The sequence below is a fragment of the Salmo salar genome, chromosome ssa29, assembly GCF_905237065.1.
Source record: "Salmo salar chromosome ssa29, Ssal_v3.1, whole genome shotgun sequence".
NCBI classification, from domain to species: domain Eukaryota; kingdom Metazoa; phylum Chordata; class Actinopteri; order Salmoniformes; family Salmonidae; genus Salmo; species Salmo salar.
In genome coordinates this window covers 3,202,533-3,346,711 of record NC_059470.1, presented here as the reverse complement: position 1 = coordinate 3,346,711, position 144,179 = coordinate 3,202,533, and the positions used below count along the sequence as shown (strand labels likewise).

At 43.3% G+C, this 144,179-nt stretch overlaps 1 protein-coding gene across 2 annotated transcripts; it reads right to left on the bottom strand.

Annotated features, from left to right (window-relative positions):
- Window positions 1-31,643: 31,643 nt before the first annotated feature.
- Window positions 31,644-134,956, bottom strand: LOC106590042 (zinc finger protein 438). 2 transcript variants are annotated; one of them, XM_014180542.2, is made up of 4 exons: window positions 134,669-134,956; window positions 63,999-64,123; window positions 33,603-35,462; window positions 31,644-33,407 (listed from the first exon to the last, which is right to left on the bottom strand). In XM_014180542.2, the coding sequence occupies exons 3-4, from the start codon at window positions 35,420-35,422 to the stop codon at window positions 32,798-32,800; spliced, it is 2,430 nt and encodes an 809-aa protein (XP_014036017.1). In that variant the 5' UTR covers window positions 35,423-35,462; window positions 63,999-64,123; window positions 134,669-134,956; the 3' UTR covers window positions 31,644-32,797. The 2 variants fall into 2 exon arrangements, with proteins under 2 accessions (XP_014036017.1, XP_014036016.1); XM_014180541.2 differs by having other exon boundaries at window positions 64,027-64,123; window positions 134,669-134,955.
- Window positions 134,957-144,179: the final 9,223 nt, after the last annotated feature.

Here is a 144,179-nt window from a genome sequence, read left to right as displayed (position 1 = left end):
AGGCCCGCAGGAGCAGGACAGCCCTCTGATCTCTCTGACTGCCCCTCTCTCTCTCTCTCTCTCTTTCTTGCTCTCTCTCTGTTTCTGTCTCTTTCTCTCTCTGTCTCTTTCTCTCTCTGTCTCTCTGTCTCTTTCTCTCTCTGTCTCTCTGTCTCTTTCTCTCTCTCTCTGAAGTCCTAGTATTACTTTGATCAGTCCCAGTTAACATTCCCCCACCGTCCTGCTGTGTTGTCCCTTCCCGGGAGAGAAGAGAGGGAACGAAGTGAACTAAACAAAAAGGTGTGTCACTTAGCCTTTCAAATATTAATCCGTACAAAAGTGCTGAGTGTGTGGCGTGGTCTAGAGCAGGGGCTGCATGGGCTGTCACAGTAAGCCTGAGTCACCCCCTCCTCTCCCCATTGCTTCTCCTTGTCCCTCCTTTTCTCCCTTCCTTCTCCTTCTCCTTACCCCATCCTCATTCTCCCTCCTTTTCTCCCTTCCTTCTCCTTACCTCATCCTCCTTCTCCCTCCTTTTCTCCCTTCCTTCTCCTTACCCAATCCTCCTTCTCTTCTCCTTCTACCCCACCTTTCCCTGTTAAATGCAATTCTCTGTGAGGTTGCCTTATTCCTTCTGCGAGAAAGGTGTCAGTAAGTCATAGACCAGATGGGCTGCCACTCTCATCTCCTCTCCCCTCACCTACTCTTCTCTCCTCCCCTCTCCATCTCCTCCCATCTCTCCCTCCCTCCCTTCATCTTTATCCTGTCCAGGAGTGTTCAGGTACAGTAAAATCAGCAACACTCTGACTGGTGCCCTGTGCTCAAACTGACAGACATTCCTGCCTGACTCATCGCCTCATATGTCAGACAATATTACATATACCTAACCAAATGTGAAAGACCGAAAATAGAAGCTACCTGATCACACGTTTCAGAGAAGTGAAGCTCTGATGATGATGATGTTGGCTGTGATTATGTCAGCTGTGAGGATGTCATCTGTGTTGATATCAGCTTGAAGTACACATACTCTGAGGTGTTCCGGTACACACATTGGGGGGTGATGTCAGTGAGTTCCAACAGAACAGTGGTACTAGTCATTTTCCTTATACACTGCTCAAAAAAATAAAGGGAACACTAAAATAACACATCCTAGATCTGAATGAATGAAATAATCTTATTAAATACTTTTTTCTTTACATAGTTGAATGTGCTGACAACAAAATCACACAAAAATAATCAATGGAAATCCAATTTATCAACCCATGGAGGTCTGGATTTGGAGTCACACTCAAAATTAAAGTGGAAAACCACACTACATGCTGATCCAACTTTGATGTAATGTCCTTAAAACAAGTCAAAATGAGGCTCAGTAGTGTGTGTGGCCTCCACGTGCCTGTATGACCTCCCTACAACGCCTGGGCATGCTCCTGAGGTGGCGGATGGTCTCCTGAGGGATCTCCTCCCAGACCTGGACTAAAGCATCCGCCAACTCCTGGACAGTCTGTGGTGCAACGTGGCGTTGGTGGATGGAGCGAGACATGATGTCCCAGATGTGCTCAATTGGATTCAGGTCTGGGGAACGGGCCAGTCCATAGCATCAATGCCTTCCTCTTGCAGGAACTGCTGACACACTCCAGCCACATGAGGTCTAGCATTGTCTTGCATTAGGAGGAACCCAGGGCTAACCGCACCAGCATATGGTCTCACAAGGGGTCTGAGGATCTCATCTCGGTACCTAATGGCAGTCAGGCTACCTCTGGCGAGCACATGGAGGGCTGTGCGGCCCCACAAAGAAATGCCACCCCACACCATGATTGACCCATTGCCAAACCGGTCATGCTTGAGGATGTTGCAGGCAGCAGAACGTTCTCCACGGCGTCTCCAGACTCTGTCACATCTGTCACATGTGCTCAGTGTGACCCTGCTTTCATCTGTGAAGAGCACAGGGCGCCAGTGGCGAATTTGCCAATCTTGGTGTTCTCTGGCAAATGCCAAACGTCCTGCACGGTGTTGGGCTGTAAGCACAACCCCCACCTGTGGACGTCGGGCCCTCATACCACCCTCATGGAGTCTGTTTCTGACCATTTGAGCAGACACATGCACATTTGTGGCCTGCTGGAGGTCATTTTGCAGGGCTCTGGCAGTGCTCCTCCTGCTCCTCCTTGCACAAAGGCGGAGGTAGCGGTCCTGCTGCTGGGTTGTTGCCCTCCTACGGCCTCCTCCACGTCTCCTGATGTACTGGCCTGTCTCCTGGTAGCACCTCCATGCTCTGGACACTACGCTGACAGACACAGCAAACCTTCTTGCCACAGCTCGCATTGATGTGCCATCATGGATGAGCTACACTACCTGAGCCACTTGTGTGGGTTGTAGACTCCGTCTCATGCTACCACTAGAGTGAAAGCTCCGCCAGCATTCAAAAGTGACCAAAACATCAGCCAGGAAGCATAGGAACTGAGAAGTAGTCTGTGGTCACCACCTGCAGAACCACTCCTTTATTGGGGGTGTCTTGCTAATTGCCTATAATTTCCACCTGTTGTCTATTCCATTTGCACAACAGCATGTGAAATCTATTGTCAATCAGTGTTGCTTCCTAAGTGGACCGTTTGATTTCACAGAAGTGTGATTGACTTGGAGTTACATTGTGTTGTTTAAGTGTTCACTTTATTTTTTTGAGCAGTGTATGAAGTGTGGCCAAATATATGACCAAATACCTAGCATCACTTGGTGTATTTCTTACACACATCTCACCTCACAATTTGCAGGCATTGCACATTCCTCTGCTGCACATAGCATCTGTAGCAGGGGTGGGCAAACTCTTTGGCCCTTGAGCCACATTGTGATTTCGAAATTAAACGAAGGGCTGCACGTTTTTTTGGGACAGATTTCTTTGCCAAAATGTATTTAAAAAATATGACAAAAAGGGCAGTTATTTGAAAATATATTCATCCATTATCATTTCTACATACTTTATATCTAGTTTTAGACATTCAAGAGTGGCCTGGAGTGTTTTTCTAACCCAAAACAATCCCCTCCCCCCCCCAGACTGAATGGGCTCGTGGACTGCCGGATCCAAAGTTTGCCCCTCAATCTGTAGTCTTCTCATTGTATTGTGGCCTCATGCATGTCATCAAGTTTCGCCTCAGTAGAAAAGGCTATCATGTAACCCTTTAACTGAAAACAGCTTTGACAAACTGGCTAAGTGTGAGGGAGAATTCCTTCTTGTCTGTTATGGCTGAGCCTATAGGATCCCTAGGCTGACTGGCCGTGACCCTGGGAGGTGTGCACCCACCCCTTGACGCACACACACGTACGCATGCACGTTCACGTTCACACACACACACACACACACACACACACACACACACACACACACACACACACACACACACACACACACACACACACACACACACACACACACACACACACACACACACACACACACACACACACACACACACACACACACACACTTCTGAGGTTCCCTCCAAATGAGACATAGCATATAAATCTATCATCAGAGGGTAATGATACACTTAACTCTCTCGACACTGGTGTGTGTGTGTGTGCGTACGTGTGTGCGTGTACAAATGCAGCTAAGTCAGCCCCTTAATTCCTCCCTTTGTGTTCTGCAGCCTTTCCTCCAAGCTACGCCTCATTTGCTTCATGGTGAAGGGACTGATTAAATATTTAAAGTATGGAGTACATTTCCTGGAATCAGGTGTAACCGTAATAGTACTGCGCTGCGCTGTGGAGAGCAATAACTACATTGGAGTTAGCCATCTGAAAGAGAAAGAGGCCGCTGCACTCAGAGCACTGTGTTTACCACCCACTTCTGTTCACACGCACACGCACACGCACACACTGATCTGTTCCATACCAACCCTTCTTTCCAGCTCTGCTCTGTTGCTCTGTCTTCTCCTCCAACTCACTGCTGGGCCCTTTGTGGCCTTCATAAGCAGAAGCATCATAGCAGAGAGATGAAGAATATTGAACTGGAAACTCTTCATTCTGCCACGGAATAGATTCAGATTGGCCTTTGGTTGATGTTCAACTGCTGTCTCTGGTTTGAGAAGGTTTGAGAGTGCCCGCCTCTGTACAATGACATGCTTGTTGCCTCTCAGAGAACAGGACAGAAAATGTACATAAACAGTAGATGGCGCTCCTAGGCACGTCCATAGGTTTGACACCAATGCCAGAGGAATCTTCACCCTGTGTGAGGTGATTCTCCAACTCTCCTTTTAGTAATCAAACTCATTGAATGTAGGGAGAAAAATGTTGCTTTAAGGTAATTCTAAGGCCTCGACATACCTCTACCCTGCTGTTAATCCACATAGCCTCATTCCTGTAGCTAATCTGACAGAATTACATTCTTTCATTAACTGAAGTTCTCCTTCTTTCTATGGATTTCCCTCCTATAATGGTGGCTGTACATCCCTTCTTACAATTATATAGCTCGGGATTCAATGTGTTGTGACAACGTTCCCTAAGGAGGATTCTCACAACATAACCAAATACAACACGCCGTCTTTAGACACACAAAGAGGTGACATGCTATCTGAAATGAAGGCATATGGGTGAGTTTAAGCTCCTATAACCGAGTAAGTATAAATCCCAGAATAAAGCCCCTGGTTTTCTGACTGAATATATTAATGGATAAGAATCCCTCCTTCTTCCAGACATCAATGGACGAATCACACCAATTATCCCTTCAAAAGGTATACTTGTTGGAGTTTGTGATGACAGTAATAACCTGCTAGTTGAATGGTGCTGGTGGGGCTCTGAGACAGACAAAGGGCAGATTGTTTTTTTTTTTTTGCATATTCAGAAACAGGGTTTTAATATCTGTATTTGAGAAAGATATCCGTGGCAACAAAATCTCTTGAATTCAAATTCAATTTCTATTGGCACTAATATCACTACACAATATTTTTAAGACAGGGGTATTTGTGAGTTTGTCACATGTGATGTATTCAAATAAACAGTCTCTGACTGTTACTACAACAGCAATAACTCTGAAGTGGAGTAATGATGAGTGAGCTTTTCAACAACTTTCTGACTAACGACCTAGCTAGCCTTGTCATGGAAAATCCTGTGCGGCCACGCACGCACGCACACACACATGTATACACACACACACGTCAGTTGGAGTGTGTTTCAGTCAAGTTCAGTTCAGAGCAGCAGAAACAATGTCTCAGGCACACATTTAGTGTTGTTTCATCATTTGGATACAGATAAGAGCACGTATCTCATCAGTGTTGAGTGAGGGGTTGGATGAGATCAGAAAGAGACTCATTTGATCCTCATACTTTTACCGTTTTTTACAATCACTTTGACACTAATTTCAGAACCTTTTGGTCATTTTTCAAAACTCTAGACACAAAACTCAAAATGGCCATCACTTGTAACACAGGCTGTCCAATGTTCAAAACATTGCGTTGTGCATTCATATCTTTAAAGAAACCTTGCACTTGCAGAATCATTGGTTCAAATAACTCCTTTATCATGAAATACCATAGGAACATTAATTTAGATCACCCCCACACAAGATACCGATAGTTTCACTGTGTAGTTGTTCATACAATCATTAAATATTGTAGTACAAAATATGTGATACATGTGTCATTATGGTACTACACATAAATACATAACTGTAAAAGGACAAGTAGAGAGAATACTACAGACACAGTGGAATCACTGAAAACATCCATTGTGATGTGGATGAGAACCTGTGGCCAAATCCACAAGACAGGGTTGATGGAAATATAGAAGTACAGTAATCAACCCTTTTGTTTTGCTTTTTACAGTAAGCCAGGTGAGGAACACTGCAGTTGACGTTTTACTGTAGTTTTTTCTTTTTTGTAGCTAATTATTTTTGCTTTGATTCAAGGAAACCTATGTTGTGATTTTATTGTATTTCATCAATTCATTTCAGATTTTGTTTAGCCAAACATCTTGGGAAGAATCTTTGGGCATGGCGAATCCAGGCCTGACACTGGTCTGCCCTGATGTCATTGCATGAGTCATCCATGGCCTGGAGAAGGGTGGCTTGTTCGTGAGGGCGCCTATCATATACAGTGGGGGAAAAAAGTATTTGATCCCCTGCTGATTTTGTACGTTTGCCCACTTACAAAGAAATTATCAGTCTATAATTTTAATGGTAGGTTTATTTGAACAGTGAGAGACAGAATAACAACAAAAAAATACAGAAAAACGCATGTCAAAAATGTTATAAAAAGATTTGCATTTTAATGAGGGAAATAAGTATTTGACCCCTCTGCAAAACATGACTTAGTACTTGGTGGCAAAACCCTTGTTGGCAATCACAGAGGTCAGACGTTTCTTGTAGTTGGCCACCAGGTTTGCACACATCTCAGGAGGGATTTTGTCCCACTCCTCTTTGCAGATCTTCTCCAAGTCATTAAGGTTTCGAGGCTGACGTTTGGCAACTCAAACCTTCAGCTCCCTCCACAGATCTTCTATGGGATTAAGGTCTGGAGACTGGCTAGGCCACTTCAGGACCTTAATGTGTTTCTTCTTGAGCCACTCCTTTGTTGCCTTGGCCGTGTGTTTTGGGTCATTGTCATGCTGGAATACCCATCCACGACCCATTTTCAATGCCCTGGCTGAGGGAAGGATGTTCTCACCCAAGATTTGACGGTACATGGCCCCATCCATCGTCCCTTTGATGCGGTGAAGTTGTCCTGTCCCCTTAGCAGAAAAACACCCCCAAAGCATAATGTTTCCACCTCCATGTTTGACGGTGGAGATAGTGTTCTTGGGGTCATAGGCAGCATTCCTCCTCCTCCAAACACGGCGAGTTGAGTTGATGCCAAAGAGCTCCATTTTTGTCTCATCTGACCACAACACTTTCACCAGTTGTCCTATGAATCATTCAGATGTTCATTGGCAAACTTCAGACGGGTATGAATATGTATTCTTGAGCAAGGGGGACCTTGTGGGCGCTGCAGGATTTCAGTCCTTCACGGCGTAGTGTGTTACCAATTGTTTTCTTGGTGACTATGGTCCCAGCTGCCTTGAGATCATTGACAAGATCCTCCCGTGTAGTTCTGGGCTGATTCCTCACCGTTCTCATGATCATTGCAACTCCATGAGGTGAGATCTTGCATGGAGCCCCAGGCCGAGGGATACTGACAGTTCATTTGTGTTTCTTCCATTTGCGAATAATCGCACCAAATGTTGTCATCTTCTCACCAAGCTGCTTGGCGATGGTCTTGTAGCCCATTCCAGCCTTGTGTAGGTCTACAATCTTGTCCCTGACATCCTTGGAGAGCTCTTTGGTCTTGGCCATGGTGGAGAGTTTGATTAGGAGCACAATGACCACAATGACCTGATTGATTGCTTCTGTGGACAGATGTATTTTTAAAGGTAACAAGCTGCGGTTAGGAGCACTCCCTTTAAGAGTGTGCTCCTAATCTCAGCTCGTTACCTGTATAAAAGACACCTGGGAGCCAGAAATCTTTCTGATTGAGAGGGAGTCAAATACTTATTTCCCTCATTAAAAAACAAATCAATTTATAACATTTTTGACATGCGTTTTTCTGGATATTTTTGTTGTTATTCTGTCTCTCACTGTTCAAATAAATCTACCATTAATATAGACTGATCCTTTATCAGTGGGCAAACGTACAAAATCAGCAGGGGATCAAATACTTTTTCCCCCCAGTGTACCTTCCACCTCCATATGGAGAAAGATTCCTCAATCGGGTTAAGGAAAAGAGAGTATGGGATAAGAACAGGGTGGTAAATTGTGGATGGGCCTGAAAACATGCTTGCACCATTTGAGCATGGTGGAACCTGACATTATCCCACACAATGACCTGATTTAGCTCATCAAGGAAGGTTACAAGGAGAGCTGCATTTTATGATCCAATACGAGGTCTGTGTCCCACCACACCATCTTCCCGACATAGCCGCACACATGATGATGTTTGCTACACATTGTCCAGGTACTTGGGTGGTTGCCTGCTTGCCAGTTAAATTCCAACCTCTCCTCCTTGTCTTGGCCTGCCTCATACAAAAAGTTCCTCTTTTTTTGTGATGGTTTTCGTCAGCATCCAGCTCCATCACCCTCTAAAAATACATTTTGGAAAGGGAATTACTGATTACAATGATGTAGAATTTTTGGGGGATTTTTCACAACAGGCATCTTGAACCTGAACATACCTGAACATACTCAGTCCTCAGTTGCTTCACTCTGTCCGCATTTCTTTCAAAAGGCACACGGTATAGCTGTTTTAGAGACACCTGGTGCCTCTTCAGCATGCGTGCAATAGTTGGCAAACTTATGGCTTCCACATTGTTGAACATGTAGTCATTGTCCAAAATGTGCTGCCGAATTTCTGTAAGGTGAGTATCATTTCTGTCCCGAACCAAATTGACCACAGCCCGCTCTTGTTGGTCAGTCAAAATCTTGCCTCTGTCTCCCCTATTTGGCCTAGTCTCAATTCTGCAGGGAAAATTACAGTAAGAACACATTTAGTCACATCACCTACTCTCTAGTACACATTGGCATGCAATATACTGTAACTTGATAATTGAGAGTAGCCTAATGTTTAGTGCATGCTGAATACTTACCGGTTCTCATTGCAGAAAGTTCTGATGATTGAGGCCACGGTTGATCATCTGAGGTTTGGTTGAATCATTGTAGCTGCCTCAGTCATTGTCATGCCATGATTTACGACATGGTCTACAACTATTGCTCGGATTTCATTGGACACTCTTTGCTGTTGCTGCCACTGTCTTGGTTCGTGGCCTTGTCCTCTAACACGTTCCCCCACACCTCTCAAACAAGGCCCACGACTACCTCTCAGAAGGGGGGCTTGTCCCCAGCCATTCCTTTGACCACCACATCTTCTTCATCTTCCTCCTCCCACTGCTTGACCTCTATTGTGACCTGGATCACCTGCAGGCTCCATGTTATCGCTATGTTGTTCACCACAATGTGAAATCAATCATCAGTAACGAGTTGGCAGAATGGAAAAGCAATTACAAGGGCCTGCATACATACACTCAACGGCCACTTTATTAGGTACACCTGTGTGTTAATGCAAATAGCCTGCTCTTTCGAACAGCGAATCATGTGGCTGCCTCCAACTCTATATATAGAGTATAAAGAGTAGAAAGCTTTAGTTGTTGTTCGACTAAACATTAGAACGGGCAAGATGCGTAATCTAAGCAACTTTGACCGTGGTATGATTGTTGGTGCCACACATGGTGGTTCCAGCATCTCAGAAACAGCTGCCCTCTTGGGATTTCTACGCACTACAGTCTCTAGAGTTTACAGAGAATGGTGCAATAAACAAAACATTCAGTGAGCGGCAGTTCTCTGGGCAAAAACACCTTATTAGAGAGGTCAGAGGAGAATGTTCAGACTCATTCAAGCTAACAGAAAGGCCACAAATGTTCAAATAACAGCCGTTTAAACAGTGGTGTGTAGATCTCTTAACGTACAACACCGTGAATAATTCAGGCTGTTGTGAAGGCAAAAGGGGGTCCTACCCAGTACTAGATAGGTGTACCTAATAGAGTGCACAGTAATGTCAAATCTGAAAACATGGTCTGGAAAAGTGGTACATGGAACCATAGAAACAGTGTCTGATAAAGAATGATGATGAAATATTACATCCATAGATAATGTAGTCCAATTGGTCCATGTTCCACGGTAATTGGTGTCAATGGATGTCGTTTCCTGAAACTTGCATGATCTAAACATGGAATATTGTTTGTCAGTTTCCATAAAACTATGCATTAAGGGTAATGCAACAGTTATCATTTTGAGCAGTTGTATCAATTGATAGTTAGATCATTGTAATTAAATGAATAAACAGTCATCTCAGATGTATTGTGAGAATTGTATTTTGAAATGGTAATACTTTCATGTTAATTTGTGTCATTTTGAACAGGTGATTTTAGTTAAATGAACAAATGATCTTAGCTTTATGTGTATTGTATCCAAGCAATTGGAAAAAGTGTTAGAGTTTTGAAAAATTTCATTTTTGATCATTGGTTGTGAGTTTTGTGTCTACTTGAAAAATGACATCAAGGTTCTGAAAGTATTCCCAAAGTGATTGTGAAAAACTGTAAATCCAGAGGGAATAATGAATGATATAACAGAGTCTATCAATCTGACAGTTTCTTAATTTTTTAACTTCATTCTCCATTGTTTAAGCTTCCCATTAATAGTGAGAGATATTGAAGCGTTTTGGAGGATGTTAACTCAGTTTCTGGTTGGAAGTGGGTTAGGGTGCGTTTGTATGGAGGTACGGTTGTATTAAAAGGTGGTGATTTTCACACAGCTCCCTGAGGGATTCAGCCTCTCTGGCCTGCAGTAAAACAGTAAAAAACGGTGTTTCGCTTCTCCTCTCCTTCGCTGATCTGACCGACAGCTCTACTTGGCAGGTGCTAGTTCTTGGCATCTCCCGTTGCCCACTGTGATGCAATAAAACTAGCTTTCAGGTCCGGGGGTGGGAGGTGAGGAGAGAAAGCATGCCTGCTTCCAAGAGTCTCTAGCTGGAGAACATTATTTTTCACATTGTCTCAGAACAATAGGTCATATCCTGTGAGCCCAATCCCGTGAAGCACTGAAAAGCTTGCCAAGCTCCAGGAAGCAGGTTGAGAGTGCAGCAAGAGACGTTGCCGTCACATACACGCACACGCAAACACACATACACACGTGCACACCCAAACGTTGGCGTCAGAGAGGCTTAGCGTTGAGGTGATGGATTGGTATGGTAGGCTGGGTTTTTCCATCCAGGCACCAGAAAGTCTCTCACACAGCTTCTAATCTGATCTGCCTTGAAACACATTAACCAGAGAAGAACCCACCACTAGAACACCCACACATTCATAGCAGTGTAATGAAGCTTCTTAACCATTTGTAAATGTTCATAACATGGAAGATTCATTACTACTCAATTATTATTCTGGGAAGGAGGTAGCTCCATTTACGGTCCTAATATGCCAGCATCACCATTCAACACAACTGCCTATTGTCAGTCAGCCATTCTACCTCTGCCAGAATTGGAAGTGAGTTGATTACTAAATCATTGATATTGCTGCCTGGTTTCTGTTTGGCACAGTGTTGTTGATAGTTTCGATGGTGATTTCTCAATGCTGACTCACTATGCACAGGACATTAACAACACAGTTACTAGACAGGACACTAACAACACAATTACTACACAGGATATTAGAGGAGGTCAGACGAGGAGAAGTAACCTCACAGTCACTCTCCTCGCTTTCAGAAATAAAAAAAACATTTTGGCAAACGCACCAATAAACACTTCACAATTATAATGCTTTTGAAATACCTCTCTCAGTAGTGAGTGAGTGGGCATGTTGACTGACTGACTCTCACTCAGTGTTGCATAACATTGCTTGGTTTCTGTGTTGTATTATTGAAGCTTTTGGCTCTGATTATCAGGCAGATGAAACGGTAAGATGTTAACACTGAACAAAAATATAAACGCAAAATACAACAATTTCAAAGGTTTTACTGAGTCACAGTTCATATAAGGAAATTAGTCAATTGAAATAAATGCATTAGGCCCTAATCTATGGATTTCACATGACTGGGAATACAGATATGCATCTGTTAGTCACAGATACTTTGAAAAAAAGGTAGGGGCTTGGATCAGAAAACCAGTCAGTATCTGGTGTGACCATCATTTGCCTCATGCAGTTCGACACATCTCCTTCATATACAGTTGATCAGGCTGTTGATTGTGGCCTGTGGAATGTTGTCCCACTCCTCTTCCATGGCTGTGCAAAGTTTCTGGATATTGGCGGGAACTCGAACATGCTGTTGTAAATGTCGATCCAGAGCATTCCAAACATGCTCAATGGGTGACATGTCAGGTGAGTATGCAGACTATGGAAGAACTGGGACATTTTCAGCTTCCAGAAATTGTGTACAGATTCTTGCGACATGGGAGGCATGCATTATCATGCTGAATCATGAGGTGATGGCAGCGGATGAATGGCACGACCATGGGCCTCAGGATCTCGTCATGTTATCTTTGTGCATTCAAATTGCCATTGCGTAAGGGCTGTCGTCATGGAGAGAAGAAGACCAAGGTGCAGCGGAGTTAGTGTTCATGATTTAATTCAAAAAGAACACTGGAACACTACAAAACAAGAAAACACCGACAGCTCAACACCACTGACAGCTGAAACACAACTGAACAGAAACAGTTTTGCAGGCACACAAAACGCAGTGCAAAAACAACTACCCACAACCCCAAAGAAAAACACACACCTGTTTATAGGACTCCCAATCAGAGGCAACTAGAACCACCTGCCTCCAATTGAGAGTCCAACAACCAATCTACCCATAACACAAAAACCTCTGCCACGTCCTGACCAAAACTAATACAATTGCTCCCTCTGCTGGTCAGGACGTGACGCATTGATAAAAACCTGCCCATACTAGAACCCCAAAGCCACCATGGGGCACTCTGTTCACAAAGTTGACATCAGCAAACCTTTCGCCCAAATTACCCAGTAGCCATCAAAGGTGAGCATTTGCCCACTGAAGTTGATTTATGACTCCAACCTGCAGTCAGATCAAGAACCTGTAAGGACGACGAGCACGCAGATGAGCTTCCCTGAGATGGTTTCTGACAATTTGTGCAGAAATTCTTCGGTTGTGCAAACCCACAGTTTCATCAGCTGTCCGGATGGACTGGTCAGAGACGATCCCGCAGGTGAAAAAGCCGGATGTGGAGGTCCTGGGCTAGCGTGGTTACACATGGTCTGCAGATGTGAGGCCGGTTGGACGGATGGTCAGCTTATGGTAGAGAAATGAACATTCATTTATCTGGCAACAGCTCTGGTGGACATTTCTGCAGTCAGCATGCCAGTTGCTCCCTAAAAACTCGAGACATCTGGGGCATTGTGTTGTGTGACAAAACTGATATGCCACACCCTTCAGGTGGATGGATTATCTTGGCGAAGGAGAAATGCTTACTAACAGGGATTTAAACACATTTGTGCACAACATTTGAGAGAAATAAGCTTTTTGTGCGTATGGAACATTTCTGTTACCTTTTATTTCAGCTCATGAAACATGGGACCAGCACTTTACATGTTGCGTTTATATTTTTGTTCAGTGTAGCTTTGGATGTGCATAATACTACCCTTTTTCTTTTCTTCCAGCAACCCCTATGTACTGTATGTGTAATCTATTATTCAGAACCGATAGTACTCCATATTTGTAATAGCTTCCAATGTGTTTTACAGGTGCTCCCTCGCTCACTCTCCCTCGGCACATGGTTGGTGAGATGGTATAACATCCCCCAGAGTGTATAAACGGCCTGCTACTGCGAGGCGCAGCAGTGAGCAGTTAAAACCTGGCAGCCATTTAATATGAAGAGCAGTGTTGTAGTACACAAGTCCTGTCTCTGTCACGCCTGCTCCTGCTCCTCCTGTCTGGCATTCGAGGGCGCCAGGCCGCCCATCATTATGCACACCTGTCAACATCATTACGCGCATCAGTGATCATTGGACTCACCTGGACTCCATTACCTTATTGATTGCCCCTCCTATATCTGTCTGTTCCTCGGGTAGATCCCTGTGTCAGCATTATTGTCTTGTTTTCCCCTGCCCAGACACTTTCAGTATTCTGTTCCTGTACGTGTTTCATTAAATGTTCACTCCCTGGACTTGCTTCTTGTCTCCAGCATCTGTCCTCACAGTCGCAAGACCACATATTGAGTGTCTCAGCCTTGTCTCGGTCTAGGATACATTTTTACTCAGTCTTGACTCGGTCTCAAACAATGAGGACTCGTAGTTTCTTCCCAAGACTAGCCAAGCCCAGCAGAGTAGAAAACTCATAATTAGCAACCCTCGTTGTCAACACATAAAACCGCTTCGCCAGGCCAAATACACACTTCTTTCCTGACACATTTCTAAAGTATGCTTCCTACTTTACTCATAACATTACTGTCCTTTACTTTTGTTGAAAGATATCATCAAACCTTGTAGTGCTTGGCGGAATTTCCTTGCTCCGCTAGTAGGGGAGACTGAGATTTTTGAGAGTCAGGCGCTCACTAAGGGGGGACCGGGAGAAGTTTTAACATATTTTGTCTTTATATCTATTATTTAGAGTGATAATGGTTAGTGACAATTTGGATTTGGATTTCCCAGCATGCATTACATGTTTTATTTTGAACGTCTAAAGAATCCATATGTTCCTCTGAAATATTAATACAGAAATACTGGACATTTTGAGCTCTTATTATGGTGGCGATCTGACACAATTACCATCATGGTCTTGAATTGGACTTGCATTGTTCTAGTCTTGGTCCGGAATTCTCTCTCTCTCTCTCTCTCTCTCTCTCTCTCTCTCTCTCTCTCTCTCTCTCTCTCTCTCTCTCTCTCTCTCTCTCTCTCTCTCTCTCTCTCTCTCTCTCTCTCTCTCTCTCTCTCTCTCTCTCTCTCTCTCTCTCTCTCTCTCTCTCTCTCTCTCTCTCTCTCTCTCTCTCTCTCTCTCTCTGCTCTGCTCTGCAGCATAACATTGTATTGATTATGTTGATGAAAATAAAAAGGGTGGTATGTCAGGCCTGTGTAAGAAGCAGCACTCTAAGGTAATAGGTCACTGTTCTATTACAGTATCTTCTATTCAGTAGGACCCAGGCAGGCAGGATGGATATAGAGCTGTTTTGGATCTATGCCATCACGTGGGAATGTACTGTATGTTGAGGGTATTATTACCAGAGAGTGACTGCTATGTCCACATAAGAGGTAGTGAATAGGGTACCACTTGGGATGCAGAGAGAATATACCCACCTCAAATCAGATCTGTCCAGGGGCCCAAAGTGACTACCCTCTTTCACTGTCTCTCCATCCCTCCCTCTCTCCCTCCCTCCAAGGTAGTGCACTTTTCTGCTGTGCTGAGCAAACAAGCAGCCACGAGCCCTCCTTGTTTTCCTCTCCTCCCCTCTATCTTCTCTTCCATTACATGTATATTCATCACCTCTGCGTTTTCCTCCCAAAAGCAGTGAAAAGGAGGGGAATTATTCCTGGGCACTGACAGGAGGGCCATGGAAGCCCCCAGGGGTGTTAGGAGGGAGGGTGAGGGGGGTAGAGAGGTGTGCAGTCAGCAGAGCGTGGATGGAGGGAGGGAGAGAGAGGCTCACTGAAACAAAATAATTTGTCTCATCCAAACGCTGCAGAGAAAATGGATGAGTTTAATTGATTCTGACTACTTAGGTCGGATCCGGGCTCCTCCCCAGGGAGAGACGGTGTATGAAGACCAGTTAGAGCTCACCCGCGTGGGGGAGGGATAGGTGGAAGGGGGTGGAGGTGTGGAATATCACTTATTAGTCATACATGTGTGCGTGCGCACACACACACACACACACACACACTCACATACACAAATAAAGAACGGTCAGACTTGTGAAGTGGCGTTTGATCCATTAATATCTAGCTGCATGGTTATATTGTCACACATTTCTCTTTGAAATTGACAGAGTGAATTATGACAGATTTAAACGGTGAGAGTGTATAAATGGATGATACTGAATTCCACCTCCTCCACCCAGCTTTATCCCTGCCATCACCGTCGTTATTCAGCGACACCACATCACATATCCTACTTCATGTAGGAGCTAATTAACCCATCAAATCAGCCAGGGGAATTTCCCAGCTTGTCTGTTTAATTGCAGGTGGGGGTTTAGAGGGATAAGGGGGAAGATGGGTGTGTGAGGGAGTTTACTCTGCTCAGAGCTCCTCCATCAAAGACACACACACACACACACACACACACACACACACACACACACACACACACACACACACACACACACACACATTTAGAAAGTATCCAGACCCTTGACCCCAACATTTTGTTATGTTACAGCCTTGTTTTAAAATGGATTAAATAAAAAAAAACTGTCCTCATCAATCTCCACACAATACCCCATAATGACAAAGTGAAAACAGGTTTTTAGAAATTGTTGAAAATGAATTAAAAATTTTAAACAAATACCTTATTTACACAAGTATTCAGACCCTTTGCTATGCTACCAAAAAACTTCTGCAGCACTGAAGGTCCCATCCAACCTGACAGAACTTGAGAGGCACTGCAGAGAAGAATGCGAGAAACTCCCCAAATACAGGTGTGCCAAGCTTGTAGCGTCAACTCAAGGCTGTGGTCGGAATACTGTACTATGTACCTGTGATATTTCAGTTTTAAAATATATTTGCAAACATTTCTAAAAACCTGTTATTGCTGTGTCTTTATGGGGTATTGTGTGTAGATTAATGAGAAAAAAATCTATCAATTTTAGAAAAAGTCAAGGGTTCTGTGGAAAAAGTCAAGGGGTCTGAATACTTTCTGAATTCATTGTAATGATGGGCAGAGGGACACTCCTCCAACCATACAGTAGCTACCTTAATAAATATATTACCTATTCAGATGCACCCATATCTGGGAAAACATGGCTATGCGCTAACCTTGTTACTTTTGTGCGATTGCAGACAGAAGTGTGTGTGTGTGTCCATTCATCCTCCTGCAGGCTCATTTCATTAACCTTATTTGTAAGATTGCTCTGTAAATGTAGGTTACCACTCAGGCATACATTATTCCCCAAAGGCAGAGAGACATTAGCATCTTGTTATCTCTGTAGAGTCCCCTGAGCGGTTTTGACTCTGACTTGGGAAACATGCTCTCTGTCACCTCTGCTTTCAATACAGCCGGACAAATGGTGGTTGAGACACTGAAAAGGGATGGGACAGCTAGGGAGGGAGGAATGTCGCTGGACAGAAATATAAACTTTTCCTGTGTAGCCCCTTGTGTAGCTGCTGTGTAATCTCGTGTAGCCCCGGTGTAGTCCATTGTGTAGTCCATTGTGTAGCCCCTGTGTAGTCTCGTAGTCCCTCTGTTAAGTGAGTGCCAGATCAGGGCTAAGATTGAGTTATGTGTCTCACTCTGAGGACCCTGAGCAGATGGTTGAAGTCCCTCTGGGGTGAACGGTGCCTAAACTGACTGTGTGTGTACTTATGTTGCACTAGGAGTTTGACCATCTGGATCAGAGTACACTGAGCTTCCCTTAGTGGATTAGTGGATTCCTATTTCGGTGACATGGAATAGGCAGTGTGAGTGCACTTGCTGTTCATTCATTTACATCCAATCCATCAATAGGGGGTAATGTGTCCCCCATACAGAATGAGGACTAGTGTCTTCTGTACTGGTCTAAATGTACCTCCAGTGTTCATCTTTCTCTTTCTCCATTTAGACACTGGGTAGATTGATTTCTCTCTCCATCTTTCTCACCAGCCTCTCTCACACATCCCTCTCTACATCTCACTCTCTGTCTCTCTCTCCCCATCCCTCTATCCATCTGTCTCCATCCAGCCTTGCCATTGCTCTCTCCAGCCTTTCACCCGTCATCTATTATTTACCTGGTCTCTCCGGCTGCTCATTAGCTGGGTAATATGGGAGGGTGTGGAGAGGAGCGAGCCGGACAGCTTCGAAACATGACAAGACCAAGCGGGAGCAGAGCAGCCCAGAGCAGGGTAGAGCAGTGGAGGAGAGCAGAGGGAAAATGTTACCCCTCAGTGGGCTTCGTAAAAGTATGTGATCTTTGTTTTACAAAGTGTATGAGATACACATACAGTTATGATACATCTTTTCAAGAAACCAAAGACCTGCTTTGATTATGACAGAGACAATCAAAAATCCAACCTATTGCTCATCCACATGGGTGTGTCACAGAGTGCCTAGCTCCACTCCCACTCCCCAGGTGCTCTCACAGATACTTACTATGAATAATCCAAGATGGCGTAGCAGTCAGACGTCTTTGTCCTGTCGTGTCCCTTGTATATCTTTTTACATCTTTTTCTTCGCATATCTTTTTTAAATATTTTCCTAAACCTCAACTTCTAAATACTCTCCTGCAACCCGCCTCACCCAATGTGGTGTGGATCTATTTTTTGTCTTCTAAAGTATTTCTATTTACTTCGGATCTGGAATCCCTCAACTGAAGCTAGCCAGCTAACTACCTACCAGCTATCAGTCAGCAAACCATTGCTAGCGGTCATCAGCTAACCTTTAGCTCGGAAAGCTCTCGCCAGTTCGAACAACGTGACTCAAACCAGAGCATAACAGACCTATTATTATTTTTATTTTTTTCCCCATATCCCTGGATTTCTGCCCGCAAACACTGAACATTTTTATCTGGATCTTCGCAACTAGCTAACCGCAATCCCGGGGTGACTACTCCTGGCTAGCCTGAAGCTAGCCCGGCCAGGGCTCCTGTGCTACCACCGAAACCCACTCCTGGGCTACAATATCCGGACCCCTTCTACTGCCGGTACGGGGCACGGAACCCCGCCGATCCTCTACGACTGGAATACCGACATAATCTGCCCGAGGATTCCAACAGGCCCCTCAGGCGTGACGTCTGCTGAAGGCCCATTCTGCTAACCACGGCCTACTAGCTACCTAGAGCTACTTGGAACCCTACTAATACCATGACTGGTCTATCAACGTGACCGCACGAAGAGGCAAAAACAGACTTACCCCCATCGCAACGTCCCCCAAAGGCTAACTTGCTAGCACCGGTCTGTTAACTACTAGCTTGCTTGCCCGGTCTGCTAACTGCTAGCTTGCCAGCCCCGGTCTGCTAACTGCTAGCTTGTTTAGCCCAGGCCTACTAACTGTTAGCTTGTTAGCATCGGCCTGCTAACTGTCTGAATCGCCGTGTCCCCAGTCAGCCCAACCACTCACTGGACCCATATGTTCACTTGGCTACGCATGCCTCTCTCTAATATCAACATGCCTGTCCTGAGCCTCTAGTCCTGCTCAATATGCCTTAACCAACCATGTTGTTCCACCTCCTACATATGCGATGACGTCACCTGGTTTAAACGTCTCTAGAGACTATATCTCTCTCATCATTACTCAATGTCTAGGTTTACCTCCAATGTACTCACAACCTACCTTACCTTTGTCTGTACACTATGCCTTGAATCTATGCTATCGTGCCCAGAAACCTGCTCCTTTTACTCTCTGTTCCGAACGTGCTAGACGGCCAGTTCGTATAGCCTTTAGCCGTACCCTTATCCTACTTCTCCTCTGTTCCTCTGGTCCTCTGGTGATGTGGAGGTTAATCCAGGTCCTGCAGTGCCTAGCTCCACTCCCACTCCCCAGGTGCTCTCATTTGTTGACATCTGTAACCGTAAAAGCCTTGGTTTCATGCATGTTAACATTAGAAGCCTACTCCCTAAGTTTGTTTTACTCACTGCTTTAGCACACTCTGCCAACCCGGATGTCTTAGCCGTGTCTGAATCCTGGCTTAGGAAAACCACCAAAAACCCTGAAATCTCCATCACTAACTATAACATTTTCCGCCAAGATAGAACTGCCAAAGGGGGCGATGTGGCAATCTACTGACACGCTTAACACCCCGGGCCATCCTACAATCTAAGCTTGATGCCCTCAATCTCACACAAATTATCAATGAACCTACCAGGTACAACCCCAAATCTGTAAACACGGGCACCCTCATAGATGCCATCCTAACTAACTCGCCCTCCAAATACACCTCTGCTGTTTTCAAATCAAGATCTCAGCGATCACTGCCTCATTGCCTGCATCCGTAATGGGTCTGCGACCAAACGACCACCCCTCATCACTGTCAAACGCTCCCTAAAACACTTCTGCGAGCAGGCCTTTCTAATCGACCTGGCCGGGGTATCCTGGAATGACATTGACCTCATCCCGTCAGTAGATGATGCCTGGCTATTCGTTAAAAGTGCCTTCCTCACCATCTTAACCTCTTGGGGCTAGGTGGGACGCTAGCGTGCCACCTGTGGTGCACTCCATCAACAGCAGGTGCATTTCAAGAGCGGCAAATTTGAATCCAAATAAATGTCAAAATTCAAATTTTTCAAAAATACAACTATGTTACACCATTTGAAAGATAAACATCTCCTTAATCTAACCACGTTTTACGATTTCAAAAAGGTTTTACGGCGAAAGCATAAATTTAGAGTATGTTAGGACAGTACATTTACAAGAGTTGTGTGTAATGTTTTGTCAAGTCAAAGACAGGGTCACCAAAACCATAAAACCAGCTAAAATGATACACTAACCTTTTACAATCTCCATCAGATGACACTCCTAGGACATTATGTTAGACAATGCATGCATTTTTAGTTCTATCAAGTTCATATTTATATACAAAAACAGCGTTTTACTATGGCATTGATGTTGAGGAAATCGTTTCCCTCCAATTACCGGCAGTCAAGTCAGCGTCACAAATTAAATAATTAAAATTAGAAAACATTGGTAAAATATTATATTGTCATTTAAAGAATTATAGATTTACATCTTTTGAACGCAATCAACTTGCCAGATTTAAAAATAACCTTACTGGGAAATCACACTTTGCAATAATCTGAGCACTGTGCCCAGAAAAATACGCGTTGCGATACAGACTAGACGTCATGTTGGGGAGATCTAAAATCGAAAATACTATGTAAATAATCCATTACCTTTGATTCTCTTCATCAGATGTCACTTCCAGGTATCACAGGTCCATAACGAATGTAGTTTTGTTCAAAAAAGCTCATCATTTATGTCCAAAAATCTCCGTCTCGTTAGCACATGATGTAAGCCAGCCGGACTTCTCGTCATGAACGAGGGGAAAAAATATATTTCCGTTCGTTCAAACATGTCAAACGTTGTATAGCATAAATCATTAGGGCCTTTTTTAACCAGAACATGAATAATATTCAAGGTGGACGAATGCATAGCCTTTTATAACATATTGGAACGAGGGTACCCAACATGAAGTAGCGCGCCAGGTGTCTAATGGGACATCACCGTTCCATGGCTCTTGTTCGGTCAGATCTCCCTCCAGAAGACTCAAAACACTTTGTAAAGGCTGGTGACATCTAGTGGAAGCAATAGGAAGTGCCAAAATATTCCTAAACCCCTGTGTTTTTCAATGGGATAGGTTTAAAATCAATACAACACATCAGGTATCCACTTCATGTCAGAAAATGTCTCAGGGTTTTGCCTGCCAAATGAGTTCTGTTATACTCACAGACACCATTCAAACAGTTTTGGAAACTTTAGAGTGTTTTCTATCCATATATAATAAGTATATGCATATTCTAGTTACTGGGTAGGATTAGTAACCAGATTAAATCGGGTACATTTTTTTTATCCAGACGTGCAAATGCTGCCCCCTAGACCCAACAGGTTAAATAAGCATGCCACACTCAAAAAATGTTGAACTATGAATAGATATAGTCCTTGGTTCACTCCAGACCTGTCTGCCCTTGACCAGCACAAAAACATCCTGTGGCGTTCTGCATTAGCATCGAATAGCCCCTGTGATATGCAACTTTTCAGGGAAGTTAGGAACAAATATACATAGGCAGTTAGAAAAGCGAAGGCTAGCTTTTTCAAACAGAAATTTGCATCCTGTAGTACTAACTCAAAAAGGTCCATGGAGAATAAGAGCACCTCCCAGCTGCCCACTGCTCTGAGGCTAGGAAACACTGTTACCACCGATAAATCCACTATAATTGAGAATTTCAATAAGCATTTCTCTACGGCTGGCCATGCTTTCTACCTGGCTACCCCTACCCCGGTCAACTGCCCGGCACCCTCCACAGCAACCCGCCAATGCCCCCACCATTTCTCCTTCACCCAAATCCAGATAGCTGATGTTCTGAAAGAGCTGCGAAATCTGGACCCCTACAAATCAGCCGGGCTAGACAATCTGGACCCTCTCTTTCTAAAATTATCTGCCAAAATTGTTGCAACCCCTATTACTAGCCTGTTCAACCTCTTTTGTATCGTCTGAGATTCCCAAAGATGGGAAAGCTGCCACGGTCATCCCCCTCTTCAAAGGGGGTGACACTCTAGACCCAAACTGCTACAGACCTATATCTATCCTACCCTGTTTTTCTAAGGTCTTCGAAAGCCAAGTTAACAAACAGATTACCGACCATTTCGAATCCCACCGTACCTTCTCCGCTATGCAATCTGGTTTCAGAGCCTGTCATGGGTGCACCTCAGCCACGCTCAAGGTCCTAAATGACATCATAACCGCCATCGATAAGAGACATTACTCTGCAGCCGTATTCATTGACCTGGCCAAGGCTTTCGACTCTGTCAATCACCACATTCTTATTGGCAGATTCGACAGCCTTGGTTTCTCAAATGATTGCCTCGCCTGGTTGACCAACTACTTCTCTGATAGAGTTCAGTGTGTCAAATCGGAGGGCCTGTTTTCCGGACCTCTGGCAGTCTCTATGGGTGTGCCACAGGGTTCAATTCTCGGGCCGACTCTCTTCTCTGTATACATCAATGATGTTGCTCTTGCTGCTGGTCATTCTCTGATCCACCTCTACGCAGACGACACCATTCCGTATACTTCTGGCCCCTCTTTGGACACTGTGTTAACTAACTTCCAGACGAACTTCTATGCCATACAACTCTCCTTCCGTGGCCTCCAACTGCTCTTAAACACAAGTAAAACTAAATTCATGCTATTCAATCGATCACTGCCCGCACCTGCTCGCCCGTCCAGCATCACTACTCTGGACGGCTCTGACTTAGAATATGTGGACAACTACAAATACCTGGGTGTCTGGTTAGACTGTAAACTCTCCTTCCAGACTCACATTAAGCATCTCCCATCCAAAATTAAATCTAGAATCGGCTTCCTATATCGCAACAAAGCATCCTTCACTCATGCTGCCAAACATACCCTCGTAAAACTGACCATCCTACCAATCCTCGACTTCGGTGATGTCATCTATAAAATAGCCTCCAACACTCTACTCAACAAACTGGATGCAGTCTATCACAGTGCCATCCGTTTTGTCACCAACGCCCCATACACTACCCACCATTGCGACCTGTACTCTGTCGTTGGTTGGCCCTCGCGTCATACTCGTCGCCAAACCCACTGGCAACAGGTTATCTACAAGTCTCTGCTTGGTAAAGCCCTGCCTTATCTCAGCTCACTGGTCACCATAGCAGCACCCACTCGTAGCACTCGCTCCAGCAGGTATATCTCACTGGTCACCCCCAAAGCCAATTCCTCCTTTGGTCGTCTTTCCTTCTAGTTCTCTGCTGCCAATGACTGGAACGAACTGCAAAAATCACTGAAGCTGGAGACTCATTATCTCCCTCACTAGCTTTAAGCACCAGCTGTCAGAGCAGCTCACAGATCACTGCACCTGTACATAGCCCATCCATCTACCTACCTCATCCCCATACTATATTTATTTATTTATTTATCTTGCTCCTTTGCACCCCAGTATCTCTACTTGCACATTCATCTTCTGCACATCTACCATTGCAGTGCTTAATTGCTACATTGTAATTACTTCGCCACCATGGCCTATTTATTGCCTTAATTTACCTCATTTTCATTCACTGTATATAGACTTTTTGTTTTGTTGTACTGTATTATTGACTGTATGTTTTGTTTATTCCATGTGTAACTCTGTGTTGTTGTATGTGTCGAATTGCTATGCTTTATCTTGGCCAGGTCGCAGTTCCAAATGAGAACTTGTGCTCAACTAGCCTACCTGGTCAAATAAAGGTGAAATAAAAATAAAATAAAAAACTACTGAGACCAACTCCTCAACTGGTTGGTCCTAAATTTGAGCCATCAAAATAGGACACCACAGAGAGCAACATTACTTTCTGAACACTCTTGAGTCCATGTTCTCTTTTCTGAAAGGGGTGCTTTGAGGCATTGTAGCAAGAACAGTCATACCCCAGTACCTCTAGTGGTGTGTGTGTGTAAACTCTATCTGACTGATCCCGTTAGGAATGGGGGGAGGGTGGGATGTGTGGGGGAGAGTTATGTCTTTGATCTTACCCCCTACCGATCTCCCCCATGAGAGGCTGCTCTCCTGTGATGTGGGAGACACGAGGTAGTCAGTGTGACGGCTGTGGTACATGTTAACTCTGATTAAAGAGAAATATGCATCCAACAGCGTTATAGAGCTTTCCTTTTTATCTGCTCTCCCCATGGCGATAGCGACAGTCTGTAGATTGGGGTTGATAGCATTTTGAGTTGTAACACTGACAGTGTTACACAGTAAAGCTGCAATGCTGTTTCAAACTTGGGTTGATGTGAACGTGGATGTTTTGTATTGTGCATGTGTTGGACCTTGGGGTTCTATTCAATCAGATCCGCTTTAGCCGACATCCACATAGCGGTTGTTTTGGTGGTCTCGGAGGTGGAACTGCATTAGAGCTGTCAAATTCACAAGCGGCTCCTGGCATTATACCTAAAGTGGACATTGCCATTGGCTGCACAAAGTCACATTAAGAGAAATCTCATGGGCCTCCTGAGGGGAGCAGTGGTCTAAGGCAATGCTGAGGCACCACTACAGCCTCTGGTTTGATCCCAGGCTGCGTCACAGCCGGCCGTGACTCCGATGGGGCGGCGCACAATTGGCTCAGCTCCGTCCAAGTTAGGGTTTGGCTGGGGATTTCCTTGGCTCACCATGCTCGAGCGCCTGCTAGCTGACTTCGGTCGTCATTTGGATGGTGTTTCTTCTGACACATTGGTGTGGCTAGCTTCCGGGTTAAGCAAGCAGTGTTAAGAAGCAGCGTGGCTTGGCAGGTCATGTTTTGTAGGACACATGACTCTCGAACAGTTGGGGAGCGATGAGACAAGATTGTAACTACCAATTGGATATCACGAAATTGGGGGGGGGAAATTAAGAAATCCCATGCAGCCTTGTTTACAAGTTCAAACACTGGAATGTGAGATTAAATCTATACCTCGATTAGGCTGATAGAAACCATTATTCTTTAGTTTAATGATTTTCAATTTGAGAGTCATTATTTCTATATAGCCTACGCTTTCTCATTCTGAACTTCTAACGCGAGTGGGACGGATGTGGATTGATGACGATGATCAAGAACAGCTGCTCATTGATTTGACAGTCACACCTCCGACACTGGCAAAACATCAGCGATGCGGGTGTCGGCTATCACCCGTTAATGCTTGATCTGATTGAATCTAGGCCTTTGGTCTCTGTGTAATTAATGTTGTCAGGTTTGTCCCGAGCACCTGAATTCACACCAGAGTTCACCTCTGACCCTTGAACCTAGGACATGTTCCTCTAAAACAATTAGAGCCAAGGGCCCACATTCCACACTGCAGTGACGAAAGCACTAATGGAAGGTATCACACGAGTTCATGGAGAGAGTAATGTCCTTTCTCCATTAGAAGAACCAAGAAGAAACCAGCTCTGGAGGAAGTCAGTGTTGGTTCCTATAACTAAGCGGTCCATCCATTGCAATGTAAACACAAGTTTCCATTGCAGTTCCACCTGGCTCGTCTTCGAAGTGGAGAAGAGGGGAATAGTAAAGAGAGCAGGAGAGGTAGACAGAGAGAAACTTCACTGATGTTTGATCATTCCCAACCATTAAATATGAAACCATCATGAGGCATATGATTATTGTTTTGATTCACATCTCATTCATGCACACAACATCCTACTCTTCCTCATCTCAACCTCAATAGGAAGTCTTCTGGAAAAAGGCTCCATGATTGTGAGATGTAGCAAGAAGCCACTTTATTCTTCGTAGTTAGATAGTGAGGTGTGTGTCAAACACACACTCATTCAATCATGGGGAGATTGGATGAGGTTACAGTACGAAGATGCCCTCTGTCAGACAGATGGGTATTGAGGCATAATGTAGGCGCTTGATAACCCCCTGGCAACCCTAGTTAACGTGGTCCAGACACACACACACACAATCCTCCGACCCAGACCCCAAACACCTTAATGCTCAGTGCTGACTGCACACGGTGTCACTCAATGAATCCCTTTCCAAGCATCTTTTCTAATGCATGCACACAGACATTCCAACGCTGTGTGTGTGCATAAAAGTCGTAAAGGAAAATAATTAGAAAACCTAACATAAGCATGGATTCATCCTCCAACTTTATTGTTACGTACAACAGGGTTGGTTCTACAGTTACCTGAGCAGGATAAACATACTGTTACTGGAAATAAATATGAATTAATTTTTTATCTTGTTAGATATCATCACACAGTTCTCGTCATCTTCAATAAAGCATACATTTGTATCATTCTGAGAAAGGTAAGGTTTTCAGGTTCACTAACAGCCACAATCACAAACACTTTCAGCCAAGTTTTGACAGTCACCATTTTGTGAAACAGACATATTAGCTATGTGATTACTTTCACACCATTGATTTGTTTGTGCTGCAAGACACTGTGCCAGACACAAGCAAGGAGAGCTATGCTCAGCTTAAGTTGCCGGTTTGACGATAATAAACAAATTCCTTTCTAGTTAGTTTCCTCCATTAGAACAAAGCAGCATATTCACTATATATTCTATGCAAATATATATTCTCAATATACTGTATCTATACATAGCTATATATATATATATATATAATCTAACTATAGAAGTCTATATTCAATATCTATATCTAGAATTTGGTAGGATTTTAAAACATTCAAGGTACATTCACTTACCATGTGATTTTTTTTTCATACGAAAAAGGTTACACAGTCTGACAAATGTTTAAACCACATCTACCACCCCTCTACAAGTTAATCTCCCAACCAAGAAACACAACATTGAACATCCCCCATCGTAAGAAGCAAACAGAAGAGAAAACAGGCTTTTCTGCTCAGTTTCCAATGACCAATCATAGCATTAAGAGAATGTACATAAAAGTTTACTTCAGTCTAGTATTCACACCCCTTGACTTTTTCCACATTTTGTTGAGTTACAGCCTGAATTTATAATTGATTAAATTGAGATGTTTTGTCACCGGCTTACACACGATACCCCATAATGTCAAAGTGGAATTATGTTTTGAAATGTATTCAAAATGAAAAGTGGAAATGTCTCACGTCAATAAGTATACAACCCCTTTGTTATGGCAAGCCAGAATAAGTTCAGGAGTACAAATGCGCTTAGCAAGTCACATAAGTTGCATGGACTCTGTTTGCAATAATAGTGTTTAACATGATTTTTGAAGCATTCGTCGAATATCCGTTTGGGCATTACACTTTGGATGGTGTGTATTAATGACCATAAAGTGCATTAATTACACTTTGGACGGTGTATCAATACACCCAGTCACTACAAAAATACAGGCGTCCTTACTAACGCCGTTAATGTAGAGGAAGGACACCGCTCAGGGATTTCACCATGAGGCAAATGGTGACTTTAAAACATTTACAGAGTTTAATGGCTGTGATATGGGAAAACTGAGGATGGATCAACACCATTGTAGTTATTTATTATTTTATTTAACTAGGCAAGTCAATTACAGTGCCTTGCAAAAGTATTGATCCCCCCCTTGGCGTTTTTCCTATTTTGTTTCATTACAAACTGTAATTTAATTAATTTTTATTTGGATTTCATGTAATGGGCATACACGAAATAGTCCAAATTGGTGAAGTGAAATGAAAAAACATACTTGCTTCAAAAAATACTGAATAAATAAATAATGAAAAAACGGAAAAGTGGTGCGTGCATAAAGTCAGTTGAAGTTGGAAGTTTACATACACTTAGGTTGGAGTCATTAAAACTCGTTCTTCAACCAATCCAAAAATGTCTTGTTAACAAACTATAGTTTTGGCAAGTCGGTTAGGACACCTACTTTGTGCATAACACAAGTCATTTTTCCAACAATTGTTTACAGATTATTTCACTGTATCACAATTCCAGTGGGTCAAAAGTTTACATATACACTAAATTGACTGTGCCTTTAAACAACTTAGAAAATACCAGAAAATGATGTCATGGCTTAGAGGCTTCTGATAGGCTAATTGACATCATTTGAGTCAATTGGAGGTGTATCTTTGGATGTATTTCAAGGCCAACCTTCAAACTCAGTGCCTCTTTGCTTGACATCATGAGAAAATCAAGAAATCAGCCAAGACCTCAGAAGAATTGTAGACCTCCACAAGTCTGGTTCAACCTTGGGAGCAATTTTCAAACGCCCGAAGGTACCACGTTCATCTGTACAAACAATAGTACGCAAGTATAAACACCATGGGACCAAGCAGCCGTTATACCGCTCAGGAATGAGAAGCGTTCTGTCTCATAGAGATGAATATACTTTGGTGCGAAAAGTGCAAATCAATCCCAGAACAGCAGCAAAGGACCTTGTGAAGATGCTGGAGGAAACAGGTACAAAAGTATCTATATCCACAGTAAAACGAGTCCTATATCGACATAACCTGAAAGACCGCTCAGCAAGGAAGAAGCCACTGCTCCAAAACCGCCATAAAAAAGCCAGACTACGGTTTGCAACTGCACATGGGGACAAAGATCGTACTTTTTGGAGAATTGACCTCTGGTCTGTTGAAACAAAATTATAACTGTTTGGCCATAATGACCATCGTTATGTTTGGAGGAAAAAGGGGGATGCTTGCAAGCCGAAGAACACCATCCCAACCGTGAAGCACGGGGGTGGCAGCATCATGTTGTGGGGGTTCTTCTTGCAGGAGGGACTGGTGCACTTCACAAAATAGATGGCATCATGAGGATGGAAAATTCTGTGGATATATTGAAGCAACATCAAGACATCAGTCAGGAAGTTAAAGCTTGGTCGCAAATGGGTCGTCCAAATGGACAATGACCCCAAGCATTCTTCCAAAGTTGTGGCAAAATGGCTTAAGGACAACAAAGTCAATGGAGTGGCCATCACAAAGCCCTGACCTCAATGCCATATACATTTTGAGGGCAGAACTGAAAAAGCGTGTGCGAGCAAGGAGGCCTACAACCCTGACACAGTTACACCAGCTCTGTCAGGAGGAATGGGCCAAAATTCACCCAAATTACTGTGGGTTGTGGAACGTTTGACCCAAGTTAAACAATTTAAAGGCAATGCTACCAAATACTAATTGAGTGTATGTAAACTTCTGACCCACTGGGAATGTGATGAAAGAAATAACATCTGAAATAAATCATTCTCTCTACTATTATTCTGACATTTCACATTCTTAAAATAAAGTGGTTACCCTAACTAACCTATGACAGGGAATTTTTACTAGGATTAAATGTCAGTAATTGTGAAACTGAGTTTAAATGTAGTTGGCTAAGATGTATGTAAACTTCCGACTTCAACTGTATGTATTCACCCCCTTTGCTATGAAGCCCCTAAACCAGATCTGGTGCAACCAATTACCTTCAGAAGTCACATCATTAGTTAAATAAAGTCCACCTGTGTGCAATCTAAGTGTCACATGATCTGTCACATGATCTCAGTATATATACACAAACCTGTTCTGAAAGGCCCCAAAGTCTGCAACACCACTAAGCAAGGGGAACCACCAAGCAAGCGGCACCATGAAGACCAAGGAGCTCTCCAAACAGGTCAGGGACAAAGTTGTGGAGAAGTACAGATCAGGGTTGGGTAATAAAAAAATATCAGAAACTTTGAACATCCCATGGAGCACCATTAAATCCATTATTCAAAAAATGAAAGAATATGGCACCACAACAAACCTGCCAAGAGAGGGCCGCCCACCAAAACTCAAGGACCAGGCAAGGAGGGCATTATTCAGAGGCAACAAAGAGACCAAAGATAACCCCGAAGGAGCTGCAAAGCTCCACAGCGGAGATTGGAGTATCTGTCCATAGGATCACTTTAAGGCGTACACTCCACAGAGCTGGGCTTTATGGAAGAGTGGCCAGAAAAAAAGCCATTGCTTAAAGAAAAAAATAAGCAAACATGTTTGGTGTTCGCCAAAAGACATGTGGGAGAATCCCCAAACATATGGAAGAAGGTACTCTGGTCAGATGAGACTAAAATTGAGCTTTTTGGCCATCAAGGAAAACGCTATGTCTGGCACAAACCCAACACGTCTTATCACCCCGAGAACACCATCATCACAGTGAAGCATGGTGGTGGCAGCATCATGCTGTGGGGATGTTTTTCATTGGCAGGGACTGGGAAACTGGTCAGAATTGAAGGAATGATGGAGGGTGCTAAATACAGGGAAATTCTTGAGGGAAACCTGTTTCAATCTTCCAGAGATTTGAGACTGGGACAGAGGTTCAATGACCCTAAGCACACTGCTAAAGCAACACTCGAGTGGTTTAAGGGGAAACATTTAAATGTCTTGGAATGGCCTCAATCCAATTGAGAATCTGTGGTATGACTTAAAGATGACTTAAAGATTGCTGTACACCAGCAGAACCCATCCAACTTGAAGGAGCTAGAGCAGTTTTTCCTTGAAGAATGGGCAAAAATCCCAGTGGCTAGATGTGCCAAACTTATAGAGACATACCCCAAGAGACTTGCAGCTGTAATTGCTGCAAAAGGTGGCTCTACAAAGTATTGACTTTTGGGGGGTGAATAGTTATGCACACTCAAGTTCTGTTTTTTTTGTCTTATTTCTTGTTTGTTTCACAATAAAAAATATTTTGCATCTTCAAAGTGGTAGGCATGTTGCTTAAATCAAATGATACAAACCCCCCCAAAATCTATTTTAATTCCAGGTTGTAAGGCAACAAAATAAGAAAAATGCCAAGGGGGGTGAATACTTTCGCAAGCCACTGTAACAACAAATTCTTATTTACAATGACGGCCTACCCTGGCCAAACCCTAACGACTCTGGGTCAATTGTGCACTGCCCTATGGGACTCCCAATCACGGCTGGTTGTGATACAGCCTGGAATCGAACCAGGGTCTGTAGTGACACTAGCACTGAGATTCAGTGCCTTTGGGGCTCCCGAGTGGCGCAGCGGTCGAAGTTACTCCACAATACTAACCTAATTGACAGAGTAAAAAAGAAGTAAGCCTGTACAGAATATTCAAAAACATGCATCCTGTTTGCAACAAGGCACAAAAGTAATACTGCAAAAAATGTGACAAAGCAATTCACTTTTTGTCCTGAATACAAAGTGTTAAGTATGGGGCAAATCCAATACAACACATTACTGAGTACCACTCTCCATATGTTCAAGCATAGTGGTGGCTGCATCATGTTATGGGTATGCTTGTGAGTCATTAAGGAGTGGGGAGAAAATCTATGGCACAGCTTGACAATGGTTGTCTAGCAATGATCAACAACCAATTTGACAGAGCTTTAAGAATTTTGCAAAGAATAATTGGCAAATATTGTACAATCCTGGTGTGCAAAGCTCTTAGTCTTACCCAGAAAAACTCACAGCTGTAATCGCTGCCAAAGGTGATTCTAACATGTATTGACTAAGGGGTGTGAATACTTATGTAATGAAGATGTATTAGTGTTTTATTTTTCATATATATATATTTTTTTACAAATGTTTATTTCATTTTCAATACATTTGCAAAAATGTCTAACCATGTTTTCACTTTCATTGTGGGGTATTGTGTTAAAATGGGTAAGATTAAACATATATTTAATCCATTTTGAATTCAGGCTGAAACACATCAAAATGTGAAATAAGTCAAGGGATATGAATACTTTCTGAAGGCACTATAAAAATGTTATATTTTGTTGCATTTTTCTCTTGAACACAGACCAATTCCACAAGTTTATACTGAATAATAGTTGGCAGCATTAGTTCAACATTTATAATGTAATAGTAACAAATTGAGCTAGTTTTGTCAGTAGTCTATCAATCACCCTTTCCATTACCACAAAGTACACAAACAAATATATATAATAATATATCATCTGTTTATGAGTCCTTTATTGATTATTAGCCAGAAATAAGGTTCTCAATCTATTTTCAGAAGGCCTCAGATGTTTCAGTCAGGTGCTGGTGTACTGAGAAGGTTTTCCTCTCTAGGTCAAAATAGCTAGACATATACCATGTACCGTACTCATACCATGTACCGTACTCATTTCACTGAGGGCCGAGTGGCTGCGGGTTTTCGCTCCTCCCGTGTACTTGATTAATTAAAGTCACTAATTGAAGGAAAAAAACTAAAACCTGCAGACACAAGGCCCAACATTGAATGAGTTTGACACATAAGGTCTATTATTAGTTTTCAACCAAAAAGTACTTTCAAGGCCAAAAGACAGACTTCGGTACAGTGTGCCCTTATTACTACCGCTAGGGTATTATGCTTACTCATGTCATTTAACAAACAGTTTCACTGCATCTGTGGCCAATCATGTATCGAGAAAAAAAGGGGAAAAAACGCAATACAAAAAAACCCTATCCTTTCCATTTTATTAAACAAAATATTAAAACACACCAAACTCAAAAAACCTAAACACAAAATCAGAACAAACAAAAAACAAAAACAGTGCAGTCCATAAAATACCATATAATAAATACTAATCTATCAAGTGGATTCTCAAAAAAACTAACCTGTGCTATAACTGACCTCTGTACGGCCTAATACAATTTACACACTACTGAGCCGAGCTGCACTGTACTGCACTGGCCTGGTTAGAGGTTAGGCATCCACTATTCCATAGTTGCTGGAACTGTGGTGCAAAGGACCATTTGAAAATAAAATGTCCCCACTGTATGGTTGGGGTCAGCTCGATAGTGTATAAAGGGAATAACTGCGTGTGTTTGAGAGCAGCCCACTGTGCAAGATGGGCTCAGACAGACACAGACAGTGGGTGCGGTGCGTTCCAGGTTGTCTTTATTGCAGTCAGGCTGCCCCGATTATTAGCTCTCACAATGCCTGGAGAGATGTTTAACATCGGAAACCATGTTAATATGGTATAGCAATCTTCTGAGGCACTGTTTGGAACCTTTGCTTCATTAGAAGCTAAAAATAATCAGTAAAGTCAATCTTCTGAGATGTGCAACGTGACTGCAACAGAAACAACCTGAAACGTGTCCAGTGCCATGTTAATGTGGGCTGTGAGAGGGCAAGTCCATCTCCCTGTCCCCTGAGTAGGAGCTGAGGGCCTCCCAGAGTACCTGGGTCTCCTCACAGTGGTGGTGGACTGTCCAGTGCTCCATCACCTCCTCCTTACTGTCCAGGACCTGGCTGCACAGCACACAGTTAAACACTGAGCCCTGCCTGAGGACCCCTCTCCCTCCCCGGGCTGAGTGGCCGGTCGGCTCCCCCTCTCCGTCTCCATTCCCATCGTCCTCTGCCCCCCCCTGGTGGTGGGAGAGGATATGACGCTTCAGCTTGGAGAAGGAGAAGAACTCTTCGTCACAGCTCCCACAGCGGACTAGGTTCCTCTTCTCATTGAGCTGGCGCCAGTAGTGGGCGGCGTGTTTCACCAGCTCGTCCTCGGCCTCCCGGCCCCCTTGGAGTGCCCCTCCCAGCCCACCAGCCCCATCCCGCAGGCGCACCTGCACCTCCTCCCCGTGCACGTAGAGCAGGTGCAGCTTCATGTCGGCGAAGGTGGGGGTGATGGCCTGACAGCGGCCACACTTGATCTGGAGCTCCACTGGGTCCTCGCGGTCCTCCTGGCCCTGCTCGTCCCCCTGGTCTGGAGACATCGCCCTGGAGACACATACAAGATGGAGACAGACATGATGGAAGGAAGAACTGTGGTGTTTTATGAAAATTGGCGAGAAGCTAACAATATTCTAAGAAATGTATCAAACTCACAGTGACCAAAAGTCATGAGTCCTATTGATGAGACAAGTATATCAGTATGTAGGTACTATTTATAATTCTGAAAATGTAGGTAGTCACCCCTCCACAGGCACGTCGTCTTCATGTTGGCTGATGGATGGCTCCACAGTCAGGATAACCTTATGCACCTCCCTCAGATGGCTGAAGTACACGCCCACGTAGCCAAACGCCTTCTCACAGAACTCACAGCGAAGCGTCCGGCGTGGTCGGCCCTCTGAGTGGTGCAGCTTCATGTGAGTGCTGAGCGAGCCGGAATGGGCATAGGCCTTACGACACACTGGACAGACGTAAGGCCTACTGTTGGTGTGGCTGTTCATATGGCTCTGCAAGTGGTGTTTGAACTGGAAGCAGCGGCTGCAGGTGGGGCAGTGGTGGAGGGGCCGGCTACTGCCCAGGTAGACCCTTTGAGAGGAACTTCCCCCTCTCAGGTGAAGTGTGGTAGAGGCTGACTGGGGCTGGCGAGGACCAGGCTCCAGGACCTTGGCAGAGAGTTGGTGCCCTACGAGGAGCTCTGGTTCCAGGCTGTCAGAGGTGGTGAGGGAGGGCAGGCTGACCAGCTGGGGAACTGTCTCCATCAGCAGCATGTGGTGAGGCTTGGGTCTGATGCTGCGGTACTTCTTAGAGATGTCCACTTCCCTCTGCTGCGAGATGACAGTCGAAGGAGAAGGCTTCTCTGGAACCCTCCTCCGAAAGAACGACAAGGATCTCTTCTTTCTTGCCTCAAAGGCCAGAATATCCTCCATTGTTTTCCTCTTCCTCCCTCTCTTCTTGCCCGGTGGTTTCTGCATCTGAAGCATTCCCAGTAGCGACAGGGTGCCTGTGGTCTTGGCCTGAGGCTGGCTCTGCAGCAGGGAGTTTGGCATGTGGTTCTGACAGAGGGCCTCGGCAGTCTCTGGGGTCTTGGACTGGGGATCAGAAGGATACGGGGTAAGGCCGGGCAAGCCAGGCTGGCTGGGGAAAGCCTTCTTGGGGGACATGGCATTGAGGTTGAGTTTGGTGGCTGGTATAAGGGTGCTTTTTATGTTCGAGTAGGGCAGAATGGGCAACTTGCCTTTGGGTGGGGAGGGTATAATCTGGACAGCTTTGCTGAAGATGGCTGGAGAGAGGACAGTGATGCTGCTACTAGCTGGCTGTGGATGGGGCTGTTGGGCTACAGGCTTGGGTTGGCATGGCCTAATGCCAACCTTAATGTTGCTCTCTTCCTGTGGCAGTTTGACTGGGGAGCTTTTAGTAAAACCGCCAGATGGGTATTGGAGGTTCTGCAGCATGCTGGTGACGGGGCCCGGGCCGGGGGCAGGAGTAGACATGTGGTTGATGGTGGTGTCCACCACTGCTACTTGCTCCAGTGGAGATCCAGAGTAGAGCACAGCGTTGTCCGGGAGCAGGGCTGTGAGGGCTGAGATCTCAGAGGAGGCTGTGGAGTCGATCAGTATGACCTGTTTTGATGGCTCCTCCTTGGGTTCCGGCAATGACAACTTCTTTTTTACCGCCGCTATTGACCTTTGTGGCCGGGTTGTCACGGCAGTGGGTGTGGCTAATTTGACCTTCTCCGGGGTGTTCTTGGCTCTCATTGGCTGGTACCTGGGGATGGGCAGCTTCAGGTTCTTCTGGATTGTCTGTTGCTGCGGCTGTTGTTGCTGTGGAGATTGATTGGATACGGAGGGCGGCAGGGCCACTAGAGAGAAGGTGCCCTCCTGTCCTGCCACCTGCATCAGGGCATAGTTCTGGGCCGGGACCAGGATGGATTTAGGGCTGACGGCTGTAGAGGCTGCTTCTGGGAGGGCAGAGGGGTGCTGGCAGGACAGGACGGCGGTCGGGGAGGGAACTACCGCTGCTGGGGCCTTGGGGGCGATGCTTCTGAACTGGAGGCTCTTCATCATCTAGCCTGGCATGGAGGTCTAGACCCAGACCTGTCTTAGTCTGTCAACAGAACAACAACAGTGAAGTTCGAGAGCTATTCCCAACAACAACAGTTAAAGAAGTATTCCCCAACATAACATTATAGCAAGTTTTGGCCACAGCCCATACTGATTGCATGCCATCTGGCATAGAGGTTTACATTTGCCAATACAACAACAACAATACTGATTGAGATACCCCTGGCCCCAACGTAATATCCGGGCATATTTTTGGTCCCAGACCCCAACTATTATGTTCTTAGCAGGAAGGTTAACCTTAGTGTTCTTAATGGTGTCGTTACAAAGTGGTTAACAGTCTGAGATGTGAGACACAGGCAGCATCCGAAATGGCACCCTAATCCCTATACGGGTGCACTACATTTGACCAGGGCCCACTTGGGATACATCCTGAGATGAAAGACAGACAGAGGCTGTCACTGACATGAACATTTATAAGGCTTCCACAAGATTACTATTATCCTGTGGTTCTTCCTGCACGCGCACGCACGCACGCACGCACGCACGCACGCACGCACGCACGCACGCACGCACGCACGCACACACACACGCACACACACACGCACACACACACGCACACACACACACACACACACACACACACACACACACACACACACAACCCCCACAAATATCCCCCCCACACGCACACTACCCCCAGGGACAGACAAAGTGCCCCCTTTGATTTGAGCCCATCGTGCAGCCTAGTTACCGCTGTGGCTCGGCGGGGTTCTCCCTGTACCCCCCTCCTCCCTCGTACCCCCTGTACTTCCTGGAAGGATCAGTCAGTAGAGCGTGAAAGCTGCCCAAGGGCAGGACAGACAGGAGCTTTACCACCACATCAAGAGGGGTTACCTCTGTGTGTGTGTGTTACCTCTGTTAATCACTGCCCATTCTCTCTAGACCAGCAGTAGTAAAGCTTAGCTGTGGGGCTAAAACAGCCTTACTTACAAAGCCCCACATTCTGAGACCCTAATGCCCCATATCGACAAATGATATTTCACCATACAACACCAGGGATTAGGCTTTAAAGTCGGCAGTTTACAGTAATTTTGGATGTCGAACATCGAAAGGCCTAGGAAGGGTTGAGTAAGGAGGAGTCCAGGTAAATGATTCTGACTACTTTATAAAAGGTGTAGAATGGTCATAAACTTCATCTGAGCTACTTTATCAACTCTAGTAGGCATGCGTATGCCTATACTGAAGCTTAAAAAAAGAATAAGGAATTTCTAAGCAAATGTCCACATACATGTCTGTTTGAAAATAAAGATTTACAGCAGAATTTTTCAAATGAACGTGATTGTAAACAGATGATTTTGACAGGAGTTGAATTTCACTTTTTTTTTATCCGACTTTCAATACCAATACCAGTCTTATCGTAGGCTTGTGTCCAAGGGGTGTGCATGATACCTGTCAGATTCAGAAAAAAACACCAGGATCTAGATGTGACATAAAAAGGTAGCTACTCGCACGTTGCTACACTTAACCAATCTAACAACCAATCTAACTTTCAAAGGACTTAGGCTGAACCAATGCTTGCATTCATTTTAAAAATAGGGAAAAAGGATATAAACCCACATTGTTCAAAACCTGGAAGTATTTCAGTGTGAGAGCAGATTATTTATACAGTGTCCACACAGCATCTTAACTCCATACAACTGGAAATGTTCCCTCTCTGTTTGGATAGTTTCCAATTCATCTGTGAGTTTGGCCATTTGGCCAGGCATTCAGTCAACAGAGGAGAGTACAGCGGTAGGATATCTAGAATGCTCCCAAGACTTGAAGGGGGCATGGATGGTTGTGTGTGTGTGTGTGTGTGTGTGTTTGGCACCGACAGGCTACCCAGGAGGTTCCTCCCATCAACTCAGTTTACAGTTGAACCCCTAGAGGGAAAGGGAGGGAAGAAATTATGCAGCCGTGCTGAAGCCAAGCAACCAACCACAGGCAGCGTTAGGCCGGCGTGTGGGGCTGCTGTCGGCTTAAGTCAGACTGATGACTTCTCACGGGAAAGACTGGGTGAGAACAAAGACAGAATGATGAGAGTAAAAAAGAGAGAGTGAGAAAAATGAGTAGACACCAAGTGTCCAGTGGTCTGATCTGATGAGAATTGATAGCAGTGTAGCACTGCAGCTGGTGTGTTATAACTGAGGAGGAGTAGCTGCACCTATGCTCATAGTGTGTGTCCCAAACAGTGCCCTATTCCTTATATAGTGCACTACTTTTGACCAGAGCCCTATGAACCCTGGTCAAAAGTAGCCATTTGAGATGCAGTCCTTGTCTCCATAGGTGGTGTACTGCTCCAGTAAAATACACCAGATAACCTCCCAGACTAGGGCTGCCACAGGAAGTACAGTGGTGGGGAAGGAGACAGACAGAAGGACTGGAGTGGTGTTGAAGACTATAGCCTCAGGCTAGCTACATCCTGTCATCCAGTCAGAGTGTATTTAAACCACAAATTCCAGATCAAGATCAAAATCCTAGAACTGCTAGCTCTCCCCTCTGCCTTCTATTTGTTGCTTTGCAACCTGCTCCTCGCGCCTTCAAAAAATACCAGCCCCCCTACCCCTCTCCTCTGTCCATCATGTATCTCTCTTGTTCGTTCTCTTCCTCTGCCGTTCTTCAGGCCCCTCCTCCTCCTCCTGTTTCCCTCTCTTGTTTAGAGATTCTCCTCTCAATGTGCGTTCCTATCTGCATAATGATGATGCAAACATCCCTCCCTCACTCCTCCCCCCTTTAGCCACATGTCGACCTGCTCTGGGGCGAGGGGCCTCGCTGTTGAGGCCCCAGTGTCAATCACATTATAGCTCCACAACAGATGAAATAAAGTAAGAGAGCAAGCAAGAACAAAATAAATGAAAAGATAGAAAGAGGAAGAGATAAAGGTAGTGAATGTGTAGTAAACCCCTGTAACCCATTGTCCTTTCTTCTAGTGTATGGTAGGTCAAGGGGGTAGTAGTACAGTGGTGTATAAGGGGGTGGTGTATTTTGCATTGGGGTGGTGGTATAGTAGCGTATTAGTGCCGTATTAGTGCCGGCCTCCCCATGATCATGATATAAGTACAGCAGGGAGCAGGGAGCAGCAGCAGAGACACACAGGGTTGGCCCAGTGGCAAACTAGTAGGGTTAACTGGAGCGAGAGAGCATGATGAGAGAGGAGAACGGGTGAGAGGAGGAGGGGATAGGACGATTTCTGACTGCTCCTCCCAACCTGGACTCATATCAGACAGCTACATTGTTGTTATTGGAGTAGAGAGCATTTTGATTGGCTGAGGAGGAGATTAACATTAATACAGGGCAGGCTAGCATCATATGACATAAGTATGAGCGGTGTGGCTCTAAACATAAAACAAATATGGCAGAAATCTATTTCTTTGTATGTGATAATACATGTCTATACGGTTTCAATTAACCTCAATATACTAGTGTTGTATTTAATGAGCTTTCTACATGTACATCATATTCTCTGTCTTTTCCAGTAGAGACATCTTGACCCAAGCCTCAAAGGAACAAAGACACTTAATCTGGTGCAGGCTTCAAAACGCCAGCCACTCTAATCTACAATGGTTCAGGGGTCAGGGATGGGCTGAGGACGGACAGATGGGGGGAGTCAGAAAGAGAGACAAGGAGAGAGAGAGAGAGACAAGGATAGCGAGAGAAGGAGAGAAACAGATAGAGAGAGAGAGACAGAAAGAGAGCGAGACCAGTAAACTATGGCTGTGCCGTCCGAGCCAGGCCCTCCCAGCGTTAGCCAGATTAGCAGGTAAGGCCAAGAGGTGAAAGGTGAGGTCTGGTGTTTACGTTAACAGTCAGGTCACCAGGGTTACGGTAGGGCTAGGGCATTGCTTTGGTCGGACCGGTGGGACAGTTCACGGACATATCCATCCGTGTGGAATGGAATGTGCTGAAAAGGCCGGATTGATCGGATGAATACAATCCAGCGGTCAATGGGTCATGCTGCAGCCAGACAGACATAGGCTACGTTCCAAATGGCACCCTTTTCCCTAAATAGTGCACTACTTTTGACCAGAGCCCTGGTCAAAAGTAGAGCACTATATAGGGAATAGGGTGTCATTTGAGACACAGCCAGACAAAGAGAGCAACCAGTAGCCCAAATAATTCACTGACTGGCCGCTGATCTGATGTCTCCCTGATTGGTTTACATGTGGGAACTTAGGCCTATAATTGGTTGTAATGACAACCCAGTTACGAACGGTCATATCAAGCCCAATGTTGTGTTCTAGGAGCATTGGTCTCTCTGTCTGTCTGTCTGTCTGTCTGTCTGTCTGTCTGTCTGTCTGTCTGTCTGTCTGTCTGTCTGTCTGTCTGTCTGTCTGTCTGTCCGTCCGTCCTTACTTTTTCAGGCCCCCGACTGGTCATGGCTCTGTCCCACAAACAGTACAAGATATTATGAAGAATGAAATAAATGGAGTTGTGAGAATTACATCTTCATCCATTTCTACAAGACAGCCGGTAATCAGGGGCAGTATGTGCCGAGTGTCTCAGAGCACGAGTGCTGACTGAGGATCAGTTTTGCCTTTTAGATCACAAATAACGCGATTTCATAGACAGGGTGGATCTAATCCTACTCTGAGATGCTTGATATGATAAATACAGCCCAGGGTTTCCGTTAGGAAAACTAGGTGCCAGATAACGTGACCGGGAAGATTTTAATTTACTGGCCATTTGAGAAATTTACCGGACCAATATACCCATAAGGTCGTCCACCCACGGTGCTCAGAATGACGGAAATCACATTTAGATTGTGGTAATTAATCTTAACAAAACATTCAACTCCTGTATTGAAGCAGCCAATAAAAAATCATTTTCAAACATTTGCCAAAATGCAATTTGCTCCATTCTAAACAGCACACCTGAGGAGAGAAGTTCCATATGTGACAGAGATTAAAATCTCCTTTAGAAAAGTAGAAAGAGAGGGAATCTAAAGATGTGCCTTTGGCTTCTGGACGATGAAAGCAAGTTGATATGAAAACCAATAGAACAGGAGAGCTGGTTTCAATGGCATATGAGGAAGTCTTTATAAAATAATTGCCTCCACGTTTCTATGGTCGGATTTTGCCTAGGCTACTTTGAAGCAAGGTAAGACATGCCTCAATGTGAAGTAAAACATTCAGGTTTCAAACAATGTTTTCAAAATGCATACTGCCTCCAGCTCACATTGAAAAGTGGTGGGTGATGTGCTGATAGCCTGCCTACCATTGCCCATGCACTTGAATGGCAAATGGGAGGCATGCCTCAATTACCATTTGAGAAAAAAAAAAAAATAGTAGCTCTTTTTAATCCTGAAAATCAAACTGTTCAAAATGAGCTGAGAAGCTAAAGCAGCAGAATGATAAAACGTCTCTGTATGCTGTGCTTGTGTGATAAATACAATTAATGATTAATGAAAATACACACGCTCTAATTTAATGATTTGTTTTGGGGTGCAAATTAATCTATAGAAGGATAAGCATGACGGGCAAATGTATTTCCATCGACTGATATTTCAATCAATAAATACAAATCATTATTTTGCAATGGGATTGATAGTCAAACGAAAACCCTGATACAGCCCAAGATTGAGCAGTGCTTGTCTCGTCTCAGTCCGTGGAATAAAGAGAGAGGAGGCTTCATTTTCTTCTCAGATTTTTTTTGTAGTTAAAAATCCATCAAGAAAACTTGGTGCTTCACGTAGAGCTAGAACAGAAACTTCAAACAGCAGGAGGACAGAGACAGACCCTATATTGGCCCCCCATATCAGACCTATGCCCCTTCTGCCCACCCCATGGCCCCCGCCCCTGGGGCAAGGACTTCAACATGACAGCAGGACATATACCCAGGCCGTGAGTAGAGGAACAGGCCCAACCCCCACTATTACACCCGCCCAAGCCCCATCCTGCAACCTAAGAGGTATGTATCAGATGCTCTGCTCACACCTACTGTGATGGTCCGGGCCTAAACCACACAAAAACAATACTAGACACTATGGAACACAAAGCATTTACTAATTCATCCTGGAATATACAAGGTCTGAGGTCATCTGTCTTTGGCCTGAAGAGCAGGAACCCAGAATTCATCAAAGAAATTGGAAATACAGACATTCTCATCCTACAAGAAACATGGTATAAAGGAGACGGACCCACTGGTTGCCCACTAGGTTACAGACGACTGATAGTCCCATCCACCAAAATACCAGGTGTGAAACAGGGAAGAGACTCAGGAGGTATGCTAATTTGGCATAGAGCAGACCTAACACACTCTATTAAATTAGTCAAAACAAGAACATTTTACATCTGGCTAGAAATTAATAAGGAAATTATCTCAACAGAGAAAAATGTCCTCATGTGTACTACCTATATCCCCCCAATAGAATCTCCATACTTTAACGATGACAGCTTCATTAACAATTTCCAGGCTCAGTGACATGTACTAGTCTGTGGTGACCTAAATGCCTGACCTGAACAAGAACCTGACACTCTCAGCACACAGGGGGACAAACATCTACCTGGAGGTGACAGCATTCCCTCCCCCATATGCCTCCCTAGACACAACTACGACAACATAACCAAAAAAAATGGGTCACAACTCCCGCAGCTCTGTCGGACGCTGGGTATGTATATAGTCAATGGTAGGCTTCGAGGGGACTCCTTTGGTAGGCACACCTATAGCTAATCTCTTGGCAGTAGTACTGTAGACTACTTTATCACTGACCTCAACCCAGAGTCTCTTAGAGCGTTCACAGTCAGTCCACTGACACCCCTATCAGATCACAGAAAAATCACACTCTACTTGAACAGAGCTATGCTCAATCATGAGGCATCAAAGCCAAAGGAACTGAATAATATTAAGGAAAATAGTGTGGAAATCTCCCCAAAAACAATTTGGCAACAAAAAATGTAATCCGTTCAAGACAGTTTCCTAGACAAAAGGTTTCACTGTAATAGTGAAGGTATAAATTGGCAGTAGAAAACCTAAACAGTATATTTGACCTCAGATTCCCTATCAAATCTAAGAAAATTATAAACAATGACAATTGGTTTGATGAAGAATGCAAAAACCTAAGAAAGAAATTGAGAAACCTATCCAACCAAAAACATATGGTGAATCACTAAAACAATACACTACAGAAAAAGAAGGAACAGCACGTCAAATCAGCTCAATGTAATTGAAGAATCCATAGAATCCATAAAATTGGAAAACTCAACAAACAACACGAAGAGTTATCTATCCAAACCGGAGATTCATGGATAAACCACTTCTCCAATCTTTTTCAAATCAAATCTTCAAATCAAATTGTATTTGTCACATACACATTTAGCAGATGTTATTGTGGGTGTAGCAAAATGCTTGAAATACGAAATACTGCACATTTTCCCAAGAGCTAGAAGTACAGTAGCCCTCTCTGTCAGCGCCATTTCATCGTTTGGCTCTATAACAAAGACAAACAGCAAAAACATATAAATGATCAAATACAAATCTTAGAATCAAATATTAAAGACTACCAGAACCCACTGGATTCTCCAATTACATTGAATGAACTACAGGACAAAATACAAACCCTCCAACCCAAAAAGGCCTGTGGGGTTGATGGTATCATTAAATGAAATGATAAAATATACAGACCACAAATTCCAAATTAGCAAAACTTAAACTTTTTAACATCATCCCCAGCTCTGGCATCTTCCCCAATATTTGGAACCAAGGTCTGATCACCCCAATCCACAAAAGTGGAGACAAATTTGACATGGCTGGAGGTGGAGGGGGGTCTGGAATGGAGTGCCGGGGGCAGGGGAGAGTGGGAAGGGGGAGCACAGCAGCAGCCAGCCCAGTGGAGGCCAGGACAACTTCCCCCAGGTCTTAGCCCAGATTAAAGGTCTGGATCTCTGCTAGATAAGGGCAGGATGCGGGGGGGGGGCCTTCATCGCCAGCCATGTCCAGCGGGCATGTTCTCAGCCACCCCCCATAATCAAGGTACTCTCCTCAAGCTAACCAGGTCCACAGTCTCTGAGTGTGTGTGTGGTACCAGGGCCTTGAATTATACTACGATCTGTATGGTACTGAATACGAGTGTACACTAGGTATCGGGCATCATCTACAGTTCAGCATCATGGTGTTCAACAAATTACAGCAATAGGCTATTTATATTATTTCTTCATGCACTTTGGCATAAAACTGATCTGACAGCACATGCCAATTCATTATCAAAACACAGAGAGCTGCATAACACCTGACCACAACGCTATCCTCCTAATTCCTTCTTACATGCAAAAACAGGAAGTACCAGTGACGCACTCAATACGGAAATGGTCTCATGAAACGGATGCTAAACTACAGGACTGTTTTGCTAGCACAGACATTGAGGAGTTTACCACATCAGTCACCGGCTTCATTAATAAGTACATCAACGACCTCATCCCGACCTGTTTGATAGCTCGTCGTCTCCCACAGTGACCGCCATGGATTACAGGCAACAGCCTCACTGAGCTAAAGTCTTTAGCTTTCAAGGAGCGGGACCCTTAAGAAATCCCACTTCGACATCCGACAAGCTTATAAGAAATCCTGCTACGACATCCAATGAGCCATCAAACAGTAAAAGCGCCAGTACAGGACTAGGAATCCTACTACGTCGGATGTGGCAGGGCTTGCAAACTATCACGGATTACAAAGCGAAACCCAGCCGTGAGCTGTCCAATGACGCGAGCCTACCAGACAAACTAAATGCCTTCTATGCTCGCTTCGAAGGCAAGCAACATTGAGCCATGCATGAGAGCAATAGCAGTTCCGGACGCCTGTGTGATCTCGATCTCTGTAGCTGATGTAAGATCTTTAAACAGGTTAACATTCACAAGGCTGCGGGGCCAGATGGATTACAATGACGCTTAGTTAGAGCTTGCGCTGATCAGTTGGCAAGTGTTTTCACTTACATTTTCAACCTCTCCCTGACCCTGTGTCTAATATCAACATGTTTCAAGGAGACCACCATAGTCCCTGTGCCCAAGAACACCAAGGTAGCCTGTCTAAATGACAATCGCCCAGGACGACTCACATCTGTAGCCATGAAATGCTTTGAAAGGTTGGTCATGCCACACATCAACACCATCATCATCCCAGACACCCTGGACCCAGTCCAATTCGCATACTGCTCCAACAGATCCACAGATGACACAATCTCTATTGCACTCCACACTGCCCTCTCCCACCTGGATAAGAGGAACACCTATGTGAAAATGTTGTTCATTGACTAAAGCTCTGCGTTCAATACCATAGTGCCCTCGAAGCTCATCACTAAGCTCAGGAGCCAGGGACTGAACACCTCCCTCTGCAACTGGATCCTGGACTTCCTGATGGGCTGCCCCCAGGTGGTGAGGGTAGGCAACAGTGAAGGCTCTTCAGAGGAGGAAGGGGAGGACCATCCTACTCAGTGAATTTCATTTATTTTCATTTTTATGTTGAAACATTAAAAAAGTAATCCGTTTTAGAGAAAACTATACTAAATATATTTGCGTCACAAAATAACTGATTAACACACATGGTCTTCCAATTAAAGGTCTACAGTAGCCTCAACAGCAGGGTAGCACCATGGTGTAGTCGTAAGACAGCTATTTTCAATACAAAACCGAGGCGGCTGATGGTTGTCACCCCCTTCCATACAGTTACACAGTAATTATGACTAGGGCTGTTGCGGTGACCATATTACTGCCACACCGGCAGTCATGACCGCAATAAAATGTGACTGCCCGGCTCAAATCGGTCTTATGGAGCAACATTTTTTAAATATATATTTTTTACATTGGATAAAAGTAGAGACTCAGAGCTACAAAATGGTATATCATACACTGCATTAGACCATTCTCCTTGTATGACTGGTGGAGGAGAGTCAGGTGTGTTCTACTGATGCTGAAAGACAAATTCCAGATACAAATACTTTACCATTATTATACAATAGATGCGAAATGGTATTCTGGGAACATCACTACACACAGTTCATACACGTAAATGTTAGCTAGCTAGCCAGCCATCGAACATCAGCTGACTAGTTAACACCAAGCTGTAACTAGTAATACAAACCGATTGTTAACCAAATAGGTTCAAATGTTAGCTAGCTAACATTATGATTAGGCTATAACTAGCAATGCGAAATGGCATTCTGAGAAAACATCACTAATGTTACACACACTTTATACACGTAAGTTAATGTTAGCTAGCAAGCCAACCATCTAACCTCAGCTAATGTTAGCTAGCTAACAGCAAGCTTTAACTTGGGGTCTTTTGTTTAGATGTGACGTTAACTAGCTAAAAAATGAAATATAATCCCAATCCATAAAGTAACGTTACTAGCTATACAAACCAATTGTCATAGCTAGCTAAAGTTAACCAAATAGATTCAATGTTAGCTAGCAAGCCAGCCATCGAACTTCAGCTGGTGGATCGAATCCCTGAGCAAACAAGGTAAAAATCTGTCGTTCTGCCCCTGAACAAGGCAGTTTAACCCACTGTTCCTAGGCTGTCATTGTAATAAGAATTTGTTCTTATTTAACTGACTTGCCTAGATAAATAAAGGTTAAATAAAATAAAAAAGACAAAAATAAAATCTACTCTGATTTCAGAGCACTCTAGTCTGAGTGTACCAGAGTGCAGAATAATGAATTTACGAGTGCTCAACACTCGTTAAATATGGCAGTAAATGTCAGCAAAAAAAGCGTCATTAAATTGTTGCCAGCAGCACAGTTACAGTCACCAACGCTCTGGATAACATGAAAACTGACTAACCAGCTCTGCTAGGGCGAGTAAAATGATCAGAGTGGTCTCATTTGTGTCTGGAAGTAGCTAGCAAGCTAGCCAACGTTAGCTTGGATACTTGACTGCCGTTGTAAGGTAAGATCGCTCAAATCAACCCTACTCTTCAATTCGAGCATCCAGTGTGCGCTCAGAGTGAAACATTCAATTTATAAACGGACAATCTGACAACGCTCTGAATTTACGAGCGCACTCTGGCACACAGATTGAATTTAAGAACACACCCAAAGTCGTAAAATGTCAAACTAGTAATGTGTTATGCTAGCAAGAGGTTGCATAGCAACAGCGAAGAGTGAAAGCATACTGTTTACAGTATACTAAAATGAACTAATTGTATATAGCATGCAGTATATACTCATAAGTATGTAGTATACAGTATGTTAGTATGGGAATTCAAACACAGCTCGGTTGTCATAGCTAGCCAAATAGTTTCAATGTTAGCTAGTGTTGGTCAATTTCTTCAACAGATGATCAGTTCTATATAATTCTCAAACGTATATTGGTAGTAGAAAGGAAACACTCTTTGATTAAGTATTCAAATTCTCCTTTAGTAATACAATTGTAGGCAGAAGTTGGTACAGAGTACAGTATATGATATGCTCTCCCCAGGTTCTGCAAGGTGTCTAAGACATCCTGCAACTTATATAGCCTCCCCAGATCCCCTTGTGTGACTTTCCCTGGCAACAACAATTTAATAAATCTAACCTCCCCCTGACAGCAGCAACCATCTTGTCAGCAATTAAAAGCTCAGAAGTGGGTTTGACCAAAACTTGACCTTCCATCACAAGTATAGGGTCATAACAAGGTGAACGTGTCTAAGCATCTTCTGACAGGTGGCTGTATTCATCAGGCCTGCGGCAGCCTGGTGTTCTCAGAAAACCAGTCGTACTCTCAGAACCTCAGACAGCCACGGTGGGGCCCAGACAGGAGGAGTATGAGCGTAGGCGGTTTCCGCCTTCTGATAGGTGTCTGAAGGGCACAACACTCAAAACAGGTGTTAACCTCATTAGGGTAGAGGGCACTATTTTCACCTCCGGATGAAAAGCATGCTCAAAGTAAACTGCCTGCTACTCAGGCCCAGAAGCTAGGATATGCATATAATTGGTAGATTTGGATAGAAAATACTAAAGTTTCCAAAACTGTTAAAATAATGTCTCTGAGTATAACAGAACTGATATGGCAGGCAAAAACTTGAGGAGAATCCGTCCAGGAAGTGTCATTATTTTGAAATGGCTGTTTTTCCAATGAAAGCCTATCCACCATTTAAAGGGATAGGACCCAGATTCCATTCACTATGGCTTCCACTAGTTGTGAACAGTCTAAAGTTGTTTCATTGTTTCAGGCTTCTATTCTGAAAAATGAGAGAGAATGACCACTTTGAGTGAGTGGATAGTGGGATGTCCTCAGAGCTGTTTCCTGCGCACGACCGAGAGCGCACCTTTCTCGTTTTTCTTTTATATTGACGACGCTATTGTCAAGTTGAAATATTATCGACTATTTAGGCTAAAAACAACCTGAGGATTGATTATAAACGTTGTTTGACATGTTTCTACAAACTTTACCGGTACTATTTGGAATTTTCATCTGCCTGTTGTGACCGCCTTTGAGCCATTGGATTACTGAACAAAACGCGCCAACAAAAGGGAGGTTTTTGGATATAAAGAGGGACTTTATCGAACAAAACAAACATTTATTGTGTAACTGGGAGTCTTGAGTGCAACCATACGAAGATCATCAAAGTTAAGTGATTAATTTTATTGCTATTTCTGACTTTTGTGACTAATCTACTTGGCTGGTAACTGTATGTAATGTTTTGTGTGCTGGGCGCTGTCCTCAGATAATCGAATAGTATACTTTCGCCGTAAAGTATTTTTGAAATCTGACACCGTGGTTGGATTAACAAGAAGTTAATCTTTAAGCCGATGTATGTTTTATGAATTTTTATTATGAGTATTTCTGTTTTTGAATTTGGCGCTCTGCAATTTCACCGGATGTTGGCCAGGTGGGATGGTAGCATCCCACACCCCCTAGAGAGGTTAACACACACACACACACACACACACACACACACACACACACACACACACACACACACACACACACACACACACACACACACACACACACACACACACACACACACACACACACACACACACACACACACACACACACACACACAGATCTTTGTCGATAGCGCCTGATAAATTCAGGGTAGCAATTTTATTGAGAGCAGTAGCAAAGTTTTATTAAGGCACATGAAAGTTCTGCGAAGGCATTTCTGGCAAAAACGTTCAACGTTTTAACGTTCAAACGGCTCTCCTGTGAAGTCGTGACTTGAGACATATGCCTAGTTTCCTGAATCGGGTCACAAATGTGATGTGACCGTTGAGTCAAGGTAATCCCCTGTTATACACTCTGGATATGCTTTGGTAGTACCCAACTTGCTAACTACCATCAGGTCCGAATGGCCTTGTGCTCTATTGGCTCTATTGTCCCTCTAACCACTCTGACGTCAATGCAAATGCAATCGAAAATCACATCAAACAATTATCATCAAAACAGTATCATACTTTCAAAACCCACCTCACTGTGATGATCAATTTGAAGAAAGAAGTTCTACAGCAGGTTGAAACAGTGTAATGGACAGCGCTTTCTAAGGTGATGATTTAATTCAGAATGCCCGAAAGAAAAACCTGAATTAAAATGATGATTGTGCAGTTATACAATACATAGCCTACCGCATATTACAGAAGAAAAACATAAAACAGAACTGATTTAAGATGTCTTTGGTACATAATTGGTCTAGCCTTCACTCCAAAATTAAACAAATTATAGTATATAATTATACCTTTGAGTGTGGACTGTATTATTATTAGTGATGCACCGATATGACATTTTTGGCCGACACTGATATCCAATATTTCCCTTCCCGATTCCGATAACCGATAAACATTTTTTGCTACCATTTAACCTTTTCACATGTACCAACAGAGGGGTGTGATCATTCTACAGTGGTCCCTGTAGCGTACGATCAAACTGGTGTGATTAGAACGCGTACTTAGAACGTCCAGTTTCGAATGATGCAACAATCAGCATTTGAGCTGGGCATATAGTTTTTTCAGAAATATTTTGCACAAACACAGTCCTTAAGTTATGTCCAGAATGTGAGTAGTTTATTTTTGGATGCAATCCATGTTCAGACATTCACAGAAGTAGCTACAGCATAACACAATCATCCAAACCTGGAAAAATGTAGGCTACATTTGTCCTGGTGCTAACTGAGGAAAGATTGAAATAACGCAAGCGGTCATATTTTTATAACTTTGGGCTAACAAACTACAATAAGAATTAGCTAATAGCAATTACTACTATCACATCACGGGTGAGCTCACCATTGTTCGAAATAATTGAGTAAAACACTTTCTAGAAATCGAAAATAATCCGACAATGGGTAGTTTGTGCGCGCCACCATGCTTGTTTTTTTCACATCAACCAAAGATAATAAGAGACAAGATGAGTTGTCTGTTTACAGTATGCTTGTTGAAGGGGGTGTGTCATCTACGATCATCCACTTCCCTTCATTCACTTCTGGAAGTTTACCCGAAAGATGAGTGAACCATTCTTCACCTCATTATAACATCTTTGGTCTGGCAGATTATGTGACACCCAGAATGCATTGTATAACGTCAACAAACATGGCGCCACACATAGCTGGCAAATAGCTTAGCTCATTATAAATCAGTACAACCTTCAAAAAAGTATTTTACACACATCATAGGTGTCTATTACAATATATGAAATAATCGGAATGCATTATTTGTCACTAGTAATTGAAAACATGTGAATAAAAATGTAAATACATTATCCTCCAAACATACATATACTGTATCGCCTACAGTAGAAACGACAACACGATATACAGAAAATAAGGAACTTACTTTGATAGGAACACACACATCCAAAGTTATTATGGGTAAGGAAAACAACAAGGAAGGCAAAGCGAGCGCCAGCAAGAAAATTTTCCAATTCTTGCAAGACTGCGCAAATATATGCATACTTGATCTGCGCAAACATGAGTGGAGTGCGGTGGGTTCTCCTGGAAGAGAGAAGTTTATCCGGCTCAGTAAAGCCTTAAACATAAATTGTCCGCAACGCTGAAATGTACTACTTCTATGTGAATTAACGAGGTGGATCACACCTCACAATTCAAACTGTGAGAAAATACAACTTGTTAGAAAATAAATCGAAATTGATAAGTTGAACCACAGCCTATAGACAATTAGCAGGTAGCGCGTGTTAACCTGTTATGGCTAGGGGGCAGTATTTTCACGGCTGGATAAAAAATGTACCCGATTTAATCTGATTATTACTCCTGCCCAGAAACTAGAATATGCATATAATTATTAGCTTTGGATAGAAAACACTCCAAAGTTTCTAAAACTGTTTGAATGGTGTCTGTGAGTATAACAGAACTCAAATGGCAGGCCAAAACCTGAGAAGATTCTGTACAGGAAGTACCCTGTCTGACCATTTCTTGACCTTCTTTGTCATCTCTATCCATTACAAAGGATCTCTGCTGTTACGTGACACTTCCTACGGCTCCAATGGGCTCTCAGAGCCCTGGAAAAAGCTGAATGACGTAATTCAAAGCCCTGGCTGAAACACATTATCGCGTTTGTCAAGTGGCCGATCAGGGGACAGTGGGCTTAGGCGCGTGCACTGGCCGCCCCCGTCTTTCTGTTTTTCCCTCTATTTACCGAAACGCAGATTCCCGGTCGGAATATTATCGCTTTTTTACGAGAAAAATGGCATAAAAATTTATTTTAAACAGCGGTTGACATGCTTCGAAGTACGGTAATGAAATATTTAGAAATCTTTTGTCACGAAATGCGCCATGCGCACGACCCTTATTTACCATTCGGATAGTGTCTAGAACGCACGAACAAAACGCCGCTGTTGGACATAGCTATGGATTATTTTGGACCAAACCAACATTTGTTATTGAAGTAGCAGTCCTGGGAGTGCATTCTGACGAAGAACATCAAAGGTAATCAAACTTTTCTAATAGTAAATCTGATTTTGGTCAGGGCTAAACTTGATCGGTGTCTAAATGGCTAGCCGTGATGGCTGGGCTATCTACTGAGAATATTGTAAAATGTGCTTTCACCGAAAAGCTATTTTAAAATCGGACATATCGAGTGCGTAGAGGAGTTCTGTATCTATAATTCTTAAAATAATTGTTATGTTTTTTGTGAACCTTTATCGTGAGTAATTTAGTAAATTCACCGGAGGTATGCTAGTTCTGAACGTCACATGCTAATGTAAAAAAGCTGGTTTTTGATATAAATATGAACTTGATTGAACAAAACATGCATGCATTGTATAACATAATGTCCTAGGGTTGTCATCTGATGAAGATCATCAAAGGTTAGTGCTGCATTTAGCTGTGGTTTTGTTTTTTGTGACATTATATGCTAGCTTGAAAAATGGGTAGTCTGATTATTTCTGGCTGGGTACTCTGCTGACATAATCTAATGTTTTGCTTTCGCTGTAAAGCCTTTTTGAAATCGGACAGTGTGGTTAGATTAACGAGAGTCTTGTTTTTAAAATGCTGTAAAATAGTCATATGTTTGAAAAATGGAAGTTTTCGGATTTTAGAGGAATTTGTATTTCGCGCCACGCCCATCATTGGATATTGGAGCAGGTGTTCCGCTAGCGGAACGTTTAGATGTAAGAGGTTAACTGTCCTGTTGCGTAACAATCACATTTTGGAACAGTGAGTGCATTCTGACATCACGTGCATAAGACAACTCACACTGGGGCGACCATTAGAGATATTTGGAACTCACGGGTGAAAAGGATAAGCCTGCTAGTACAGTTAAATAGCTGAAACACACACACACACAAAAGTTATTTTGTTGGCATTTACACATGTCCCCATTAACGGTAAAACATAATCAAAACCTATTTCTTTCACTTACTTGCTGTGCTGTTTCGTTGTTCATTTGTCCAGTCATTTCATTCTCAAACAGGATTTCATCATAAACTCAGCAAAAAAAGCAACGTCCTCTCACTGTCAACTGCGTTTATTTTCAGTAAACTTAACATGTGTAAATATTTGTACTCACATAACAAGATTCAACAACTGAGACAAACTGAACAAGTTCCACAAACGTGACTAACAGAAATGGAATAATGTGTCCCTGAACAAAGTGGGGGGGATCAAAATCAAAAGTAATAGTCAGTATCTGGTGTGGCCACAAGCTGCATTAAGTACTGCAGTGCATCTCCTCCTCATGGACTGCACCAGATGTGCCAGTTCTTGCTGTGAGATGTTACCCCACTCTTCCACCAAGGCACCTGCAAGTTCCCAGACATTTCTGTGGTGAATGGCCCTAGCTCTCACCCTCCGATCCAAAAGGTCCCAGACATGCTCAATGGGATTGAGATCCGGGCTCTTCGCTGGCCATGGCAGAACACTGACATTCCTGTCTTACAGGAAATCATTGTGGCATTGTCATGCTGGAGGGTCATGTCCGGAATAGCCTGCAGGAAGGGTAATACAAGAGGGAGGAGGATGTCTTCCCTGTAACGCACAGCGTTAAGATTGCCTGCAATGACAAAAAGCTCAGTCCGATGATGCTGTGACATACCGCCCCAGACCATGACGGACCCTCCACCTCCAAATCGATCCCGTTCCAGAGTACAGGCCTCGGTGTAATGCACATTCCTTCGACGATAAACGCGAATCCAACCATCACCCCTGGTGAGACAAAACTGCGACTCGTCAGTGAAGAGCACTTTTTGCCAGTCCTGTCTGGTCCAGCGACAGTGGGTTTGCGCCCATATGCGACGTTGTTGTCGGTGATGTCTGGTGAGGACCTGCCTTACAAGCCCTCAGTCCAGCCTCTCAGCCTATTGCGGACAGTCTGAGCACTGATGGAAGGATTGTGCGTTCCTGGTGTAATTCGGGCAGTTGTTGTTGCCATCCTGTACCTGTCCCGCAGGTGTGATGTTCAGATGTACCAATCCTGTCTAGGTGTTGTTACATGTGATCTGCCACTGCGAGGACGATCAGCTGCCCGTCCTGTCTCCCTGTGGCGCTGTCTTCGGCGTCTCACAGTACGGACATTGCAATTTATTGCCCTGGCCACATCTGCAGTCCTCATGCTTCCTTGCAGCATGCCTAAGGCACATTCACGCAGATGAGCAGGAACCGTGGGCATCTTTCTTTTGGTGTTTTTCAGAGTCAGTAGAAAGGCCTCTTTAGTGTCCTAAGTTTTCATAACTGTTACCTTAATTGCCCAACGTCTGTAAGCTGTTAGTGTCTGAACGACCGTTCCACAGGTGCATGTTCATTAATTGTTTATGGTTCATTGAACAAGCATGGGAAACAGCTTTTAAACCCTTTACAATGAAGATCTGTGAAGTTATTTGGATTTTTACAAATCATCTTTGAAAGACAGAGTCCTGAAAAAGGGACATTTCTTTTTTTTGCTGAGTTTACATGTCAAGCAGTGAAGTTTCAGCTCTGTCTGTCCGTGGCCTCATGTCGTGGGTCCTCTTCGTCGGAGCGCACTGTCACTGTGTCCGTTTTCATCTTGTCCAGCTGTGTATGTAACATTTCACGTAAACCCTGTTTCTTGTCTGCATCGAAGTAGAGGTCCTTGTACCTAGCATTGAGCATGGTGGCGACACAGCAAAGAGGCTCAGAGAGAATGCCACCGAATCGCTTGTTCACAGCCTCTAGTGCAAGTTTTAACCCCACGGTCAGTGTTGGCAGTTTGGTTGAGCAGGCGTTTCAATACCATGACAGAGGGTATCATGTCTGCTGCAGACACAGTTGATGAGCTTATTTCGAGTCAGTTGTTCGAATGGAGCTAGGAGTGTGTTCATGTTTCAAACATGTTCTCAAATGCCATTGAAATGGCAGAAGCAGTATGAGAACCAGCACATTCTTGAGCATGCAATACGGCTCTGCTCAGTACGAAATCCTCATCGACCCACTGTACTGTCAGACTCAGAGTGCTCATGGGGTGGACATCACTGGTCCAAATGTCAGTCGTGAAGCTAATAGCAGTGAAGCCCATAGCAAGTAGCTAATGGATGTGCGTTTCAACAATACTGTAACTCCAGTAGGGCAACATCTGAAAAATAGCGCCTACTTGGTAGTGTGTAACGGGGCTCGAGGTGCTCGACCAGTCAGCGAAAGCCAACATCATCCACGAGAGGGAACGGTTGATTGTCAAGGGCAATGCATTCCATTATCTTGGCGTTAATGGATTTCGCCTTTGAGAAATGTTCTTACTCTTTCAAATGACTGCTCGACTTGAACTTGTTTCGTTGTTGGAAGTGTGCGCTTAGTTTTTTTTCTGCCTGTGTCTCAGATGCTCATATTAGGCACATGTTCCCACTATAAAACCCTGTTCCTGCCCATTTGATAATATTCAATTCTAAATTGAAAACAATTTGACAGATTATTAAAGACAAGATTAAATTGAGAATAGTCTGATCGGTGAAAATATGAACACTTGATGAGAGAACAGCTGTGCAGCCGGAGCTTTTTTTCCCATACTTTCTCAAATCATCAATAGCCTATAGTTGCACCATGCAGCTCATATATGTTTTGATTTCTAAGACAGTCTAAGTTTTGTATCATTCACAACTAAATTTGCGAATTAACTCTAAATCTAGCATATAGGACCTGTTACATCAAATGATCACTTTTACGCTCTCGCTCCATAATAGGAAATATATCCTTTCTATTTCATTCAGCTCAATTATATTATTCTTACTATGAAATCATATAAAATAATGTCACAGGACTTATAAGCATATCTTCTCAGCTAAATGAACCAGCCTACAGCATGGCGCATAGCCAAATAACATAGGCCTACAGAAGGCCAACTCATATTTTGTTCTTCTGAAATACATTTTCTTCATTTCATGTTTCTTTAGACCTGACTAAAATAAATATTTTATGTATTGTTATGGTGCATATTAAATTAATTTATTAGACTTTTTAAAATGTAGATGTTACAAAGGCGTGCATCAGTGGCTTGTATGCATGGAGGCCTGGAGATGCTAGACATGTTTATGTTAATTATCAGTAAATTACCATGAGATCGGCAGTATTTTGCATGACAATAACCGGCTGACAAAATGTCATAAATATAAATACCGGGGTACGGTAGTTGATGCCAGGCACATCGGTTTGAGCCAAGAACTGCAACGCTCCTGGGGTTTTCATCGCTACAGTTTCCTGTGTGTATCAAGAATGTTCCACTACCCAAAGAACATCCAGCCAACTTGACACAACTGTGGGAAGCATTGGACTCAACATCGGACAGCATCCCTGTGGAACGCTTTCGACACCTTGTAGAGTCCATGCACCGACAAATTAAGGCTGTTCTGAGGGCAAAGGGGAGGGATGGTGCAACTCAATGTTAGGAAGGTGTTCCTATTTGGTATACTCAGTGTACATGCCCTATGGTCAAAAGTAGTGCACAACATATGAAATTGGGTGCCATTTAGGACGTAGCCCATGGTATACAGTCCCATGCAGAGTGGACATACAGGAACAGAAGCATACCACCGTATGTCATTAGCTGTCACCTGAACAGATCAATAAGAGAGAAATGGCATTCCAATTATGATCTAGCCGCTTGGCTCTGAATAGGGATGTGGATCAATCAATATCCAACTCAATGGAGGGGGGAAAGAGGATAAACCCTCAGCATTCTGAATTCCGCCAAAAGAGCCTATGTAGCCTATTGTTTTTTCAAATGATGTTTACAAGTAATTTATTTTTTAAGCAAAATCTTGCTTTCTTGATACAGTAGTGAAGATATTCTGTCTACTTTTGTGATACAATCGGATCTGTGCAAGCCGACCTCCATGTGTAATGTGCTCCTTCTAAAATGCCAAATATGGCTGTTGACTTCCATATACTAGAGTGACAATTCTGTCGGAAGGAGCCACCACGGACAGAGAGGTATTCATTTCCTGTGCAGAAGAGGAGAGGAGAAAGGCAGGATGCTGCAAACCAGCCAATCAACTTTGACCTGGCCTTGTTGTTGACGAGGACGTGTGTGTGTGTGTGTGTGTCATTTCCATTAAACTGTTAGGGTTCTTTCACGGCTACACACGCACACACGTCCTTGTCCTCCTGGATTTTCGAAGTCTTGTGCGTGTGTGTTTTTGTGTGTGTCACACCAACAGTCCCGTCTATCACCAGGCCTAGGTGATGTCACGTCCGGGTTAGAAGAGAGAGAGAGAGAGCGAGAATGTGTTTTTTTCTCAGCTCTCTGGATGTGTCCCAAATGGCACCCTATTTTCTATATAGTGCACTATATGGGTACTGATCAAAAGTAGTGGACTATAAAGGAAATAGGGTGCCATTTGGGAAGCAGACTCTGGATGAGACCAACATTTCCAGAGGGTTAAGAAGCAGGAAGTGTGTGTTAGTCTTCTAACAGTGTTCCACACTAAACCTTTACCTGACCTTTCACTTCTCTAACACATTTGGACCCACTGTGTCTCAAATGGCACCCTATTCCACTATAGAATAGGGTGCCATTTAAGACGCAAACGTAGAATAGGTCAGACATTACTAAAGAGTGGTAAGGCAGGGGGGGGTTGTGCTGTCAGTTGTTAGTGGAGGTAGAGAAAATATATAGATGTGAGCCTAACTAGTATAGAAAGATTTCAAAGCACAAGACAGAAGGGCAGTAACAAGTGATGTGCTGCTCTCCTTACAAAGTAGACAGACAGACAGACAGACAGACAGACAGACAGACAGACAGACAGACAGACAGACAGACAGACAGACAGACAGACAGACAGACAGACAGACAGACAGACAGACAGACAGACAGACAGACAGACAGACAGACAGACAGACAGACAGACACACAGACAGACAGACACACAGACAGACAGACACACAGACAGACAGACACACAGACAGACACACAGACACACAGACACACAGACAGACACACAGACACACACAACATCTCCTCTAGTGCTGGCTCACAAACTATTTTAATTAAGTTCTCCCCCAGTGGGGGAAAGTGATGCTGTGGCAACCTTGAGAGGGACACTAAGAAAACACCTGCTTCTCCAGTCCCACCTTAATGATCACGCTACAGAACACAACCAACAACGCATCACGGAACAGTAGAAAACATCAAAACAACGCTAGGATGGAAGGAATCTCGTGGCCTTCTAATTTTAGGCGCTATGTACTGTGTAGAGTACACAGATTAAATGGTAGAGCATGGGGCGCAGTCAGAGAGGTGGGGAAGTTCTCCATCATCTCTCTGTGATGTAGGATCTCCTTACAGGAAGTGAGCCGGGAAGGAGTTGTTGAGATCAGGGGGAGCTAGCTAAAGGAAAGGAAAGCGTCACTGGATCTATAGCATTCCAACACCTCAGATGCAGGTCTGCCAGCTAGGTCAACTGAAGTTTGAGGGGGAGCTCTCTCTGCTCAGTCGGTGAACAGGTAGGAGCTGAATTTATACAGAATGAACAAAAGCGGTGGTTGTGTTCATGAAAAGAGTTGACTGCAGGCTGATTGTTAGTGGAATATTTGTTGTTTCAATCCGTAGGCAAGTGTTCATATTTCTGAACAACAATGAATAACAGTTAAATATGCATTTTAAAGTAAGGCATGGGGAGAGGCTCTATGCGGGGTTTGCCAGCAAAGACAGTCTGCAGTGTTTTTGAGTGAGGTGATTTGGGGCATAATTTTTTACAATTTTTAAATGTAACCTTTATTTAACTAGGCAAGTCAGTTAAGAACAAATTCTTATTTACAATGACAGGCCTACACCAGCCAAACCTGAACGATGCTGGGCCAATTGTGCGCCGCCCTATGGGATTCCAATCACGGACCAGTTGTGATAAAGCCTGGATTCGAACCATGGTGTCTATAGTGACACTTCAAGCACTGAGAAGGCAAATACCCTCACGGCACAAGTGCCTTCCATTGCTGATGCCTGAGTGATGGACTGTGCCATCCCCGCAGCCTCTGCAATGGATTAGTCCACTGAGACAGGCACGAATCAGACAGGTGTCTTGTGTATGAAAAATATAAATAATTTGCAACTGTTTGACTAAAGAAATCTCAGTCGACCAACAGCCTAATACAACATGTGTAGACCTTACAGTGAAATGCTTACCTACGAATCCCTAACAAACAATGCAGTTAAAAAAAATACAGATAAGAATAAGAAATAAAGCAACAAGTAATTAAAGAGCAGCAGTAAAATAACGAGACTATATACAGAGGGGTACCGGCACAGAGTCAATGTGTGGGGGCACTGGGTTAGTTGAGGTAATATGTACATGTACGTAGAGTTATTAAAGTGACTATGCATAGATGATAACAACAGAGAGTAGCAGCGGTGTAAAAGAGGGGGAGAGGGGCAACGCAAATAGTCTGGGTGGCCATTTGATTAGATGTTCAGGAGTCTCATGGCTTGGGGGTAGAAGCCTCTTGGACCTAGTACCGTTTGCCGTGCGGTAGCAGAGCGAACAGTCTATGACTAGTGGCTGGAATCTTAGACAATGTTTAGGGTCTTCCTCTAACACCGCCCGGTATAGAGGTCCTGGATGGCAGGAAGCTTGGCTCCAGTGATGTACTGGGCCGTTCGCACTACCCTCTGTAGTGCCTTACGGTCTGAGGCCGAGCAGTTGCCATACCAGGCAGGGATGCAAACAGTCAGGATGCTCTTGATGCTGCAGCTGTAAAACCTTTTGAGGATCTGAGGACCCACGCCAAATCTTTTCAGTCTCCTGAGAGGGAATAGGTTTTGTCGTGCCCTCTTCACGACTGTCTTGGTGTGCTTGGACCATGTTAGTGTGTTGGTGACGTGGACACCAAGAACTTGAAGCTCTCAGCCTGCTCCACCGTAGCCCTGCTGATGAGAAAGGGGGAGTGCTCAGTCCTCTTTTTCCTGTAGTCCACAATCATCTCCTTTGTCTTGATCACATTGGGGGAGAGGTTGTTGCCCTGGCAACAGGTCTCTGACCTCCCTATAGGTTCGTCGTCTCGTCGTTGTTCAGACCTACCACGGTTGTGTAATCGGCAAACTTAACAATGGTGTTGGAGTCGTGCCTGGCCGTGCAGTCATGAGTGAACAGGGAGTACAGGAGGGAACTGAGCACGCACCCCTGAGGGACCCTTGTGTTGAGGATCAGCGTGGCGGATGTGTTGTACCTACCCTTACCACCTGGGGGCGGCCCGTCAGGAAGTCCAGGATCCAGTTGCAGAGGGAGGCGTTTAGTCCCAGGGTCCTTAGCTTAGTGATGAGCTCTGAGGGCACTATGGTGTTGAAAGCTGAGCTGTAGTCAATGAATAGCATTCTCATATAGGTGTTCCTTATGTCCAGGTGGGAAAGGGCAGTGGGGAGTGCAATAGAGATTGCATCATCTGTGGATCTGTTGGGGAGGTATGCAAATTGGAGTGGGTCTAGGGTTTCTGGGATAATGGTGTTGAAGTTAGCCATGACCAGCCTTTCAAAGCACTTCATGGCTACAGGCATGAGTGCTACGGGTTGGTAGTCATTTAGGGCAGTTACCTTAGTGTTCTTGGGCACAGGCACTATGGTGGTCTGCTTAAAACATGTTGGTATTACAGACTGACAGGGAGAGGTTGAAAATGTCAGTGAAGACACTTGCAAGTTGGTCAGCACATGCTCTCAGTACACATCCTGGTAATCCGTCTGGCCCTGCGGCCTTGTGAATGTTGACCTGTTTAAAGGTCTTACTCACATCGGATGCAAAGAGAGTGATCACAGTCTTCCGGAACAGCTGGTGCTCTCATGCTGTTTCAGTGTTATTTGCCTCGATGCGAGCATAGAAGTAGTTTGACTCATCTTGTAGGCTCGTGTCACTGGGCAGCTCCGGCTGTGCTTCCCTTTGTAGTCGGTAATAGTTTGCTCCGAAGAGCGTCAGAGTCGGTGTAGTACGATTCGATCTTTGTCCTGTATTGATGCTTTGCCTGTTTGATGGTTTTCATCGGAGGGCATAGCAGGATGTCGTATAAGCTTCCGGGTTAGAGTCCCGCTCCTTGAAAGAGGCAGCTCTAGCCTTTAGCTCAGTGATGTTGCCTATAATCCATGGCTTCTGGTTGGGGTATATACAGTTGAAGTCGGATGTTTACATACACTTAGGTTGGAGTCATTAAACTTGTTTTTCAACCACTCCACAAATGTCTTGCCAAAACAATAGTTTGTTAACAAGTCGATTAGGACATCTACTTTGTGCATGACACAAGCAATTTTTCCAACATTTGTTTACAGAGATTCTTTCATTCTTAATTCACTGTATCATAATTCCAGTGGGTCAGAAGTTTACATACACTAATTGAGGTGTAGTATCATGAGATACTCTACACCTCAGGTGGGCAATAGTTCGAGACTTCCTTAGATATCGTGCACCAGCTGTTATTTATTTACAAAAAAGACATAGTCCGCTGTTCTCTCTTGCTTGTTGAGTGTATAACCAGCCAGCTGTATGTTGATAGTATTGTCGTGCAGCCACAAATCCGTGAAGCATAAGATATTACAGTTTTGAATGTCCCGTTGGTAGTTTAATATTCCGCGTAGGTAATCGATTTTATTCTCCAAAGATTGCACATTTGCTAGCAGAATGGAAGGAAGTAGGGGTTTATTTGATCGCCTACGAATTATCAAACGTCAGCCTGCCCTCCGTCCCATTTTCTTGGCCTCCTCTTCATGCAAATCACAGGGATCTGGGCCTGTTCCCAAGAAAGCAGTATATCATTCACATCAGGCTCATCAGACTCGGGAAAAAAAGGATTCTGCCAGTCTGTGGTGAGTAATCGCAGTCCTGATGTCCAGAAGTTATTTTTAGTCATAAGAGACAGTAGCGGCAACATTATGTACAAAATAACACAATCGGTTGGGGACACGTAGAACGTCAGCCTTCTACTCCGGCGCCATTTTATTATCACAATCTGCAGTGCCTTAGACCGCAGCACCACTCGGGAGCAGCGGTGCCCACATTAAGGCCATAGACAAGGTGAGGGTACAAGCGCCAGTTGGGGAAATGAAGGTCAAGGGGGCCATGAGGCGCTGGCAGCAGAGGCTGGGCCAAGTCATGCAATAGATGGTGGTGTAGATGAGGCTGGGCCTAGTAAGGCTATGCTAGTGGACGAGGAGAGTATAGTGGGGAAGGGTAGGCGACTAGGGGGCTGGAGGAGGGTGTCATGTGGAAGAGGAAAATAAGTGGGAGAAGAAAGGAGGTGGGAGGGGAGAGGCTGGTGTGGTCAAAGGCACCAAAGAACAGTGGGGACCATATACGTACGGTCCCCACAGTGACCGTACGTATATACCCCAAGGGCAGGAGGTCAGGTTGGGAGATGGAGACGAGGAAGACGAGTCTGAGGAAGAGGACGATAAGGAAGGCTTTCTTTTCAGACTCTTCCTCAATGGGTCCAGAGCTGACAGCCAGTCATGCAGATGGGTCAAGCATTTTTTTGCGATCTGGGAAAGTTTGTAAGATCAGTACAACGCACTGTGAAAAATGAGGGTTATGGTGTCCTCTCACCCAGGAAAGGTTTAAGGTTGAGAATGTGGGACACAACCTTGCTTAAGGGTCTACCTTCAGACTCTGTTTAAATGAATAGTTTTCATGATATACGGTTGTAGAAGGGGTGAGGTTTTGGTTATTGTGATGTTGTTTAGTATCGTGGGTAGAGGGTAAGCTGAGTATGCAGCCTTTTTTTTGAAGGGGAGTGGTGAGGATTTAATGATATGAAAATGTATCATTAAAGAAAGTCTCTCTCTCTCCCTCAAGCAGGTTCAGGGACGTGAGGAACAGAGAGACCAATAAACAGAGAGGACGGGAGGAGAAATTAACATCCCTCAATCCAAGGGCAGTGTACCACTATCAGCAGACTGGGTGGTGAAGGACAGAGTAGCATTGGCTTTGACTACACCAAGGCACCTCAAGGAGCTGTTTGAAGTGAAGGGCAGCTTCATGCTTCAGAGAAGGGTGATCTTAACGGTGGGGCTGTGGTAGTGCTAGATGCACCAGGTATAGGTAGCAGAGGGGCTAAAGTAAGAGGCACACTGACTCGGTCCTCTCTTCTTTAATGATGACTGCTCCCTGAGATCAAAGGAATATGCAGATCATCCCACAGGTTCTCCTCCTCTAAGAGGTGATGTGAAGTTTCTAAAAGCAGGTCACCTCAAGTTAAGGCAACATTCTCTTACTTTACATCGAGTAGCCTGGAGTATTAGTACTTATTATATAGAACCTCACACTAGTATAAAAATGGGTCTTGTGGCTCTGTTTGAGCACCTGTTTACAGATGAAAGCTTAGCTCAAATTCCATACACTAACAAAGACAGACATGCATGTATTTGCAAACACATGAACACACACACACACACACTATAAAGACCCAGAAACAGCCCACACAGGCTTCACAGACAACGCAGCCGCCTCCTGTTTGTGCGCGTGTTTGTGCCTGTGCATTAATGCATACTGAATGTACTAACTGAATGAGAGCAATTTTGTCTGTTAGTGCTGAAGAATGACACTCAAGACCTGGGTTCAAATCGTATTTGAAATCTTTCAAATACCTGAACTGTTCTTGTTTGAGCTTGCCTGGCGCAATGGAACAAATGGAATAGCTCAGAAACTGCAAAACCCACCAGTCTGACACTCCAATCAAACGCAAAAAATATTTGAATATAAATCAAATACCACTTAAACCCAGGTCTGGTTAGTTAGCGCTGTACTGAAGAACACAGTGCTCATTCCTGAGGTATAGGGAGGGAAATGTGAAAGCCTCTCTCTCTCTCTCTCTCTCTCTCTCTCTCTCTCTCTCTCTCTCTCTCTCTCTCCACACACACACACACACACAAAGTTAGAAAAGGTTACTGCACTAATTGAGCAGCTGCTCCAGTGTCTTTGATGGGCATTAGAACCTGGGAAACATTGTCTGGCAAGATCAAAGGGAACCCTGGATAATTACTGTAGTTACCTTCAGTGATGCTGTTAAATTAACCACAAACACACAGATAGACAGACACAACCTTACCCTCACTAGCTAGCTTTATGGTGGGGGGGTAAGCACTGCGCTAGGTTAGATAGACATAGGAACGGACTGTACTAGGCTCAAGAGAGGAGAGCAGGCATAAAGCAGAGGGAAGACAGTGACTTTTTCTCAATCTAGGCAGCTAGCTTCCTTTCCTTGTGACCTTTTCTCCATGAACACTGACCTGTCACGGCAGGACAGGTGAAAGCCATTCAGGATAAACTAATCCAGTCCTTTCAGCCATTACAGTAAGGCATTGATGAAAAAAAAGAAAACGGGAGATGGTGAAAGATGTGATGGCTGAGTTAGATTATCTATTTTTAGAACGAGGTCAATGATAGCTGAGGGATTTGACTCTCCTGTGAGGAGGAGAGAGGAGGATCACACAGAGAAGAGGAGATGTGGACGGCTCATTTGGCGCTCTTTTGCTCTGGCTGTCTGTGTAAACAGGACATGAGGAGAGTAAAGGAACACTTATCCCTGCCCTGAACATGAAGAGGTACGGTACACTTATCCCTGCCCTGAACATGAAGAGGTATGGTACACTTTTAGGGGTTTCTCCGTCTTCACGTAGACCTAGTTATTTTACGTGACCAAACAGTGCCTGTTGGACATACAAAGATGTAGACATATCTTTGTGATGCCTGGAGAAGCGTTTATGATTACCAATGGGCTTGTTCCGTCCTCTTCCTACCTCTGTTGTGGCCCCTACTTCCTGTGTTGTGGCACCTCCTCTCTCCCAGCGGCAGTGACAGGGGTCTGATCCTCTCCCTGACCCTCTCCACGGTCCCCTGGAACACAAACACAACAAGACAACTGAGTACACTGTACTGAATGAATTAAACTAAATATACTACTGTAAAATCACATTATTTCCCCCCCACACACGTACGCACGCACACACAAACATACACTAAAGGCCTGCTGCCCTGCCACTACATTAACCAGAGCGACGCCTCGTTTAGCGTACCAGGTCGGCCCGGGCGGGTGGTTGGGGACCCCCGGCCACCCTGTGAGGCTCTATATTAAATAAAGAAAGAGTGCTCCAGTGTGTAAATTATTCATTTAACACGCCTTATCCTCTTCCAACAACCTTGTTAAAACACCTCAAGAGTGAAAAGCAGGAGAAAAGGAGGGGAAAAAGACAAGGGAGGAAAAATAAGAGAAAAACCTCAGAAACCATCATTCACCTGCAACTCAGCAAAAGCCTAGGTACATCACTAAGCTCTCGGAGTACTCTGCCAGAGAGAGAATTCACCCTGACACCTCCATTGTTTCAGAGTAACGGTAACGCGCACACACAAGTGCAGAGCAGTGTTTTCAGTGCATATTCATAGAATAATGGCTCTAGATGTCAGGATGAATTATAGAGGATGAGAAGGGTGGACACGCAACTCTGGAATGCTGCCTCTGTTCTTCTGCAGTCTTAAATACTTGTTTTAATTTACAACATATAGTGACTCCTCTGGGCAAAGCAGCTTTAATTCTACTTTACAAAGATTAGTCTAAATAAATGCTTAAGTAACCCATGTGCAACATATGTAAATAGGAGAGGAACACTAAACTCTAAACATACATGGCCTCATCCTGGATTTAAAAGCAAGATCAATGGTGAATCTCAATTAAAAGTGTTTCGCAGTCCAAGACTAGTCTTAGTGTGTCCGGGAAACCGCCCCTAAATATAACAACAGTGCTGTAATATGAGTCAAAATTTCAGAATACAACCACAGTACAGAAAGTCCTTGAATATCCCACAGTGTTATGCATGTTCTTTCCAGAGAGAGTGACAGAGCATGAGAGATGGGAGAGTGAGTGAGTGAGTGAGTGAGTGAGTGAGTGAGTGAGTGAGTGAGTGAGTTGAGTGAGGTGAGTGAGGTGAGTGAGGTGAGTGAGTTGAGTGAGGTGAGTGAGTATACAGTTATGAATATAGCTACTGTTCCCTGAAGGAGGGAACGAGGTATCAGGTCAAGTCCAATGGTTAAAACGGAGGCTCACACATAGCGTCCAGGACCAAAACCAGGTCCCACGTCGGCGCCATAGACTTAAGACACTGGTCTGAGCCGACGTACGCCTTTCAGAAACCACACCCACCAGAGGATGAGACCCCGGGGTAGAGCCGTCAATCCCTACATGATACGCCGAGATGGCTGCCATATAAACCATCAATGTGGAAAAAAAGAAAAGCCCTGCTCAAAAAGCTCTTGCAAGAACATCAAAATGTCCACCAAAGAACTCTGAAAACGAGACTCTTAACCTGACACTAACCCTTAAAAGCGCGCCACTTATATGTATACATCCCTCTCGTAAAGGGCGCACGTGCAAACTATATAGTCGTAATCAAGTTTGAGGGTAAACCCCTAGTTGTCAAATTCATCTTTCAAGGGCCAAACCCCCAGATCCCCTATCTGCGGTCGTCGGTGCCAAACTCTCCCGTGTGCCTGGGACAACAGATCCCGGCGACATGGAACCATGGGTCCCCGCCCAACAGGTGGATGATCTCCGGGAAACTGGATTGTCTGGTCGAATGGGGAGCCACCAGAATCAACAACAGACGCTCCTTCTGACGGACCCGCTCCACGGTGGCCTGAATTCGGTCCCACAGAGGAAACGCATAGAGCAGGGTCCGAGGCCACTGATACGCCAAAGCATCCGTTCCCAACGGTGCGCCCAGATCCCTCATTGAGAAGAACAGATGACAATACGCGTTCTCGCGATTCATAAAGATATACGTCAGATATACATCGGCCCATGGGCAACCACCAAGGGGTGCAGTCTCTACTCCTGGAAATTAGATCTGCTCCCACATTGAGAGATCCGGGAAGATACGTCGCCATGCGCAACAGGAAATGCACACTGCTCCATACGAGCAGATAACTAGCCAGGTTTTAGGAGAGAGAGAGACCGCGCCCCCCCGTGCCTGTTAATGTACGCCACCACTATCCAGTTGTCGCACCTTACCAACACATGCTGGCCCTCCAACATCGGAAGGAAATGCCTCAGTGCTAGCAGTCAGTAGCTCTAGGTGATTGATATGCAGCGCCCTTAGTGCTGTTGACCCAATCCCTCTTTCCCAGTAGCCCACAACCAGCGCTCCCCATCCCAATAAGGATGTGTGTCATGATCAGGCTGCGGGACACTACCCGGCCCATGAGAACCCCCTGCAACAGCAGTCACGGGTCCCTCAAAGGAGTCAACGCCCTTAGATACAATGGGGGATACCTTGAGCAACTGATGGCAGTGGCAAGATGCGTCAAGATACGTAGCAGTCACCCAGCGCTGAAACACACATATCAGCAGAAGTCTCAGAGGCACAGCTATCATAGAGGCCATCACACCCAATAACCGCAGGCACAAGCAAAAAAGCACAGAGTGCCTCAGCTGAAATTGTGCCAGACAGAGCCGGAATGCGACCCTCCTCTGTTGGGACAAAAACACGATTCAGAACAGAGTCCAGAAAGAGACCCAGAAACTGAATGCGCTGAGTGGGAGTCTTGTGATTTTCTTGTGATTCACTATGAACCCCAGAGACTGAATATGGGAAACCAGCGTGGCAGTGTGGAGTTCCACCTGCTTCCCTGACTCCACTACAACCAGGCTATTGTCCAGATACTCTGGCCAATACTCTGATCCCCTGGCACCACACCGGTGCCAAAGCTGCTTCCACTACCATAGAAAAGGTGCTGGGCGATAGGCAGAGCCAGAAGGACAGGACCAAAAACTCTTAGGCCACACCCTCGAAATGAAACCTCCAAAACTTTCTGTGGGGAAGACGTGTAGCCACAAGAAAATACGCAAGGACATGAACCAATCGCCGGCTTAGTGTGAGCATTTTGAACTTGCAAACCTTGATGTGCTTTTTTAAAACAACCAAGTCCAGAATGGGATGAAACGTTCCATCGCTCTTGGGAACTAAGTAGTACACACTGTAACCGCTCTGTACATCTGAGAAGGGGACCACCCGAGTAGCCTGGGCTTTGACCTCGGGGACAATTGCCGTAATTACGCCACGAAACAGAGAAGGGAGCACAGCGAACTGCAGAGACCGTATCCCTTAGTCACTGTCCTCATCACCCATGGTGAAACTGTGCATGCCAAGCCACTGGACGGGTCACGCTGCCAGTCTCCTATACATTATCTCCTGAAGGGGCAGAGCGCCACCCAGAGGACTGGGATAATTTTTGTTCTTGTTGGAATGGATGATACTGCACTCTCCTGGTACACTTTGTCCAGCTGATCCACCAAGAACCGACACTGTTTATTCGGAAGCACTGTGCTAGAATTAGCCCCGTTACTCTCTCCCTGCCTCAGACAACCCCATTACCGAGGTCGCTTCACTGGAAGACCCTTCGCTAGCAGCCCCAATCTTTCTCACAGTCAGCCCGACTCCAATGGAAGGTGAACCCAGCAAGAGACCATGGTTACACGAACTGGTCCGAGCCAAAGCTTCTTGAGAGTATTTCCACACTAGGCAAACAGGACAGCACTCGTATCTTTAATTTTCATTGTGAAACCATATAAGCAAGGGCATGGTCGGAGGTTCAAACTTGGCTGGTCAGCCTTTTTGAACTTACTCTTACCACTGGCCATCTTACTCAAGAAAGGAAGCACTGGCTACACAAGCAGAACAGATATTAGTGGGTTTTTAGTAGAGATCAACCGATTAATCGGAATGGCCGATTAATTAGGGCCGATTTCAAGTTCATAACAAATCGGTAAACAGCATTTTTGGACACCGATCATGGCCGATTACATTGAACTCCACGAGGAGACTGCATGGCAGGCTGACTACCTGTTATGCGAGTGCAGCAAGGAGCCAAGGTAAGGTGTTAGCTAGCATTAAATATATCTTATAAAACACAATCAATCTTAACCTGTTAGGGCTAGGGGGCAGTATTTACACGGCCGGATAAAAAACGTACCCGATTTAATCTGGTTATTACTACTGCCCAGAAACTAGAATATGCATATAATTATTGGCTTTGGATAGAAAACACCCTAAAGTTTCTAAAACTGTTTGAATGGTGTCTGTGAGTATAACAGAACTCATATGGCAGGCAAAAACCTGAGAAGATTCTGTACAGGAAGTGCCCTCTCTGACCATTCCTCGAGCTTCTTGACTCTTTTTATTTAAAACTTAGGATCTTTGCTGTAACGTGACACTTCCTACGGCTCCCATAGGCTCTCAGAACCCGGGAAAAAACTGAATGATGTCGAGGCAGCCCCTGGCTGAAAAACATTACCGCGTTTGGATAGTGGTCGGTCAGAGTACTATGAGACTGAGGCACGTGCACGAGGCGACCCCATGTTTTTATTTTCTCTCTCTTTGTACTAAAACACAGATTCCCGGTCGGAATATTATCGCTTTTTTACGAGAAAAATGGCATAAAAATAGATTTTAAACAGCGGTTGACATGCTTCGAAGTACGGTAATGGAATATTTAGAAATGTTTTGTCACGAAACGCGTCGTGCGCGTCACCCTTCTTTACACTTCGGATAGTGTCTTGAACGCATGAACAAAACAGAGGATATTTGAACATAACTATGGATTATTTTGAACCAAACCAACATTTGTTATTGAAGTAGAAGTCCTGGGAGTGCATTCTGACGAAGAACAGCAAAGGTAATAACATTTTTCTTATAGTAAATCTGACTTTGGTGAGGGCTAAACTTGGTTGTGTCTAAATAGCTAGCCCTGTGATGCCGGGCTATCTACTTAGAATATTGCAAAATGTGCTTTCACCGAAAAGCTAATTTAAAATCGGACATAGCAATTGCATAAAGGAGTTCTGTATCTATAATTCTTAAAATAATTGTTATGTTTTTTGTGAACGTTTATCGTGAGTAATTTAGTAAATTCACCGGAAGTTTGCGGGGGGGGTATGCTAGTTCTGAACGTCACATGCTAATGTAAAAAGCTGTTTTTTGATATAAATATGAACTTGATTGAACAAAACATGCATGTATTGTATAACATAATGTCCGAGGAGTGTCATCTGATGAAGATCATCAAAGGTTAGTGCTGCATTTAGCTGTCTTCTGGGTTTTTGTGACATTATATGCTAGCTTGAAAAATGGGTGTCTGATTATTTCTGGCTGGGTACTCTGCTGACATAATCGAATGTTTTGCTTTCGTTGTAAAGGCTTTTTGAAATCGGACAGTGTGGTTAGATTAACGAGAGTCTTGTCTTTAAAATGGTGTAAAATAGTCATACGTTTGAGAAATTGAAGTAATAGCATTTCTAAGGTATTTGAATAACGCACCACAGGATTCCACTGGCTGTTGCGTAGGTGGGACGATTTCGTCCCACCGACCCTAGAGAGGTTAACATAATCAATAGTTAACTACACATGGTTGATGATATTACTAGTTTATCTAGCTTGTCCTGTGTTGCATATAATTAATGCGTTGCCTGTTAATTTATCATTGAATCACAGCCTACTTAGCCAAACGGTGATTTAACAAGAGCATTCGCAAAAAAAAAAGCACTGTCGTTGCACCAATGTGTTCCTAACCATAAACATCAACGCTTTTCTTAAAATCAATACACAAGTATATATTTTTAAACCTGCATATTTAGTTAATATTGCCTGCTAACATGATTTTCTTTTAACCTCTCTGGGCCAGTGGGACGTTAGCGTCCCACTCTAGTCAACAGCCAGTGGAATCGCGTGGCGCGAAATACAAATACCTCAAAAATGCTATAACTTCAATTTCTCAAACATATGACTATTTTACACCATTTGATAGATAAGACTCTCGTTAATCCAACCACATTGTCCGATTTCAAAAAGGCTTTACAGCGAAAGCAAAACATTAGATTATGTCAGGAGAGTACCCTGCCAAAAATAATCACACAGCCATTTTCAAAGCAAGCATATATGTCACAAAAACCAAAACCACAGCTAAATGCAGCACTAACCTTTAATGATCTTCATCAGATGACACTCCTAGGACATTATGTTATACAATACATGCATGTTTTGTTCAATCAAGTTCATATTTATATCAAAACCCAGCTTTTACATTAGCATGTGATGTTCAGAACTAGCATACCCACCAAAAACATCCGGTGAATTTACTAAATTACTCATGATAAACGTTGACAAAATACATAACAATTATTTTAAGAATTATAGATACAGAACTCATTTATGCAAACGCTATGTCAGATTTTAAAATAGTTTTTCGGCGAAAGCACATTTCGCAATATTCTGAGAACATAGCTCGGCCATCACAGGCTAGCTAATTTGACACCCACCAAGTTTGGGGCAACCTAAACTCAGAATTACTATTAGAAAAATTGGAATACCTTTGCTGTTCTTCGTCAGAATGCACTCCCAGGACTTCTACTTCAACAACAAATGTTGGTTTGATTCCAAATAATCCATAGTTATATCTAAATACCTCCGTTTTGTTCGTGCGTTCAAGTCACTATCCGAAGGGTAACGCGCGAGCGCATTTCGTTAAAAGAAAATCAAAATATTCCATTACCGTACTTAGAAGCATGTCAAACGCTGTTTAAAAAACATTTTTATGCAATTTTTCTCGTAAAATAGCGATAATATTCCAACCGGACAACGTATTCATTCAAAGAATGAAAGAAAAAAATGGAGAAGTCTCGTGAATGCGCATCTCAGTCTCACTGTCCCCAGGCAGGCCACTTACAAACTCTGCTGCTGTACTTTGCCCAGAGACAGGAGACACGTCATTCCGCTTTCTGAACGCTTTAGAGAGCCAATGGAAGCCTTAGAAAGTGTCATGTAACAGCACAGATGTTGTAATTTCGAGAGAGATGCAACAGAAGGACAACAAATTGTCAGACAGGACACTTCCTGCATGGAATCTTCTCAGGTTTTGGCCTGCAATATGAGTTCTGTTATACTCACAGACACCATTCAAACAGTTTTAGAAACTTTAGAGCGTCGTCTATCCAAATCTACTAATTATATGCATATTCTCATTTCTGGGCAAGAGTAGTAACCAGTTTAAATCGGGTACGTTTTTTATCCGGCCGTGAAAATATATATCAAATTACTCACGATAAACGTTCAGAAAAAGCATAACAATTATTTTAAGAATTATAGATACAGAATCCTCTATGCACTCGATATGTCCGATTTTAAAATAGCTTTTCGGTGAAAGCACATTTTGCAATATTCTCAGTAGATAGCCCGGCATCACAGGGCTAGCTATTTAGACACCCACCAAGTTTGGCGTTCACTAAACTCAGGATTACTATAAGACAAATTGGATTACCTTTGCTGTTCTTCGTCAGAATGCACTCCCAGGACTTCTACTTCAACCACAAATGTTGTTTTGGTTCAAAATAATCCATAGTTATGTTCAAATATCCTCTGTTTTGTCCGTGCGTTCAGGTCCCTATCCGAAAGGTGACGCGCGGACAAATGTCGTGACAACAAATTTCAAAATATTCGATTACCGTACTTCGAAGCATGTCAAACGCTGTTTAAAATCCATTTTTATGCGATTTTTCTCGTAAAATAGCGATAATAATCCGACCGGGAGACGTTGTTTTCGTTCAAAGACTGAAAGAAGAAAATGGTGTCTTCACATGCACGCGCGCACCCGTGTCATAGTTCTCAGATCGACCACTATCCAACACCCCTACTGTTTTTCAGCCAGGGACTGCAGAGTCATCTTTCCCCGTTCTGGCGCCTTCTGAGAGCCTATGGGAGCCTTAGAAAATGTCACGTTACAGCAGAGATCCTCTGTTTTCAATAAAGAGGCTATAGAAGGCCAAGAAATGATCAGAGAGGGCACTTCCTGTATAGAATATTCTCAGGTTTTGGCCTGCCATATGAGTTCTGTTATACTCACAGACACCATTCAAACAGTTTTAGAAACTTTAGGGTGTTTTCTATCCAAATCAAACTATAGGCATATTCTAGTTTCTGGGCAGGAGTAATAACCAGATTAAATCGGGTACGTTTTTTATCCGGCCGTGTAAATACTGCCCCCTACCCAAGAGAGGTTAATATTGCCTGCTAACATGATTTTCATGTTAACAGGCAATATTAAACTAGGGAAATTTGTCACTTCTCTTGCGTTCATTGCACGCAGAGTCAGGGTACATGCAACAGTTTGGGCTGCCTGGCTCATTGCGAACCAATTTGCCAGAATTTTACGTAATTATGACATAACATTAAAGGTTGTGCAATGTAACAGCAATATTTAGACTTATGGATGCCACCCGTTCGATAAAATACGGAACGGTTCCGTATTTCACTGAAAGAATAAACGTTTTGTTTTCGAAATGATAGTTTCCGGATTTGACCATATTAATGACCTAAGGCTTGTATTTGTGTGTTATTATATTATAATTAAGTCTATGATTTGATAGAGCAGTCTGACTGAGCGGTGGTAGGCAGCAGCAGGCTCGTAAGCATTCATTTAAACAGCACTTTCATGCATTTGCCAGCAGCTCTTCGCAATGCTTCAAGCATTGTTTATGACTTCAAGCCTATCAACTCCCGAGATTAGGCTGGCAATACGAAAGTACCTATTAGAACATCCAATAGTCAAAGGTATATGAAATACAAATGGTAGAAAGAGAAATAGTCCTATAATAACTACAACCTAAAACTTCTTACCTGGGAATATTGAAGACTCATGATAAAAGGAACCACCAGCTTTCATATGTTCTCATGTTCTGAGTAAGGAACTTAAACGTTAGCTTTTTTACATGGCACATATTGCACTTTTACTTTCTTCTACAACACTTTGTTTTTGCATTATTTAAACCAAATTGAACATGTTTCATTATTTATTTGAGACTAAAATTGATTTTATTGATGTATTATATTAAGTTAAAATAAAAGTGTTCATTGTTCATTCAGTATTGTTGTAATTGCCAATATGACATAAAAATGTACATACAAATCGGCCGATTAATCGGCATCGGCTTTTTTGGTCCTCCAATAAAATCGGTATCGGCGTTGAAAAATCATTAAAAAAAAATTAATTAATATAAATAAATAAATAGATAAATAAATAGGTCGACCTCCAGTTTTTAGCAAACACAAATCCAAACCAAGCAGGAAGAATTAGCTACACAAGCAGAGCAGAAAGTAGGTAGCGTTTAGCAGATAAAAACCGATACCCAGACCCAAAATTAGCAACATCTAGGGAACGAGTACTCTCTCCCCACTAACATACACCCAAGTCCGAGCCGAATCTTGCAGTCTTTGTGTGCTTGAAAAGTTTGCAAATTGCATGTCATGTTCTTACTTCAGGTGAACAGAAGAGCAAAAAAAAATTGAAATTAATGCGAGTACTGGAATTATAGCCAGGAAGGCGGGGCTTCAAAAGCCGGGCTCGGCATCCATTATCCTGTTGGGCGCGATTTCAGTTTTTCTTCAGGTGAATACGATTCGTCGTTGACTCCCCATAGTATGGTATACCGTATGACCGACTGAAAGGGAACTAGTCCCATATCTGTGAGGCTTTAAGTCAACTGACTGACACTCCGCATTATCAACTCAGACGGTACGAATAGGAGCTAACAGGCTTTGGCCCAGCAGAGATCCATGAGGCTGCTGTGTGTGTGTGTGAGAGACATTGTGATGAGAAACCGTTTAAGGGGTCAGCTCTAAAACCATAAACCTTTTCGAATATAACCTCAGGCTTAGTATGATGACCAGAGCATGCTTCTGTCAGCTACTCAAGTAACTAATCTAATTTTCACGCACTAAAACACTGCTGTATGTACTAGTGGAGCAAGGCTGCTACACAATGTACAACAGGAGGCGAAAAGGTATGCTGCCTGTTTTTTAAAATATATTCTATGGCATCACATTTTATGTATGTTTCTGCATATCTACCAGGATGTTCAACTAAACCCAAACCTTCTGTTAAAACTGCGATTCTGATTTTGTCCTGACCTACAATCCATTGCTGTTATCAGGTTCATTTTCCCTCCACAGGGCTGGGCAGGCATTTACATTGGACCCTCCCTCCCTCCTTCCGCATCACCATCCGGGCAGTAAGCAGCAACCCCCTTGCAATGTAAATCATTACATTTGTGATTAAAGCTTTCCACTTCAAACAGGCCTGCTGTTTATACAGGCGCTGATATAGCGGGGATAAAGAGCAAGCGGCCAGAGAGATGTGTGTTTTCCTGGGCGTGTTGACTGTCATTAGCCACATTAAGGCTCCGTGTGTGTGTGTGCGTTATTTATAATGACGCACAAATGCCATTCTATCTACATACTACAGGGCTATCGATGCCTCTCGTACTGCTAGCCTATAAACTCAACATCAACTCAGCCGCAGGGCAAAGGATTGGCAATGGCATATGTCGATTTGGATTCAAAGTGATTAGGTTTCTTTAGATGGTTGTGACAGAGGAAATGGGTAGCCTTTTGTTTTATAGATTAAATTAATTGAAAAGTTCTTGAAACCATTTTCACTTCAGTTTCATTTTACTCACAAATGTCTACTGGTTAACTGAGTAAAGGCCAAACTCTTTCTGCGTCCCAAATGGAATCTTACCCGCCCTGGTCAAAAGTAGTGTACTAGACCTATATAGGCAATGAGGTGCCATTTGCCACACAATATCTGTCTAGTTAGTTTTACGCTATAACAAAGAACACTTCACCTTGTCATTGTTTTCATTACAAAACAAAATGACCGATCGACAGGTGGTCTTGCTTTCCATTCCCCTCAAACCTCACGCTAAAAGTTGGAGACAAAAACAAAAGAGCAAGGTGTTTGTTTAAAATCACATACAGCTGCACCGTACCACTGCATCCCAAATTAACCTCGACCACATGAAAAGCTGCCATCTCTATTTCGGGTAGAGGAGGAAAATTATACCCCTCCACTCTGTGCTCTGGTATTAAACCTCAATTAGTGCACGGCAGTGATGTCACCAGGGAGGAGGCTAAGGGCTCTGTTGTTGACACAGCAGGGTGCTTCACTAAATAGACTCATATCTAAAAACACCTAAGAAGTTAGTTTGTTAACTTTGTGTATAGAGGGCTAGTGTAGGCCAAGCCTTGGCTTATGGGTAGTACTGAGAAAGTTGCTGATCCCATCCAACTGGCAAGAACGGGGCTGTCATGGTGCCTCACTAACATTACAATTCCAATGTATTCGATCATTACCATTTGGGAAGCTACTAGGCCAGGCCGGCCGGGGGCCACATGCGGCCCGTGACCTGATTCAATACAGCCCGCGGAATCATGCTCAGATCCCATAAAGAATTTGCGATAGTAAAGTTTTGAAAAACGTTATTGTTATTCAAATTAAAATCCGAATGAATACTCACCTTTGTGGAATGATTTAACTCCCAACGCTTGTGGGACATTTATTTAGAAAGCACGTATAAAATAACAACTGCACGAGGACACAGTGACTGACGGGCTGACACACGTCACAGTTACAAATAGTAGCTAGCTAGAAATTACGCAATTACTTTTTCAAAGATTTAAAAGAAAAGGTAAGTAGACAATGAATGTAGGGTGTCCCGACACTTCCAGACGAAGCATGCAGAGAAATATAGGAATATGTCTTCTGAGCAGAGGGCAAGTGCATCGAAAGAGTTGCTTGCTCACTTGCAAAAGCAGCAAGGACTTTTCACAAAACTGCGTTCAGCAAACGACAGAATTGAGAGCTAGCTATGTACTGTCCCACAAAATTGCTAAACATGCAAGCCATTCACTGAGGACGAATTCATTAAAGAATGTTTAATTGACTCTGCGGGCAATACTTTTCCCCGACAAGAAAGAGCTGCTTGAAAATGTTTCCCTGTCAAGATGAACAGTGTGTTGAGGACATCGCAGAGAATATGGAACAAAAGTTGAAAGACATGGTAAAGGATTTCACCTATTTCTCCTTGGCCCTGGATGAGAGCAGTGATGCACACGACACGGCGCAGTTGTTGATATTCTTACCCCAGACTTTGAAATTAGAGGAGCTTGCTTCAGTGCAGTCAATGACGAGCACAACCACAGGGAAAGATTTATTGGAGAAGGTTAATAAGTGTGTGGCAAAGCTGGAACTGAGTTTTGAAAAGTTATCCAGTGTGACCACTGATAGGTGCCCAAACTTGACAGGAAAAACGTTGTCCTTTTGAAAAGGATACAAGATCAAGTAGGTGACCTGTACCCAGATCAGAAAACTATTTTCCTGCATTGCATTATTCATCAGGAGGTGCTCTGTAAATGTGTTCTGAATATGAGCCATGTTGTGGATATTGTCACTAAAGTGGTAAACTTCATAAGAGCAAAATCTTTAAACCAGAGGCAGTTTGTCTCACTGTTGGAAGAGACAGGTCATGCAGATCTCCCCTAACACACAAACGAGAGATGGCTGAGTTTGGGTAAGGTGCTAAAAATGGTGTGGGACCTGAAGTCGGAGATTGCTGAGTTTAATAAAATGAAAGGAAAATGTATTATAGGAGTTCCCACAACTGCAAGATAAAGAATGGTTGGCTGATTTTGCCTTCACAGTGGACATCATGGCCCTAATGAATGAACTGAATTCCAAACTACAAGGGAAGGGCCCATTCAAAAATCAGATGAAGGCTTTGACAAGGCTATACAAGGGAAAATTACTCCTCCTGACCCACTAAGCAGAAGCCAACAACCTCACCCACCTTCCGACACTATTAGTCTGTTCCCTATCATGACCAGCAGGAGAAGTATACATCGCTGCTGCGTGCTTTGAACTGTCAGTTTTCTCATTGTTTTGAGGATCTCAAATTGTTGAAAAATGACATGCTGTTGTTTTCCTCTCCTTTCACCTTAAATGTGGATAATGCTCCCACTGACCTGCAACTTCAGCTTATCGATCTTCAGTCTGATGCAGTGATTGAAGAACTATTCAAAACAATATCACTGACGAGGTTCTATGCACCTCTTGATGAACGAAACTTCCCTGTCACGTCCTGACCAGTAAAGGTGTTATTTGTTCTTATTCGTTTGGTCAGGACGTGGCAGGGGGTATTTGTTTTATGTGGTTCAGGGTGTGTTTGAGTATGTGTTCATGTAGAGGGGTATTTGATTTATTAGTCCGGGGTTTTTTGGTTAGTTCTATGTTGTTAGTTCTATGTCTGTGCTAGGGTATTGTATTTCTATGTTTAGGTATGGGGATTGGGACCTTCAATTGGAGGCAGCTGTCTATCGTTGCCTCTGATTGAAGGTCCTATATTTAGGAGTGTGTTTGTTTTGGGAATTGTGGGAGATTGTTTCTTGTTTTGCTGTATGCCTGACGAGACTGTCTAGTTTGTTTCTTGTATACGTTGTTGTGTTTTTCCTTCTTCACAAATAAAAAGAAGATGAGTATACATTTTCCCGCTGCGTTTTGGTCTACACCCTACGACACCTGTGACATTCCCAAAGATTAGGAGTCATGCTCAGAAGATGTTTGTATTGTTTGGGTCAACCTATGTATGTGAACAGATATTTTCAGTGATGAAATATAACAAGTCAAGGCACAGATCATCTCTTAATGACTCATGCAAACGTATACATAAGTATTCAGACCCTTTGTTATGAGACTCAAGCTCAGGTGCATCCTGTTTCCATTGATCATCCTTTAGATGTTTCTACAACTTGATTGGAGTCCACCTCTAGTAAATTCAATTGACTGGACATGATTTGGAAAGGCACACACACACACACACACACACACACACACACACACACACACACACACACACACACACACACACACACACACACACACACACACACGTCTATATAAGGTCTCACAGTTGACAGTGTATGTCGGAGCAAAAACCAAGCCATGAGGTCGAAGGAATTGTCCGTAGAGCTCCGGGACAAGATTGTGTCCAGGCACAGATCTGGGGAAGGGTACCAAAAAATGTCTGCAACATTGAAGGTCCCCAAGAACACAGTGGCCTCCATCATTCTTAAATGGAAGAAGTTTGGAACCACCCAGATTCTTCCTAGAACTGGCTGCCTGGCTAAATTGAGAAATCGGGGGAGAAGGGCCTTGATCAGGGTGACCAAGAATCCAATGGTCACTCTGACAGAGCTCCAGAGTTCCTCTGTGGAGATGGGAGAACCTTCTAGAAGGACAACCATCTTTGCAGCACTCCACCAATCAGGCCTTAATGTTAGAGTTGCCAGACGGAAGCCACTCCTCAGTAAATGGCACTTATTAGTCCTCTTGGAGTTTGCCAAAAGGTGGGGATGCTTTTCAGCGGCAGGGACTGGGAGACTAGTCAGGATCGAGGGAAAGATGAACTGAGAAATGTACAGAGAGATCCTTGATGAAAACCTTCTCCAGAGGGCTAAGGACCTCAGACTGGGGCGAAGGTTAAAGTTCCAACAGGACAACAACCCTAAGCACACAGCCAAGACAACACAGGAGTGTCTTTGGGACAAGTCTCTGAATTTCCTTGAGTGGCCCAGCCAGAGCCCGGACTTGAATCGGATCGAATGTTTCTGGAGAGACCTAAAAAAAGCAGTGAAGCGACACTCCCCATCCAACCTATCAGCAAATGAGAGGATTTGCAGAGAAGAATGGGAAAAACTCCCCAAATATAGGTGTGTCAAGCTCGTAGTGTCATACACAAGAACACTGGAGGCTGTAATTGCTGCCGAAGGTGTTTCAACAAAGTACTGATTCATGGGTCTGAATACTTATGTAAATGTGATATTTCTATTTGACATTTTTTATAAATTAGCAAAAATGGCTAAAAACCTGTTTTTGCTTTGTCATTATGAGGTATTCTGTGTAGACTGATGAATATATTTGTTTAATCCATTTTAGAACAAGGCTGTAACATAACAAAATTGGAAAAATTCAAGGGGTCTGAATACTTTCCGAATACACCGTATATAGTTGAAAGTCAGTGTATTTTTGCTTCAATAGAATGATAAGGGGCGTGCAACTATATGTATTTTGTGTGAAAACCTTAGTGCAACACATTCGGCATAAAATCGTTTTCATCAATGACAACAGAGGTGCAACGCTATTTGACTAGCAGCCACACAAGTAAATTAGCTTACAATGTAGCAAGCAGAGGTTGACCGTTTAATCGGCATGGCCGATTAACTAGGGCCGATTTCAAGTTTTCATAACAGTCGGTAATCAACCTTTTTGGATGGCGATTACATTGCAATCCACGAGGAAACTGTGTGACAGGCTGACCACCTGTTACGCGAGTGCAGCGTCAAAAGGACCTTGTGGCTGCAAGGAGCCAAGGTAAGTTGCTAGCTAGCATTACACTTATAAAAAAACAAATCAATCTTCACAATCACTAGTTAATTATATAACTAGGTTAATTAGCTTGTCCTGCATTGCATATAATCAATGCAGTACCTGTTAATTTATCTTTGAATCACAGCCTACTTCAACTTTGCCAAATGGGTGATGACTTAAAAGCGCATTCGCGAAAAATGTACAGTTGAAGTCAGAAGTTTACATACACTTAAGTTGGAGTCATTAAAGCTCATTTTTCAACCACTCCACAAATTTCTTGTTAACAAACTACAGTTTTGGCAAGTCGGTTAGGACATCTACTTTGTGCACGATACAAGTAATTTTTCCAACAATTGTTTACAGACAGATTATTTCACTTATAACACTGTATAACAATTCCAGTGGGTCAGAAGTTTACATACACTAAGTTGACTGTGCCTTTAAACAGCTTGGAAAATTCCAGAAAATGATGTCATGGCTTAAGAAGCTTCTGATAGACTAATTGACATCATTTGAGTCAATTGGAGGTGTACCTGTGGATGTATTTCAAGGCCTACCTTCCAACTCAGTGCCTCTTTCCTTGACATCATGGGAAAATCAAGAGAAATCAGCTAAGACCTCAGAAAAAAAATTGTAGACCTCCACAAGTCTGGTTCATCCTTGGGAGCAATTTCCAAACACCTGAAGGTACAACGTTCATCTGTACAAACAATAGTACGCAAGTATAAACACCATGGGACCATGCAGCCGTCATACTGCTCAGGAAGGAGACGCATTCTGTCTCCTAGAGATGAACGTACTTTGGTGCAAAAAGTGCAAATCAATCCCAGAACAACAGCAAAGGACATTGTGAAGATGCTGGAGAAAACCGGTACAAAAGTATCTATATCCACAGTAAAACGAGTCCTATATCGACATAACCTGAAAGGCCGCTCAGCAATGAAGAAGCCACTGCCCCAAAACCGCCATAAAAAAGCCAGACTACGGTTTGCAACTGCACATGGGGACAAAGATCGTACTTTTTGGAGAAATGTCCTCTGGTGTGATGAAACAAAAATAGAACTGTTTGGCCATAATGACCATCGTCATGTTTGGAGGAAAAAGGGGGAGTCTTGCAAGCCAAAGAACACCATCCCAACCATGAAGCACGGGGGTGGCAGAATCATGTTGTGGGGGTGCTTTGCTGCAGGAGGGACTGGTGCACTTCACAAAATAGATGGCATCATGAAGTAGGAATATTATGTGGATATAATGAAGCAACATCTCCAGACATCAGTCAGGAAGTTAAAGCTTGGTCACAAATGGGTCTTCCAAATGGACAATGACCCCAAGCATACTTCCAATGTTGTGGCAAGATGGCTTAAGGACAACAAAGTCAAGGTATTGGAGTGGCCATCACAAATCCCTGACCTCAATCCAATAGAAAATTTGTGGGCAGAACTGAAAAAGCGTGTGCGAGCAAGGAGGCCTACAAACCTGACTCAGTTACCCCAGCTGTCAGGAGGAATGGGCCAAAATTCACACAACTTATTGTGGGAAGCTTGTGGAAGGCTACCTGAAACGTTTGACCCAAGTTCAACAATTAAAAAGCAATGCTACCAAATACTAATTGAGTGTATGTAAACTTCTGACCCACTGGGAATGTGATGAAAGAAATAAAAGCTGAAATAAATAAATCATTCTTTAAATAAAAGTGGTGATCCTAACTGACCTAAGACAGGGAATTTTTACTAGGATTAAATGTCAGGAATTGTGAAAAACTGAGTTTAAATGTATTTGGCTAAGGTGTAGGTAAACTTCCGACTTCAACTGTACCTAACCATAAACATCAATGCCTTTCTTAACCTGTTGGGGGTAGGGGGCAGTATTGACACGGCCGGATAAAAAAAACATACCCGATTTAATCTGGTTACTACTCCTGCCCAGTAACTAGAATATGCATATAATTATTGGCTTTGGATAGAAAACACTCTCAAGTTTCTAAAACTGTTTGAATGGTGTCTGTGAGTATAACAGAACTCATTTGGCAGGCAAAAACCTGAGAAGATTCCTTACAGGAAGTGCCCTCTCTGACAAGATCTTGTTCTTCTTGTCTCTGTTTATTGAAGACTAAGGATCTTTGCTGTAACGTGACACTTCCTACGGCTCCCATAGGCTCTCAGAGCCCGGGAAAAAGCTGAATGATATCGAGGCAGCCCCAGGCTGAAACACATTTACGCTTTTGGCAAGTGGCCGATCAGAGGACAATGGGCTTAGGCGCGTGCACGAGTCGACCCCGTGCTTTATTTTCTTTCCTCTTTTTACCTAAACACAGCGGTTGACATGCTTCGAAGTACGGTAATGGAATATTTACAATTTTTTTGTCACGAAATGCGCCGTGCTCGTCACCCTTCTTTACCCTTTCGGATAGTGTCTTGAACGCACAAACAAAACGCCGCTATTTGGATATAACAATGGATTATTTGGGACCAAACCAACATTTGTTATTGAAGTAGAAGTCCTGGGAGTGCATTCTGACGAAGAACAGCAAAGGTAATAACATTTTTCTTATAGTAAATCTGACTTTGGTGAGTGCTAAACTTGCTGGGTGTCTAAATAGCTAGCCCTGTGATGCCGGGCTATCTACTGAGAATATTGCAAAATGTGCTTTCACCGAAAAGCTATTTTAAAATCGGACATATCGAGTGCATAGAGGATTCTGTATCTATAATTCTTAAAATAATTGTTATGCTTTTTGTGAACGTTTATCGTGAGTAATTTAGTAAATTCACCGGAGGTTTGCGGGGGGTATGCTAGTTCTGAACGTCACATGCTAATGTAAAAAAATGGTTTTTGATATAAATATGAACTTGATTGAACAAAACATGCATGTATTGTATAACATAATGTCCGAGGAGTGTCATCTGATGAAGATCATCAAAGGTTAGTGCTGCATTTAGCTGTGGTTTGGGTTTATGTGACATTATATGCTAGCTTGAAAAATGGGTGTCTGATTATTTCTGGCTGGGTACTCTGCTTACATAATCGAATGTTTTGCTTTCGTTGTAAAGCCTTTTTGAAATCGGACAGTGTGGTTAGATTAACGAGAGTCTTGTCTTTAAAATGGTGTAAAATAGTCATATGTTTGAGAAATTGAAGTAATAGCATTTCTAAGGTATTTGAATAACGCGCCACAGGATTCCACTGGCTGTTACGTAGGTGGGACGATTTCGTCCCGCCGACCCTAGAGAGGATAAAATCAATACACAGAAGTATATATTTTTTAAACCTGCATATTTAGTTCAAAGAAATTCATGTTAGTAGGCAATATTAACTATGGAAATTGTGTCACTTCTCTTGCGTTCAGTACAAGCAGAGTCAGGGTATATGCAACAGTTTGGCCTGCCTGGCTCGTTGCGAACTGTTCACTAATTTGCCAGAATTTTACATAATTATGACATAACATTGAAGGTTTTGCAATGTAACAGCAATATTTAGACTTCGGGTTGCCATCCGTTCGAAAAAATACGAAACAGTTCCATATTTCACTGAAAGAATAAGCGTTTTGTTTTCGAAATTATAGTTTCCGGATTTTACCATATTAATGACCAAAGGCTCGTATTTCTGTGTTTATTATATTATGGCACTGTGACAGACTGCATCCAATTTGTTGAGTAGTATTGGAGGCTATTTTGTAAATGATATCGCCGAAGTCGAGGATGGGTAGAATGGTCAGTTTTACGAGGGTATGTTTGGCAGCATGAGTGAAGGATGCTTTGTTGCGAAATAGGAAGCCGATTCTAGATTTAATTTTGGATTGGAGATGCTTAATGTGAGTCTGGAAGGAGAGTTTACAGTCTAACCCGACACCTAGGCATTTGTAGATATCCACATATTTTAAGTCAGAACCGTCCCAAGTAGAGGTGGACCGATTAATTAGGGCCGATTTCAAGTTCATAACAATCGGTAATCAGCATTTTTGGACACCGATCATGGCCGATTACATTGCACTCCAGGAGGAGACTGCGTGGCAGGCTGACTACATGTTATGCGAGTGTAGCAAGGAGCCAAGGTAAGGTGCTAGCTAGTATTAAACGTATCTTATAAAAAACAATCAATCTTAACATAATTACTAGTTAACTACACATGGTTGATGATATTACCAGTTTATCTAGCTTGTCCTACGTTGCATATAATCGATGTGGTGCCTGTAAATTTATCACTGAATCATTGCCTACTTCGCCAAATGGGTGATTTAACAAGCGCATTCACGAAAAAAAGCACTGTCATTGCACCAATGTGTACCGAACCATAAACATCAACGCCTTTCTTAAAATCAATACACAAGTATATATTTTTAAACCTGCATATTTAGTTAATATTGCCTGCTAACATGATTTTCTTTTAACAAGGGAAATTGTATCACTTCTCTTGCGTTCTGTGCAATAGAGTCAGGGTATATGCAGCAGTTTTGGCCGCCTGGCTCGTTGCGAACTGTGTGAAGACTATTTCTTCCTAACAAAGACAGCCAACTTCGCCAAACGGGGGATGATTTAACAAAAGGGCGTTTGCGAAAAAAGCACAATTGTTGCACGAATGTACCTAACCATAAACATCAATGCCTTTCTTAAAATCAATACAGAGAAGTATATTTTTTTAAACCTGCATATTTAGTTACAAGAAATCCAGGTTAGCAGGCAACATTAAACTAGGGAAATTGTGTCACTTCTCTTGCGTTCATTGCACGCAGAGTCAGGGTATATGCAACAGTTTGGGCCGCCTGGCTCGTGGCAAACTAATTTGCCAGAATTTTACATAATTATGACATAACATTGAAGGTTGTGCAATGTAACAGAAATATTTAGACTTATGGATGCCACCCATTAGATAAAATACGGAACGGTTCCGTATTTCACTTGAAGAATAAATGTTTTGTTTTTCGAAATGATAGTTTCCGGATTTGACCATAATAATGACCTAAGGCTCGTATTTCTGTGTGTTATCATGTTATAATTAAGTATATGATTTGATAGAGCAGTCTGACTGGGCGGTGGTAGGCAGCAGCAGGCTCGTAAGCATTCATTCAAACAGCACTTTCGTGCGGTTGCCTGCAGCTCTTCGCTGTGCTTCAAGCATTGAGCTGTTTATGACTTCAAGCCTATCAACTCCCGAGATTAGGCTGGTGTAACCGATGTGAAATGGCTAGCTAGTTAGCGGGGTGCGCGCTAATAGCGTTTCAATCGGTGACGTCACTCGCTCTGAGACCTTGAAGCTTGAAGTAGTTGTTCCCTTTGCTCTGCAAGGGCCGCGGCTTTTGTGGGGCGATGGGTAACGATGCTTCGAGGGTAGCTGTTGTCGATGTGTTCCTGGTTCGAGCCCCGGTAGGGACGTGGAGAGGGATGGAAGCTATGATGTTACACTGGCAATACTAAAGCGCCTATAAGAACATCCAATAGTCAAAGGTACAGTGAGGGAAAAAAGTATTTGATCCCATGCTGATTTTGTACATTTGCCCACTGACAAAGAAATGATCGGTCTATAATTTGAATGGTAGGTTTACTTGAACAGTGAGAGACAGAATGACAACAAAAAAAAACAGAAAAATGCATGTCAAAAATGTTATAAAATTATTTGCATTTTAGGTGGATGGAGCGAGACATGATGTCCCAGATGTGCTCAATTGGATTCAGGTCTGGGGAACGGGTGGGCCAGTCCATAGCATCAATGTCTTCCTCTTGCAGGAACTGCTGACACACTCCAGCCACATGAGGTCTAGCATTGTCTTGCATTAGGAGGAACCCAGGGCCAACCGCACCAGCGTATGGTCTCACAAGGGGTCTGAGGATCTCATCTCGGTACCTAATGGCAGTCAGGCTACCTCTGGCGAGCACATGGAGGGCTGTGCGGCCCCCCCAAAGAAATGCCACCCCACACCATGACTGACCCACCGCCAAACCGGTCATGCTGGAGGATGTTGCAGGCAGCAGAATGTTCTCCACGGCGTCTCCAGACTCTGTCACGTCTGTCACGTGCTCAGTGTGAACCTGCTTTCATCTGTGAATAGCACAGGGCTCCAGTGTAGAATTTGCCAATCTTGGTGTTCTCTGGCAAATGCCAAACGTCCTGCACGGTGTTGGGCTGTAAGCACAACCCCCACCTGTGGACGTCGGGCCCTCATACCACCCTCATGGAGTCTGTTTCTGACCGTTTGAGCAGACACATGCACATTTGTGGCCTGCTGGAGGTCATTTTGCAGGGCTCTGGCAGTGCTCCTCCTGCTCCTCCTTGCACAAAGGCGGAGGTAGCGGTCCTGCTGCTGGGTTGTTGCCCTCCTACGGCCTCCTCCATGTCTCCTGATGTACTGGCCTGTCTCCTGGTAGCACCTCCATGCTCTGGACACTAAGCTGACAGACACAGCAAACCTTCTTGCCATAGCTCGCATTGATGTACCATCCTGGATGAGCTGCACTACCTGAGCCACTTGTGTGGGTTGTAGACTCCGTCTCATGCTACCACTAGAGTGAAAGCACCGCCAGCATTCAAAAGTGACTAAAACATCAGCCAGGAAGCATAGAAACTGAGAAGTGGTCTGTGGTCCCCACCTGCAGAACCACTCCTTTATTGGGGGTGTCTTGCTAATTGCCTATAATTTCCACCTGTTGTCTATTCCATTTGCACAACAGCATATGAAATGTATTGTCAATCAGTGTTGCTTCCTAAGTGGACAGTTTGATTTCACAGAAGTGTGATTGACTTGGAGTTACATTGTGTTGTTTAAGTGTTCCCTTTATTTTTTTGAGCAGTGTACTTATGTCATGCAATAAAATGCAAATTAATTACTTAAAAATCATACAATGTGATTTTCTGGATTTTTGTTTTAGATTCCGTCTCTCACAGTTGAAGTGTACCTATGATACAAATGACAGACCTCTACATGCTTTGTAAGTAGGAAAACCTGCAAAATCAGCAGTGTATCAAATACTTGTTCTCCCCACTGTATATAATAAATAAAATGGCCTGATTCATCGTTATCTGCTTTTTTTTGGTTCTCCAATAATCAGTATCGGCGTTGAAAAATTATAATCTGTTGACCTCTAGAAGCAAGGTATTTAAACATCAGATGTCTAATGTTTCCGATTTAAAAAAAATGTAGCCAGCTACAGTTGAAGTGGGAAGTTGACAAACATGTAGGTTGGAGTCATTAAAACTCATTTTTCAACCACTCCACAAATGTCTTGATAACAAACTAGTTTTGGCAAGTCGGTTAGGACATCTACTTTGTGCACGATACAAGTGATTTTTCTAAGAATTGTTAACAGATTATTTAACTTATAATTCACTGTAATTGTGATATGTATGTAAATTTCTGACTTCAACTGTATATGAGAAAATAAAGCAGGGGGGCCCTCTATAGTGACTGAAAAGAGCATGTGTGCATCACAAATTGCACCCTATTCTCTATGGTGCACTACTTTTGACCAGAGCCCATAGGGTCCTCCTGCCATGGTTGGGGTAGCACCAGGGGCGGAAATCCCGGGGGGGACGGGGGGGGGACACGACCCCCCCATCCTGGGAAAAATATGATTTGTCCCCCCCAATATATCACTGAAACATAACTATGTAATTTAAATAATATTAATAACACGCAATGAAAGCAATTGTGCTGATTATAGACACTTAATAGCGTGTTTTTAAGTTTCAAAAGATTGCGACCCCCCCACCCTTTTCCTCACAATGGTTTGATCCACTGGCAAGGTAACAGAGAGGTCGTGTCTACTGTCTGAAAGGCACTCAATGAACGTAACTGACGTGAGGTTAGTCCAGTCAATCGCGCACACACACTAGCTGAATATGCAGAGCTAGCGTGCAAATATTAACTATTAAGCTAGCTAGTACCTATTCCATTTATGTGGCCTCGTCAAAGATGGAAACTTTGCTATCGTTAATTTATTCCGAGATCAGCATGCAGATGACGTAAATTATTGCTTCAAAGTCCCTGTGATAAGGTTAGCGATAAACTGAAGTCCAAACTGAACAGAACTACACTCTCTTCTACCATTGTCTTAAATATATTTTATGGTCTCGTTGCAAAAGCTAAATTGTCGCAAGGGAACTTTTATATATTTATTTTATTTAACCCGGGTAGCAAAGATTATAGCAAACACCACTGAAACGGAATTGGTGCTCGCTTGCTTTGCAAATTCAGCTATTGTTGGAAGCCAGCCAATATGAAACAAACTATTAAAATTACAAAAGGTTGCAGCATATGTTGTGTAAATGGTGTACTCATACAGCTGTCAACTCTTGTCATTTTAATCCGTTTCACATTTGCTAGCTACCTTTTAGATCGAAGCCCAAATAGAATGATAAAAGATAAGATGATAGAAGCCCATCTCCTACTGCAAATAACCTACACCCTGTGTGTGTGTGTAGCCAGCCAGCCAGGTAGAAAAATGGCAGAAAAATAAAAGACGGACAGAGTATTTTTCAGTACACCAAAACGCAAAGTAAGAACCCTAGTAGCCTAATATCTCAAAGACTAGTTGATAAAATGTTCATAAGAAAGAAATGAAATTCTAATGGAAATGTTTCACAATGATGTCATTAGGCAGAGCAGGCAACAGATGGCACACAGACAGCAGAGTTGGGGACAGATATGCAGGGACAGACTGGCAGAGACGGAGTCTCAGGTAAGTTTGTTGAGTGTTTGTTTGGCAACATTATGAAAGGTTCTCAATTTTTTGGACTTGTAAAATAGGAACATAATTGGAAAATGCCATGGATACCCCCACTCTCAACTTAAACTGGTGACTGAACTAAGATTTGTTAAAGGCAATGGTATTGCTGTTGTAAGTAGTTGTGTTGTTTTGGGTACCGGTAGTTAGGAGTACGGCAAACACCTTATTTCTTTGGTTCCTCAATATACATTTACCATATTACAATGTAGGCTATGTGTTACAGCACTACTTTTGGTGTCCCCCTCAGGAATTGCTCTTGAGAAAATTTCATGTAATTGTCCCCCCCAAAGTTGATATCAGATTTTCACCCCTGGGTAGCACCACTTTTGACCAGAGCCCATAGGGTCCTCCTGCCATGGTTGGGGTAGCACCACTTTTGACCAGAGCCCATAGGGTCCTCCTGCCATGGTTGGGGTAGCACCACTTTTGACCAGAGCCCATAGGGTCCTCCTGTCATGGTTGGGGTAGGCACAATACCACAATCTCAATTCCCTGTGAGATGGGCAATGCGAAGCATGCAGCATTCTCCCTCTACAAGCCTACAGTCTGTCCCTGGTCGCTGTACTTGTTCTTACATCAGGGTCACTAGCAATTCATGTCTTACAAAAGAGACACACTTCAGCTGTTCAGCCAGGGACCAGAGAGAGTGCTCACAGGAGCCATCAGCTTTCCTCTCCTCTTTGTGACCAACGGGAGAAATATCCACTGTGTGTGAATAATACATTTGAGCTGCGAGTCACTTCTAACCAGAATACAGTTCTGTTTGTGAAGAAGCAAGCTGCCTAAGGAGTCAACCAGGGGGAGGTGTTTTATTTTTCCCTTCAGAGAAACGGCAGTACTCACTGAAGATTTACCACCCAATAGGTTGGTACAAAAATAAACTGAGAAGATTGAAACAACAGTCTCACACAGGTGCAAACCCAGGCCACACAGATACTCTGTAAAGTGGAACAGAAACCCTGTTGTATTATGAAGACAAGACTGAGAGCTCGGAAAACTTAAAGAAGGAGAGATCAAAAGCCTGTGTGTTCCTGGCGAGCAGATCCAATCAGCCAGGAGGGCCTGGCCAGGAGAGGAGGATGAGAGGCAAGCTCTTCCCTTTTAAATTGATCCCACAGAGACCCTCATGGTTCCCTAGGACTCAGAGAGATAACTCTCCAAGCCCCACAGATCTGAGGAGGCACTGTACAGCTCACTGGAGAAAGAGGGAGGGATATAGAGAGAGACAGAGCGAGAGAGAGAGAAAGTTGAGGCAAGGATAGAAGTAACCTAACATAGCAGGTGTAAGAGAAACACCTGAGCGGGATGCCCCACATTGTGGTCATGACGAGAACGAGTCACAATGAGGATGAGTTAAGATGGAGTGTAGTCTTGGTAATACGAGGCACACATCCAAAAGTGGAAGTCGCATCACTTGCTCTTTTCCTTTTCCCCTGAAAACAGAATGACTATCATTTTTTTCCGACCCCGCACAGAGTGGGATAGAAGAGAAGAAAGCAGGGTGACGAGAGATGGAGACCAGAGAGCTGAGCTCAGTCTCTGGGGCTGTACTACCCAGACAGCATCCAAGCCCTCCCTGGATATGATGCCAACAGACAGAGAGCCTGGAGTATCAACTATTAAAAATAGCCAATGTTACATATCCTGATGATATACTTTAGCAGAAGTGTCTTTTTATTCTGTCCGGTTCTGGCAGATTAAGCTTTGGCTCATTAAGGACTGGCCTGAGATCAGACTCTGGACCACATCAGCCTGTTTAATCCCATAGGTACAAGGAACTCCAGGGAGCAACAGTATCGCTGCAGCCCAGAGACACAACACATGTGGATTAAACGGTGTGTGTTTGCGTAGGCCTAATAATTCAATTTCTCTCCCTCTCTCAGATGCAGGCCTGTTAGCCAGGTCAACAGCAGTTTGAGGGGGAGTTCAAACAGGGAGAGGAGAAGTGAGTCCAATGGACCAACATTCTGATAATACCTTCCAGGTTCACTGCGTTTCTAAACATTCCCTCCTTACTGAACACCACCCTGGTTGCAGTACATAAGGCCATCACTAGGGTCTGAGGGGTGATAGGCCTAGTAGGGAAGACAGCAGATGATTTTAAGATGTTCAGGTACCGATTCATAGCGGCCGCCAGCATTTAGCCGGACTATAATTGGCTCCAGTCAAAGCACTCAGCTCAAGCTGTGATGGATAGCCAGCACGGGGCATGAATAACTTAGCCTCATAAATAACCAGATCACTACTAATATCATTAAGGTACCCCCTGGTTGGCACAGCCACTCCTAATCCCTCCACACAGCTACAGCCTGCCTGCCTGTCGCTCCCCATAACAAACGCCCTAAACTCACATCACTATTAACATCAACATTTTTACATTTCATCCAGCTCACTCTCCAGACCGAAGCCATTTATTTAATTAGTTGAATACAAAATTGGCAGGAGGCACAGGATTGGGGTTACGTGGCTGCTTGGGTTTCTATTGCCACAGGTAACCTTTTTTTGAGAGACTTAGCGCAGAGTTGATTGCTTGCAAGAGCAAACTCATCATCCTGGCTATTTTTCCAGTGCGAAAATGGGGAGAGAAAAAAAAGAGAAAGAGACCTCTATTTATATCGGCAGAGGAGAGAAGGAACCGGAGAGGGAGATTAGCTTGTCATTAGGATGAGGAGTGGAGGAGAGTAGAATCAATTTCTGGGGTTTAAAAAGCTGACAAACACAGTTCTCGCTCTCCCTCCCTTGGCCTCAAGCACACATCTTCTTGACAGACCCAAAGTACAGCATGAGGGGAGGTGGAGAAGCCAGGTATGGCGGTAAGTAAGGATGGATACTGTGCCTTCAGAGAATATTCATACCCCTTGACTTATTCCACTGTGTTACAGCCTGAATTCAAAATATACTAAATATATTTTCTCAGTGTCATGACGTTGGCCTGTGGGTAAGGTTTATGACCCCCCCATAAATACCTTTCTCCCTTCCCCTCTCTCTCTGACCCTACTGAAGGACTTTTGAATAGCCTTTGTTAAATATAGAGAGTCTGGGAACATCAAACAAGTGGGGGGAAAGGAACCATATTTCGGTAATAGAACCAGTTGGAAATATACCACGTACTTAATGAGTATGGATGTCAGTTCAGTTGTCATCTGAGACATTATGACTGATGACAGGACGACATAAACTGTACCTGGGAAAGTCTACACATTCTATATCAGATTCACATGGAATTGTTGTGCAATTTAAATGTTTGATATTGAAACTGTTTGTTAGGAGATTACATGTAATTTTAGCTTCCAAATGAGAGAATTGGGTTTTCATAAGGAAAGAGCCCTGACCAATCAGTGGCCCGCCCCTGTAAAGAGACAGGGGTCATAAACGATGAAACACCCTTCTCCTCTCGCCACTATGTAAATCAGTGAAAAAAATGTAACCAGCCTGTTCCGGGTACGTGAGGTCTGCAGCCTCGGCGTTAAAAGGACTCACATGTCAAGTACAGAACTAAGCCAACCTCAGCGTGAGCTTTGGTTGCGAATGGTATGAACTTTGAACTCTTATTCACTACAGAAGTGATACTTCCTAGCCGTTGAGTTAGCAGCGGCCGCTGTAGACGTGGGCTAGGAAAGGACGGACGACGTAACCAGTCTAACACACAACGAAGATACTACAACGTATCCATTTTACCAGAAGTGACATTCTTCCGAGGAGAGGAAGATCTCTGTTGGCCAACACGGCCAGCATCTACGACTAACCTACCGAAGCGCAGCTCAGAGTAAATATTTATTGCATTTTCCTTTTCCAAATGGGCGGTAATTTAGAATGCATACGATACTGTATTTACGATGGCATAGCTGCTTTCTCTGTTCCTCTGTCTTCCCGCTCTTTCATTCAAGCCCAACCCCCTTTCTTTGTGTAACAAGCCGCCACGCCGGTTTAGCCCACTAGGGCACATTCTCCTATCATTTCCTTGTAACCATATCTGTTTGTTATGCATTTCTGTGAATTACTTAGATTAGTAAATAAATGATTTTAAGACAATTGATGTATGGATGACTCATAGTGAAGACTGAGTTCGTGCAGATAACCAACAATTTACGACGTTTGGAATGAGACTGACGAGGTAAATAACACATCATTAATCAGAGGACTCAGAGATCAGATATTATAATATCTGAAAGTTCTATTAGGAAAATTATAACTTTGTAATCTGAATATTTTCCTTGGTGCCCCGACCTCCTAGTTAATTACAGTTACATGATTAATCAGTTTAATCGCGTAATAATAATTACAGAGAGTTATTTGATAAACATGTCTTCAGTTTAATGATGCCAAAGACACGACATCAGTAATCTACAAACAATACCCCACAATGACAAAGTGAAAACATTGTTAGAATTTTCTGAAAATGAAATACAAAAACATCTAATTTACATAAGCATTCACATGTTAATAAAGTGCCTTTGTAAAGTATTCAGACCCCTTGACTTTTTCCACATTGTTAGGTTATAGCCTTCTTCTAAAATGTATTAAAACATTTTTCTCCCCTCAATCTACAAGCAATACCCCATAATGACAAAGCAAAAACAGGTTTTTAGAAATGTATGCTAATTTATAGAAAAAAATAAAAATATTACATTTACATAAGTATTCTGACCATTTACTCAGTACTTTGTTGAAGCACCTTTGGCAGCAATTACAGCCTCGAGTCTTCTTGGGTATGAGGCTACAAGTTTGGCCTGTACTTGGGGAGTTTCTCCCATTCTTCTCTGCAGATCCTCTCAAGCTCCGTCAGGTTGGATGGGGAGCGTCGCTGCACAGCTATTTTCAGGTCTCTCCAGAGATGTTAGATCGGGTTCAAGTCCTGGCTCTGGCTGGGCCACTCAAGGACATTCTGAAACTTGTCCTGAAGCCACTCCTGCGTTGTCTTGGCTGTGTGCTTAGGGTTGTTGTACTGTTGGAAGGTGAACCTTCGCCCCAGTATGAGGTTCTGAGCATTCTGGATTAGGTTTTCATCACGTCCTCCTGACGTGACGCTTGGCATTCAGGCCAAAGAGTTCAATCTTGGTTTCATCAAACCAGAGAATCTTGTTTCTCATGGTCTGAGAGTCTTTATGTGCCTTTTACTGAGGCGTGGCTTCTGTCTGGTCACTATACCACAAAGGCCTGATTGGTGGAGTGCTGCAGAGATGGGGAAAAGCTTCCAGAAGGACAACCATCTCCACAGATTAATTCTAGAGCTCTGTCAGAATGATCATTGGGTTCTTGGGCACCTCCCTGACCAAGGTCCTTCTACCTCAATTTCTCAGTTTGGTTGGGCAGACAGCTCCAGGAAGTCTTGGTTTTTCCAAACTACTTCCATTTAAGAATGGAGGCCACTGTGTTCTTGGGGACCTTCAATGCTGCAGAAATGTTTTAGTACCCTTCCCCAGATCAGTACCTCGACACAACCCTGTCTCGGAGCACTACGGACAACTCCTTCAGCCTCATGGCTTGGTTTTTGCTCTGACATACAGTGTCAACTGTGGGACCTTTACATAGACAGGGGCTATTACAATGGTACCAGAGATGGCTTCCGTTTTACGGTGCCCCAACCAATTGTGCAATTGTGTGTGTTTTTTTGCGTTATTTGTAACTTATTTTGTACATAATGTTTCTACAACCGTCTCTTATGACCGAAAAGAGCTTCTCGATATCAGTACAGCGATTACAATACTCACCTCGTACTGGAAGAATCATTTTTCTTTAATGAGTCTGACACAAAGGATTTACTTCAGACACCCAACAAGGCCCTCATCCCCGTCATTCGCAGGAGAAAGAGACGGAGATATCTGGGACGTAGGTCGGGGTGCCTTGTAAGGATCTGATGGCAAGTTGGTAATATGCCTTTACCATCAGTCCTATTAGCCAACATACAATCATTGGATAATAAAATAGACAAACTATAGTCACATACATATTGCCAACGGGACATTAAAATCTGTAATATCTTACATTTCACAGAGTCGTGGCTACGACGACATGAATAACATACAGTTGGCGGGTTTTACGCTGCATCGGCAGGATAGAACAGCGGCCTCTGGTAAGACTAGAGGTGACGCTCTATGTATATTTGTAAACAACAGCTGGTGCACAAAATCTCATAGTAAGGAAGTCTCGAGGTTTTGCTCGCCTGAGGTAGAGTATCTCATGATAAGCTATAGACAGCACTATTTACCAAGAGAGTTTATCTATATTCTTCATAGCTATCTACTTACCGCCACAAAACAATGCTGACACTAAGACCACATTCAATGAGCTGTATACGGCCACAAGCAAACAGGAAAACGCTAATCCAGTCCTCAACTGGCAGCTTCATTAAATAGTACCTGCAAAACACCAGTCTCCACGTCAACAGTGAAGAGTCGACTCCGGGATGCTGGCCTTCTAGGAAGAGTTCTCTCTCAGACTGGCCAATAAAAAGAAAAGATTAAGATGTGCAAAAGAACACAGACACTGGACAGAGGAACTCTGCCTAGAAGGCCAGCATCCTGGAGTCGCCTCTTCACTGTTGACGTGGAGACTGGTGTTTCGCAGGTACTATTTAATGAAGCTGCCAGTTGAGGACTTGTGAGGAGTCTGTTTCTCAAACTAGACACTCTAATGTACTTGTCCTCTTGCTCAGATGTGCATCGGGGCCTCCCACTCTTTCTATTCTGGTTAGAGCCAGTTTATGCTGGCTCTGAAAAAAACTCCCCAGTCTTAACGATTACAAGCATAGCCATAACATGATGCAGACACTACTATGCTTTAAAATATGGAGAGTGGTACTCAGTAATGTGTTGTATTGGACTTGCCTCAAACATAACACTTTGTATTCAGGACAAAAAGTGAATTGCTTTCCCACATTTTTTGCAGTATTACTTTGGTGCCTTGTTGCAAAGGTGCCTTGTTGCAAGGATGCATGTTTTGGAATATTTATATTCTGCACAGGCTTCCTTATTTTCACTCTGTTAATTAGGTTAGTATTGTGGAGTAACAACAATGTTGTTGATCCATCAGTTTTCTCCTATCACAGCCATTAAACTCCGTAGATGTTTTAAAGTCAACATTGACCTCATGGTGAAATCCCTGAGCAGTTTCCTTCCTCTCCGGCAACTGAGTTCAGAAGGACGCCTGTATATTTATAGTGACTGGGTGTATTGATTCACCTTCCAAAGTGTAATTAATAACTTAATAATGTCAGATTTTTTCACCCATCTACCAATAGGTGCCCTTCTTTGATAGGCATTGGAAAACATTCCTGGTCTTTGTGGTTTAATCTGAATTTACTGCTTGACTGAGGGACCTTAAAGAGTTGTACCAAAATAATGTTAAACACTATTATTGCTCACAGAGTGAGTCCATGCAACTTATTGTGACTTGCTAAGTAAATGTTTACCCCTGAACTTATTTAGGCTTGCCATAACAAAGGGGTTGAATACTCTCATCTTTTCATTTATTTGTAAAAATAAATAATACAAAATAATAATTCCACTTTGACATTATGGGGCATTGTGTGTAGGCCAGTGACCAAAAAAATATCTACATTCTATCAATTTTAAATTCAGGATGCAACACAATACAATGTGTACAAAGTCAAGGGGTGTGAATACTGTATGTATCACATTGTAGGCTATCGTATATAGGGCAAGATCAGGAAAAACTGTAGGCCCTACACATACAGGACATTTCAATAACAAATTGATGGCACCAAAACCTATTCCTACCTTTTCCACCAACCTGGCACAGGCAGGTATCCAATGTGATGGAAATGCCCTTGGAAAGGCCTGGGAGGCCACAGGTTTACCAGAGTTCCTGTGAGAGAACAACCAGGAAGTAAAGCCTCTTTCCTGGTGCTTTATAATGCTCGAGGCAAGGCTCCCTCTCGGAATTCTCCCTCTCCGCTCTTCCTATGTACCATCTCCCACCACAACCCCTGACGATCATGTGTCCGCGGCTTCACAGAGGCGAGAGAGGGGACAGGAACCACACAGGAAACGCTGCCGTAACCCAACACACATAGCGGGATGGGGGGGATAAAAAAATAAAAAAACCTGGAGCGGTAAGCAAACTTTGCAACCAGAACCAGCACACCACCACATTGTAGGCCTATATTGGCAACCAGATAGCGAGGGATGGGCAAGCCCATACTGCCAGGTCTGGCCTGCCATCAGTCCTAATGGAGCCCATATGGTGCAGCTATCAAGTGGGTGGGAGCTGCTTCCTGTGTCAAAGCTGTGCTAGAGTTAGTGCTGCTGTTAGTACAGTTTCAGTGTGTTTCACTGGACTGTTGAAGTATACCTATAGTCTGTTATCATACATGGCTTTGGCTTACATATCACAATCAAGATCACAATCAGCTGATTTAGATCTCATAGAAAAGCTTTGTTCTCAAGACAGCAACATTGGGACTTATGCAAAGTAGCAGTGTTGCAGGCAGACTCAGATCCAAGATGGTAGATAAAGTCTAAAGAATGCCCTCATTTGCCAGTCTTATTTGTTGAGCTCTGAGATCACGGTCGATGTTGGGATCTTAACATCAGGGATAGGAGCGTTCTGCCCTCTGTAGTCATTTGTGAGCTGTTCCTGTAGCCTGTAAATGATTAGGCCAAGGAAGACAATTAGCTGGAGCATCACTAGGCTAAATATAGACAGGCTTCCTTGGCAGGTCTGCTCCTGGGTCCTGGGTGAGGTCCATGCTCTATGCCGAGAAGTCCCTCCTGTTGTTTATCCAATTTGGGCTTCATTTATTTGAAAAGACAACGTGAACACAGCCCAAACATGTCCGGCGGTCCGTCTATCAGGTGTCCCGAGAGAGATGGAATGGCGTGGGAAAAAATGTGCTGGGAGAAAATAAGAAAGAAAGAACGTGGGAATGTTCCTGCAGAAACGTTTGGATGCAGGAAGAAATGTTTGGCAAACAGATTCCTCCTCTGTAATTGGAGACTATGAGGCTTGTAAATTATCAAGGGCGATCTGATCTTTATTCAAATTGGAGCCAGTGGTGTAGATGATGCATTGAAATTTAGCATAGCCATACCTGATGCTCATACATTTTAGGCAATTTTCTATTCAAGGACATTACATTTACATTATTATAATTTTTTTTACATTTTAGTCATTTAGCAGACGCTCTTATCCAGTGAATGCATACATTTCATAATTTTGTTTTTCTTCTCCGTACTGGTCCCCCGTGGGAATCGAACCCACAACCCTGGCATTGCAAACACCATGCTCTACCAACTGAGCCACAACTGAGCCACACGGGACATGTTTCTGCTATGTCAAAAGAACCTCTCAGCTAGGCTAACTAAACTAGTCAATTGATTTCAATCATTTTTTGACCACATATATACAGTTGAAGTCGGAAGTTTACATACATAGGTTGGAGTCATTAAAACCCGTTTTTCAACTACTCCACAAATTTCTTGTTAACAAACTACAGTTTTGGCAAGTCAGTTAGGACATCTACTTTGTGCATGACACAATAAATCTTTCCAACACTTGTTTACAGACAGATTATTTCACTGTATCACAATTCCAGTGGGTCAGAAGTTTACATACACTAAGTTGACTGTGCCTTTACACAGCTTGGAAAATTCCAGAAAATTATGTACTGGCTTTAGAAGTTTCTGATAGGCTAATTGACATCATTTGAGTCAATTGGAGGTGTACTTCAACTGTATTTGCTCATGGTAGAAATGGTCAGAAAGTGCCAAATCATTCAGGAGATAGAGGTGCTCAAAGTTGATTCATTTTGCATACCCCACCATATCCATGTCTTCATTACTGGAAAAGATGAACGATTGAGTTGGATATTATTTTAAAAGCTTACAAACAGGTTTGTCAAAGTACAGTATTTTATAATTTCTTGAGAAAAAAAAATGTATTTAATAGAAAATGTATTTATTTTTTCTTTAACATCAATTACTTTAAGGACATTTCTAAAATGTTCACCTTCATATTCATCATCTCCAGCACCACACCAACAACATACAGTACATTCGCAAAGTATTCAGACCGTTTTCCACATTTTGTTACGTTACAGCCTTATTCGAAAATTGATTACATACAATAACAAAACGAAAACAGTTTTCACATTTTTGCAAATGTAAAAAAAATTAAAAAAAATAAATACCTTATTTACATAAGTATTCAGACCCTTTGCCATGAGACTCTAAATTGAGCTCAGGTGCTTCCTGTTTCCATTGATCATCCTTGAGATGTTTCTACAACTTGATTCCACCTGTGGTAAATTCAACTGATTGGACATGATTTGGAAAAGGCACACACCTGTCTATATAAAAGGTACCACAGTTGACAGTGCATGTCAGAGCAAAAACCAAGCCATGAGGTTTTTATACTACAATTCTAAATCTAATAGCTAAATGATTCTTAAAACAATTTCATGTCAGCTTAGAACCCCCCCTCCCCCACCCTACGGCTTAAGCGTTTAAGAATTTTGACATGTAAAAAATTGTACATACATTTTCTCATCTGAGAAGTTTGTGTTGTGCCCACCATCGGTTTAGACACAGCATACTCTTGAATACCGGTTGGGTGTAATTTCAATAATAGGTCCATTCTATGAATTCTATTTCTCTCTCTTCAGACCACTGTAATTTAACTGGTACACCACCCCAATGCAAAACATTATTCATTTTGACAGTTCTAGGCTGAGTCAATGAGTGGCCTCAGTCATTGGGCTTATCTACCTTACCATCCCCAGAAGTTCTTAAACCAGCTCAGTACAATGCATAGGCTCAGACACAGTGTAGGCTACTAGTGAGGTTCAGCATTTCTTGTTTCCAGTAAAATCAAGGCTTGCATACCTACAGTATGGTTTTATACACCTAAGCCAATTCAACAAAACATGGTTCGGGAAACATGCTTTCCCATGGCGTGGTTCTAAGAAATTCATGCAAAAAAAGAGAATGCTTTCGCAACACTCCCACCCCCACAGGGAAAAAAAAGAAAAACTGAAGAGATTTCATCCTTAAAAAACAGGAGGTTCGCCCACTCGTTCACCTGGGACAACTCTTGGCCGTTGCAGGCTAGCTAGAAGGTTATAAGAGCCTGGGAATGTTGAACATCAAGAAGGGAATCAGAACATAGCAAGAGCACTGGGAATAAGGCAGGAAACATGGACATTAACCCTTTCCTGCCTGCCAGAGAAATGAAAGGAAAACCAGGAGGAAAAATATTTTCAATTTGACTTATTTCTAATCCACACTAATGTGAGCGAAAGGCTGTCTGCATTTATAGGTATGAACTGTAGAAGAAAGGAAAATAGGATATAGAAATTGAGGCGGGTTAGACTTATACATTAAAACTGACCTTTAAACAACATTTGCCATTTCTAGCCTAATATATGAAATTCCCTATTGGTTTGGTCTCCACACACATCAAATGTGTTTTTGCCAAGTCATTTAGAGGGAAAATGTTCTGCCACTTTACCGATGCACACACAAATGAAGGCTTATTAGGAAACAGAGGTTTTCTTTATAACCCAGGCAGAGAACACTCATCACCAGTATGTCCTACTCTGAGTAGCCCTATGCTATGGAAGTCACGTGACTGTGCTTACTGTAACACAGGGGGAGCCTACAGTATGAAACAGACAAGTAAACCAAAACAGATTAAAATATAGAAACTGGAGGCCAGCTGGTCACCATGAAGAATGCTCCAGTCTAAATCATTTCAACAGGCTTCAAAATAAAGATGAATGAACTAGAGCAGTGATGGGCAACTGGCCCGCAGCCCCCTTTTTGTACACCCGCAGATCTTTTTTTTTTTTTTAACTCAGTCAGGGTCTCAACTGTTGAGAGTTAGAATAGTAGAATACTAGGGATGTGCATCTTCCCCTTTCAAGATGATTCGATATGTAACTAGACTGAACAAAAATATAAACGCAACATGTAAAGTGTTGGTTCCATGTTTCATGAGCTAAATATAAATATTCCAGAAATGTTCCATATGCACAAAGCTTATTTCTCTGAAATTGTGTGCACAAATTTGTTTACATCCCTGTTAGTGAGCCTTTCACATTTTCCAAGATAATCCATCCACCTGACAGGTGTTGCATATCAAGCAGCTGATTAAATAGCATGATGATTACACAGGTGCACCTTGTGCTGGGGACAATAAAAGGCCATTAAAATGTGCAGTTCTGTCACACAACATAATGCCACAGATGTCTAAAGTTTTGAGGGAGCGTGCAAATGGTAGGAATGTCCACCAGAGCTGTTGCCAGAGAACTTAATGTTCATTTCTCTACCATAAGCATCCTCCAACATCTTTTTAGAGAATTTGGCAGTACGTCCAACAGTCCTCACAACCGCAGACCATGTGTATGGCGTTGTGTGGGCGGGCGGTTTGCTGATGCCAATGTTATGAACATAGTGCCCCATGGTGGTGGTGGGGTTATGGTATGGGCAGGCATAAACTATAGACAAAGAACACAATAACATTTTATCGATGGCAATTTGAATGCACAGAGACACCATGACGACATCCTGAGGCCCACTGTCGTGCCATTCATCCGCCGCCATCACCTCATTTTTCAGCACGATAACGCACAGCACAATGTAGAAGGATCTGTACACAATTCTTGGAAGCTGAACATGTCCCAGTTCTTCCATGGCCTGCATACTAAGACATGTCACCCATTGAGCACGTTTGGGATGCTCTGAATCGACGTGTACGACAGTGTGTTCCAGTTCTGCCAATATCCAGCAACTTCACACGGCCATTGAAGAGTGGCATAACATTCCACAGACCACAATCAAAAGCCTGAGCAACTCTATGCGAAGGAGATGTGTTGCGCTGCATGAGGCAAATGGTGGTCACACCAGACACTGACTGGTATTCTGATCCAGGCCCCTACTTTTTTTTAAGGTATCTGTGAACAACAGATTAATAGTCATGTGAAAAGCATAGATTAGGGCCTAATGAATTCATTTCAATTGACTGATTTCCTTATATGAACTGTAACTCTTTGAAATTGTTGCATGTTGTGTTTATATTTTTGTTCAGTGTAGATACAGGTGCTCAAATACGATACAAGAACAATATGCTTTAGTTTGAAACGATTCGGTTTGATTAGAGAAAGAATTAATGTGAAAAAAATGTATGCACAAACGCATTTTCCATTCTAAATTTAAATCTGCTGGGCCTCTCTGTGCTGCATTTGTCTGAGCTGACTGAGTGTGTGTGCGCACATTTGTGTAAATTATGTATTTACTGTGTGTGTGCGCGTGTGTGTGTATAAAAGATGTACAGTGCATTTGGAATTAGGGGTGAAACAGTACGTGTATTCGTATTGAACCATTCGGTACAGGGTCCACGGTTCGGTACACACTGCGAACCGAACAATACATGAATCATATATTATAGCTACGAAAATATCTATATATTTAACTGTAAAAAAAAATGTATTTGCATAGACCAATGGCGTATAAATTAGCGTGGAAAAATATCCACATAGTAATAAAGTTGTCTTTAAAAAAAAAAAATGAATAAAGTCGTTTAGTCTCGTAGCTGTATGCAGATCCGCTCATTAGTTATTTCACTCCAGCGAGAACAGAGCTGAGAGACCGTCGTAGCAGCAATTAGCTTATGAAGGAATTAGCAGTTAGCTAAATGCAAAGGAGCAACATGGCAAACATTGGCAATCCAGAACTAGAAGTTGCCCCAGTATCATTCAGGTCTGCCATCTGGCAAAATGACTACTCATTTGCGCCGACATCACCCCAAAGTGCCAATGGGTGGGACTAGGCGAAAAAATTAAACGGCAACCACTTCTCCCCACAGCCTTCAGGCAACAATAAGCGGCTGACTCCGGTAGGTCTAAAGAAATCAACACAGATATTTCAAAATTCATAGGGGCAGATATGAGACCCTTCTCTGTGGTAGAGAATGCGATGTTCAGAAATATGTTTAAAGTGGTCGAGCCATGCTTCACTATTCCTTCATTTTGCCCAGACATTAATACCTGTCTTATACAGAAAATAACAACTTGAGAGCGAGTTGTCAGAGACGCGGTCTGTTGCTGTAACAGACAGTTGGACGTCTAGAGCTACCTTACTGTAATGGTTAATTTAATTACGGCAGAGTGGGAGATAAAAGCCATATCCTTCAAACACGTCCCGTTAAGAGTAGTCACACCAGTGTAAACTTGGGGGAAGAGCTAAGGGAAGTAGTTGCAGTGTGGAAGTTGGAGAGGGATAATGTAACGATTCCTGTGACCACTGACAATGCTAGAAATATTGTAACTGCAGTTGCACTAGCTGGATTGGGGCCACAGATAGGATGCGTTGCTCACGTTATTAATCTAGCATCTCAAAAAGCAAATGTCAGTGAATCCAACCTCTCGCTTCCTAGCAAAGATCAGGAAGGTGGTATCCTTCTTTCATAAAAGCACAACTGCTGCACATGTTTTCAAGACAAAACTGTAGATGCTGGAGCTGCCAAACCACAAACTAATCCAAGATGTCCCTGCTAGATGGAATTCAAGCCATGACATTGTTGAGAGATACCTTGAGCAGAAAGTTGTAGTGTTTTCTAGCACCTGTTCAGAAAGACTGGACATTAGTCATCAGGCGGACATCTATATGGCTGCCGCGTCTGTAGAACTTTAATGACAATTGCAACAACGCGACCGAGTGATGTAGGTGCAACGCATGAATACAGCCCTGGGCAAAAGTAGTGCACTATAGGGGTACGGCTGGCACAATTACAATATAATTGTGTAAACGATGATTATGGATGAAGACCATCATGAAAATAAAATAACCATCATAACCGGGTTGTTTGTTTGTGTGGAACAAACAGCTGACTGAAGATGGGACAGTCGGGCATTCGTACGGTTGAATCAGTGGTAACTTTGTTGCGCCTTGCTTCAGAACTTTGTTGTTTCTTAATGGAAAATAAGAACCGTTTTTTCCATTCCCTGAAAAGTTTCTCTTTTGGAGATCAGAGCTTTTCATCCAACATCGATATGCAGAAACAATTATATTGTTTGACATCACATTGTAAGAAAACTAAACAACCACATGCCAACCAAGCCATCTTAAAAAAAAACTCAAATGGCACAGCGATTTATGAAAATTACAACTCAAAACACTTGTTTTTATTAGACGTTACTGTAGACCAAAAAAGTACTGTCAAACAGGATTTAGTATTCTTATCCTGTCAACACCCCATCCCAGCAGCGGCACATGCAGTCAAAGCCGAGGAGAGGATTATAACGGTGACCCTGGTCATTTCAATGACCAATAACCATCTTTCAAAACCCCATGTTTTCACTCAATGTCAGTAATATGGTTGTCAAAATACATAAATAATTTGAATACATTGTGGTAGTTGCTACCCATGTCTAAAAATCCCAATACTGTACATTATATTTCTGCAATATGAGCCCAAATGTAAAGCAAGTGCTGTGCTAAGAATGTTCAAATCTGTGGGAAAGCCCTTTTTATGAAACCCGCGAAATCGGTGTGTTCCTATTTGCTCTTTAAGAAGGGTATTCATCAACCCGATGTGACATTGTATTAGCAAGAAGTATGGGGAAGTCCTGATGGTGTTTCACAGACGTCTTCTGACTGAAATATGAAGAATGGTGCTGGAGGGAATAGCTGTCGTTTTAAGGGCTCCTGACAAATTGTGCTATTTTGTGTCTTTTTTTTGCCCTGAACTTAACTTTTTTGTACATAATATTTCTGTCATCGTTTCCTATGACTGAAAATAGCTTCTGGACATCAAAACAGCTATCACTAACCTTGATTTGGATGAGGACTACTTCAATGAGTTGGAAGCGAAAGACATACTGATTATCACGGACCAGGACCAAATCCCTGACGAAGGAGGAGACGGCGTGCGGGATACCTGGCGTGACTACGTCGGAGAGTGGACAAACCGCCTCAACCCTCCGTTCTATTGGCTAACGTACTGGAGAATAAACTTGATGAGCTCCATTTGAGACCCTCCTATCAATGGGATCTGAAGAACAGTAACATCCTGTTTCTCTGAGTCGAGGCTGAACAAGGAAATGTTCAAAATAAATCTAGCTGGCGTTTGGGAACCTCAAGGTAGGGTGTGTGTGTGTCTCTTTGTTAACTGCTGGTACGCAACCTCTAATATTAAGGAAGTATTGAGGTTCTGCTCACCCGAGTTAAAATACCTCATGATAAGCTGTAAATAAGGAAGTAGCATTGCTTAAGCCATGGCGCGTGCGAGACTGAACGGCTCATAGGAGCAAGAGCCATCTCCTGTTTCTGTAGCGTGAGACTGTAGACCATACTATTTACCAAGAGAGCACTAAGACCACACTCAACGAGCTGTATAAGGCCATAAGCAAACAAGAACATGCTCAACCAGAGGCAGCGCTAGTGGCTGGTGACTTTAATGTAGGAAAACTGAAATCCTTTTGACCTCATTTCTACCAGCATGTCACCCGTGCAACGAAAGGCCAAAAAACTCCAGATCACCTTTACTCCACACACAGAGACGCATACAAAGCTCTCTCTCGCCCTTGATTTGGCAAATCAGACCATAACTTTATCCTCCCGATTCCCGCTTACAAGCAAAACCTGAAACAGGAAGTACCACTGACGCTCAATACGGAAGTGGTCTGATGAGAAGCAGATGCTAAGCTACAGGACTGTTTTGCTAGCACAGACTGGAATATGTTCTGAGATTCATCCGACGGCATTGAGGAGTTTACCACATCAGTCACCGGCTTCATTAATAAGTGCATTGACGACGTTGTCCCCACAGTGACCGTACGTACATATCCCAACCAGAAGCCATGGATTACAAGAAACATCCACACTGAGCTCAAGGGTAAAGCTGCAGCTTTCAAGGAGCGGGACACTATTCTGGACGCTTAACAGAAATCCTGCTACGTCCGCCGACAAACAAACAAACAAACAGGCAAAGCACCAAAGAACGAATCCTACTACACCGGCTGACGCAGGGTTTACCAGCTATCTCGGATTACAAAGGGAAATCCAGCCATGAGCTGTCCAGTAATGCAAGCCTACCAGACGAGCTACTGTAAATACCATCTATGCTCGCGTCGAGGCTAGCACAACTGAACCATGCATGAGAGCACCAGCTGTTCCGGACGACTGTGTGACCACGCTCTCCATTTCTGATGTGAGTATGACCTTTAAACAGGTTAACATTCCCAAGGAAACAGGGCCAGACAGATTACTAGGACGCATATTCAGAGCATGTGCCGAACAACTGGCAAGTATCTTCAACCTCTCCCTGACCCAGTCTGCAATACCTACATGTTTCAGGCAGGCCACCATAGTCCCTGTGCCCAAGAACGCCAAGGTAACCTGTCTAAATGACTATAGCCCCATAGCACTCACATCTGTAGCCGTCAAATGCTTTGAAATGCTGGTCAAGGCTCACATTAACACCATCATCCCAGACACCCTGGACCCATTCCAAATTGCATACTGCTCCAACATACCCACAGATGACACAATCAATATTGCACTCCACGCTGCCCTATCCCACCTGGACAAAAGGAACACCTAGGTGTGAATAATGTTAATTGACTACAGCTCAGCGTTCAACACAATAGTGCCCTCCAACCTCATCCCTAAACTAAACACCTTCCCCTGTAACTGGATCCTGGTCTTCCTGACAGGCCGCCCCCAGGTGGTGAGGGTAGGCAACAACACATCCACCACTCTGACCATTAACACAGGGGCCCTTCAGCAGTGCGTGCTTAGTCCCCTCCTGTACTACCTGTTCACTCATGACTGTGTGGCCGCGCACAACTGCAACACCGTCATTAAGTTTGCCGACAACATGACGGTGGTAGACCTGGTCACTGACGATGATGAGATAGCCTAAAGGGAGGTCAGAGACCTGGCAATGTGGGGTCAGGACAAGAAAACTCTCCCTCAACGTCAGCAAGGCAAAGGAGCTGTTGTGGACTACAGGAAACAGAGAGCCGAGCACTCCCTCATCCACATTGATGGGGCTGTAGTGGAGCAGGTCGAGAGCAAGTTCCTCAGTGTCCAAATCACTAAGGAATTATCATGGTCCACACACAAACAGTTGTGAAGAGGGCACAACAACGCCTCTTCCCCCTCAGGATGCTGAAAAGATTTGTCATGGGCCCTCAGATCCTCAAAAAGTTCTATAGCTGCAACATTAACTTCCATGGGAAGTTAAGCCCTGGAATTTGGAGAAATTTGCTTAAATTCATCAAAAAAAGTTAGCTTATAACAGTGAACCTTTTTTTGTGGGATACACAAGGCAATTCTAGGTCTTGTGGCATATTTTGGTTCAACTATCCCCAATTCCATGGAATTGCAACCCCCGGCATGCACAGCGCATTCTTCTATCACATGTACAGCTGATTCACAAGATATTGCACACTAATGAGATGCTATTGAGCCCACACTACTACACTGTCTGAGCCAAGGACTACATGCTTTCTGGTAAGTTTTGATTACAATACTGGGTGGGGTGAATATTTTATATGACATACATCATTTTTTTGTTAAGCCTGACAACGAGCCATCCTCAACAAGGTTGGAAAGTGACAGTGATAAGGCCTCAGAGTCTGGACATTGGGGTCCAGGGAGAAGACATGGAAGCCTCAGAGGAAGACAACCAATGCTTTAGTTTCTAGACTATCATTTTACAGATGTTGAAAACGTTTTTGGAAGATGCGATGGAGATCATTCAATATTCCCCTTTTGTTGTTCAGTGACATCATCCCATGCTAAGAGTCAACTCAATTAAAGTTCAATTCATAACTAAATAGATTTTTTAAATTATTTCTATTGGAAGGATTTAACAATTTGCAATTATGTCTACTTATAATCAGGTAAAAGGTTAATGTTTCTGTCTCCATATGATATGGTAAATATATCCAATGTAAAAAAATTAATAAAAAAAATATTTAAATGGTATTAATATTAACTTTCATACATTTCTGTTAATTCCCATATATTCTCACAGAAAGTTTCCACCTCTGAATGTTCCCCAAAATGTGCAACCCTAGACGCTAGCCACCCAAGTCATAGACTGGTCTCTCTGCTACCGCACGGCAAGCGGTACCGATGCACCAAGGCTGGAACCAACAGGACCCTGAACAGCTTCTATCCCCAAGCCATAAGACTGCTAAATAGTTAACCAATAGCTACCCGGATTATATGCATTGACCCTTTTTGCACTAACTCTTTTGACTCATTCCATACACTGCTGCTACTGTTTATTACCTATCCTGTTGCCTAGTCACTTTATCCCTACCTATATATCTACCACAATTACCTTGTACCCCTGCACATCAATTCATTACTTGTACCCCATGTATATAGCCAAGTTATCATTACTCATTGTGTACTTATTTCACAATTTTTGTATTATTTCAATTTCTTTCTCTTGCAGGTTACAAAGTAGAGCTTCGTAGCTACGTTTTGATGTATGGGTTGTAAGAGATTGGTTCAAATTCATGTGTCGCCACCCCCATTTCCATGATGAGTGCTAGCTTGCTAGCTGTGTGGGAGTGCCCAACGCTGTTCGCTGAGGCAACAAGCTGGGCGAGAGACAGCCTCCACTATGCAAGTAACCATTTCAATAGAATGTTATGTCACTGCGACAACTGTCAATAGACGTAGTTGGTAATTTCGCTCTGGCTATCTACTCCGATTTCAAATCAAACTTTGTCACATGCACCAAATACAACAGGTGTAGGTAGACCTTACTGTGAAATGCTTACTTACAAGCCTTTCAACAGTGCAGTTCAAGAAAAGAGTTAAGAAAATGTTTATTAAATAAACTAAAGTAAAAAAACAATAAAATAACGAGGCTATATACAGGGGGTACCGATACCGAGTCAATGTGCGGGGGTACATGTTAGTCAAGGTAATTTGCATTGATAATAAACAGCGAGTAGCAGCAGTGTACAAAACAAATTGGGGGGGGGGGGTCAATGTAAATAGTCCGGTGGCCATTTGATTAATTGTTCAGCAGTCTTATGGCATGGGGGTAGGAGCTGTTAAGGAGCCTTTTGGTCCTAGACTTGGCGCTCCGGTACCGTTTGCCGTGCGGTAGCAGAGAAAACAGTCTATGACTTAGGTGACTGGAGCCTGACAATTTCCTCAGACACCGCCTAGTAGGTCCTGGAGCGCAGGAAGCTCGGCACCAGTGATGTACTGGGCCGTACTCACTACCCTCTGTAGCGCCTTACGGTCAGATGCCGAGCAGTTGCCATACCAGGCGGTGATGCAACCGGTCAGGATGCTCTTGATGGTGCAGCTTTAGAACTTTTTGAGGACCCATGCCAAATCTTTTCAGTCTCCTGAGGGGGAAAAGGTGTTGTTGTGCCCTCTTCACAACTGTTCTGTGCTTCAGAGCACTCTCGTCTAAGTGTGCCAGAGCACAGAATAACTGACAAATTTACAAACGCTCAACACCCGTTGAATATGGTCAGTGTCAGTAAACGTTGGAAAAAAAGTGTCATTAAATTGTTGCCAGCAGCAAGGTTGCAGTCACCAAAGCTCTGCATAACATAAAAACTGCCTAACCAGCTCTGCTAGGGGGAGTAAAAAAATTATAATTCGGCCAGTGTGCAGTGTGCACTCCGAGAGCGAAATGCTCTGAATTTATTAACGGGCAATCTGACAACGCTCTGAGTGTACGAACGCCCAGAGCACACTCTGGCACTCAAAATAACATTTTACGAACACACCCCTAGTATAAACCAGCCTTTAGTCTTAACATTTTTGGTTGTTTAGTACATAGCCCAAACCATCTCTTTAAGGATTCACATGAGGTTAAAGCTTAAAAGGGTGTGAACGGTGCTGAATGGGTGTAGACAAAGAAGTACTCTCCAGTAGGTACCAAAACATTCAAGGGCCATTTTCTGAAAAATGTTGAAGTTTATCAAATTTCAAAGCATAATTACTTCCCCATTGTTCCTCAACTACAGTGTATGATATACAATTTTCTAGCTCGGAGTCTCTACTTTTAGCCAATGTAAAAAACACCATTTCAAATGTTGCTATATAAGACCAAATCGAGCTTGTCGGTCACGTATGTTATTAGTAGGGCTGTCCCTGACAAAAAAAATTTAACGTGTATTTCCTATATATAGACACATCCTGTGTGTTATAATCAAATCACCTAAATGCACTGATGCTTTAAGCGCACTGTTTGATGAAATAATTAAGACACACAAATGACTAGAGGGAGTCCGACCGCAATTGATTTGATTGTGCTCAGACTTGCTGCACTGTTTAAAAAAAAAAAAATGAATTTATTATGGTATGTTTTTGCTACTGCTTGACTAAAGATCTCAGTCGACCACCAGCCTATCAATCAAACAACCGACCAGTCGACTAAATGGGGTCAGCCATTTAGTTACAGTTCAGACTTAGTGAGAAGTGTGTGTCGGTGTTAGCCTAACATAGACACACACAGCCTGTGTGTGATGTGGTGTGTCTATGCAGAAGGCACAGGGATGCTACCTTCCATTATTGGTCTTAAATTACTGTAATAATGTATTTCATACTGCCTAATTTGCATATGATGTACCTAATTTGCATAATATCGCATTTTATTTTTATTATCTCTGCGTTATACATCAGCCCTGAACATGTCATAACAATATGACCACCATATCTTGAGATATTGGACAAAACGTGTTGAATTTAAGAATCCATGTGATTTTGTGCCATTGTTGACTAGGGATTAACATTAACCTGTCTGCAACCTTTTTGACCTTTTCCGATCACTTGAAAATAAAATCTCAGCAATGGTAAATCCTATCCTCATGAAATAAAGCTTCTCTATAACATGGGATACAAAGTATAACACCAGAACCAAAGTTTCATTTTGTCCCCGGACATCCTAATATAAGGAAATAGACTGCCATTTGAGCTGCATCCCTAGCCTGAGTTCTACACTACTTCACTATAAGAAAAACTGGAACCAAATCCATGAATCCCTTGTAAAAAGAGAGAGAGGTTCTTTTGGCAGAGCATAGCGGTGATAAACAAAGAGTGGACATGCTCTATAGAAAGCCTTTAATATGTTTGTTAATCTAGCATTCACCGCATGAGGAATGGATGAGATAACAATATGGTTTGGCTTTAAGGGACCATATGGGACAATGGGAGATGGATTGAAGTGTGTCCTTGGAGTGAAATAATTTATTGAAATACAGTCGGTTGACTAGATGTATAGCGAATGAATTATGAACAGTAGCTCAGAGAGTACATAGAGGGGATTTTTACTTGGCGTGACATTGACCTGCTCTCGTCAACAGATGTCCTGGGTGACACAGGAAAGGACAGAGTAGAAAAAGAGAAAAAGGGATTCTTGTAGTTTAATTCGGACCCCTTTCATGAATGGAGGAGGGATTTCATTTTGAAGGTCGATTTGAATATACAGACAATTTGGGGCTTTTGCTCTCTGTAAAGATTACAATCTTAATTACTTTCTTAATTAGCTGTGATTCTCAGGGAAACCGTGAGTCATGTCACTTTTACACAATCACAGGCCTTGGAAAATGTAGACCTACATCTTCACTCTCATAATTACACGTGACACTGATTTGCAAGTGTCTTTTGCTGACATTTGGAGGAAAAAGACCACCTTCAGCACATACAAGCTCTATAATAATAGCCTATATCTAATTCCAGTGGCTTGGAAACATGAACAGATCAGCCTTTCCTTGTCCACTTCTGCAGACTTATAGGACGGTCACATTCCCAAGATTTATGTTTATCGTTTTCCAATGAAATAGGGCTGGCTTGTGGAAGCTGCCAACATCCTTTCTGTACGATGCTTGGAGCAGAGCCTGCAATAAATATGGTTTCACCTTCACATAACACACTGCTCCACAAGGCATTTCCCCTGGTGGATCAATTAAGCATTTAGCTAATCAAAAGGAAAGTGTCCGTAGGAAGAATAAGGATAGACATAACAGCAATATGCGTTTGAGCAAATCCAATCGGTTTATCGTTCATTGGACAAATGGACCGGATGTATGGGTTAGCTTTCCCAGGCTAGAACTGGGTTAAGCTACCTGTCTCAGACTGTAGGTCACCATGTCTGTTGGTCACTGACTAGCTAGCAGCCTTGATCATCATTAGCATGAGAATAAACATGATCTGACCAAGAGGTTTGCCACACTTGGTCACGTGGCCTGCTATGGTAAGAGCCCAGGTGGGACCGGAGCGTGGTTGAGCCTAGATAGGCCATCACTGACACCTCAGAAGCCTCCAGACTTAAAGCCCTGTTTTCCACATGTTGTTATGTTACAGCCTTATTATAAAACTGATCAAATAAAAAAATGTCCTCAATCTACACACAATACTCCATAATAACAAAGCGAAAACAGTGACATTTTCACAAGTGTTCAGAACCTTTGCTCAGACTCGAAATTGAGCTCATGTGCATCCTGTTTCCATTGATCATCCTTGAGATGTTTCTACAACTTGATTGGAGTCCACCTGTGGTAAATTAAACGTATTGGACATGACTTGGTAAGGCACACACTTGTTTATGTAAGGTCCCACAGTTGACAGGTCATGTCAGAGCAAAAACCAAACCATGAGGACGAAGGAAGTGTCTGTAGAGCTCCGAGACAGGATTGTGATGAGACACAGATCTGGGGAAGGGTACCAGAACAATTCTGCAGCATTGAAGGTTCACAAGAACACAGTGCCCTCCATCATTCTTAAATGGAAGAACTTTGGAACCCCCAAGACTTCCTAAAGCTGGCCGTCCGGCCAAATGGAGCAATCAGGGGAGATGGGCCTTGGTCAGGGAGGTAACCAAGAACCCGATGGTCACTGACAGAGCTCCAGAGTTCCTCTGTGGAGATGAGAGAACCTTCCAGAAGGCCAACCATCTCTGCAGAACTTCACCAAATCAGGCCTTTATGGTATAGTGGCCAGACAGAAGCCACTCCTCAGTAAAAAAGGCACATGACAGCCCGCTTGGAGTTTGCCAAAAGGCACCTAAAAACTGACTATGAGAAACAAGATTCTCTGGTCTGACGAAACCGAGAATAAATTATTTGGCCTGAATGCCAAGCGTCACGTCTGGAGGAAACCTGGCACCAGCCCTACGGTGAAACATCGTGGTGGCAGCATCCCTGTGGCTCAGTTGGTAGAGCATGGTGTGTGCAACGCCAGGGTTGTGGGTTTGAGTCCCACGGGGGGCCAGTACAAAAAAAAATGTATGCATTCACTACTGTAAGTCGCTCTGGATAAGAGCGTCTGCTAAATGACTAAAATGTAAAATGTAATGTTTTTCAGCGGCAGGGACAGGTAGACTAGTCAGGATCGAGGGAAAGATGAACGGAGAAAAGTACAGAGAGATCCTTGATGAAAACCTTCTCCAGAGTGCTCAGGACCTCTGACTGGGGCTAAAGTTCACCTTCCAACAGGACGATGACCCTAAGCACACAGCCAAGACAACGCAGGAGTGGCTTCGGGACAAGTCTCCGAATGTCCTTGAGTGGCCCAGCCAGAGCCCGGACTTGAACCCGATCATACATCTCTGGAGAGACCTGAAAATAGCAGTGCAGCAACACTCCCCATTCAACCTGACAGAGCTTGAGAAGATCTTCAGAGAAGAATGGGAGAAACTCCCCAAATACAGGTGTGCCAAGCTTGTAGCATCATACCCAAGAAGACTCAAGGCTGTAACTGCTGCCAAAAGGTGCTTCAACAAAGCACTGAATGAAGGGTCTAAAATGTGATATCAGTTTTTTCCCCTAAAAAAAACTGTTTTTGCTTTGTCCTCATGGGGTATTGTGTGTAGATTGATAAGAGGAAAAAATATTAAATCAATTTTAGAATAAGGCTTTAACGTAAAGGAAAACTTTCCGAATGCACTGTATGTTGTCTTTAATAGAACCCAATCTCAGTAACGTCTGAGAACACTGTCAGGGCTAGAAAAGACTGAGAAAGACAGGATGAGAGCAAGAGAATAAGGTAAAGGGAGAGAGAGAGCAGGAGAAGGAAAGGTAAGGTCCAGCTGAGACAGCTGCCTGCTATTACTCCATTCCCCCTCCGCAGGAAATGAGAAATCATTTAGTACTGACAGGTACATGCTGAACCTCGCCATCTCTGCTCTAAAACCTAACAAATAATGTATTACAGCAGTTTAACATTAACCCTACGGCTCGCTGCACCTTCCTCTGCTGCCAAGGTTGGTCTCATACCTTTACAGTGTGTGTGTATGTCAAGGGTCTGTTGCCTCTGAGACAGGAAAAACATAACAGCAGACGAAAACTTCTGAAGCACTTTTTTGGTAATGAAAAGCAGTAATGTAGAGGTCTCCTGTGAGCTGTAGAAGGCTTAGCATGTCCAAGTTAAACTGAGGGACTATACAGTCACTCTCTCTATAGCGCTGGGTGAATGAGTCTAACCGCAACCAAAGGCCATAGAGAGAGTGACCACTGACCCATAAAAACCAGCAACCAGGGAGTGATCACATCACAAGAGGCCAGCAGTAGAATCTCCCTCTACTACCAAACAAGGAGAGGGACTATTCATCAAAATATTAATAAAACATTTATTTTCAGATGGAGCAGTTTAGGCATCTTAAACTATTTGCTGCATTCATAGTGACATTAACGGTCTGATTTCAAAACATCAGCAGAAAGATGCACTGTAATCAGACTTCATGGGCTGAGATCAGAGAAACAGAAGATCTCCTTGCTGCCTATAAAATTCTAAGATCTGTCTAATGGGTCCTCTTCAGGGCAAAAAGAAGCCCTGGATCTAGGTTGTTCTAAATATTCCAAACCCTATATACAATTCCACGAGACAATAAAAAAAATCCCCTCAGTGCAAATAACGCTGCTGTCCGATGCATTAGGCTGCACACTAGGGTTGGGCGGTATCAAAATTTCATACCTTCCTTTCTTACACCCCAGCATTTACGGTATTACCAGTTTACTACAGAAGTGGGTGCTAAAAATTCAAAATAGCATTCTGGTAATAGACACCCAATGGGCTAACAAAATTAGCACAAGTAATAGCGAATTTGCTGCTAGCTAAACATGTGAACGAGTGCAAACAAAAATAAATGAATTGCAAAGACCGCTCATAAAATTATACATACAGTGCCTTCGGAAAGTATTCAGACCCCTTGACCTTTTCCAAATTTTGTTACAGCCTTATTCTAAAATATAAATATATATATATATATATATATATATTTTTTTTTATCTGCAATCTACACACAATAGCCCATTATGACGAAGCGAAAAAAGGTTTTTAGAAATGTTTGCTCATTTATTAAAAATAAAAACAGAAACACCTTATTTACATAAGTATTCAGACACTTTGCTATGAGACTCTAATTTGAGCTCAGGTGCATCCTGTTTCCATTGATCATCCTTGAGATGTTTCCACAACTTGATTCGACCTGTGGTAAATTCTATTGATTGGACACAAGTTGGAAATGCACACACCTGTCTATATAAGGTCCCACAGTTGACAGTGTATGTCAGAGCAAAAACCAAGCCATGAGGTCGAAGGAATTGTCCGTAGAGATCCGAGACAGGATTGTGTAGACACACACTTCTGGGGAAGGGAACAAAAAATTCTGCAGCATTGAAGGTCCACAAGAACACAGTGGACTCCATCATTCTTAAATGGAAGAAGTTTGAAACCACCAAGACTCTTCCTAAAGCTGGCCGCCCGGCCAAACTGAGCAATAGGGGGAGAAGGGCCTTGGTCAGGGAAGTAACCAAGAACCCGATGGTCATTCTGACAGAGCTCCTCTGTGGAGATGGGAGAACCTTCCAGAAGGACAACAATCTCTGCAGCACCCCACCAAATCAGGCCTTTATGGTAGAATCGCCAGACGGAAGCCATTCCTCAGTAAAAAGCACATGACAGCCCGCTTGGAGTTTGCCAAAAGGCACCTAAAAATTAAATGTAGCTGGCTATATTCCTTCTATGATAGGCCTAAACATTAGAAATATGATGGCCATGCATTGTTTTTGCAAAAAAAGATCTTGCTTTTTCATTGCAAGCTCATTTACATGTGTGGCTGCCAGCCAAATAGCGTTGCACTTCTATTTTATGTCAAATGTGTTGCACTAATGTATTTTCTGCGAGGGAAAACTATAGTTGCATGTCCCTGATCACTCTATTGGAGGCAAAAAAAACACTTGACTTTCAATATAAAACGGGACCCCTGTCAATACACCTGCTCCCGCTGTCTCTTGTTGTGCTATTTACAAACACGTGACTGGCTTCAACTGTGCTGGGGTACTAAGTAAGCTTCATAATATAAAATAATATGACAGGTGAAATAAGAACGGTCTGCTTCATCGCCTAATGCATTGCAAAAGTTGACTGAAGGTATTTACTTAAATTGCTACAAATATTAAACTTCAAAGAAATAGTTAACGGTATTGAAAAACCTTCCCGTGGCTATTTCCAAATGCCCTGGTATACAGTATACTGCCCAAGCCTACTGCACACACGCACGCACACTTGGGCACACACATACACACCAAATGCTGCACCGGGAAGGAGGACAGAGTCAGTGGAAGGCAATGAAACAGTCTGTAATAAACAAGCAGTCAGCCTGTCTGCTGCCCTATTGTTTAGTCTGTGACAGAACAACAACCCCTCAGGCACAGGAACAGTCTCTTGCTGCTACTAGACAATTATTCCCAAGCACAGATGTCTAATTACTATAAAACATCTAGAGAGATGAGGAATGAACATATCACTGCCCTGAGCCCTCCCTTCACCTCCCCGACGACGTGAATTCCCTTCTTAATTACACTGAATTACCCCTGTAAGGCTATTCTCCTATAGTCATGATCCAGGTCATATATATGTGGCAGACATTTCTCAGTGAGCATTGGTGGTTCAGTATGGTGTCCCTCAGGGGTCAATTCTGGACCCCGTCCTTTTTTCGCTGTACATGCTTCCCCTTGGTGACATCATCCGCAATCATAACATTCAGTTTCACTGCAATGAGGATGACACGCAGCTTTATTTACCAATCAGACCCCGTGACCAAGCTAGCTTAGCTACCCTCCACAAGTGTCTTGCTGAATTCAAATGTTGGCCCCCACCCTGCTAGAACCCAGATTGTAAATAATATTGGTAATTTGTCCACCAAAATAAACAGCACGGACAGAAAATGTTGTGTCTTCTTTGACTCTGACCTAAACCTCCAGCTGCATGTAAAGAAGGTTGTCCAGTCCTGCTTTAATCATCTAACAAATATAGCTAAAGTCAAGCCTTTTATTTCAGTCACTGATCTGGAGAAAGTTATACATGCTTTTATTTCCTCACGCCTAAATTAATGTAACTCTTTGTATGCATGTCTTAGTCAGAAATCTCTCCATTGTCTATAGTTAAAGCTGCAGCATTTTGAACTGCTTTTAGACAGGCACCAGAAAATCACAACTATTTTAGCTTCTCTACACTGGCTACCAGTAACTTCAGTGAATAGATTCTAAAATGGTATTAATCACGTTTAAGGCTAGGCTTGGCCCCATCATTATATATCTCCCCACGAGCCAGGATGCAGCCGGAGATCCTCTAGCAGGGAAGGCACTGCGGACCAGTCTAAGTTGAAAATAAAAGGAGACTGGGCATTTGCCATTAGGGCCCCCAGACTTTGGAATCGTTTGCCAGAGGCTATCAGGCTTGCTGATTCAGTGCCTTTTTTAAATAAATGTGGAAGACACACTTTTATAAAAGTTGCTTTTTTTATTCTCCTTCCTCCCATCTTTATTTGTTAGTTTTTATTGATGTGAAGCACTGTTACTTGTATTGAAAAGTGCTATAGAAAGAAAGTGATTATTAACATTATTATGCTGCTACAGCTACTGTATCTTGTGATGCTGTTAGCTCAACATTGAGGTTGACATTATGCATAGACATTTGTCAATGATGGACTAAAGCCAAGAAGAGAATGGAGGTCAGCTGAGAAGAGAGAACCTATAGAAGAGAGAACACTGTTTTCATAGTAGCCTAGATGATGGCCTGGGTTGTTCAAAAGGAGAGCCCGCATGGTGGATAAGAGCCTTTATTGCAGAGGAACTGAAAGAACCTTTCGCCAATAAAAGAAGAAGCCCCTCCAGCATCACAGGATGGATGGCCTAGTTCTAGGCTGACCTGGAAGTGACCTCAATCTCTGACTGAGCCTTGTTCTTAGTAACACACACACTAGGGTTGAGTGGTATCCAGATTTTCATACATTCCTGTACCATACCGGGTGTATGGTATTACCGGCAGTGCACACAAGCTGGTGCTATTTCTTCTCAAACATGAATAAATAAAGACTGCTAACAAAGTATAAGCAAATTCCTATAGTGGATGCTAGCTAAATGCTAACAAGTGCAAGCGAACATAAACTAATTGCAAGGACAGACAACCCAGTTAAAAGTTACACAACTATCTCAAAAGGCTACTCACAGGTTGCTGCATAAAACAAATATTATACAGCAGGGATCTTGATCCAGATCCAGGAAGGGATTGATTGTCTCTGTTGTAAGCACGAAGCTAGAACTTGCAAGCTAGACACTTAGCTAGAAAACCAAACACATAGCTGGAGCCTTGAGCTGGAGAAAAATGTAATTTGGTACATCTTACACTGAACAAAAATATAAACATGTAAAGTGTTGGTCCCATGTTTCATGAGCTGAAATAAAAAAATCCCGGAAATGTTACATATGCACAAAAAGCTTATTTTGCTCAGATTTTGGGCAAAAATGTGTTTACATCCCTGTTAGTGAGCATTTCTCCATTGCCAAGATAATCCATTGACCTGACAGATGTGGCATATCAAGAAGATGATTACATAGCATGATCACCTTGAGCTGGGGACAATAAAAGGCCACTAAAATGTGCAGTTTTGTCACACAACACAATGCCACAGATGTCTTAAGTTGAGGAAGCGTGCAATTGGCATGCTGACTGCAGGAATGTTCACCAGAGGTGTCGCCAGAGAATTTGATGTTCATTTCTCCACAATAAGTCACCTCCAACGTCGTTTTAGAGAATTTGGCAGAAAGTCCAACTGGCCTCACAACCGCAGACCACGTGTAACCATGCCAGCCCAGGACCTCCACATCCGGCTTCTTCACCTGCGGGATGGTCAGAAACCAGCCAAACCAGACAGCTGATTTTCTGCAAACTGTCAGAAACAGTCTCAGGAAAGCTCATCTGGATGCTCGTCGTCCTCACCAGGGTCTTGACCTGACTGCAATTTGGCATCGTAACCGACTTCAGTGGGCAAATGCTCACCTTCGATGGCCACTGGCAAGCTGGAGAAGTGTGCTGAAGTCTTCACTAATGAATCCTGGTTTCAACTGTACCGGGCAAATGGTGTCATGTGGGTGAGCGGTTTGCTGATGTCAATGTTGTGAACCGATGTGGCGGTGGAGTGATGAATGGGCAGGCATAAGCTACAGACAATGAACACAATTGCATTTTATCGATGGCAATTTGAATGCACAGAGACACCGTGACGAGATCCTGAGGCCCATTGTCGTGCCATTCATCCCCCACCATCATCTCCTGTTACGGCATAATAATGCACGGCTCCATGTCGCAAGGATCTGTACAGAATTCCTGGAAGCTGAAAATGTCCCAGTTCTTCCATGGCCTACATACTCACCAGACATGTCACACATTGAACAAGTTTGCGATACTCTGTATCGACGAGTATGACAGTGTGTTCGAGTTCCCGCCAATATCCAGAAACTTCGCACAGCCATTGAAGAGAAGTGGGTCAACCTTCCACAGGCAACAGCCAGATCCACGTTATGCAAAGGAGATGTGTCGCGCTGCAAGAGGTAAATGGTGGTCACACCAGATACTGACCAGTTTTCTGATCCACGTCCCTACCTTTTTTTAACGGTATTTGTGACCAACAGATGCACATCTGTATTCCCATCATGTGAAATGAATAGACTAGGCAGGGATCATCAAATAGATTTAGCGGCCGGACGAGTTTTGGTTGAGCGGATGGTCGAGGGGCCGGAACATAATCACAAATAATTTGTAGACTGCAAATTTACCACAAGAATGTTTGACTAAAACAATGATTTCAAAGCTTTCTTACATTTGTATATGATCACGTCTCTATTAGGCGTGGGAATAGTTGGGAACAGATTTCTTAAATTAAAAATCAATTGGAGCTGATTTCCCGGTGTTTTTAGAGTCTTATGTCCAACAATGAAAATAAAAATCGATATAAGAAATCTTGGGGGGCCAAATAAAGCCACCACCAGTTGGGGAACCTTGGATTAGGGCTAATTTATTTATTTATTTAAATTGACTGATTTCCTTTTATGAACTGTAACTCTGTAAAATCTTTGAAATTGTTGGATGTTGCGTTTATATTTTTGTTCAGTGTAGATAGTTAACTTTAAGTTTGCCAGCTACGTTAAGATATTTCGCTCAAATCATACTGTGGGTATTTCAAAATACCCCAGTATACAGCCTAAGCCTAACACACACATATACACACAGCAGAGATCTCACACACACACACACACACACAGTATCTCACAACCAGCTCCTCTGAGATTTAGAGTTTCACTCAGCTTCCTTTTATCAGTCGATAAAGATCAGACAGTGAAAATACTGCAGCGCCATGCTTTGACCAAGTAGCCTCTATCCGGACCGACTGACCACTCACATCCCATCCCACATCCCCTTAGAAGCAGCACTACAGTATTACAGCAGGGCCATCCTTAACAGAGTGGCAAGAAGGCCCGTATCTATGGCCTACATCACTCACATTTATGGAAGTAAGGTGGTGTAGGGTTTAACAAGACATTTTACTCATCAAGGGACACGACATTATACAACCATAAAACGATGAGGCCCACAAATCTCAGTCTGACTGGTGACACATTGCAAGCAGGGCTCATTGTGCGGTCCTCAATGTACAGCATTGCCTTCAAATAGAATAGCGGAGCAAAGATTTTGGGTTGCCTTGCCTACTTGAGCAGCAAAACATCTTGCAAAATAAGAAAATACATTTTCAAGAGTTTTAAGAAAGTACCTAAAATTCTATTCAAGCACAAAAAGTATATTTAAAATAAGAAAGAGCCTAGCTAGCTCCTAGATCCACATCCCATTCTGTAATAGAGCATGAAATGCTGCTGTAGGGTTTAAAGAGAGCCAGCTGAGCTGCCATTCACCCGATTGTGTCATTTTCCTCTGAGCCAGTGCCACAGCTGGAGCAGATCCACTGACCAGGGGCGTCTGTGGTCTGCTCTGAGCGCCAAGCAGTTGGCCTGGACTGGGACGGTGAGGCACTGCGGCAGGGTAGGCTGCCCGCCCCTGACAGAGCACCCGCGCTGGGGAACGTCTGAGTAATGGCAGGGTAACCTGATCCAGCCGGAGGGAGGAAGGTAGGGAGAGAGTGAGCCATGCTGATGCCTAAATCATAGCAGGAAGATGGAGGGAGAGAGAGACCGAGAGAGGTTTGGGAGGAGGTCTGGAGACAAGAGAATAAAAGTAAACTAAACTTCCCCCTCCGCCTCTGAGCACACGCACATGCCACACCCACTGCTGGGCTGGGGAGTTACTCAGAAAGATGACAGGGAGTGGGCTTGGATTTCAACCTCACCACATGCCATGGCACAGACATATTTCAATACAAAAAGCCCACATGAAACGAGCTAGGTCTACATTTTCTCCAATGCTTGCGCAATTGAGTGGCTTAACAGGCATAGATTTGAAAAATATGAATAAATACAACTTAGAGGATTTAGAGGGGAAAAGCCCGGCACGTGTAGGCTAGTAATGGGTGTCTCTCTACTAGCCTATATGGAGTAATGTCACCTTGAATCTAGACTAGAGCCCGACCGACATGGGATTTAACCTCTTATGGCTAGGGGGCAGTATTTTCACGGCTGGATAAAAAAACGTACCCGATTTAATCTGGTTACTAATCCTACCCAGTAACTAGAATATGCATATACTTATTATATATGGATAGAAAACACCCTAAAGTTTCTAAAACTGTTTGAATGGTGTCTGTGAGTATAACAGAACTCAAATGGCAGGTCAAAACCTGAGAGATTCCTTTACAGGAAGTGGCCTGTCTGACCATTTCTGGAACTTCTTTGCCATCTCTATCTTTTACTAAGGATCTCTGCTCTAACGTGACACTTCCTACGTCGTCCATAGGCGCTCAGAGCCCGGGAAAAACCTGAATGTCGTCATCCCAGCCCCAGGCTGAAACACATTATCGCCTTTCTCAAGTGGCCGATCAAGGGACTGTGGGCTTAGGCGCGTGACCTGACCGCCCCCGTCTTTGTGATTTTTTCCTCTGTTTGCTGAAAAGGAGATTCCCGGTCGGAATATTATCGCTTTTCTACGAGAAAAATGGCATAAAAATTGATTTTAAACAGCGGTTGACATGCTTCGAAGTACGGTAATGGAATATTTAGAATTTTTTTGTCACGAATTGCGCCATGCGCACGACCCTTCTTTACCATTTCGGATAGTGTCTGGAACGCACGAACAAAACGCTGCTATTCGGATATAACAATGGATTATTTTGGACCAAACCAACATTTGTTATTGAAGTAGCAGTCCTGGGAGTGCATTCTGACGAAGACAACAAAGGTAATGAAACTTTTGTAATAGTAAATCGGAGTTTGATCAGGGCTAAACTTGGTCGGTGTCTAAATGGCTAGCAGTGATGGCTGGGCTATCTACTGAGAATATTGCAAAATGTGCTTTCACCGAAAAGCTATTTTAAAATCGGACATATCGAGTGCATAGAGGAGTTCTGTATCTATAATTCTTAAAATAATTGTTATGTTTTTTGTGAACGTTTATCGTGAGTAATTTAGTAAATTCACCGGATGTTTGCGGGGGTATGCTAGTTCTGAACGTCACATGCTAATGTAAAAAGCTGTTTTTTGATATAAATATGAACTTGATTGAACAAAACATGCATGCATTGTATAACATAATGTCCTAGGGTTGTCATCTGATGAAGATCATCAAAGGTTAGTGCTGCATTTAGCTGTGGTTTTGGTTTTTGTGACATTATATGCTAGCTTGAAAAATGGGTGTCTGATTATTTCTGGCTTGGTACTCTGCTGACATAATCTAATGTTTTGCTTTCGCTGTAAAGCCTTTTTGAAATCGGACAGTGTGGTTAGATAAAGGAGAGTCTTGTCTTTAAAATGCTGTGAAATAGTCATATGTTTGAAAAATTTAAGTTTTTGTATTTTTGAGGAATTTGTAATTCGCGCCACGCCTATCATTGGATATTGGAGCAGGTGTTCCGCTAGCGGAACGTCTAGATGTAAGAGGTTAATCAGCTTTACATGATAACCACCAAAAAGCAACTATATCCTCTATAAATACAAAAGTAAATAAAAAAACACTTGTTCAGTTTACCTTCTTAGATAGATACAACATAAAAATGTGTCTATGGCAGTGGATAAGAATGCAGAAGTGTTTGTGCACCACAAGCACACTGATAAACAAGAAAGTATTACATTTAGTCTCAAGTAAATCTGAAACTGCACTTTTCACAAGATCAAACAACGCAGTGAACAACAACGCAGTGAAATCCTGTGACATGCAGTTCATAATGTTATCACTTTGTATTGAGTAAATTCACTACAGTGCTTGACAACAGTTAAAAGGTCATGTAAATACTTTATGGCAATCTTGCGATGAGAGTTTGTTCAGAGAACTTTTGAGGAGGTCTGGGAAAGTCCATTGGAATTGTATTAACGCCCATTGTGTACGTTTCCCATGCGTCGTCAATGGACCGTGCGGTGCATTCCGTGCGATTGAGAAGATGGCACCGACAGAGGGCTGCCATGCTTCTAGTTCTTAGGAAACTTTGCAGTATTTTGTTTTTTTTAAATGTATTATTTCTTATATTATTAGCCTAGGAAATGTGTTATTGCATACAGCCGGGAAGAACTATGGGATATCAGATCGGCGGTAACTCACCAGCACTGCCAGCATTACAACCAGGAATATGACTTTTTGTTCAGTGTACATTGAAACCTATTACTAAACAATGAACAACTGAAATAACATTGAATAACTGAATTTCTTACTAAGCATAATCCCCTCACATATTAGCCTACTCTATAAAAAAAAAATGCTAATCTTGTCACAAAGTGAAACCATGTCCACTTCAAACACTTTCTTCTAAGAAGCACAACTTAGGCCTAACCAGTGAATGAAACATTCAATAGTCTTTTACAGTACCTGTACCACATCCACAATAAGGACCTTATTCATTATTCAGATTTATATGCACTTTCCTTGTAGCAGGTCTGCACTGTTCCTCTTACAAGGTGTTCTTCTGCAGGCCTGAATAGATAGTAAAAGGCCCTCTAACACCCTGACTACACCGCTCGCGTCTGCGTTGCCAAGGGCTAAAATAGAAGTCAGTTCTATTTGTGACGCAGATCGTGCTGCAAGACCTGCCTCTCCCATCTCCTCATTGGTTTGTAGAAGCAGATACCCACGTGCCATCTCCTCATTGGTTATACCCACGTGGGTGATTGAAAGACAAATTGTGTTATCGGTCATTGTGGTAATACTATGAAAGTTTAGATGCCAATCACCATATAAATTCAAAGAAGAAAAAGCCTGGAAGAAAGAGAGATGACAAGAAACGATTCGGTTGACTGTTTTGTGTGTGGATTAATTGTCGGAGTAGAGGACCTTGTGCATTTCAGGTAAAATAACAACTCAATGTTTATTGATTAGCTAGGAATAGCAAGCTAGCTAAATAGGACAAATTAGCTAGCAAGTGCAAGCTAGCTAGCTTGATATATATGTTTAATGCTTTTCGACCTGTCCCCTAATTAATGTAATTGGTTCAGAGTTTGTTGTGATATTTGAACCTGTGTGTCGTGATCGCGTTTGGTGTGGGGGGGACAAAATAAATGTATGCACGATGGAGCACGCGCGCAGCCGGTTTGGGTTCCGTGTAAGGTAGAATCGCTTGATTTTTCATGAAATACCTTTCAGGATAATCTATAGGCTAAATTGAGGTCAGGTTAGTCAACTTCTTTTACAGATGTTTTCATCATTCAAGCTGATAAAAAGGAGAGAAATAAAGCTTTTACATTCAATAACTCATTGTGCAAAAAAATTCAGAAGTAGGTTTGGTGAGGGAATGCCACTGTTTGGAGCTACATCCACACCCCATAACCAGCAGATTAGGCTGCAGCGAGCGAGCGAGCAAGGCTGCAGGAAAGAACAATCGGCTGGTAAACTGGATAGCAACCCAGCTATTTAAATCAAATCAAATTTTATTTGTCACATGCGCAGAATAAAACAGGTGTAGACCTTACTGTGAAATGCTTACTTACAAACTTCTTTAGACTAGTTGAGTATCTGGAGCATCAGCATTTGTGGGTTCGATTACAGGCTCAAAATGGCTAGAAACAAAACAATTTGACAGTCTATTCTTGTTCTGAGAAATAAAGGCTATTCCATGTGAGAACACTGTGTACTATTCCCTTCACAGAACAGCGCAAACTGGCTCTAACCAGAATAGAGAGAAGAGTGGGAGGCCCTGGTGCACAACTGAGCAAGAGGACAAGTACATTAGAGTGTCTAGTTTGAGAAACAGACGCTTCACAAGTCCTCAACTGGCAGCTTCATTAAATAGTACCCGCAAAACACCAGTCTCAACGTCAACAGTGACGAGGCGACTCCGGGATGCTGGCCTTCTAGGCAGAGTTCTCTCTCAGACTGGCCAATAAAAAGAAAAAATTAAACCGGGCAAAATAACAAACACTGGACAGTCGCCTCTTCAAATGCCAACAGACATCGGCCCGATGTCTAGTTTAACGCAGATGTGCAAAATCGAGGTCAAATCTGACGTGCATACCTATATAACGTAGGTACACGACATAATGACGCCACATAAAAATTTTGCACTACACGTTCAACACAGCATTCCTAACCTAGCCCACAATGTCTGCTGTGTAGATCGAGCAGTCAACAAGTCAAGCAGTCATTTGAAAGAGTAAGAACATTTCAGTAAGCAAATTCAAAGGCGAAATCAATTCAAAACGCCAAGATAATGGAATTCATTGCCCTTGACAATCAATCGTTCTCTGTCGTGGGTGATGTTGACTTTCGAAGACTGGTCCATCACCAGTACACACTACCATGTGCGCTATTTTTCAGATGTTGCCCTACCGGAGTTACACAGTAATAGCGTCACTGCTATTAGTTTCACGACTGACATTTGGACCAGCGATATCAGCCCCATGAGCATGCAGAGTCTGACAGCACAGTGGATCATCGAGGATTTCGTACTGAGGAAAGTTGTATTGCATGCTCACGAATATGCTGGTTCTCATACCGCTAATGCCATTTCAATGGCATTTGAGAACATGTTTGAAACATGAACACACTAGCTAGCTCCATTCAAACAACTGACTCAAGAAATAAGCTTATCAACTGCGCCTGCAGCAGATGTGATACCCTCTGTCATGGCATTGAAATGCCTGCTCAACAAAACTGCCGACACATGCTGTCAACAAGCGAGTTGGTGGCACTCTCTCTTTACTGTGTTGCCACCATGCTCGACGCAATGTACAAGGACCGCTACTTCGATGCAGACAAGAAACAGGGTTTACGTGAAATGTTACATTCACAGCTGAACAAGATGGAAACGGACACAGTAAAATGCGCACTGAGGAAGAGAGGCCACGGACAGACAGAGCTGAAACTTCACTGCTTGACATGTATGATGAAATCCTGGTTGAGAATGAAACGACTGGACAACGAAACAGCACAGCAAGTAAGTGAAAGAAATAGATTTTGATTATGTTTTACTGGTAATGGGGACATAAGTAAATGCCAACAAAATAACTTTTTGGTCAGTGTGGTGGGTGTGTGTAACATTTATTTAAATAGGCAAGTCAGTTAAGAACAAATTCGTATTTACAATGACGGCCCACCCCGGCCAAACCCAGACGATGCCGGGCCAATTGTGAACCGCCCTTGGCACTCCCAATCACGGACGGATGTGATACAGCCTGGATTCGAACCAGGGACTGTAGTGACACCTCTTGCACTGAGATGCAGTGCCTTAGATCGCTGCGTTCCATGTGTGTGTTAACTATTTAACTGTACTAGAATGCTTAAATGGCCGCTAAAATTGTAAATATCTGTATTGGGTTTTTTTTGGCAAGGAAAATATGGGATATCGGTATCGGACAAAAATGTCATATAGGTGCAACACTAAAATAAGGCGTTTTTGTTTCGTTCAAAATTTCAGTCGAGTGATACAGCCTAGTGGGCTAGTTCAAATTGTTTATAGCCTTTTTTAGCAAAGAAAAACTAGAAGCATGGATGTTACAGGCAATCTGCCTGCCAATCAAAGTCAACAAACAACCATTCACAACTGCAGAGTAAGCAAACATTTAGTGACGTAAACTCCTTTTGTTAGCAAAAGTATCTGAAAATCAAGCGCAAGAAAGTGTAAGCAAGCATTGAGGATCACTGAGGACAAGGAAAATAATGCTATTGGGGTTGATTTGGAGGATAACGAAGAATTGGTTTGAAAAAAGGGAGTCTCCTCTTTCGTTTGGAACTGGTTTGGCTTTAAGATATCTGACCTCGACCAATAAACAGTACTGTGTAAGTTGTGTCGAGCATTGTGCTAGCCAAAGGTGGAAACACCAGCAATCTTTTTCACCACCTGAAAACCCTACATGTCTGCAAATATGAAGAATCTACCAGAATGCATGCAACAAACCCCGGAGCAGCAGAGCTGAAGACATCTTCAAGCCAGATCCGCACTCAGCTATCACTCAAGGTATCATTCGTTAGTGGTACTCCCTATGACAAGAAGAGCAAGTGGAATGAGATAACAAGTGCAATTACATATCACATAGCAAAAGACATGGAACCAACTAAAACTGTGGAGAAAGACAGTTTCAGAAAGTTGATTCAAACTCTAGACCCAAGATACGAGATCCCGAGCTGTAAATACTTCAGCAAAACATGTCTGCCAAAACTTTACACTGAATGTCAGGCCAGAGTTGCCAACGAAATCCGAAACGCTGCATTCTTCTCTACTACTGCCGACTTATGGTCAAGCCGGACCACAGAGCCATACATTAGCCTCACGATTCACGACAACTGTAAGCTACAAAGCAAATGTCTTCAGACCTTTCCCAGATGAACACACCAGAGAAATAACTGCAGCTGGGCTAAGGGAGGCACTTTCATCATGGGGCATGAAAGAGTCGTGTTAAGTATGTATGACTACCGACAGCGGATCGAACATGGTCAAAGCATTGGCGCTGAACAAATGGATAAGACTAGGGTGTTTCGGACACAGGATACACATTGCTATTGGTAAGTTTCAACATCCAAAACACAGAGCTAGGTAGAAAAATAATGTGTAAATGTGTGCAATATCCAAACATTACATTGCTTTTATTTATAATTGATACATTAAAATATGGTTTTAATATGAATCTATCCTCTCTCCTTCAAAAATAAATAGCCTACTCAAATTATCCCATTTTCTAAAGCAACATAGCTCTCTTAATCACAACAGTTGTATGTAAATCTATAGATGGATTAAATGTGTAATCATGTCATGTCCATGCTGTAAATTGATGTAATTACAGCAGAAGCAATGTTATTTCTATTGAATAATTGTGATTCATATGTAATTATTTTTCACCTTTTTATTTTTCAGCGAGGAGTTTCCAAAACGAACCTCGGGTTTCCCGGGCCACAGGAATGTGCAAGAAGGTGGTCAGCACATTTTCCTATAGTTGGAAGAAGCAGAAGGCCTTGACAAGTGCACAGGATAAACTAAGCCTGCTCATCACAGAATCCCCGTCAAGGTGAGGATCTCGTCTGCAGATGATGGAAAGAGTCCTGGAGCAGGAAAAGGCCATCACAGAAGTCCTGGAAGCAGACAAAAAAAACACGGCACCATGCACCATCCTGGCAAGACATTGAGGTCTTTGAATCTATCACGGCAGCACTTAAGCCCCTCCAGGATTTCACAGATGCCCTGTCAGGACAAACTCACGTATGTCTCTCCTGTCTGAAGCTGGTCCTCCATTTGTTCAAGATGGAGGTTCTGAAATCAAATGAGGGCGAAGCCAAACTGACCCGAGAGATTAAGATGAGGGTCTTCAATTACCTGAATGACAAATACACCAACCCTGAGACAGATGAGCTGCTCACCATGGCTACCTTTCTGGACCCAAGGTTCAAGACCACCTACATGACCACTGAGAAGCTGGTGGAGGTGAAGGTGAGCGCTGCCTCAGACAGAAGCCCTCCTGGAAGGGAAAACAGCCGTGGGAAACTTCTCTCTTGAAGAGGACCAGAGTGAGAGAAAGAGAAAGCAGCTGCCACTGCTCCACAATCAGCAAAGAAGTCCAAGAAGAGCCTTGGGAGCCTCTTCAAGAAAACCAGTAGTGCACCTGGCTTAAGAACCCAGAGACAGGTCATTGAGCAAGAGATGGACAGCTACACTCCGATGATGGCAGCAGACAGTGAGGCTGATCCTTTGGAGTGGTGGTGAGCTCACGCCTCTAACTTCCCACAAGTGAGTTGCCTGGCAAAGAAATATACTTACGCATACCTGCCACAAGTTCGCCCTCTGAGAGAGCATTTAGCACTGGGGGCAATGTGGTCACATGCCACAGCGCAACTTTGAAGCCAGAAACTGTCAATAGGCTGGTGTTCCTGGTACGGAACATGTGAAGAAGGAGGCAGTGAATTGTTACATGTTAAACTGAAAAACATACAGACTGTTGGTTAATGTTGAAGAAGTTCATAATTCATAATGATTGGTGTTATGCTGAAAAAAATACTTACATGAAAAAGTAAAAAATATATATATTTAATTTTCTTTACATCCTGAGTACTATAAATATGTGTGTATTTATTTTTTACTGCATATTTATTTAACTCATATACCTTTGTTTCATGTTTGCACAGGTTTTCCACAGCAGTAAAATATTTTGTCATTTATTAACTTTGAAGGGCTTATAAAATGTTTTTTTTTTTTTTATGTACAGTATGTGATATTATATCATCGTCCGGACAGTGGTAAATATTGTGATATGATTTTTTGTTCATGTCGCCCACCCCTATGGGGCAGTAATCATTTAGGCAGGTTACCTTCGCTTTCTTGGGCACAGGGAATATGGTTGTCTGCTTGAAACATGTAGGTATTACAGACTCGGTCAGGGAGAGGTTGAAAATGTCAGTGAAGACACTTGCCTGTTGGTCCACACATGCTTTGAGTACACGTCCTGGTAATCCATCTGGCCCGTGGCTTAACAAAAGCGCATTTGCGAAAAAAGCACAATCGTTGCACGACTGTATCTAACCATAAACATCAATGCCTTTCTTAAAATCAATACACAGAAGTATATATTTTTTAAACCTGCATATTTAGCCAAAAGAAATCCAGGTTAGCAGGCAATATTAACCAGGTGAAATTGTGTCACTTCTCTTCCGTTCATTGCACGCAGAGTCAGGGTATATGCAACAGTTTGGGCCGCCTGGCTCGTTGCGAACTAATTTGCATGAATTTTACGGAATTATGACATAACATTGAAGGTTGTGCAATGTAACAGGAATATTTAGACTTATGGATGCCACCCGTTAGATAAAATACAGAACGGTTCCGTATTTCACTGAAACAATAAACGTGATAGTTTCCGGATTCGACCATATTAATGACTAAGGCTCGTGTTTCTGTGTGTTATTATGTTATAATTAAGTCTATGATTTGATAGAGCAGTCTGACTGAGCGATGGTAGGCACCAGCAGGCTCGTAACCATTCATTCAAAACAGCACTTTACTGCGTTTTGCCAGCAGCTCCTCGCAATTCTTCAAGCATTGCGCTGTTTATGACTTCAAGCCTGTCAACTCCCAAGATTAGGCTGGTGTAACCAATGTGAAATGGCTAGCTAGTTAGCGGGTGCGCGCTAATAGCGTTTCAAACGTCACTCGCTCTGAGACTTGGAGTAGTTGTTTCCCTTGCTCTGCATGGGTAACGCTGCTTCGAGGGAGGCTGTTGTCGATGTGTTCCTGGTTCGAGCCCAGGTAGGAGCGAGGAGAGGGACGGAAGCTATACTGTTACACTGGCAATACTAAAGTGCCTATAAGAACATCCAATAGTCAAAGGTATATGAAATACAAATCGTATAGAGAGAAATAGTCCTATAATAACTACAACCTAAAACTTCTTACCTGGGAATATTGAAGACTCATGTTAAAAGGAACCACCAGCTTTCATATGTTCTCATGTTCTGAGCAAGGAACTTAAACGTTATCTTTCTTACATGGCACATATTGCACTTTTACTTTCTTCTCCAACACTTTGTTTTGCATTATTTAAACGAAATTGAACATGTTTCATTATTTATTTGAGGCTAAATAGATTTTGATGTATTATATTAAGTTAAAATAAGTGTTCATTCAGTATTGTTGTAATTGTCATTATTACAAATAAAAAATATATATATATTTTTTTTTTGTTCTTTTAAAATTGGCTGATTAATCGGTATCGGCTTTTTTGGGGGTCATCCAATAATCGGTTTTGAAATATCATAATCGGCCGTCCTCTAATATGTACATACGGTCACTGTGGGGACAACGTCGTCGATGCACTTATTGATGAAGCCGGTGACTAAGGTGGTATACTCCTCAATGCCATTAGATGAATCCCAGAACATGTTCAAGTCTGTGCTAGCAAAACAGTTCTGTAGCGTAGCATCCGCGTCATCGGACCACTTCTGTATTGAGAGAGTCACTGGTACTTCCTGAATTAGTTTTTGCTTGAAAGCAGGAATCAGGAGGATAAAATGGTCAGATTTGCCAAATGGAGGGCGAGGGAGAGCTTTGTATGCGTCCCTGTGTGTGGAGTAAAGGTGGTCTAGAGTTTTTTCCTCTGGTTGCATATGTGACATGCTGGTAGAAATTAGGTTAAACGGATTTAAGTTTGTCTGCATTAAAGTCCCCAGTCACTCGGAGCGCCGTTTCTGGATGAGCATTTTCTTGTTTGCTTATGGCCTTATACAGCTCTTTGCGTGCGGTCTTAGTGCCAGCATCGGTATGTGGTGGTAAATAGATGGCTACTAATAATATAGATGAAAACTCTCTTGGTAGATAGTGTGGTCTACAGCTTATCATGAGGTATTCTACCTCAGGCGAGCAATACCTTGACACTTCTTTAATATCAGACATTGCGCACCAGCAGTTATTGACAAAAACACACACCCCCGCCCCTCGTCTTACCAGACGTAGCTGCTCTGTCCTGCCGATGCACGGAGAAGCCAACCAGCTCTATATTATCCGCGTCGTCATTCAGCCACGTCTCGGTGAAACATAAGATATTACCGTTTTTGAATGTCCCGTTGGTAGGATAGTCTTAATCGTAGATCGTCCAGTTTGTTTTCCAATGATTGCACATTGACCAATAATACGGAGGGTAGTGGTGGTTTACCTAGTCGTCGGCAAATTCTTACAAGGCATCCCACCCTCCTCCCCCTTTTTATTTTCTTCACGCGGATGACGGGGATTTTGGCCTTGTCTCGACAAAGCAGTATATCCTTCGCGTCGGACTCGCGTCGGAATCGTTGTCCAGTTTGAGTTGTTCTGATGTCTAGAAGCTCTTTTCGGTCATAAGAGACAGTAGCAGCAATATTATGTACAAAATGGAGTTACAAACAATGCGAAAAAACAAACCAAGTAGCACAGTTGATTAGGAGCCCGTAAAACGGCAGCGATCCCCTCCGGCGCAATTACCTTCCATCTTCTAAATTAAGTTCCAGACTAAATTAAATGCATCCTCTGTGTGTTGGAGTGTTTTGATCACCCTTTTTGGGAACCCTTTTATTTGAATAAATATGCCAGCCTTGCCTGGTTTAAGACGTGCCTCTGTGTATTGAACCTCTCATTGTTCCTCATCATTGCCATCCAACCAACCACGCCTAGTGATTCATTACATAGGCGATCACATTTGAGCAAAATGGTAATACTGGATTTTTCATTGTGTAAATTTAGCTAAGAATCATACTGGGGCATAACCATTTTGACAGCAAGATTACACCATCAATGACCATATAATTGAGAATGCATTACACACAAAATACAGAATGTACTGTGTATGTGTATATTTTGGCATGTAGTCTCACCTTGCATAGCAGCTCTCAGTTCATACCATGAAATGATACTCTTCCTGTACAACCTAACTATTCTCCAGAACTAACTATTCTCCAGACTTGGCACGCGTCTAACATACTTTCTTGTTCTTTCATTTAAAATGTACTGACTGCATTTAAGAGGAGTAGAGTTGCGCTCTAGTTCAGGGTTGTACTCATTAGTCCAAACACTTGCAAAATGTTTTGTTTTGTAACTAAAATGAGAGTTTCCTTTCTTTCTTGATATTTGGGATGTGATATAGTTGAGAGTCAAACAGCAGAGTTGAGCACTAGTTCAATTTCAGTAAAGCAATCTCTCTCCATTCTCTCTTACATCATACGAGCAATATTGACTTGGTTATGATTGACCGGAAATGTTAAATAAACAGCCATTCCTCCTTAACTCTCTCTCCCCATTTCCCCCTCACGCCACATGTGAAACCACACTGTAGCCCCTAACATAACAAAGTAAACGCCCCACATCTTTCAAACAGTGTGTTTACACTAGATCAGAGTTCCACTGGATAACACTGTATCTGACCTTCTTACTAAAAACTGAGGGAATTTATTTTCAGTGTTACAGGAAAGAAATGCATTAAGCATAATTAAGAATACTTTATCATTAGCAACACATGCATGCTATTTGTTTGCCTGGCTACCCAAACGCTATGCCACGCCCACAGATGTTAGTTTCTTCTCCGTAATGAGTCTGGATCTGATTACAACCCTGACTACATCCCATTATAGACTGTCTGATTAGTCGCAGAAACCGATGGGTTGGGCCAGAGCCAGAACACACGTGGGTAAAGCGGCGTTTAAAAATGTGTCATTGGCTTTGATATTCTGATTGGACAATCTCTAACCAATCACTTTGTTTTGTACAACACCCCTCATTTTGATGTCACCACAAACGACTTCAATTATGGCAGTCTCAGACTGAAGTATGCTAGCTAGTGAATGATAGTGCAGCAGAAGAATTCAGTTTGAGTTGTCAGGCAAGCTATTACTAGGATTGTGGCCCATTTGATAGAGGTAGAAGTAGGTATATTTGTTCACATGCTGCTTGAGGGAAAGCAAAACAAACGCCATAGATTTGGTAAGGAAATCACCCTGGAACACAATACAAACATGTAAGGAGACATTTTCATCACTCTGTCCAGGGCTAAGATTTGAGATGTCTTTCCCATTAGCGGAAAGTTCCCCCCTGCCATCATAAATCCACCTCAGTGAATCACACCATAGCTCTCCCTTGGTGTGTCCTCAGAAACACTGACAGTGCAGTGCATATTCAGTGTTGCTCCAGATATTTAGGCCTACTGCCATTTGTCCTTCATCTGACTGCATGCTGTTCTTTTCCTTTGTCATCATGAAATAGGACATGCAATGTTTTAAGGGGGGGGGGCATGTTTAACAATAACATGTATCATAATAAGTTAACATTGCGCTAACAAATGGCAGTACCTTCAAAGTACTTCAGAGAAGTAACCTCTTCCCCAAGCTAATTGCACATGAGTGGAAGTGAAATAATCCCGTGAGAAAAGCCTTGCTACAGGTGAGCTTCCAATTCTCTTCTACAAAACAACTTAGTGAACGTTTCTGTTTTCTTTTACTAGAAATAATTCAATCGAGCCTATTAAACTATTGCACGGGGTATTTGTCTATATAGGCCAGGCAGTCATCAGTGCAAATAAGCATTTCATTACACTCGCAATAACATCTGCTAACCATATGTATGTGACCAATACAATTTGATATTTATGGCACCTGTAGCCCTATAAATGAAGCGCGGCGTCATTTATAGGGCTATGGCACCTGCACAGGTAAATGTAGTATCAGTATACAGTGCATAAAACGACCAAGTTACATGATTGGTATCATATAGATTTTCCAATTGCAACTACGAATGGCATAAAGCTAATCTGTTTTCTTATTTTGTCTGATCCTGAAAGTGCCATGGACGACTGACCTATATGACGTGTGCTGATATGACTGTAAATACACGGCTGTCGTGTTTGCAAAGGAGTTGAAAGCACACATTCGCAGATATTTCGCACACCTAAATAAACGGATAGTACACTGGTTATTTATGATATACAATGTTATGGAAAGGCCTAAGCCTGCTATCGTTACATTCCTATTGGCTGAAATTACCTCCGTAATACAATACAGCAAGCCCATTGGGTTAGGCTTTGACGAAATTGTCGAGGTATTTTAAGACATCTCACCTGTATCCCCAGTTGTTTTGGAGGCTTCTTCGTTAATTTGTAAATTGCGACATATTCAATTCTTGCAGAACGGCCGATCTTCCTAACTGTTTCTCGACAGACATTTTGAGCAGTACCTCGAGCCAGGGACGGCAGGTGAGAGAGTAGTAAGTAGCCCGTCTTTCAATCCAAATTGTAGTCAAATGTCTGCTGTTAATAGTGAGAAAACTAGAAACTGTAAATATAGTATGCTTTGATTACGATATTTTTCATGCATTTGATAAAGAATGTAATGTGTCGCAATCGCATAGTTTCCTGAAACCCTCTTTTCGATTGGAATGGTATGGCTCGTAGAATGTAGCCAATGAGCGGCGTTGAAATGTAAACCTCCAATGTTGTCAAGAGGAAAGGGGTTGTCCTTTGCCTGACGCTTGGGCGTACAGTGGAGGGGACAGAGGGGAATGATGAGAATGAATACATGTTTCAGAGGACAGCTCTGCAATGTTCTATGCTGCCTGTCAAGATCTGTACACACAATATAATAGCCTATGCCAGCCTTGGTTACAATATATGTGGATTTTACATAGGCATAGGCCTAGGTTGAGGTTTATTAGAACATCTTGGTAAATACTGCAGAAACATCCATAAGTGACTGTAGTTGGACCCCAAACAGTTTGGGTGTCATTATTTTTCATAAAAAGAAACACTACAGTAGGTTGCATGAAATAATGAGAAGCCTTGTTTTTCTGTTGTGTTAGTAAAATATAGTAGTTGTGGTAGTACTAGCAGTAGTAGGAGTAGGCTATTCTGATGACAGTTCCATGATAGACGCACACCATGTTGCTTCTGTAACATGTATGTCTATTCAGTTCCACAAACACATACACACACACACACACACACAAACCAACAGCCCACACATTCGTTCACAGCTTCTGGGTCCCTGGCAGCAGCCTGAGGGTGTAGAACAGTATGCTGCTGACTTCCTGAATGTATTCAGGCGTAATGTTTTTATTTTTGCTGCGATCAGAGTCACTTCAGGCTACACATGTCCTGTTCAGTTAACCACTGTCACAGGCTTTAGTGAATGGTCCCTGGCAGGTGGTGTTGCTCACTGCTGCGGCTGTGTAGTGAGGCAGAGAGAGATAGAGGGGTCTTTCACAGTCTGAGAGAGACTTGCTGGGGCTGCCCTGCTGCTGAGGAATCCCCTTCACACAGGCATACATGCACGCAGGCACATGCACGCACGTACAGAGGCACACACACACACGCATTCTCTCTCAGTCTCACATACAAAATAAGGTGTACAGATGTTATTATTGAAAACACATATTACAGGCTAAAGCATAGTTTGCTTCCTATAGGATGTTTTTAGTGTTGGTGAAATACAGTTACAGGTAGTGTATAATGAATGATGTGGTTGTTATCTTTCATGCTGACAGCGATCCAGAGGCAGCTTATCAATATTTCACATCTCCCAAAGCAGCAAGTGAAAAACATAGGTTGACTACCTTCTAATGACTTACCGAGGCAGCATTCATTTTTCCCTCAGACAGATTATTGACGTTGAATAGATTACGACTCCCAGAGGTCCTATGAAATTATTAATATGTTTAAATATGAAATTCTATGTTACTATATGTTACTAGTCACCTATTTTGAGCAGAGCCATGCATAGAGTTCCTGTGCCTATGCACAATAGACTTGGGGAAAGTAGGTGGCACTTCACAACTTTTTGTGATCAATACCTAAATCTTTGCTTCATCACTAAATAGAATTAAGAATGGGCTGTGCTGTGGCAGTAATGACAATATTGATCGGTTCACAGAAGCCCTTTCAGGTGTTTGGCTGGAAATCACAGTGGCATACATGGATGGATAGGGTGAAGGAGGAGTGAGAGACAGAGACAGGAGGTTTGCCCATTTAGTCAGGCAATCCTTACCCATTACGAGTCACATACAGTACATATATTCAGACCCCTTGACTTTTTCCACATTTTGTTACGTTACAGCCTCATTAAAAAATCCTAAGCAACCTACACACAATACCCCATAATGACAAACCCGAAAACAGGTTTTTAGATATTTTTGCACATTTATTACAACTAAAAAACAGATACCTTATTTACATAAGTATTCAGACCCTTTGACTCAAAATTGAGCTCAGGTGCATCCTGTTTCCATTGATCATCCTTGTTTGATGTTTCTACAACTTCATTGGAGTCCACCTGTGGTAAATTCAATTGATTGGACATTATTTGGAAAGGCACACGCTTGTCTATATAAGGTCCCACAGTTGACAGTGCATGTCAGAGCAAAAAACAAACTATGAGGTCGAAGGAATTGTCCGTAGAAGCACAGATCTGGGGAAGGGTATCAAAACATTCCAGCAGCATTGAAGGTCCCCAAGAACACAGTGGCCTCCATCATTCTTAAATGGAAGAAGTTTGGAACCACCAAGACTTCCTAGAGCTTTCCGCCAGGCTAAACTGAGGAATCGGGGGAGAAGGGCCTTAGTCAGGGAGGTGACCAAGAACCCGATGGTCACTCTAACAGTGCTCTAGAGTTCCTCTGTGGAGATGGAAGAACCTTCCAGAAGGACAACCATCTCTGCAGCACTCCGCCAATGAGGCCTTTATTGTAGAGTGGACAGTAATATGCACATGACAGCCCACTTGGAGTTTACCAAAAGGCACCTAAAGACTCTCAGACCATGAGAAACAAGATTCTCTCATCTGATGAAACCAAGATTGAACTCTTTGGCCTGAATGCCAAGCATCACGTCTGGAGGAAACCTGGCACCATCCCTACGGTGAAGCATAGTGATGGCAGCATCATGCCGTGGGGATGTTATTCAGCAGCAGGGACTTGGAGACTAGTCAGGATCGAGGCAAAGATGGACAGAGCAAAGTACAGAGAGATCCTTAATGAAAACCTGCTCCAGAGCACTCAGGACCTCAGACTGGGGTGAAGGTTTACCTACCAACAGGACAACAACCCTAAGCACACAGCCTAGACAAGTGGCTTCGGTACAAGTCTCTGAATGTCCTTGAGTGGCCCAGCCAGAGTCCAGACTTGAACCCGATCTAACATCTCTGGAGAGACCTGAAAATAGCTGTGCAGCAACACTTCCCATCCAACCTGACAGAGCTTGAGAGGATCTGCAGAGAAGAATGGGAGAAACTCCCCAAATACAGGTGTGCAAAGCTTGTAGTGTCATATCCAAGAAGACTCGAGGCTGTAATCGCTGCCAAAGGTGCTTCAACAAAGTACTGAGTAAAGGGTCTGAATACTTATAAAAATATGTTTGCTAAAATGTCTTAACCTGTTTTTGCTTTGTCATTATGGGGTATTGTGTGTAGATTGATGAGGAAAAATAACAATTTAATCAATTTTAGAATAAAGCTGTAATGTAACAAAATGTGGAAAAAGTCAAGGGGTCTGAATACTTTTCGAAGGCACTGTACATGCCTAGCTGAGTGATAGGGCACCATCTGGCAGTGTACCGCTTTCTTCTCTTTATCTTACCAATACTCTTTCTCTCTCCAATCTGGAGTGTTTCTCACCCCAACGGCACCCCTGCTACTTATGCTGAATGCAGTTGCTGGCACCATCCCTTTTTGTTGCTCCCAGCCTATAGACAGAAACTAAAACAGGAAGCTCAGGTCTGTTCAATGCTGGTCCGAACAATCGGTTTCCACGCTTCAAGATTGCTTCGATCACGTGGACTGGGATATGTTCCGCATAGCGTCGGACAATAACATTGATGAATACGCTGATTCAGTGAGCGAGTTTATTAGCAAGTGCATCGGTGATGTTGTACCCACAGCGTCTATTAAAACATTCCCCGAACCAGAAACCGTGGATTGATAGCAGCATTTGCGCAAAAATGAAAGCGCGAACCACTGCTTTTAATCAGGGCAAGGTGATCGGAAACATGACCGAATACAAACAGTGTAGCTATTCCCTCCGCAAGGCAATCAAACAAGCTAAGCGTCAGTATAGAGACAAATTAGAGTCGCAATTCAATGGCTCAGACACGAGAGGTATGTGGCAGGGTCTACAGTCAATCACGGACTACAAAAGGAAAACCAGCCCCGTCACGGACCACGATGTCTTGCTCCCAGACAAACTAAACAACTTGTTTGCTCGCTTTGAGGACAACACAGTGCCACTGACACGGCCCGCTACCAAAACCTGCGGGCTCTCCTTCACTGCAGCCAACGTGAGTAAAACATTTAAACGTGTTAACCCTCGCAAGGCTGCCAGCCCAGACGGCATCCCCAGCTGCGTCCTCAGAGCATGCGCAGACCAGCTGGCTGGTGTGTTTACGGACATATTCAATCAATCCTTATCCCAGTCTGCTGTTCCCACATGCTTCAAGAGGGCCACCATTGTTCTTGTTCCCAAGAAATTGAAGGTAACTGAGCTAAATGACTATTGCCCCATAGCACTCACTTCCGTCATAATTGAAAAAAAATGTATTTATTTCACCTTTATTTAACCAGGTAGGCAAGTTGAGAACAAGTTCTCATTTACAACTGCAACCTGGCCAAGATAGCAAAGCAGTTCGACACATACAACAACACAGTTACACATGGAGTAAAACAAACATACAGTCAATAATACAGTAGAAAAATAAGTCTATATACAATGTGAGCAAATGAGGTGAGATAAGGGAGGTAAAGGCAAAAAAGGCCATGGTGGCAAAGTAAATACAATATAGCAAGTAAAACACTGGAATGGTAGATTTGTAGTGGAAGAAAGTGTAAAGTAGAAATCGAAATAATGCGGTACAAAGGAGCAAAATAAATAAATAAATACAGTAGGGGAAGAGGTAGTTGTTTGGGCTAAATTATAGATGGGCTATGTACAGGTGCAGTGATCTGTGAGCTCCTCTGACAGCTGGTGCTTAAAGCTAGTGAGGGAGATAAGTGTTTCCAGTTTCAGAGATTTTTGTAGTTCGTTCCAGTCATTGGCAGCAGAGAACTGGAAGGAGAGACGGCCAAAGGAGGAATTGGCTTTGGGGGTGACCAGAGAGATATGAAGTGCTTTGAGAGACTAGTCAAGGACCATATCACCGCCAGCCTACCTGACACCCTAGACCCACTCCAATTTGCTTACCGCCCCAATAGGTCCAAAGACGACGCTATCGCAATCACACTGCCCTAACCCATCTGGACAAGAGGAATACCTACTCACAAGGCAGGCAATACGCATGACCTCATCTTTACTAGATGCTGTTCTTCCACTAATCTCATTGCAACTCCCCTCCAAATCTCCGACCACTACCTCGTATCCTTTTCCCTCTTGCTCTCATCCAACACTTCTCACTCTGCCCCTACTCGGATGGTATTGCGCCGTCCCAACCTTCGCTCTCTCTCTCCCGCTACTCTCTCCTCTTCCATCCTATCATCTCTTCCCTCTGCTCAAACCTTCTCCAACCTATCTCCTGATTCTGCCTCCTCAACCCTCCTCTCCTCCCTTTCTGCATCCTTTGATTTTCTCTGTTCCCTATCCTCCAGGCCGGCTCGGTCCTCCCCTCCTGCTCCGTGGCTCGACGACTCACTACGAGCTCACAGAACAGGGCTCCGGGCAGCCGAGCGGAAATGGAGGAAAACTCGCCTCCCTGCGGACCTGGCATCCTTTCACTCCCTCCTCTCTACATTCTCCTCTTCTGTCTCTGCTGCTAAAGCCACTTTCTACCACTCTAAATTCCAAGCATCTGCCTCTAACCCTAGGAAGCTCTTTGCTACCTTCTCCTCCCTCCTGAATCCTCCTCCTCCTCCCTCTCTGCGGATGACTTCGTCAACCATTTTGAAAAGAAGGTTGACGATATCCGATCCTCGTTTGCTAAGTCAAACGACACCGTTGGTCCTGCTCACACTGCCCTACCCTGTGCTTTGACCTCTTTCTTCCCTCTCTCTCCAGATGAAATCTCGCGTCTTGTGACGGCCGGCCGCCCAACAACCTGCCCACTTGACCCTATCCCCTCCTCTCTTCTCCAGACCATTTCCGGAGACCTTCTCCCCTTCCTCACCTCGCTCATCAACTCATCCTTGACCGCTGGCTACGTCCCTTCCGTCTTCAAGAGAGCGAGAGTTGCACCCCTTCTGAAAAAACCTACACTCGATCCCTCCGATGTCAACAACTACAGACCAGTATCCCTTCTTTCTTTTCTCTCCAAAACTCTTGAACGTGCCGTCCTTGGTCAGCTCTCCTGCTATCTCTCTCAGAATGACCTTCTTGATCCTAATCAGTCAGGTTTCAAGACTGGGCATTCAACTGAGACTGCTCTTCTCTGTGTCACGGAGGCTCTCCGCACTGCTAAAGCTAACTCTCTCTCCTCTGCTCTCATCCTTCTAGACCTATCTTCTGCCTTTGATACTGTGAACCATCAGATCCTCCTCTCCACCCTCTCCGAGTTGGGCATCTCCGGCGCGGCCCACGCTTGGATTGCGTCCTACCTGACAGGTCGCTCCTACCAGGTGGCGTGGCGAGAATCTGTCTCCGCACCATGCGCTCTCACCACTGGTGTCCCCCAGGGCTCTGTTCTAGGCCCTCTCCTATTCTCGCTATACACCAAGTCACTTGGCTCTGTCATATCCTCACATGGTCTCTCCTATCATTGCTATGCAGACGACACACAATTAATCTTCTCCTTTCCCCCCTTCTGATAACCAGGCGGCGAATCGCATCTCTGCATGTCTGTCAGACATATCAGTGTGGATGACGGATCACCAGCTCAAGCTGAACCTCGGCAAGACGGAGCTGCTCTTCCTCCCGGGGAAGGACTGCCCGTTCCATGATCTCGCCATCACGGTTGACAACTCTCTTGTGTCCTCCTCCCAGAGTGCTAAGAACCTTGGCGTGATCCTGGACAACACCCTGTCGTTCTCCACTAACATCAAGGCGGTGACCCGATCCTGTAGGTTCATGCTCTACAACATTCGCAGAGTACGACCCTGCCTCACACAGGAAGCGGCGCAGGTCCTAATCCAGGCACTTGTCATCTCCCGTCTGGATTACTGCAACTCGCTGTTGGCTGGGCTCCCTGCCTGTGCCATTAAACCCCTACAACTCATCCAGAACGCCGCAGCCCGTCTGGTGTTCAACCTTCCCAAGTTCTCTCACGTCACCCCGCTCCTCTGCTCTCTCCACTGGCTTCCAGTTGAAGCTCGCATCCGCTACAAGACCATGGTGATTGCCTACGGAGCTGTGAAGGGAACGGCACCTCCATACCTTCAGGCTCTGATCAGGCCCTACACCCAAACAAGGGCACTGCGTTCATCCACCTCTGGCCTGCTGGCCCCCCTACCTCTGAGGAAGCACAGTTCCCGCTCAGCCCAGTCAAAACTGTTCGCTGCTCTGGCACCCCAATGGTGGAACAAGCTCCCTCACGACGCCAGGACAGCGGAGTCAATCACCACCTTCCGGAGACACCTGAAACCCCACCTCTTTAAGGAACACCTAGGATAGGATAAAGTAATCCTTCTAACCCCCCCTTAAAAGATTTAGATGCACTATTGTAAAGTGGTTGTTCCACTGGATATCATAAGGTGAATGCACCAATTTGTAAGTCGCTCTGGATAAGAGCGTCTGCTAAATGACTTAAATGTAATGTAAAATGTAAATGTAAATGAATACCTATGTAAGAATGCTGTTCATCGACTACAGCTCAGCATTTAACACTATAATACCCTCCAAACTCGTCATTAAGCTTGAGACCCTGGGTCTCGACCCCGCCCTGTGCAACTGGGTCCTGGACTTCCTGATGTGCCGCCCCCCAGGTGGTGAGGGTAGGTAACAACATCTCCACCCTGCTGATCCTCAACACTGGGGCCCCACAAGGGTGCGTTCTCAGCCCTCTCCTGTACTCCCTGTTCCCCCATGACTGCGTGGCCATGCACGCTTCTAACGCAATCATCAAGTTTGCAGACGACACTACAGTGGTAGGCTTGATTACCAACAACGACGAGACGGCCTACAGGGAGGAGGTGAGGGCCCTCGGAGTATGGTGTCAGGAAAATAACCTCGCACTCAATGTCAACAAAACAAAGGAGATGATTGTGGACTTCAGGAAACAGAAGAGGGAGCAGCCCCCTATCCACATCGACGGGACAGTAGTGGAGAAGGTGGAAAGTTTTAAGTTCCTCGGCGTACACATCATGGACAAACTGAAATGGTCCACCCACACAGACAGCGTGGTGAAGAAGGCGCAGCAGTGCCTCTTCAACCTCAGAAGGCTGAAGAAATTCAGCTTGTCACCAAAAACACTCACAAACTTTTACAGATGCACAATCGAGAGCATCCTGTCGGGCTGTATCACCGCCTGATACGGCAACTGCTCCGCCCACAACCATAAGGCTCTCCAGAGGGTAGTGAGGTCTGCACAACGCATCACCGGGGGCAAACTACCTGCCCTCCAGGACACCTACACCACCCGATGTTACAGGAAGGCCAAAAAGATCATCAAAGACAACAACCACCCGAGCCACTGCCTGTTCACCCCGCTATCATCCAGAAGGCGAGGTCAGAACAGGTGCATCAAAGCGGGGACCGAGAGACTGAAAAACAGCTTCTATCTCAAGGCCATCAGACTGTTAAACAGCATCACTAACATTGAGTGGCTGCTGCCAACATACTGACTCATCTCTAGCCACTAATAATGAAAAAGTGATGTAATAAATGTATCACTAGCCACTTTAAAGAATGCCACTTTATATAATATTTACATGCCCTACATTACTCATCTCATATGTATATACTGTACTCTATACCATCTACTGCATCTTGCCTATGCCGTTCGGCCTTCGCTCATTCATATATTTTTATGTACATATTCTTAATCATTCCTTTACACTTGTGTGTGTATAAGGTAGTTGTTGTGAAATTGTTAGATTACTTGTTAGATATTACTGTGTAACAACCTGGGCTCGAACCAGGGACCCTTGCACACATCAACAACTGACACCCACGAAGCATCGTTACCCATCGCGCCACAAAAGCCGCGGCCCTTGCAACGCAAGGGGAACAACCACTTCAGGTCTCAGAGCGAGTGACGTCACTGTTTGAAACGCTATTAGCGAGCACCACCGCTAACTAACTAGCCATTTCACATCGGTTACAACTGCATGGTCGGAACTAGAAGCACAAGCATTTCTCTAAACTCGCATTAACATCTGCTAACCATGTGTATGTGACAAATACAATTTCATTTGATTTGTATATATGCAATGAACAATTCATATAATTTAATTTGACCCAAAACCAAAACAAGGAGTTACTTTTCATAGCAATTTCTTTGCAGGTAGAGGATGATCTTGCAAAGATTCCCATGCCAATTCTCTCTTACCACAAATACAAATAATTTAGGCTCCAGTACCATGCTCATTATGTCAGTGTAGTGAGGGGGTTTTGATGTTTGGAGATGAAATGCTTTGAGATTAAATATGCATTTTTTAGATTTGGTTAATTATGTATGTATGTGTCCACTGTCAAGTTGAAACTCATGCTCCTGTGATGGTGTTATT

Coding starts and splice junctions, on each gene's coding strand:
- LOC106590042 (XM_014180542.2), bottom strand. CDS start 35,422: ATGATGAAGAGCCTCCAGTTCAGAAGCATCGCCCCCAAGGCCCCAGCA. Junction 33,408..33,602: donor GACGACGTGCCTGTGGAGGG/GTGACTACCTAC, acceptor ATGTGTCTCCAG/GGCGATGTCTCCAGACCAGG.